The sequence below is a fragment of the Juglans microcarpa x Juglans regia genome, chromosome 2D (genome assembly GCF_004785595.1).
Source record: "Juglans microcarpa x Juglans regia isolate MS1-56 chromosome 2D, Jm3101_v1.0, whole genome shotgun sequence".
Classification (NCBI taxonomy): Eukaryota; Viridiplantae; Streptophyta; class Magnoliopsida; order Fagales; family Juglandaceae; genus Juglans; species Juglans microcarpa x Juglans regia.
This window is the reverse complement of record NC_054596.1, coordinates 30,508,178-30,652,356: the sequence shown is the minus strand read 5'-3', so window position 1 is coordinate 30,652,356 and position 144,179 is coordinate 30,508,178. Positions and strand designations below refer to the sequence as shown.

The 144,179-nt window shown below is 35.3% G+C and overlaps 6 protein-coding genes and 3 long non-coding RNA genes across 12 annotated transcripts; 2 read left to right on the top strand and 7 right to left on the bottom strand.

Moving 5' to 3' along the window:
- Nucleotides 1–22,446: 22,446 nt before the first annotated feature.
- On the top strand, nucleotides 22,447–24,395 carry LOC121248057. Of its 2 annotated transcripts, none has more exons than XR_005937393.1 (2): nucleotides 22,447–22,818; nucleotides 23,771–24,395. It is a non-coding gene; the product is annotated as an uncharacterized LOC121248057 (long non-coding RNA). The 2 variants fall into 2 exon arrangements; XR_005937392.1 differs by lacking the exon at nucleotides 22,447–22,818 and adding an exon at nucleotides 23,657–23,694 and having other exon boundaries at nucleotides 23,771–24,325.
- A 162-nt stretch (nucleotides 24,396–24,557) lies between these two features.
- On the bottom strand, nucleotides 24,558–27,035 carry LOC121250960. 2 transcript variants are annotated; one of them, XR_005937897.1, is made up of 4 exons: nucleotides 26,775–27,035; nucleotides 25,829–25,921; nucleotides 25,467–25,537; nucleotides 24,558–24,892 (listed from the first exon to the last, which is right to left on the bottom strand). It is a non-coding gene; the product is annotated as an uncharacterized LOC121250960 (long non-coding RNA). The 2 variants fall into 2 exon arrangements; XR_005937898.1 differs by lacking the exon at nucleotides 25,467–25,537 and having other exon boundaries at nucleotides 26,775–27,006.
- Nucleotides 27,036–30,396: 3,361 nt separating this feature from the next.
- Nucleotides 30,397–33,033, bottom strand: LOC121248039 (glucan endo-1,3-beta-glucosidase 5). The gene is made up of 2 exons (XM_041146394.1): nucleotides 32,570–33,033; nucleotides 30,397–31,601 (listed from the first exon to the last, which is right to left on the bottom strand). The coding sequence occupies exons 1-2, from the start codon at nucleotides 32,923–32,925 to the stop codon at nucleotides 30,470–30,472; spliced, it is 1,488 nt and encodes a 495-aa protein (XP_041002328.1). The 5' UTR covers nucleotides 32,926–33,033; the 3' UTR covers nucleotides 30,397–30,469.
- Nucleotides 33,034–79,791: 46,758 nt separating this feature from the next.
- Nucleotides 79,792–80,642, bottom strand: LOC121249431 (zinc finger BED domain-containing protein RICESLEEPER 2-like). Its single transcript, XM_041148142.1, has 2 exons — nucleotides 80,118–80,642; nucleotides 79,792–80,009 (listed from the first exon to the last, which is right to left on the bottom strand). The coding sequence occupies exons 1-2, from the start codon at nucleotides 80,578–80,580 to the stop codon at nucleotides 79,792–79,794; spliced, it is 681 nt and encodes a 226-aa protein (XP_041004076.1). The 5' UTR covers nucleotides 80,581–80,642.
- Nucleotides 80,643–91,614: 10,972 nt separating this feature from the next.
- Nucleotides 91,615–92,781, bottom strand: LOC121249810 (brassinosteroid-responsive RING protein 1-like). The gene has a single exon (XM_041148615.1). The coding sequence runs from the start codon at nucleotides 92,418–92,420 to the stop codon at nucleotides 91,902–91,904; it is 519 nt and encodes a 172-aa protein (XP_041004549.1). The 5' UTR covers nucleotides 92,421–92,781; the 3' UTR covers nucleotides 91,615–91,901.
- Nucleotides 92,782–93,427: 646 nt separating this feature from the next.
- On the bottom strand, nucleotides 93,428–108,656 carry LOC121249808 (hepatocyte growth factor-regulated tyrosine kinase substrate). 2 transcript variants are annotated; one of them, XM_041148612.1, is made up of 10 exons: nucleotides 108,415–108,650; nucleotides 107,144–107,200; nucleotides 106,987–107,054; nucleotides 96,830–97,040; nucleotides 96,651–96,751; nucleotides 95,978–96,053; nucleotides 95,826–95,885; nucleotides 95,711–95,761; nucleotides 95,440–95,518; nucleotides 93,428–93,710 (listed from the first exon to the last, which is right to left on the bottom strand). In XM_041148612.1, exons 1-10 carry the CDS (start codon nucleotides 108,493–108,495, stop codon nucleotides 93,619–93,621), a joined length of 876 nt encoding a protein of 291 aa, XP_041004546.1. In that variant the 5' UTR covers nucleotides 108,496–108,650; the 3' UTR covers nucleotides 93,428–93,618. The 2 variants fall into 2 exon arrangements, with proteins under 2 accessions (XP_041004546.1, XP_041004547.1); XM_041148613.1 differs by lacking the exon at nucleotides 95,440–95,518 and having other exon boundaries at nucleotides 108,415–108,656.
- On the bottom strand, nucleotides 100,611–101,792 carry LOC121249809. The gene is made up of 2 exons (XM_041148614.1): nucleotides 101,335–101,792; nucleotides 100,611–101,301 (listed from the first exon to the last, which is right to left on the bottom strand). The coding sequence occupies exons 1-2, from the start codon at nucleotides 101,550–101,552 to the stop codon at nucleotides 100,986–100,988; spliced, it is 534 nt and encodes a 177-aa protein (XP_041004548.1). The 5' UTR covers nucleotides 101,553–101,792; the 3' UTR covers nucleotides 100,611–100,985.
- A 6,096-nt stretch (nucleotides 108,657–114,752) lies between the features above and the next one.
- LOC121250334 lies at nucleotides 114,753–133,776 on the top strand. The gene is made up of 3 exons (XR_005937764.1): nucleotides 114,753–114,840; nucleotides 115,064–115,068; nucleotides 133,764–133,776. It is a non-coding gene; the product is annotated as an uncharacterized LOC121250334 (long non-coding RNA).
- LOC121250333 (protein FATTY ACID EXPORT 2, chloroplastic-like) lies at nucleotides 131,865–138,598 on the bottom strand. The gene is made up of 3 exons (XM_041149436.1): nucleotides 138,025–138,598; nucleotides 136,772–136,906; nucleotides 131,865–132,261 (listed from the first exon to the last, which is right to left on the bottom strand). The coding sequence occupies exons 1-3, from the start codon at nucleotides 138,476–138,478 to the stop codon at nucleotides 132,122–132,124; spliced, it is 729 nt and encodes a 242-aa protein (XP_041005370.1). The 5' UTR covers nucleotides 138,479–138,598; the 3' UTR covers nucleotides 131,865–132,121.
- Nucleotides 138,599–144,179: the final 5,581 nt, after the last annotated feature.

Below are 144,179 nucleotides of genomic sequence, written 5' to 3'. Positions count from 1 at the left end.
ATAAGACTGCCGTCTCTTAGACTGACTAGTACCTTCTGTCAAAGATGTCCATTGCTTTATGTCAAAACAGATGCTCCCGCAAGACACGCTGAGAAAGCATTCTGAAGACATCATGATTTTACTTTCACATGAATGAACAGTCCCAATTACTATTCACTCACGGGCTCTATTTTACTGTTTCAATCATGTAAAAGACGACCCCTTCATCTATAAAAGGGGCACCTCTGGTTCAAGAAAGACAGGCTTAATTCTCCTCCTTCTTTCAGAATTCACCTTCCTTCTCTTATTCCACATACCCTTCTCCACCTGTTCTTCTGTAAGTTTAAACTTATAATTTTAAGCTTGTAATTTTACTAAACTTATATTTCAATGCAAATTGTTATTTTTGCATCTATTTATTTTCTGTATTTTGCATACATGCATATGGTCAGTTCTACCCGCTTGCTCATGATTGTGCATACTCTTATCTATTATTTTTTTCATTTCCTGTTTCATATTCTGTTATTTCCAGTTATCTGGTCCTACTTTCAGTTATTTGGTATATTTATATATATATATAATAGAAATTTACTTATCATTCACATAATAATATATAATTTATTACTTTTATCATTTTATTTAAATATACATATTTACACATCAATATATATATTTAAATAAAATGATAAAAATAATAAATCACATATTAATGTGTAATGTAAAAAATGATAAGTAGAATTTTACTATTTTTAATGGTTGAGTGTATATTTTGTGGTGCAACACTAATCATAATGATCAATAAAGTTAGATATAGTTTCATAGGTTTAATTCTCGCCAATTTAGTTTTTTTAAAACAAAAGTGAGTTTGATATGGCTGACTTCAGGCCAACATCCTTATGCAATGTTTTCTACAAGATAATATCAAAGGTGTTGGCCCATCGATTGAAAGGTGTACTACAAGAGGTAATATCCCTTACTCAGAGTGTGTTTGTTCTTGGAAGATTAATAATGGACAATGTAATTGTAGCCTATAAAGCCATGCACTCAATGGATAAGAGACTGAAGGGAAGAATTGGGTTTATAGCTTTAAAGCTTGATATGAGTAAAGTTTATGATAGAGTGGTGTGAGACTTCTTACATGCTGTGATGACTAGGATGAGCTTTCACTCAAAATGGATTAGCTTGATTATGAACTACATCAACTCAGTAACCTATTCCATTCTCATTAATGGATCACCTCAAACTACTTTCCAAGCTTCAAGGGGTATTAGGCAGGGTGATCCTTTGTCACCCTACCTTTTTATCCTTTGCTTTGTGACATTGAGTGCTCTACCAAACCAAGTTGAGGTACATAAAGTTATCATTGGTATTCCAATTGCCAATGGTAAAATTTCTATTAACCATTTGTTTTTTGCAGATGACAGCTTGTTATTTTGTAGATTAAATGTAATGGAGTGGAGTCGAATGATTGAGATTCTAAGTCTCCATGAACAGGCTTCTGGACAGAAACTTAACAAAGAGAAGACTTCTATACATTTCAGCAGAAATACAAGGGAAGTGGCAAAGAGATTTATTCTGAGTATAGCACGAGTCAGGGCCTTAAAACTCATATGAAACATATCTTGGATTGCCTACTCTTACAGGGAGATCCAAGACAAAGGCTTTCTGTAGCATTATAGGCAAGGTGAAGGCTAAAGTAAGTAACTGGAAAACAAAGTTTCTCTCACAAGCTGGTGAAGAGATTTTGTTAAAAGTTGTGATACAGTCCCTTCCAACGTATTGTATGAGAGTTTTTAAGCTTCCTTATTATTTGTTAAGAGAGATTAATAGGATTATGAACCATTTTTGGTGGAACCAACAACATAGTGAAGGAAAAATTCATTGGGTCTCATGGGGTCAAATAGGGAAGGCAAAGTCTGAAGGTGGCATGGGCTTTAGAGATTTGGAAAACTTCAACATGGCTCTACTTGCAAAACAAGGTTATAGATTACTGCAACGACCTGATGCACTTCCAAATAAGATTATGAAGTTCAAATATTTTCCTCATTCATCATTTTTTGAAGTTAAAGTGGGGTCAAACCCTTCATACATCTGGAGGAGTATACATGCAGCAAAGAAATTGGTCGAGGAAGGTTCCATGTGGAGGATTGGCACTGGACAACAAGTGAGAATTTGGAAAGATAACTGGATTCCTCAACCATCATCTTTTTGAATTCAAAATCTAGTGAAGGAGCTAGATGGTGATGAGTGTGCTTTTGCACTCATTGATCAAGAACATAAGTGTTGGAATGTCTCATTGATTGATTCCATTTTTTCAAGATCTGAAGTTGTTAAGAAAATCCCTATCAATGCTTATAATTGTCCAGATAGGATCATTTGGAGAGGCTCTAAAAATGGTATTTTCTTTGTCAAAAGTTCATACCCCATGCATAAGGAGATGCTAGAAAGGGTGAGAGGACAAGGATCAAATTCTAATTCTCGTAAAGATGTTTGGTTGAAGATATGGAAGCCGAATATTCCTAATGCAGCAAAGGTATTTACATGAAGAGCTTGCTTAGAGTCTTTACCTACAAAGGCTAACCGGTTCAAGAAGAAAATAGTTGGGTCTTCAATTTGCCCCATTTGTTTGAGAGCAGCATAAACAATTACCCATGTAGTTTGTGAGTGTCATGCAGCCAAGGATGTTTGGAGTATTTCTTCTAAGAAACTGCAGAAATGTTCTCTGTCTGTATCAGGTTTTGTGAGTTTGATAGCAGATATGATCGACTTGTTGGAGCATGAATCTTTGGAGGAGTTTATTATGATAGCTAAGAAGATTTGGAAAAGGAGGAACTCCTTCATTTTCCAAGATAATTTTACACATCCAAATGTGTTATTGCAGCAGACGGCAGATACTTTCATATTATCTTGAAGGCCAAGTTTCAAAGGTAGCTTCCACAAGTGACTCAGGCAGTAATTACACTAATTGGGAACGTCCTCCTTTAGGCTCTTAAAAGGTGAATTGGGATACAACAGTCAAACAAGAGGCTGGCAGGTGGGATTTTGAAGGAAAGGTGGTGGCTTCCAGCAGCATGAAGAGGTGTATGGCAACTGATTCTTTCACAGCAGAGGCTCAAGGAGCATTGCAGGTGATTATCCTAGCTAGAGACATAGGTTTGAGAAGTATTATTTTAGAAGGGGATGCACTGCAAGTTATCCACAAGCATCAATCTTCAAACATCACAATTCCATATCTTGGGGTCCTATTATAGGATGCTAGGTCTATTTTGTCTCATTTTGATCATTGGACCGCAATACATGTTAGAAGAAAAATTAATATGGCAGCACATGTGTTGGCTAGGTATGTTTTAAAAAAGTGAGGAGGATGAGGTTAGATTGAAGGAAGGTCATTCATGTATTCTTCCCTTTGTTTCCTGATTATCTTAATGAAGTTCATTATGATTCTTATAACAAAAAAAAAAGTAAATATTTTTATATGAATTTTAGATTTTATCATTTTTTAAATGGAATATGCGGTCTTTATATAAATACCCTTAAGATGCACAAGCCATTTCTCATTAATAATAGAGTCTTCTTGGAGAGAAATGTTCAATTTATAAATTGATCTTGGAAAAAAAAAAGTTTCTAAATTAACGTGACTAATATGATATATTAGATCTACTTTATAATAAAAAATAGTTTGATTAATCTAATAAATCATATCAAATCACATCTAATAAATTTTTTGTAAGATTTATTTGTAGACTAACCATTGATTGAGAAGTTTCTTCCAAAATGAAGTTATGTGTCCCTTAAACATATGAAAAGTACACATTTTTATAAGAGGGTAAAAGCGGAAATATTTTAATTTTTTTTTTTTTTTTTAAATATGTATTTGCCAAAGGCTTAATAGACACTTGCGATATTTATGGTTTGAGGAAAATCAAGTTTGAAGAAAAGCTGTCTAATAATTAATACTTTATCTTGTAAATAGGGATTTATTCATTTTTTTTTATACCCAGATTCATATTTTCAATTGACATTCTTTATGAAAATCTGCACTAAAATAAAAGTATATTGGAATATAAATTTTGGAAAATTGGAATTTAGAACGTGAAAAATATTATGAATGGGATGTGGTGCCTTATGCGTTGTACACTTTAACTTGTGCGGACCGACCATGTTTTGTGCATGTCTTGGATGCAAAAGCCACTTTATATAAAGAGGGACCACCAAAACAGCTAAGACTTCGTTTGATTACGTAGTTCATATGAGATAAAATAAAATTTTTATTGAAAGATAAATAAAATCTTGTTATAATATTATTTTTATTTTAAAATTTTAAAAAAATTGAATTATTTATTATATTTTATGTGAAAATTTAAAAAAATTATAATGATTATATGAGATGAAATAGTTTGATTTTGTATAACCAAACCAATCACTATTCCCATTTTTTAATTTTATTTTTTTTTATTTTATAAAAGACTTATACATGATGTTCAGAATTTATATCTAACATTACTCTTATATCTACATCGTTAATTATTTAGTTAAAACTCCATTCGAGTAACGGTATGAACTAATCAAGTAAGAAATGATAAATTATACCGGACAGGGTCTCATCCCCAACATGGACTAATCATCTGAATTTAATTAATCAATAACGAAAACACATCATAATCTATGCTCTAGTATATGTATTTTTATTATGAGAAATGATATTTAAAATTTTAAGATGTATAAACTCCGATCGCTCTCTTTAAAAAAATAGGAAAATTTGAAATTCACATGAAAAAAAAATTATTTTTTTAATAATAGATCTCACTTTTTTTTTAAGAATACATAAAGTTTTTACACTTTAAAATTATATCTAGCGTTACTCATTTATTATAAATACGAGAGAACTACAAACTCCAATTTTTTTTTCCCTATAAATTACCTCAACCATTTCCCTTTAAGTGTAGATAAGCTTTACAAGGACAAAATATTTCATTAAAAAAAAAAAAAAAAAAAAAAAAAAAAAAAAAAAAAGAAGAAGAAGAAGAAGAAGAAGAGGGTTTTCAATGAATTACAATATCATAATTTCAGTATCCGAATGCATAACTTAAAATCCAACAAATTTAAAATAATTGAACCTACACCACCATTCTACCCAACAATTTCGTCACCCAACTGCTCCAAAACTCATATCATAGTCTTACGTTATTTTTGGATGTTGAGATGATTTTAGATGATTTGAATTGATTTATAAATAATAATATTTTATAAATCTTATTGAGATATATTTGAATGTAAATAAGTTGAGATGTATTTAATTTTTTTTTATAAAAAGTTAAAAATATAATAAATTCTATTAATAATTAATTGAGATATTGAGTTCAACCATATACAGCCTTAGAGTCAAACCCTTCCTCTTTGACCCCTTCAAATTTAAACAATTAATATGGAGGACGACATGATTCACCATTAAATAGTGAGCCGCGACAAACAGAGATAGCAATGTCATCGTTTGAAATTTATAGGTATTAAAACCTTTTCTTTCTCTTAAGAGAAATTTGAATAAAGAATCGAGTTGAGTTAAGATGAGATAATAATTAAAAGATAAATAAAATATTATTAGAATATAATTTTTTAATATTATTTTTGTTTTGATATTTAAAAAAATTAAATTTTTTATTATTTTTTGTTTAAAAATTTAAAAACATTATAATGATAAGATGAAATAACTTGCAATCAATTCATTACCCAAACAATCCCTCAATCTCACACTTTTACCTCTTCATATATTTATCTCTTCTCTCCTCTCCTCGCTCTAGGAAGAGTCTTCCACCCTTTTTATAGAAGAAATATCTAGAGACCATACTTGGTCTTATTTTTCAAAAAACTCTTTTAATTAGGAGGCCTCATTTTGTCAATCGGTTGTGCGCCATAGTGGAACCTTTCCTTTTCAATTCTTCTTTCTTTTTAATTTCTTTTCTTTTTTATATTTACACTTATAACATCTCTTGTTTCTTAACTAATCAATTCACTTGTTTTTACTATTTTTTTTTCTTTCTAATTAATACAATCCTATTTTTATAAATTTATTCTTATAAGTGTTTACTTTAATTCTTGTACATATTATAATTAAATGAAGTTGGACTCCAAATTTTTATTTGCTGGTTAGTTTAACAAACTTTTTTTCTAGATCAATATTGTCTCCAATTTTTCGTTATATCATTTACAATCCAAGTGTGTGATGTGACACATCACTTATTGCAACACTCGTTATATTCATAAAATGAGTCAAAATAGTAATATTCTTTTTTTAAATAAGTTGATATGGCATACTTCGCATACTTCCATATCAGTAATGTATTGTGCCAATAAAAATGCGTACCTTTAGATTTACTTGCATAATACTTGGTTCATGTTTGTGATTGTAGTAGAAAATAGATTTTTTTTTTTTTTTTTTTTTTTGCGCTAGAGCTTTTAATTGTAGGACTCCGTTGAAAAACTCTATTATTAAAAAGTTGTTTACTGTTTAATAAATATATACCTAAAGCACTCTTAAGTTAGTTATGATTGTTTTTTAAAAAATATAGCATTATCTGTAAGAGCTTAAAGCCTTTTTAGGGGGACCATTTCACACCACTTTCAAATTGTTTCTTTTTTATATATTGTGCTTCTATTCTAAAATAAGACATCTTTTAATTGTCCTATTGTTGCTACTGTCGTCGACACTAGTCACTTCTCATACCACCACCATTATCATCCTTCGATCTTGAGTCACCATCATGCTTCCATCTCAAGAATAGCACCTCCATTGCACACCGCCGCAAATACACTGTCGTCCATCCATCGCAAGGCACATCCCAACACATCTCTCTCTCTCTCTCTCTCTGTGTGTACGATTCAATATTTAGTGTGCTCATTTTCTTGGCTTCTCTAATACCTTGAAGGTGTTCACAGAAGATAAACTCCTTGGAGGATAGTTGGCGTTGAAACTAAGTGATGTGATATAGTTGTTATTTACCACATCAACGTTATCATAGAGTGCACCATAAGCAGCACGATAATGTTGAAAAGAAGACAAATAAATTATGAAAACACATCAAATTTTAGATTTTTTTTAGCCTTTCAAGCAATGCAATGCTGAAACATGCCAATAATACAACATCTTGGAAAACATGCAAAAGTGCATACACTAACAACCCACCACTTGCTCTTGAAAATGAACCATCATGCTTCTAAATAGATATTTGGTGATAATGACCTACAAATTTCAAGTCGTTTAAATTGCTAGTAGTCTAGCATATTGATGTTTATGCCAAAATGAGAGTGTAAATATATTTACCTTCATCTAGAGAGTACCTAAAGACGATACCATGGTTGTGGTGCCCCGTTCCTTGATAAAAATCCTAGCAAGGATTTGTGGTGCCAACTGGTCGGCAACATCCAAGATTCGAATCGGCTTAGATGTGTAATGTTCACATTGAAGAGCACGTGCAAATGAATGGTCGATATAAAATCGTAGCAGAATAGTAAAGGTTGAGTGCTAGCTTTACTAGTGTTTAAACCGTAAATAAATTCATTCGATAAATACTCCACAAATACCCATATGTCACTTCATCTCAAAATATAAAGTACAGATCCAATTGTTTGTTCCCTAAATTAACATAAGACAAATCAAGCATAGTTGGTCACCAGAATTGGTAATACAAACCCAAAGGAACCACAAAATCTTTATTAATGGAGATCTGCCTCCTATCTATTGCTTGAGCAGGATTGACCCTTCTTCCTCGGGTATTTCTCATGGATTTACCTATGCATCAAAGCCTATGGTTTCCATAGGTATGTTTGGCATCTATGACAAAATTGCTAATGCGAGATAATGTTCATGAAGTTGCAATGCACAATTTCATGTAACAAAAAGGACGAACACATATATTAGTGTATGGAGAGGATTCACCTTCTTCTCAAGCACGCAAAAGTCATCATATTCATCAGTTAGATGCTCATCACACAGACATCTATTGCCTGAAATTCCAATAGGGGAAGTCGTCCCACCGTTCTAAATCGAAGAATCACTCCCACCTAACCAACATATAAGCTGACTCGCCTATCCCAAACAAGTCGACACTCACATAGAGATATACGTGTTCTATTGGAGAAACGTCTACCTGGCCAACCAACTCAAAGACACCACATGTGATACATCTGGGGTATTCTCCTTCCCATCTATTAGGTCAGGCCAACGTAGCAATCATCATGGGGACTCTCTTTATCTGTATGAAACTTATGGCAATGCACCACAGGAATGATCTAGAGAATTCACCTTTTTTGTCAATGATGATCGACACATGATAAAGTTATTCACACAAAGTTATCACCGAAAACAACCATATTCAAGATCTCTGAAAACAAAAGTAAAAATATTCATAAACTTAATGACAATTTTTTTTTATCAATTCATAATTAGAAAAGGGGGAGATTACAGAGTATGCATATGCCAAATTCTATAACATTCTCACAACATTTACCCCACATTCCTTAGAACTATTTTAGAAGCTAACCTACCTCACAATAGTAAAATCACTACGATGGTGCTATGCTGCTCTTCGTCTTTAGTCGTACTCTTGAAATCACTGCTTTCTTTGAAGATTTCGAATTTAAAGAATATCCAACCCTTATTATCTCAAAAGTGAGATTTTGACTTTTACCTTAAACCATTTATAGAATGGAACCGTCAAGTGTCCTTCTGACTCCAAACGTGCTTGAATAGAAGTCATTTGTTCTCGATTATCCCACTGTAGGTTGATTAAGATAGATTGTCAGGGCAAGAATCTTACGTCCTTACATCCATTCTTAGGTACAATCTCTAGTCTCTCCTTGAATGAGGGTCTCCTACGTGGCATTGAACCATACATTTGGGTTCAAATGATATGATATGCTGAATCATAATCTTTTCTACAGACCCACTCCGGATGTGACCCTTCATATAGACTATAAGCTTCTACATACAACATTGCCACATTCTGAGCGTTTCCGTGTTATTTCGAAAAGCTCCCGTATCTACTTGTCTTTCTTTGACTGTTGCGGGTAACTCTATTTTTCCAGAGCTACCAACCTCTTCAACTCCTCATTCTCACTTGGGTACTTGCTCGCCCAACACTGGGTGAAAGTCCTAGTTACAACCTGTGCTGAGATGTACCTACCAGGCTTTCTAGATGGTGACGCTCGTCTTTCTGCTAGAATAACTATACTTTATAGACCATCACTGCTTTCTTTTTGGCCAAATTGAGGGAAGATCATCTTTGCCTACCACTCAACAAGGAAAGGCTCTCTTCTTTGCCTTTCTTTTGCTCCTGGAAGGTGGTTTGTCCTCTTCACTGGTGTGGTCCTTACATCCTCCCCTCCTTATAAATAAGTTTGTCCTTGAAATTCGACAAAGACTATTTCTCGATATGTCATACTAAGGGAGGCTCACGAGGTGGGGTGTTCATCGGTGTTCTTGACATTGCTTGAAGCACATCCATTCCTTCACCTCAATTTTTCAGCGAACCTTCATTATCCACTACCGAGATAAGAGCTTCTTCCTCTTGTCTCCTCAGTCAGCTTCTTTTGCATTGCCCGCTGGTCGTGTTCTCTCGTATCCTAGCTCCTCCACTAGATTCTAGCATCGTAGTGTTAAGAATATAATACAAAAAATTAAATTACCACTTGTCTCAAAAACTTAAACTGATAGGAAGTGGTAGATTTAATTATTTATATTATATTCTTAACACGTAGGACGTTGGTGAATCCTTACCTTTGTCCTCCTCTCGCTATTCATGCTCCAACACTACTTATTTCTCTCGATGTTGTGCCCCAGCTGTACCGTCGTGGTTCAACATCACCATTGTTAGGGCTCTTGCCCTCTAAGAACTCTCTTAATCTCGGTGGAGTTCCTCCTCTGTTTGATGGTGTTCGACTTCCAACCTCATCGTTTCGTGTCATTCTTCTAGGAACTGTTGCATTATCTTTGGTAGTATCGCTGCCCTTCATGCAGTTCTTTTCTCTCGCACCATCGTTATGGTTTTGAGGGCTCTAAGTGATATAATCCAAAGTGGGTAAACTGAAGGCTTAGTTATAGTCATATTCTTGTCCTTGATTTGTTTGATTTACCCTTGCCTTGTGCATTATTGTGCACTCATTATGGATCGAATAAATACAAGAACTGCTCCCACGCGACTTGCACACTTTCCAAGTAAACTCCCCGTTCCTTGTGATGCCCCCAGACCTTGCTTGGGAATTGACGGACGCTGAAGCGTTAGAACATCTAAGATAATACTACATATCTCTCGTTCATGACAGTTAACATACAATGCACATACCATTTTTCTAATAGTATGCAATAATCACAACAGAAATATAACGTAAGATGGTAAAGCTTTGAGCAAAGTAATATAGTACCAAATATCCATCTATAGTCCCGAAAGTAATTGTTCAAAATCTCCAAATACAAAAGTTAAGGGTCTAAACCGCGACCATTTTTTTCAAAAACCATCAAAATATGTCAAAACATTGTACTTTCACATTTCTAAGAGCACTTGTCCTTTTGGTTTAGACTCCTCTAGATTTCGTTAACTCACTCTAAAACTCCAGCTCTAAGAATCATAGCCTTTTCAAGGCTATCATCATTTGTAGAATGGGAACTAGACATTGAAATCCCCTTGACCCTTCAAGGGTCTTCATTGTTACGCTCTTCAAACTTGTGTTTCCCCATCTTGCTCACTATCCTTAGGACTTGTTATAGCTTTTACCATTTCAAGGGAAATGATAGTGGAAACTACTACAACGAGATTTCAAGAAATCTTAGCAAGTTAAACTAATAACATACACAGAGATAACATAGTCATGTAAGAGATAATATAAACATGAGTATGAATGAATGTGCATGAATGCAGAGTTTTGCAAAGACACATTTTTCTCCCATCCAGATTCATTTTCAAAACCATTGAACATGTGACACATAAAACCATGTGCTATTTTCTTATAACGTTATCATGTATAACAAAGATACATATAATAGAGATCAATATAACAATATGGGTGGACATCTCACAACTTCCCGAAGCACCGTAGACTCCCTGCTAGTTACCGCATCATGTTACCAATCCTTTGACCGAGTGTGAGTACATCTATGGTTTTTATCTATGGTTCACTAAAGGAATGGTTCTTATCAAATGAAAAAATCATAATTATTTCACCAGAAGTAGTTTTTCAAGATTATGAATTCCCTTTTTAGTCCCAATCTCAATCTCATTAGTCCCAATCGCAATCTCACTCTAGTATGCCTCTGAATCCCTATCCTATTCCCATTCCTTTAGTGAAACCAATCTATCTACTTTCAACCTGTGTAATAGGTGTACTTGTGCATGTTCAATCCATTGTAGCATCACCCAATCTAGTTGAGCCAACTCTTAGCAATCCTTCTCTACCAGCCCAACCAGCATCATGCATTCCCGAACCAAATACCTTTGCCCACACTGAGCCTTTACATCCCTCACTCCGACCTCTTCTAGTACTTCATCTTTGATCCCCATCACCTCACCATCATCATCGATCCCCATCACCTCACCATCATCATCCTTAGCTCCACCCACTAGTATCCTAGCACCCTTCTCTTCACACCCTATGGTTACTCTGTCCCAAAACAATATCTCCCAACCCAAAACCTATATCTATGGTTCATTTTGATACCCACTACCCAAAGCTCTCATTGCAGAGCTCTAGCCCTTTGTCACATAACCAACTTGCTAGTCAACTGCAACAAAATTGCTTAAGTGGTGTGCTTCCATGAACCTTAAATGTGACGCACTCTTGAAGAATGGAACCCGGTCATTGGTTCCACCCATTGCTGCTTGTAACATAATTGGTTTGGGTTTTTGGTTCAAAACAAGACAACGGTGAAATCGAGTGGTTCAAAGCAAGGTTGGTGGCTGTGGGCTTCTTAGAGTAGTTAGGTATTGATTATTTATAGACCTATAGCCTACAACAGAACAATTAATTCTCTCTATAGAAGTTGCATTTGGATGGTTTATACGGCGAAAAGATGTACAAAATGCATTCTTGCATGGGTCTTTGTCGAAAAAGGTGTATATGGCTCAAACACTAAGTACTTATGTACACCCTCAATTTTCCAATTATGTCTACAAATTAAACAAGGCAATGTATGGCTTAAAATAGGCTCCCCGAGCACATGGTTCTCTTGATTGAGTAGCAAATTGCTAGAACTTGGTTATTCAGGATCTAGTTAGGATTTATCAATGATCTAAACATGCATGTTCTCATTTACATTGATGATATTTTGATTATTTGATCAAATAAGTTTTCCATTGATGATCTTCTCCAAGCTTTACAACGTGATTTTGCCATTAAGGATTTAGGGTCTTTGAATTTCTTTCTGGGCATTGAAGCTATACAAGGTCATGGAAGCCTCTTCCTATCCCAACAGAGGTACATCCTAAACATTCTGAATAGAACCAAAATGATTGGGGCCAAGCCTATCAGAACTCCCATGGCCATATCTACCAAATGAGAACCTTCGATGGTGAAGATTTCGGGGATCTAGCTAGCTTATACAAGAGCACTGTAAGTGCCATACAATATCTCTGTATCACTAGACCAGACATTGCATTCACTATCAACAAACTTTTCTAGTTTATGCACGACCCCAAATTCTCATTTGCAGTCTGCGAAACACCTCTCATGCTATTTCAAACAATTGATAATCGAACTTGGTCTAATTCTACAGAAACTAGAACCTACTCAATTGCAATCTTTATGCGCGTGACTGGGCTGGCAGCTTCTAGGATGAATGTCATCCAACTAGTGGTTTTTGTATTTTCTTGGGACAGAACCTTATTTCTTGGAGCTATAAATGCTAGCCACTATTGCACTATCAAGCATAAAGGCTAAATACAAGACCTTAGCCAGCACAACTGCTGAAATACATGCACTCACTATTCTCATTACTCAAGGAACTTAGCATCTCAGTTTCAAAGCGTCCAATTTTGTGGCGTGATACTTACACTACAACAAATAAGGTCTTTTGGAACGAAAACTTTCATCCCAAAAGACTAGCATTTCGTCCCAAAGTATATTTTGGGATGAAAAAAAACTGTCCTAAGTTTGTCCCAATAAAATTGTCCCAAAAGGTATTTTGGGATGAAAATCACAAATTCGTCTCAAAAAATATCTTTTGGGATGAAATTAAGCTGGACCGTTCGATCGAGTTCGAACGGATTTTTTTTTAGACGATTTAAATTCGTCTCAAAAATTCGTTCGAACATCACGGCGTGACGTTGGAATAATGATGAACTATTCGAACGGGTATTTCATGGCCAGTCGATCGATATTAGTCCGTTCAACCAAATACAAATGAAGAAACGTTCGAACAAAAAAATTGATGATCGAACACAAATAGTGAATCGCCTGTTTGAACTCGTTCGAACGGCGTGCAATTTTTAACCGTTCAAACTCTAACTTTTGATGTTCGAACGACTGTGTCCGATTTATATATGTTCAAACGTATGATGAGAGTTCGAACGGTTATTATTTTCTTGGACATTACTAATTTAAAAGCAAATATATATTTATATTTCAAAAATACATTACACATTATTCAATATAAGTAAAATTAATCTAATAAGTCAGAACTAAATAAATAAAATACTAATAATACTAATTTCAATATGCAAAAACGCTTCTAATGAAAATCAATTATTTGGAGGCCTGAATTATTGCATATGCATCTGCATTTGAAGCTGCATCTGCCTTTGTTGTTCTTCCATTTGGAGTTGCATCTCTCTTTGTTGATCTTCTTTCTGTTTTATGCACATTTCTATGTCTGCTTGTTTTGTTAATTGAGCCTTTAACTCCTGTTGTTTTGCCATCAATTCTTCGATCCTAGAATTTGCATTCTCTAACGCAATGACAGTAGTGTTTGACATTGATGAAGAACCTGAAAAGTTTACACAGCGACTCTAACCCCTCAAGTAGCCCGAACGTTGTTGATGAATTATGATCTGATGCAACTTCAGGGCGAAGGGCAACCATTTTATCCTACACACAACATATAAAATTAATATTGACATAATAATTTAAATATGGTTAATTAAAAGAAATTATAATACTTACATAATTCTCACGAGCATGGGGATGAATCCACTCTCCATTACTATTAGTATGTGATGCATCATATAATTTTGTCAGATCATAATTGTTGTCTGACTCTTTCTACAATAGACATTGTTAAGATATAAAGTCTATATTAAAAACAAACTATATAGAATAAAAAAGAAGTACATTACCAATTTCTGAGAGAGGCAGTGGAAAGATCTTGAGCCTGCATGATGATGACTCTTTAACTTCGATCTATTCGTTTTGTTTATAGAACTTCACTCCTACATAGAAATTGTAAAAGTTAGTAAGTGAAAATTATAAATATGACACATAAAGAATTCATTTAATTTACCTTATATGATGGATCCTCAGGCATGTTGCAAAGTTTTCCCCATTCTTCAGGTCGGACATCCTGAAAATGATGCTGGTGTGCATCTTCCTTGTTCTCGTACTTCTTGTAATGCTCATGACACCTTGTCATATACTTGTAGAATGTATTACACATCAGCTATTCGACAGTCGTACGCTCCTCTCTCAGTCCAAAATTTAGTTCGAAGTCATCCTTGAAAAAGTATATACACAAAGATATTATCATTTAGAATATTAAATAACATCAATATAAATTTATTATTTAAATATTACGTACCAAACAACGCTTCTTTATAAGCTCTTTCACATCTTGCGGGACTTTATGCCATGAACTCATAACCAAAAGTGCATACGTCCGTGTAAGTACACCCACATGCGATGCAAGCCAAGTTGCTTGTTGTCCCTAGCCTCCGATATGTTCATCAGGAATGTTAACTTTAATTTTACCTACTTTACGATATTTTTCCAACTTCACACATCTAGTAGTGCCTCGTCTGTGACAAGATTGTACTGTTATCTCTATAAAATAATATTAGTTATTTCCTTTGTATCAATTATTATATATCTTAATTGAAAAAATGAGTATTAACTATTTATCTTGTTTCGTATAGCCAGTCTCTAATGTTGAGTCAGACGGAGAGCTAGGAACAGGTGGAGATGAGATGCGAACTTCCTTCTTCTTTGGTGGCATAATTGCGAAATACTGTATAATGTAAACACAAAATCGATCAATCATTTGTATCAGTTTCATCTATAGATCCGCTCTCATCATCTGTAGATACTTCAGATGAGTCAACACTTTAATCAACTGTCGCCTCTACTATTTTAGCCTCAATATCTTCCCTATGTAATAGGATCATCTTATACTGGCTCAAATCCACAAATAAGTTAAAAGCAGGTTAACTCTCTTGGTATGTTTCTTGAGTAGATGGATCTTTTTTCATCTTGTCCCTCTGCCTCAGGGATAACATCATAAATATTTCTAGCAGAAAACTTTTGTACTATTTGTCATTAATTTCCTAACTGAGGATCATTTAAATAGAATACTTGAGATACTTGGGAAGCCAAAATAAAATGATTATCTTCATACTATTTTTTTGATGTATTAATACTCAGAAAATATTCATCCTAGCATTTCCCCTTTGAGGATTGCTTAAATCTCATAAATTACACTTAAATATATAAACCACAAGCTCCCCCACATATCTCATTCCAATTATATTTACGATAACTGTCTCGTCGATTAAAGTGTCTCCCAAGTGCAGAAGATATGTAGTTGTTTCTAGGAAGAGTACCAAGGTTGATTTCATAGGGATTAAAGTTTTTCAAAGAACTAAGTTGGTATGCAATGAGATGAGATGATGTGATTTAATCTTCCTTTCCCTTCTACTTGAACAATGCTTCTATTCTACTAAATCTTTTTTTGGAAATTCTTTCAACAACACTTGGTCTTTGCAGATTCAATGAAACAAACAAAAAAAACTAAAATAACATTTTCAATATCTAAGGGACTTTTTGTCAAACACTTAGGCTGCGGGTTCCTTCTCATGGATTGGTTCCACAAGGAGGGTTAGAATTTTCCAATTTCCTTCAAACATCATTTTGGTCATGAACAAAATGTCTAGTGAATATATATGATTCACGCTCAAAATAAACTCTGAAATACCTCCAGTAAATTGACACCAACCTATCGTTAGGTGTGCTAACAAAACCAAAGTCTCACACGAACCAAGAATACATCGTGCCCTTCAATCAATGATGGATCAAGGATAGGTAAGTGAGCTCTAGAATGGCCTCAAATAATAGCTGATAAGAAAACTTTCTGGATACTACTTGCTAAGCACAATAGAAACCACAAACCCTAGGAAACCCAAACCGCTCAAAGAAATCTCGAGCCTAAGTTTTTTTGGAAATTTACTCACACATCTTGTGTTGGTAAAAACCCAAGAGAAGAAAGAAAAAAGTAAAATAAAGCATCATCCAATTCTGCCCAGCGGAAAAACACAGCACAACAAGAATTTTCCCAAAATCTGCTCTGTCCAAAAAGACTCTTCGTTCACACGAATCTTTCCCCTTCTTATGCTCCCGCACCCACCTCTGCTCCACTTTCTTTCTCAAATATTCCATGAGTTGGTTATCCCCTCCTGTTTCATGCGGTTCATCACTGGAGTCTAGGGTTGGAAAAGAAAATAAAGAGGGAAAGAGAAAGGGAGAGAACAAGAGAGGGAGAAAGATGTTAATGTCCTCGTGTAAACTAGCATGTAACGTGATTTTGTATTAAACTTTCATTCATTTTTTTTTTAATGTATTAAACTAGCATGTAACGTGATCTTGTTCCAAAATTGACTCAACTTTATACTTATTTAATACATTATTGTCACTCTATCAATAACTCCATAGAAATCAACATTATCTCCATCATGACTTCCTTCGACAAAGATACCACTATTTTGTGTTTTCCTATAAAGTTCTCAATCAATTGTATGATACCTACTTTCTCGAGAAATACATGCAGAATATTGAGTAGCGTGTCTCGGGGGGCCACGCGCCAGTGCATATAGTTTGCCTGATATATCGTTTGGATTACTCGCATGCGTTTATACAACCTACGTATTAAATAAAGTATAAATATTTAACCTTTAACAATCCTCTCTATTTTAAATATGTTAAGTGCAAAATTGCATCTGTATTAATGTCATTACCCTTTGTTCAAACCATTTCGGGAACTCCTGTTCATGTCTCTGGTCTATATCATTTACTCCCAGTTCTTTTACCACGTTAATATGATCACTGAAATTTAAAATTACCAACAATAAGTATATTCGTATAATTGTTTAATAAGTAAATTCAATGATTAATTAACAATTAATTTGGACTTACTTCAAGTGGCTCTCTATCTCTGGGCAATTATTTAGCACGTACCACTGAGCTTTCTCGAACTCCCTTTCACACAAATCATAACTACAATGAGCACTAAGTGGATGTACTTGTTGAAAAAATACAGAAAATCCGTTCTATTTTCTTGCTTGGTCAACATCAACAAAATTTTTTTCCGGCCGATCAAATCTTGTGTCAACGCCGTGGAAGTATTTGGAACAGAATGTATGCCACTCATTATCAATATATGTTTCTGCAATTGATCCTTTCGGACGGGCCTTATTACCTACTGTGCGTTTCAACTTTCGAAGAAACCATTCAATGGGATACATCCATCTATATTGGACTGGTCCTGCAAGTCGAGTCTCACATGGCAAATGAACGGCTAAGTGAACCATGATGTCGAATAATGACGATGGGTAAATACTCTCCAACTTACATAATATATTTGCAATTTCTCATTCCATACAATCCAAAACTTCTACATTCAACGTTCTAGCACAAAAATCTTTAAAAAATGCACCCAGCTCAATTAACGCAATCCGCACATCTCTGGTCAAGAACCCACGGATACCAACAGGTAAGATACGTTGTAAAAATACATGACAATCATGGCTTTTTAGTTCAGTAATTTTTCAGTCATTTGTTCGCACACACCTTGTTAAATTTGAGGCATACCCGTCCAGTAATTTAATCTTCTACAATCACTTACAAAATATAGCTCTTTCGTTCCTTGACAATCTATGCCACCCAATTGGCATGTAAACAGACGAACCATTTTGTTGCAAGTGCATTTTAGGTCTAATTCCCAACTGCTTTAGATCTTTCCGTGAGTTTATATTATCTTTTGGTTTATCTTCAATTGACATCAACGTTCCTAACACAGACTCGCATATCTTTTTTTCAATATGCATAATATCGAGATTATGCCGCAATTTTAATGTCGACTAGCAGTGGAGTTCAAAAAATATATATTTTTTTGTCTAATTCAACTCATTCACATTTCGTTTTCTCTTCCATTGTTTTTTACCAAAATTATTACTTCTGACATCCACAAACTGTGCAATAACATCTTCGCTAGACAAGAATGGTAGATGGTGCCCCCATTCAACAATGTTATCAAACATCCTACCATTTCCACACCATCTATGGTCACCAGGTAAAAATCGACAATGACCCATGAAGCATAACTTCCTCCCATACGTAAGCCATTTAGATTGGGTATGTTTGTTACAAGTCGAACATGCCAATTTCCTCTTAGTGCTCCAACCTGACAAGTTTCCATAATCAGGAAAATCATTTATTGTCCATAACACCGCAACATGCATCTTGAACGACTTGCCTGTTAATGAATCAAATGTTAAGACCCCATTCTCCTACAAATCTTTCAATTCTACTATCAGTGGCTGCAAATGTATGTCTATATCATTTCCTGGTGATCTCGGACCTGGAATGAGCAAACTCATCATGAAATATGGATCTTTCATACACTTCTACTGTGGTAGATTGTACGGCATTAGTACAACTGGCCAAGTACTATGACTAGTACTCATGTTCCCAAACGGATTAAATCCATCTGTTGTTAACCCAAGTCAAACATTATAAGGTTCTTCAGCAAATCATGGGTTTTCCAAGTCAAATTCCTTCCAAACTTGAGAGTCTGCAAAATGTAACAAAATATTATCATTCTTGACTCTAGATGATTAGTGACATGTCATATCCACAGCCGTTGAACGTGACATAAATAACCGTTGTAATCTAGGTATCAATGGAAAGTGATGTACAACCTTCCGCGGCACATTCTGCTTCTCAGTTGTCTATCTTGATTCATGACAAATGGGACACTCGTTCAACTGCTTATTCTCTCGCCAAAATAACACACAATCATTCTTACATGCATGTATTACATTGTAATCAAACCCGAGTCCTTTTTTCAACTATTTTACTTCGTAGAAGTTGCGGGGTAAAATATTTTCTGATGGAAGTGCCTCTTTAAACAGCTCGAGCAACATATTGACAACCTTAATAGATATTCGGCACATGGATTTTATATGAAGCAGTCTAACTGTATATGACAACTTACTGTGCCTTCTACACCCTAGATATAACTCACGCTGTGAATCATTCCACAAATGGGTAAAAGTGTCATGGCATGGATCATTTGAATTTGATGGATCTATTCCACTTTTATCCATAAACATTTCCGCACTAATGTCACCCAGCATTTGCTGCATATCCTCTTCGGGATCGTCACCAACAACCTCAAGATGTACATATTCATAGATATCATCTTCTTCATCTCGAAGTTCAAATGACGTAGGATACGATTCTCTATGTAAGATCCAATCGGTATAACCTTGGTCAATACCTTTGACAAACAGATGCTCTCTCATCAACTCTATCTTATGAGAACGTAAATTCTTGCAAAGTTGGTATGGGCATCTAATACGACCTCACTGCCAATTGTACAGAATGTGAACTCCAAAAGTTTCTTAACTCCTTCAGCGTATACATTGTAATCCTCACTCAATTGATCTCTAACTCGCATCCAACTCTTATCCATGTCTAATATCCTATTGCAAGCAGTCACGTGCATCAACAAACAATCAATTATCTAACATATTGTGCAATTTCTTCATTTCACCGTGTAGTTGGTCCTATCTCATTTAGAATTGTAATATCATAATCACCAATCTACCAACTATTATCTATCACGTCCAACAAAATTTCAGCAGCATCTCCTCATAGTTCTCCAAATATGCTCGTTTGGTCGTGCACACCGATGAGTAATACATCGATGCACTTTTACTGAAACTGCATATCCAGAGAATAATAAGAGATGATTCTGCCAAAATCATAATATCGGATGCAATAGATATAGTTTGATAGTTTGCAAGAATAATCTTACAATCCCAAACTGTCCACTCTGAACAACTCAAGAGTTATCAATCAACCATTCAACATGATTGATAACTCTCAAACGGGTCTAAGATTTATTTCAATGCCAAGTAGAAGATACGATATTAAAACACAAGAATAATAAAAAATACGAGAATAGAAGATAAGAGAATCCCCAAATCTTAATTATTTATTTTAATTATCAAACTATTTTAAGTATTTATATATATCATGGGTATTTTAAGTATCCTAAATATATCATGTTTATTATCTTTTAAGTATTAATATGAATTTAAGTATTATTAATTCTTATATTTATTATTTTAAAGTTATTTATAATTTAATTTTATTATTTTTTAAGTTAGTTGGAAGATAGATTTTACAACTATTATCTGTTAAGTATTAATATGAGTTTACGTATTAATAATTCTTATGTTATTATAATATAATTTTAACCTCTTTTAAGTTAGTTGTAAGATTACAACTATTATCTTTTAAATATTAATATGAGTTTAAATATTATTAATTCTTACATATATATACTATATATAATCTACTATAATATTACATATTTATATGATAGTTTAAAATAGTTTTTACAACCGTTCGAACATGGTAATATTTTGTTCGAACATGTTTATCCGTTCGAACGGTATATTACTGCGTTCAAATGGTCTCAACCCAGATTCCAAACACCAGCCAGTTCAGACGAGACACAATCTCACAAAACATCACAAACTCATATTCAGAAAATACTACAAACATACAACATATATACTTTGAACTAACAAATATACAACATATATACTTCGGATAACAACCCTCTAATAAACATATTTTGTATTTAATCTAACAAATACCTACACAATATGTATAAACTACAAAATCAATAAATAACTATATTAAACTATAAATTTCTCCTATAAACACTTACACAATATATTAAAAAAAATAGAATTAATAATAGATTTAAAAGTAAAATGGTAAAGAAAGTCATACCTTTAAGCAAATTAAGTGTGCAATCCTCTTTTTAAGATGATAGAATGAAGGATTGTGTGAAGAAAATGTAAGATTTTGGAGAGAAAACGAAAAAGGGAGAAAAAGACAAGAGACAAATGAGGAATTGACAGCGTGCATGAAGATTTTAAGTTCTCACTAACCGTTCGAACGTAAATAAAGTGCAGTTGAACGCGAAATAATTTTAGCGCGCCAATTTTCCCTCTTGCACAAATTTCTTCAACGTCGTTTTATCGATGAAAAATGTCATTCGAACGGTAATCCATGACTCGTTAATTGGTGGAATATTTTTCCACCATTGCAATAAACCACTCAAACTTTGACAAAGGACATTTGAATGGTAATCCAGAGTCATTAATTGGCAGGGTATTTTTCCACCACTGCAATAATCTGTTTGAATGATGACAAAGAATATTCGAATGGTAATCTAAAGTCATTAATTCGAGGGATATTTTTCCACCACTGCAATTAAACCGTTTGAATGTTTTTTTCATAAGTTCAAACGCAAATAAAGCCTTCGAATGGTTCACGAATACCGTTCGAACAAATCACCTTAATGTTTAAATATAGTTATTTTCATCATTAAATAAAAAGTACTATAAGATCATATGTATTAGTAATATATACTATCATATATATAATAAGATATACTATCATATATATAGTAATCTATACTAAATATCATATATATAGTATAGTATATATTATACTATACTAAAGTATACTATAAAAATGTAAGATGATATCTATTAGTAATATATACTATCATATATATTAGTAATATATGATATATACTATACTAAATTAGTATAAAGGAAAATATAAGATCATGTGTATTAGTAAATCCCACCAATCATATATAACATATATAGTAAAGTATATTAGACTATATAGTATGATATATATTTGTTAAGTATAAACTCATAGTATATAGTACTATATACTATCATATATATATATATATATTATCATATATAACACTTTGATAGTAAAGTATTATGATATATTACTATTATACTATAATAAAATATATATATAAGTTATTATGTTTTCATTTAAAGTATTATATTATCATAATATATATATTATAATATACTATAATATTGCATATATATTACAGTATATATAATCTACTATAATATTATATTAAATTATAGGATTATAAATATAGAATAACTCTTCGTATCAGCCCCTGTTTCGAATCAGCCGAGACACACCTTACGTGGAAAGTAATTTGTTTTTCCCTCCTTCTCGCTATTGCACATTCCTCTCTCACGCATTTGAAATTCTGAGTCCCGTCGCCATCCTCTTCCCCCGCCCGCCCGCCAGCCCCCCCACCCCCATCCCCGCGTCACCCATTCTCTTCAAAGTTGCCCCGTCGCCATCGACCCTCCCTCTACCTAGCACCCCCTCCATTCCTTTAGATTTCTCCCAAAATGTAAATCAGCGACCTGCAATAGAAAGAATCCAAGCGTACAGACATGGCTCGTACCAAATGGGGTTTCTGTGTTTGAGCAGGCGACTCAAAGCTACTGCTTTCTACTAGAGGTAGAGGGAGCGCTCTCATTCTTCTCTTCTATTATTACCATTTCTGGGTCTTACAAGAATATGCGGCTCATGACTTTGTACATTTACTTTCTCTGTTGTTTCTATGTTTCACTACTTCGACGTATGGCTCGGTTGGCATGACGCTTCTGTGCTTTAATCTGAGTTCTATTTTCTTTCTCTTCTGTGCTTTAATCTGAGTTCTATTTTCTTTCTTGTTTGTCTATCTAATTTTTGTTCTTTATCAAATGGGTTCTGTGTATTTTTCCCCTGAAGTTTTGGCTGACGTTTGTGGAAATCTTGTGCTTTTTGTTTTCTTGAAATACTGATCATCATCATATTCTTATGGGTTTAAATTGATACATGGATATTTCTAACAAAGTTTGGTCATTTTTCTCTTGCTTTAATTCTCGCTTTGCTGATGTTCCTATGGATTATGTACGAAATTAAGAAATGGGCTTGATTGCATCATGGTGAATTTAATTTCTTCAACTATACAAAAAGGATTTTGTTGTATTCTATATCATCATCATCTGCATCACTGGTATCATCAAGAGTAGTAGTAACTGTCTAGCCATCACTAAGACAGTCATCTCTAAATTGATTGGCATTCTAGAATGAAAATGGTAACCGTCTAGAACCAGGCAGCTTTGCCTTGAAAGATAACTTTGTACACTTATGTTGCATATGGAAATTGTTTCTCTATTTGGATGCTTTCTGTATGGGTATCCTCATAAACTTCAAGATCTAAGAAAATACAAGCTAGTGAACCTTTTGGTGAAGAGAGTTCGTGGCCCAGTCAAAATGTTGATGATGGCATGGACTAGAAAACAAAAATAGAAAGAAGTGAAAGAGGTTGCATTTGAACTCATTTCAAGTGTAAGAATCTCTGAAGTAGCTTCTACTGGTTTTTAATCTGCATCGATTATAATTTTACCTGTCATTCTTATTGCAGGGTCCTGTGCCCATTCAGTCTAATCTCTATGTTCCTTGCTAGATATCTAGATTTGTGTGAAAGACTCATCTTAAATGGGAGTTTAAATGAGTAACTCACGTTCAGTTTGCTTTTAGTTGCTAGTATTGGTAGAACAGATACAATTTGATTATGGAGCTGTTGGCTAGAGTTCTTTGAAGTTTTGACCACCAGCAGACTGAAAGGTACAGTGACACGGGGGATATCGTTCAGAAGCTTACAAGAAATAATGTAGTTTGGAAGAGGTGGGATGACGTGTTGTGATGCGAGTATGAAGTTCGGAAAAAGGAAAATAAAGTAAGAGAGAGAGAGAGAGGCAAATCTTTAGAAGCAAAATGAAAAATTATTTTGTTTGTATTGAGTTGTATCAATTGTAATAGTTTTTGCATGGTTCGAATAAATTGTAACATGTAAATAACTGGGTAGCATCTACTTTGTATGTATCAAATGTACATCCCACTATGTAATGGTACCTACCCTTAAATAGTAGTGCCAGCCAGTCCTCAGTAATAAAGCTGGTGTTGATTTATTTATGTACTTCTGGTTTGAGTTTGACGAAACAATAGAAACATTGGAATATTATTAAAATAAAATATCCTTGCTTGATTGTTACGGTTTCCTCATGGCTCATGCTTTGATCATGCTTGATTGTTACAATTTTCAGCTAGAAATTTGAAACTAACGTCCACTTTCAATGGAACCAGCTAGTTATTGCAGATGAAAATTGTATACTTATTAAGAAAGAAAAATAAAAACAATAACTTCTAGATTTGTGCAATCAATTTGGAAATGCATGACAACCTGCTCACATAACAACCATAAATATGATTTGCCATCCACATAACAGTGCAACCACCCTAATTTGCTGGTGTCAAGAATGTGCAAGCATTGACACAATAAAATGGGCCAACTTATAGCATCAACAAACTGTACAAAAATTACAGTACAACATCCCCACAAAGAAACAAGTGTTTGCACACCAAGGTCCAAACTCCTAGCCTAGAATCTACACAAGCAACAGCAAGTGCATCTCCACATGTCTTCATCATCTCCATGACTTGGCAAAATCTCCATTGAGTTACACAGCATCAATATGGGCACATTCTGAGACAACACAAATAAAATTTAAATAACGCTTGTATTTTTCATTCGAAGGAAGATCAAAATGGACATGAAACAGTTAACCAAAAAACTTGATGAAACTTGTGAAAACATGAGCATGAAGAGCACTAAATTTTACTTCTTTAAAAGGAATACAGAGTGCTATCTTAGTTTAAAGTAAACATTTGCTTCTGGAATGAAACAATACAGAACGAGAAAGATGGAGTGGTTCTTTTCAATATTTAGGTTAAACAAAACAGAAAAAAAAGAACTATAGAAGACTGAAATAATTTCATAGGAGGGCATATAGGTAACATGGAGTGAATGCTTAAAAGCTCTTAGAAATTATTTGCTGTGAGGTGCATATGGTCATGGTAATTTAATTTTGGTCGGGAGATTCAGCAATGAAAAAGGTTGCTGAAAAGCCATAGCACTAAAGAATTACACCAAAAGTGGGTTTTTATGAGGTTTGGAACTAGAGAAGGTTAGGTGAAAAGGGTTGCTTTAGGATATATCAGACTTGAAGTACCTAAGTTGGTTCCGAATTCACCATCATATGCAAGCAATTTTGTATTACCTGGTTCTAATTCCTTTGTAACATGAAGCAGCTTCTCAATCACACTATCTCAACATAATCTTCCATTGAATCTTTCTAGAAACAAGAAACCACAGGGAAATAAGAATTCACACTTTCAAGCACCAATCTGCTTAAGAGAACAGTGCTAAAGTGCACCTTATGCATAGGATATAAAATAACATTAAAATATAAAATAAAGTTAAGCTGCATCCATAAAACCTAACCTAGAAGGCATCTTTTCTGGAACCGTCAAAATTCAAATTAGAGGGATAAAGTAACAATTTTGAAATAGACATTTCAATAACAACATAGCACCTTATTCTGAAAAGACCAACAGACACAAAAAGACTCAATGAACTCACCTTTCCTTTAAACTTGCATTAACAGAGTGATGCAGGATTCCTTTCTTATTATGTATTGGGTTGATACACATCCTAGAAGGCATGACAAACGTTCTGCAACAAGAAAGAGAAGTCAAAGACTAGATAATGAAATAAAGAATTGTACATTAGATAATCGAAATGTTGAGTTAGTAATGATTTCCACAGGAAATGAATCAGTTCGAGCATTCCATATCATTGCAAATACAGAGTCGGAGAAAACTTTCAAAAAACCAGAATAACAACTTGGATAATATACAATGCCATTTATAGAACCCTCAACACTATCAAATTCCAAGAATGATAATCTCGGACTGACCATGTTCTAACAAACGATATAGACCCCAAACTTTGGAAAACCAGGAAAGGCCAAGTCTGCAACCACATGAAATTCAATCCAGATGGATATGATAATTGATCTACCAAATAAAATCGACTCAGTTCAAATCCTATTCTGAACACATCAAACCAATATGAATCACAAAGACTCACAAGACTTTATCATCTCTTTGGATTCCGAAACACGATTTCCCGTAATTTAACCGAACACCCTAAAGAGGAATGAAAAACTTAGCAAAAATAATAATGCTTGTTAATTCATGTTTCTTTTCCAACATCAGTCTCAGGAACCAAATATCTTCATGTTCATAAACTCTAAAGCCAGCAACAAACACAAATAAAAAACAAATCCTAGTATCCAAGACTCGTGTATATATATACCTCTGGAGCACTGTGCATTACGCGTACCATATGAGAATGGTTTGTGAGTGAGCCTAATGTGAACCCAGTGCGCTCATAGCTCCAATACAAAAACTCCCTGATCCACCATTTTTGCACCAAAACTCTCTAAAAAGAAAAACCCATCAACCCAGAGCACTCATAGCTCCAATATTGACAGCAAGGACACAATGCCCAGACAAAATTATACCTTGTGAGATCGCAACAGGTTTTGAGAGCCATCGTTGGGTGTCGCTGGGCCGAGGGATGGCCATTGCGGGGTGGCGCTGGGCAGGGGACGCGATGCGGGTGCTGGGGCGACACGGGATGTGTAAATTCAAGTGGCGACAGAGGAGGAACGAGGGGCGGCGCAGGACAGAGGGATGGGCGGCAGGGGGTGGCGTTGGACTGAGTGATGGCTGTCGGGGGTGGTGCTGGGCAGTCGGGGCAGGTGTTGGGCGACGCGGGATTTGCTTCGACATGGGGTTTTCGAATTGGGTATTTTGGATAAAACGAGCATTTAGAAAAATAAAAAATAAAAAAAAAGAAGCCAGCTAAGCTGTGCTACGGATCACGGCTCATCCGTAAAATAACTCATAAATATAATATACATTTAATATAAATGAAACAAAAACCGTTCGAACGTTAAATATAGTCTTTTAAAAGCGTTCAAATAGTCAAATATAACGTTTGAATGGTTATGCACATATAAGTTATTACGAGCAGAACTTTCTCTCACACTGCCGTCCCCACTATTTGAAAACGAGAGAAAAGTTTGAATGCCCATCATTCGCCTTTGTCTGCCGCCGTAATCATCACCTATGTCAAACACTCTTCCGCCCAAGTGAATATATGCATTTTAAAAGTTATTGTACCGTTTATTTTATGATTTTATTTATTTTCTCTAGAAAAATTATATTTTTTTCATTAATAGTCACTATAGAACACCACAAATCCACCGTAGGAAGTTTAGAAATGAAGAGTAGCATGTGTTTTGTCGAACAAACTCACAGAATCGAAGCATTTTTAAGTGTTTTCATGGTCGTTGAGTTGACTCCGCCATGGCCGAGCTTGATCTAGTTTTCGTTCGAATGAGTTTAACCTTTACGTTCAAACAGTTTTAAAATGTTCGAACGGTGTGCATTTTATTGTTCGAACGTAAATTTGTTGTTCGACTACTTAATATTGTGTTTGAACCATTTACTTTGTATTAGCTCATTAAATTGTTTTCATCGTTTCATTGAATTGTTCTATCAATTAATTTATTAAATTGCTATTAGTATATAATTTGTAAATCTTTTCGTCGTAATTAGATTTTATCACTAATGTTGAATATATATTTTATTTTTAAAATTTCGGGTTCATAATAATGTCTTATAGGGGCCGTAAACGTGGTAGATCAGGGAAACCTTCCATCCAAACAGTTCAAGAGCGGACTGTTTTACTTGAGCGGCAGATAAAACTATCTGATTTTGTGGCTCTTATATGGGAGGATCATTCCCTCCCATCAGTATTCAATGATCGTAATTGAGCACCAGTCTTAAATCAGCGAATAAGGAATGAAGCTCATTTCCTACATTGAGATCGTTACTGAGTTCTATAAAGAGTTTGGTGGTGCTAGCCCAGACGATGGAGGGACATACAGGATCCATGTCCGAGGAGCTTCTGTTATATTTTCAGCGGACAGACTCGCTGCATATCTCGGTATTCATAGGCTTGTCGATGCCTATCCGAACCTGCCGCCTAGAGAGTCTGATCCTTTAGGTGATGTAGAGATGTCTTAGGACGAGGGACCAATTTACACATATGAGATCGATACATTTGCTGATCACGAGGTCAGAGACTTCATTGTTCGTCCAAATGCTCTAGTGTACGATGGGACGAAGAGTATTAGGCAGACAGATTTATCTTCTTTCTTCAAGATCATGAATTTGATCATTGCCAACAATATTGACCCTCGGTAGCACAAGACCGAGGTTGGCATGGATCGAGCGAGATTTATGATACAGGTCACTCGTGACATTCCGATCGACCTCGTGGGGTATATATTTGAGAGGATCCGATCAGAGGCTCGGTTCATTATAACATATATACTACCATTTGGGATCTTTATCACTAGATTTATGCTACATGCTGAGATCATGCCAAAAGCTGCCGAGCGTTCCTGGGAGCCGATGGGACCGATCAACAGCACCACCTTGTCATGGAGCATGAACACTCGAGATTTTGTTTTCGTGGAGTTATTCTTGACATGACTGATATTCAGAGAGATGCATAGCTAGGAGATACTAGAGTATCGGCTAGTGAGACATCTACACAGGCCGAGGCATCACGCACATCTACTCGTTAGGAGATGGCCGATATACTACGTGCTGAGATTGGCATACACACATCAACGGTGATTGATGAAATGCATACTGCCATCCTGAGTTGCATACAGAGATTATGGCTAGCGTCTCTGAGTTACGTACAAAGGTTAATGAGTTACATACAGAGATTAATGCCAATAATGCAACTCAGGTTACGCTTAGTACTCTACTGACATAGGTAGAGAGACAATTAGCTGCAGTCGAGGATGTGTGTAAAGATCTCGCAACATAGTAGTTTCTATTTTTTATTTATATTTTTTTTTTGTTATAGTTATGGACAGTATATATGGTGTTTTGATAATTTACTTTAGTTGTAAATTAAATATTTTATCTTTTTTGGAGTAATTATTTATTTATATTATGTGGTGTAGGGTTGATAATATTTATTTAACTAAAAATTTTATTTAACATAAAAGAAATCATTAAAATATTTTTAAATTAATTACATAAAATTAATTAATGAATTTGTACATATGATATATATTTTTTATATTTTGAGTTTCGTATCGAGATTAATATTATAAGTTCAAATGTATAAATGTGGTGCTTAAATATGTTCAAACTAAATATATTCCATTCGAACATTTTAGAAAGCTTCCCGCTAGGTTTTGCCACTAAATATTTTCCTTTCGAACAAAAATAATTTTCGTTCGAATAGTTGTGAACTTTTCCCGCCATAATAAATTACTTCTCCGTCAAGATTTTACTGTTCGAACGTGTTTTTTCCGTTTAAACGAAAAAAACTTTATGAGACGATTTAATTCGTCACAAAAAATACTGTTCGAACGGTTATTTTACTATTCGAACGATTTTGTAAAGTCATCAATTTTTTGGGACAAAATTTAAATTTTATCCCAAAAAATAACTTTTAGAGATGAAATTTTATTTGTCCCTAAATAATTTCGTCCCAAAAGCTCAAAATTGTTATAGTGTTATCTTTGTATAAATCCAGTATTCCATACTCGTACCAAGAATGTTGAGATTGACTTCCATTTTTTTCAAGATATGCTGACCTGACCAACCAGTTCCTATCCACCCAAATTGTAGACATTTTTACAAAGCCGTTGTCCTCAGCCAGAGTTGCTTCAATCAGAATGAAGCTCAATGTTGTCCCACCATCATTGGGCTTGCGGGGGCATATCAAGGATAATGCTCAAGCCGTTGTCAAACACAGAAGTGCTTCTCAAGATAATCAAGATAAAACAAAGTCTTCACTGATTTAGTCATAGAGTAGTTCTCAAACTGTCCATGCAGTCTTTACAAGTCTACTTCTGTTTGTTGGGCTCCTAGTCAAACTTATCTGTAATTGATATCTATAAATAGACCATGCACGTACGCTGCACTATAGTTGGGTGTGCAATACATCCAAGTAGTTTCGCCTTTACACCCATTAACATGTAAACATGTGCATGGAAATGACCCGAAATTAATCCGAAGAATTATAATTATATTCATTCAAAAGAATTGCGCTTTAAAAAATAAAATTGAATAGTTTCATGTTCATATACATAGACATCAAGAATACTAACTGCTGAAATCAACAAATGATTGAAGTAATCAGGACAAGAAGCACAGTCACGAATAAGAGTGAGTCCATCTGGCTTCTTCCAACGGCCAGTGACGTTGGAGACCGTGACTTCTCGTGCGTCCCAAGGTCCATCATGATCTGAAATCGACATGTATCCTGAGATGGATCTTTAGTCGTCACTACTGACAAATTATTAAACTGGCATGCACCTTTCCTCTGATCCATGGTCTGGTAATATGCATTAAAAGCATAAGAAACATTGCTCCTCGCGTCCAACATTCCGCAACTCGATCCATATCCCAGACTGGTGCAATCCGCGTAACTACACGCGTAGCTTATGCTCTCCGGTAGATTGGGGTCGGAAAGACTTGCCTCTGGCGCCATCACACACCATTCCCTCGCCAGATATTTGACTCCCTTTGCCGCCACAAGATTCCGACCGTTACCCATATCCAACGGGTATTTGATGGTTCCATCGTAATTGAAGACACCCCAATGCCGTTCAAAATTCCCAGGATCGATGCTCTTGGCGTCCTCATCTATGAGAGCAAAAACGTAAATATCGGTTGGAGTAGGGCGCTTCGGGGTGCCTTGTCCTGCTCTTACGCGATCAAACAGGCCTTGGTTGAATCTTTGGGCAAGCTCTATGTTGGCATGCTTGTCGCCATCCGTCGGCCATCCAACCTCCCCGACGACGACGGGCATGGAGGAGAAGCCGTTCTTTTCAAGAGCCGAAATAAGGGTATCGAAGTTGGCGTCCAAGACATTGGTGTACGAGATGGAGCCATCCACAACTGGGGCGGCACTGCCATTGAAGAAAGCATAGTCTAGAGGGAAATGGGGGTCGGCATAGAGGCTGAGAAATGGATAGATGTTGATGGTAAGGATTCCGCCATTATCGCTGAGGAACTTGATGATGGAGACCATGAGATCTTGGATTTCGGGTCGGAAGTTTCCACCGGAGGGAACATCGGTGTCGGTCTCGTAGACATCTGCGTTTAGAGGGACTGTCAGCTTCACCTGTCGGCCTAAGCCAGCTTTTATTAGGGCAGCTTGAATATTTTGGATGGCCGGAAATGTGCTATTTACAAACTTGTCTTTGTATGTCTTGAGGAAAGGTTCATTACCCACTGCTACATATCTGTGCTTTCCATTTGAAAACATAAAAGATATGATGTTAAGCACAGTACTTCAATACATCTATGAAATTTAGAAAAATATTATTTTGTACACTCAAGTTGTACTCTTATTTTGACACTTCATGTATTTTAATTTTTTTCTTTACTTAATAGTTAAAGAATTGACTATTAGTGTATTGATATTTTTTAAAAATGTTTTAAAATGATAAAAAAATATTAATAAAAAAATTAAAAAAAATAAAAAAACTAATTTAACCTAACGGTCACTTGGAGCGGTGCTACTCATACTCTTAAAATTATCTCTTCGATCTAACCAAACTATTCGGATAAGTGGTGTTAATACAAAAGTATATGTCATAACAAGGAAGTAGGAGACCATCTTTGCAAATATCAATTCTAAGAAATTAGAGATATCCTGATAAACTTGGACATCAACTTCATTTGAATAGGAATTTGAAGTTTATGCATGCATGTGATCTTCAAAATGATTTGTAAAGCAGCAAAAGTGTTAGATCTGTTGGTCAAAAAATAAAGTCTATCAAGCGAAAAGATATAAACCAAATGCAAAGCGGTATACGAAAGTACACATGCAAAGAACATCTTCCTGGGCCTATATATAATGGTCTACATAGTACTGCATGAACTCAAGAAATGCATCAGTTAAATATTGATCAGGTTTCTGGAAAATTTACTACAAGAAATGCATCAGTTACTATTTATTTCAATACTCCGCACTTATAACTTGTTCATAGGATGTAAAGTGTGAGATGATGAATAGTGACTGACAATCAGAAGAATTTTTCATTCACTATTTTGTGCATGCATACTCATCTAATTCCTTGAAATATATAAGTATTAATCATGGTTATCTAGAAAAGAATAATATTCCTGCTTGGCATGGGAATGAAAACGTAAATTAATTCCGATGATACCGAAAAGCTTGTTAAAATGAAAGAAATCGAATATTTACTTTATATCGACCCCAAAACTGGAAACGAAGGACGAGACATTACGGGCAACCCACTCCTCGGCAACTCGGACGCTACTTGCAAGTGGTGCCAAGAACTCATTGGGTATCCCAAGCATAACCTGGATACCTGATTTCCCAAGAGCTTTAAGAGCCCCAGGATCTGCTTCAAAGAGCTTCACTTTATTGAATCCGTTGTCTTTCAAGAGCTTGACCACTATGTTAGGTGAGAGAGGATGTGTTGAACGTGTTCCCCAGTTACAAGCCAGGCCTAGGACCCCCTTAATCGCTAAACTTCCGTCATTAACGATGATGCAGAGCAACAAAAACCATACGAAGTAGCGGAAACCCATGTTCATGTTCTGGTGGTACCTGTACGTACAGCCTGAATCGCTCAGGTTTTTTGGAGTTCCCTGTCCCAAACTCAAGTGTATATGAAGTGATATTTCGAATGGATCATACCACAAGGTACGCAAGTGCATAAATTTCCTTTTATGAAAAGAAAGGTAAGGGATTACATAAAGATTCATTAAGGAACCGGATTCCAAAGGAAACCCATTTGTATTGCGAACTACGTGCCTTGTTTCCGATATTGGACTCAACCAGAGAGAGAGAAAGAAGTACAATATTCTAGGCATTAAGCAAGGAATGGAGTTAACTTCTTGATCATTCCGTACGTGATGCCATTCCTTGTACCCAAAAACCCATTCATAACGGAACGCACCTGTCCCAGGTCGGATCTTTCTCCACTCAGTAAAGTTGCATGAAAAGCTACCCTTTTTTTTTTTTTTTTTTGGGTACCGTATCAATCAAGAAATTCATGCGCCTAATTCATCTCATAAAATTAATTTTATAAGAGAGAATTGTTCATTCTTTATAAATATACCCAAGACTTTATCTACAAGTAATATGAGATTATTTCTCAACACTCTCCCCCTCGTGTAGGCTAATATTTTTTTTTAATTCTTGTCACGGGATAAGTAGTATGGGTCTTCATTCGTCCTGTAGTAAACTCTGATACTATAAAGAAGTTCATAGACATAACTCATATCATAAAACTAGTTCTATAAGAAATTATTACTCATTCTTTATAAATATATCCAAGACTTTATACACAAACATTAGTGTGAAATTATTCCTCAAGAACCAACCACCTTAATTCATGTCATTTTCTAATTCCTGGGCTCTGGAATTGCATGGAAGTCCATTGCATCACTTTCCAATATATTTGACACAAACCCGAGTCAACTTTAGCTTAGAAATAAGGCATAATAAATTTTTAACCCACAAAAGAATGCAGAGAAAAAAGTCCAAAGATATTCTCGGATTGTAGTACCGGTCTCGTACTATATATCATTGAAGATTCTACTTCCTACATTCTTGACTCTTCATTGTTCGGTTGACGGATTGGGCTAGGCCTGGATTTGGATACAATAGGGTTCTCTTATAGGGATCTCAAGATCATTCTCAACACGTACCCATGTGGAGAAATCTTACTGCAGCTGAGACATTTCGATCATTCCATGAGCAACCAGGCCAGAGTTGGGCTCGTACTGTTGAGCCGCTTAAAGTGCATCCTCGCGGATTCATGAAGAAACGATTGAATCTATTTAAATGGTTTTGAATCAGTCTTTAAGATTCGGGTGATCATATTTAATGACTGAAAATGATAATGTGGTACATAAGTACTAGTATAGCGTCATAAACAATCAGTAGAGGAAGTGCTTCATATTTCTATATAGTCAGCTTATAATATATTAAGAACCCATGGGCAGAAATTTCTATAAAAAATGAAGCCAAGTTACAAAATCTCAGAAATTAACTATATTAATGACAGTAACACCCGGGTCCAGCATGTCCTAGCCTTTATATATATATATATATATATATATATATATGTATATATACGTACGTACGTGCGTGTGTGTAGAGACTAATTTTAGACCCAATGACCTGAGCCCAAAACCCTTATTAACGCCATTTACTCTGTTCCATACGACAATTTTTTTTCCTCCCCTTTCTCTAAGTTTCCAGCAATCTATATATATACACATACACAAACACACACACACATATATATACTTGCAAAAACTAGGGCGGCACATATGAAAATAGAATCTCATACTCTCTCCCTCTTTAAGCCTTTAACAACGTTGTTAGCTATCACGGCAAATCTCTCCTAATCGCAATACCATGAAACTGCTCTAAACCACCATCACATAGCCCCATCACCCCACACTCGCCCGACGGTTTCTCGTCCCCGTTCCTTCTCCTCCACATCTCCACATCCAGCAAGCACTCATCGGACACGGCAACACGCCACAACCACTGTGACTTGTAGAAAAATCAACTTAGTTGCTCAATTTCTTCCCACAACCCACGACAAAACAACAATTCCTAGGTTTCTCTCCGGCGAGCATTCTCTTCGTCAGCCACAGCAAGGCCACCTGCATCCTTAAAAAAAGAAAAAACTGCTACCACCCTCACATAGAACATCGTGAATCAACGTCTGCAGCCATGAAAGGCTTCACATGGAAGCACCACCCTTGTGGGAACAGCCAAACTGTGAGCCCAAAGCCCCGCCATGCACCACTACGTTGCTCCCACTACCGTCCTCTAAACTTGATTATGAGCAGCGTTGCATGCCCCTCCCACCGTCCAACTTCAATGCATGTCCCCACCATCGCGTGAAGCCTAGTAGCTACATCTCCTAGCATCAACCATGGGACCACTGTGGAATAGCCGCGCAGGCTCGCAGTACCCCAACCACTGCCAAGAATGAGCCCAGCCCGAGAAACAACCCAATGTCGCTCTCTGTGGTGTTGCTGCACCAGATAGCTAGAAGAATTGAGATGGTTGATTCAATTAAACTTAGCTCAACGTATGTCCTTGTATTTATAATGATATATGAGAATACACAGATAAGGTAAAGCATTTGAAATACAAAGTTTAAATATTACAACAACTAGATAAACAATAACTAGATAAAATGCCAGCTATTTCTCCTAAACTTTCTGCAATACTTTTCGAAACTACTCTAGACTCCTCAGAGTCTGTTATGTGCAGTATATCTTGTCTAACATTCCCCCGCAAGTTGATGGGGAGGGATGAAGCATCAACTTGTCTCGAGCAGTAAGAAACGAGAAGAAGAGAGCCCTTTGGTGAAAATATCTGAAGGATGATCATAAGTGGGAATATAATGAGCTTGTAAATCTTTGATCAGAATTTTCTCACGAATGAAGTGATAATCCACTTCAATGTGTTTCGACTGAGCATGAAACATAAGGTTGGAGGATAGAGCTCAAGCACCAATGTTGTCAACCCACAGACAAGGAGCAGAAGTAAGTGGAATTCAAAGTTCACGAAACAGCATACGCAGCCAATACAGTTCAGCTACTGTGAGAACCATGGATCGGTACTCAGCTTCAGTACTTGATCTAGCTACAACAGGTTGTTTCTTAACAGCCCATGAAATCAAGCAGGGACCAAGATAAATAGCATAACCCGTTGTTGACTTGCCATCATCAGGGCTACTAGCCCAATCGGAATCACAAAAGCCATGCAGTTGAAGAGATCCCTTTGTGAATTGAAGACCAAACTGAGGAGTTCCCTTTAAATATCGTAATAACCGTTTGGCAGCAGTGAGATGAACCAATGTGGGGCAATGCAAAAATTGGTAAAGTTGGTTGACACTATAAGAGATATCGGGTCTAGTCAAGGTAAGGTATTGTAAAGCATCTACCATCGTGCGATATTCTGTAGGATCAGATAGAGGTTCACCAGAAAACTTGGAAAGTTTGCTACCTGAACAACAAGGGTAAGATGTAGGTTTGGCACCAACCATTTTAGTGCAATGAAGAAGATCTGTCACATATTTTCCTTGATGAAGATGAAGGCCATCAGGAGTGTGGGTAACTTGAATGCCCAAGAAAACTGAGAGTGCACCAAGGTCTTTGACTGCAAATTCATGGCTTAGTGTAGAAATCAGTTCAAAAATAATAGTAGAAGAATTGCTGGTGACTATTATATCATCCACACAAATAAGAACATGAATGCATATCTTATAATGATGAAAGGTAAATAAAGAAGTGTCAACACTTGAACCAACAAAACCAAGATCCAATAAGGCATGTGAGAGACGCATGAACCAGGCCCTAAGGGCTTGTTTTAATCTATATAATGACTTCTGAAGTTTACAGATGTAATCTGGATGTTGAGGGTCTTCAAAGCCTTTAGGTTGTTTCATAAATACCTCCTCTTCAAGAAAACCATGGAGAAAAGCATTAGAGATGTCCAGTTGTCTAATGGACTAGTCATGATGGACTGCAAGAGCTAAGACAAGTCTTATAATGGCTGGTTTGATAACGGGGCTAAATGTCTCATTGAAATCAATGCCAAGTTCTTGATCAAAACCTTTCGCCACAAGCCGTGCTTTGTACCTATCAATGAAACCATCAGATTTTTGTTTGAGTTTAAAAACCCATTGGTTTCACACTACTGTCTTGGATGCAGGGCGTGGACATAAAGTCCATGTTTTATTGATTAAGAGGGCTTTGAACTCAGTTTGCATAGCATCACACTAGTGCTGATTCTTCACTGCTTGAGAATAGGTTATGGGTTCTGAAGGAAAAGTAACTGTTGAGAGGGCTTGAAGAGTATACTTGGTGGAATAAGAAACTTGGTAGTCAGGAAACTGTTTTGGTTTTAAGGAATTTGTTTGGGACCTTGTAACCATTTGGGAAGGGAGGGAGGGTAGAGGTTCTGAAGGAGAAATGGCAGGAGAAAGAGATGGAGTCAAAGAAATAGGTGATGAATTGGAGGAATCCTCAAGGTTATGGTGATGTGAAGACTCCTCAAAGTCTGTTGTGACCATTGTAGAAGGCTGGGTGGAAGGTGATGAAGGTTAAGCATGATTGGTAATATTGGAAGGAATAGAAAGATCAATAAGATAACCAAAATTGGGAATAGACAAACCTGAGATAGGTGGAGGTGCAAAACCAGGAGTGAAAACTTCTGTAGGCCCAGTAAGCATAGGTGAATCTAGTGCAGTAAAATTCAGTTCATCAAACACCACATGACGTGAGATGTAGACACGATTAGTAAAAGGATCCAAGCAACGATATCCCTTTTGATTAGCACTATAGCCGAGAAAAATACTCCTCTTGCTACGATAGTGTAATTTATGAGTGGTGTATGGGTGTAGGGGGGATAACAAGTGCGGCCAAAAGTTTTAAGAAGAGAATAATCGGTTGCTTGTTGAATAATTTAAAACAAGGAGAAGCATTGCCAAGGACAGGAGTAGAAAGATGATTTATAAGATAAATGGCAGTTAAGAAAACATTAACCCAATACTTAGATGGAAGTTTGGATTGTGCAAGAAGAGACAGACCAGAATCAGTGATATGTCTGTGTTTTCTTTCAGAGATTTCATTTTGTTCAGATGTATATGGACATGTTAGGCAATGGAGGATACCATGTGTTTCAAGAAATTCTTTGAATGTGGCTGAAGTATATTCTCCTCCATTATTAGTTTGTAATTGTTTTATTTTAGATGAGAATAAATTTTCAACCAAACACTTGAATTTAATAAAACACTTAGTAATATCAGATTTGTGATGCAAAGGAAAGAGCCATGAAAAGCGAGAGAAATCATTAACAAAAATCACATAGAATTTGCAACCAATTACAGACGACACTGGTGAGGTCCACAAATCCAAATGAATTAAATTCAAAGGAGATGTAGACCTACTAGTGGACTCACAAAATGAAAGTTTGTGACTCTTGGCTATTTGGCAAGATTCACAAAATTTACTTAGTTTAGAAGATCCTGAAATAGACAATACAGAACTGTTGATTAATTGAGAAAGAATAGACTTAGAGGGGTGGCCTAATCTAGAGTGCCAGACTTGAATTGGTGCTTTAACTCCTACCAATGCAGTGAAGAAGGGGGGGGGGGGGGGGGGAGACAGACGTTGGTGGTGACTTGTTGAACTGAAGGTTCTACAAATAAATGGGGTAGAGACCTGCTTCACTCGGCCCTTAAAGGAGTGTCTTCTTGGTCTGCAAGTTCTTGACAATAAAGGAAGAGGCAATGAGGATAAAATAACAATTGTTATCTTCACAGAAATTTTGAATGGATAATAAGTTAGAGGAAGCATGGGGGCATCTTAAGATATTTTTAAGTAGAAATTTTGACTTGGAAGAGGAAAAGAGTGAAGAACCTTGTATGGGTGATATGCAAACCTCCTTCATTACCAACTTTCATCATGTTTGCACCCTGATATGGTTGCTGCTATAGAGTTAAGTTGTCAAGATCAGCAGTGATATGATTGGTGGCACCACTTGAGAGACATTGGACTGTGCTGCGAGTGCTGCAAGCTGAGATGGATGATGATGACCCTGGTAGGAAAAATTCATCCTTTGATAACAGTCAAGTGCCTAGTGACTTGTCTTTCCACAGATTTGACAGGGTTGTCGATTTGTAGAGAATAACCTTTGATTGGTAGAGGGTCTTGAACCTTGCTGAGTGGATGGTATGGGAGAATTGGTGGGGAACCTACCCTGTTGTTGATAATGGTGTGGCTGCTGAGAGAATTTGTTCTTATGATATGGCTGTTGTTTTGGCTTTTGTGTGAAAAAGGCAACACTACTATCTGTTGCAATATGTTTGGGTTGGGCATCAAGGAGTTGCTCATAAATAAGCAACTTAGCTTGAAAGTCATCAAAGCTTATAGCAGTGTTACGGATTGCAAAGTTCAATAAAGTGATGAATAGGTGATAAGAGGGATTGAGACCTCCCTCTATATAGGAGATTAGATCTTCCTCATCTACAGATTTACCAACTGCTGCAAGCTGATCAGAGCAGCATTTAGCTGTTAATAAGTAGTCAGAACAGCTTCAAGACCCTTGGTTCAAAGTTTGAAGCTGTCTCTTGAGATGTGAAATCCGAGAACTAGAGTGTGGGGCAAATCTATTTGCCAAGGTGGTCCAAACTTGTCGAGAGGTGGTCAGTCCATAAACCGTAGATAAGACCTTCTCAGCTAATGTGGCATTCAACCATGCCAAAATGAATTGATCCTTTTTCTGCCATAGTAAATAGGTAGGATTGAGATCATATGTTGTTTTCCCAGTATCATCAACAAGAAACTGAGGAGGACAAGGATCTGAGCCATCAACAAGGCTCAGGAGATCATAGCTATGCAATATTGGAATGAACTAAGTAGTACAGTTGAGGTAATTGGTTCCATTGAGTTTGACATATACCAATGGGGTGATATTAGGAATAACAAAAGTGGAGGATGAGTACTTGAATAGTCCATAGAGGATCGGGTGAGATGAGCCAGAGTTGCTTTGATACCAAGCTAGAAGAATTGAGATGGCTAGTTCAACTAAACTCAGCTCAATGTATGTCCTTGTATTTATAATGATATATGAGAATATACAGATAAGGTAAAGCATTTGAAATATAAAGTTTAAATGTTGTAACAACTAGATAAACAACAACTAGATAAAATGCTAGCTATTTCGACTAAACTTTTTGCAATACTTTCGGAACTACTCAAGACTCCTCAGAGTCTGTTATGTGAAGTATATCTTGTCTAACACAGATCACCCACTGCACTGCAATGCAACACGAACACCGCCACACTGCCTTAAAAATCGCTTAACAAGCCACCACCACCGCCCTTACTCATTCACAGCACTCTACACGTTGGAAACCACCACACTTAACTTGCGGAAGACCCCTATTTTTGCTCCTCAAAATAGTGCAGCCCACTCTCCTAACTGTCGTTTCCGTTAGGTGCCGCCAACCACAACACGGGGAAGTCCAGCTCGCCAGCATTTTTACCTCAACCTCCCATCTCCACCCAAGTGCCCCCTGCACGCCTCCTTCCCTCTTGGTAAGCCGTGCCGAACCTTCCCTCATTGTTGCTCTTTCTATCTCTCACCACTCTCTCTCTCTCTCTCTCTCTCTCTCTCTTCCAATGCCCAGCCGTCGCACTCACCAACATCCACGTCTTCCCAATTCATGACTGTCGTGCCCCTCTTCTACCTCTCGGTTAGTATGGACTAATCCTTACGCACCGTTTTGAATCTGGAAGTTAATCTCAAAGTTCTTTTTTTTTTGTGACCGTGCATGCTTTACCCAAAGAGCCCAGGTATATATTGTTATTTTCGTAAACACCCTTATCATCAGATGGTTCCATGGGGCACGATTTTTATATTAAACTTGCTTTGCATGACTTTGTTTGAAGTATATTAAACTATATAGAAAATATTTATATTTTCAAATTAAATTACTATGTATTTTACAATTAATTTTAGTAGTGAATAATAAGATTTTTCTTTTGTTCTAGATGCTTTAAAATCGATTTATGTATATTTTACTAAATGAATTTTTCATTGTTTATATTATTTGAATTTGATATTTTTATTTTATTAAGTTGTAATTTGTATGTGTAGATCGGCTTTTGTAATTTAGAAACTGTTGGAACATTTTTAAATGGGCGACTTCATATGTGCTGGATGTCTAAATTGGAGTTGTTGTATTTTACAAAAAACTATGTTAACGATTTTTAACGAACTTTATTTTATTGTATTAAGAAACCAATGTATTATTTTAAATTGGATTATGTTTAGTATTTTTAAATTAGGCATAATTTTACTTGAATAAATATATTAGTTCATAATCTTGATTTCATAGAAAATATATAAGACTTTAATTATATTATCCGGTATTTATTTTATAATTTGATTTTGGTAGTAAATTGTATGTTAAGCCTATTATATGAAATAAATCTTGGATAGTTTTGAATTAGATATGATTAGTAATTTATGATGATTTTTTTTAATATAAGTATTATTAAGAATATTTTATGAATTGCTATTGCATAAGAAATTTATGATTTCCTACTAGATTATATGTTGGAAGTATTAAATTATCGTTTTAATAATAATTTATAGAGATATGAGTTTTAAATATGATTAAGTTAATTTTCAAAATGAATTTAACTTGTTTTGCCATATTTGATAAAATTATTTTATAATAAGTTAAGATTATTTTTAATGATAATATATTTATTAGATTTCTGATAGCTAAATAGTTATCAAAGCTATTTCTGTAGTATGAATTTAAGTAGATGGAGAGTTTTAGCAGTCATTTTAGAAGTTTAGTAACGTTTATTATTCAGTATAAGTGATCATTGGAATACATTCGGCATGATTATGGAAAGGATTCAGAAAAGTTAAAAAGTTCAGGTAAGCGAGATTCCTATACTAGATTTGCATAAAAGGAAATGAACTGAAATTGGTTTGTAAAAATGTGCATGTTGTTTTAAAAAGAAAAAGGTGAAAACATTCTCAGTATATGTTTTGCATTCACTTATGAGATATGTATGAAAGATAAAAGAAATGCTTTTGACATCAATAGTGTAGACATGAGCAATATTTGACATGTTTATGAAATGTGCATAAGAGCGAATATGATATCTGTGAATTTTTGTACATATGATATGAAAATGATTTGGATCTGTTTTTGATCAAGTGGAAATAATATGAATATGTTCAGCACGTGGTTTGATATGATATGGATATGAAAAACCTTTGGCTTACTTATCTGTTTTGATTATGATTCTGAATATGGTTATGATATGATGATACTGGTTCGCGTGATATGGTTGGTACCAACATGATATGATATGATATTAGTTCACTCATTTTGTAAACAAAGTGGTCTTTTATGTGTTCTTTCCTATGTGCACACTCGGGGCTCCGAGATTGAAAAATAAAAAGTTTCGCAATATGATACTGCCTGGTTTGACCACTGGGGATAGCACGACTCTATCACGGGGGTTAAACATGGTATATGATATGATATAAGAAAAATGATAGCGTTACTACCCTTTTACTACTATTTTACTACTCTTTTTGTGTTTAATTTTTTATTTTACTTAATGGTTAAAGAAGTGACTAGTAGTAAGTTTATATATTTTTTTAATTTTTTCTTAATGATTAAGGATGTTAAAAAAATACTTAAAATAAAATGATAAAAAAATAAAAACACTATAAGTAGTAAATGCGTAGTAGATGGATAGTAAGCCTATCACTACCCATGATATAATACGATACGATATGATATAATAAGATGAAGATGTTCAGTTATGTTATGCCAAAACGTTTTTGAATATGAAAATGATATTTGAATATGAACATTTGTTTTTTTTAGTATTAAAAGATTGAAAAGTCGCTCTAATTTTCTGATAATACGTTTCTGAGATCTGCATATGAAAATGAAATATTTTGTTTCTGCATACCGAACTTTCTGAAAAGACTCATGTTTACATACTAGTATATGTTCTCTACTTATTGAGTTGTTGATAACTCAATCCTTTATCTTCAAATATTTTTTAGATAATTTTGATGGTACAACTGGAGATTAAGACTAGAAATCATGTATAAGACTATGTGAGTATAGTAGATTATGAGTGATTTGGGTTCAGAGATAAGTTGAGATGATTTGTGAATAGTAGAATTTGGGAAAGTTATTTTGTGATTTGAAAAAAGTTGAATTGTTTATTATATTTTGTGTATAAATTTAGAAAAGTTGTAATGATGAGATGAGTTGAGATGAGTTGATGTGAGTTTTGAATACAAACGAGGCCGTAAAGATTGTATTTAGGTTATTGGAGATTTTTTTTCCATAGTTTTATTTTGCTCTGTTGACTTGGTATCTTGGAAGAGTTGACATTTATTTTGAGACTTTGTCGTATTCTTAGTTAATTATTTTGGAGTAGTTGGTTTAAAACAATGAGGGTGGCCAGCTTATAAACCACATGTGGCCACCCCATGGGTGGCTTGACCTTGTCCACCCAAAGGGGTGAATACCAAGTGGGTGGCACATTGTGACCCTTAGCGCGTTTTTTCCATCAAATTTTAATTTTTAAATATATTTTTCTAATCTTAATTCATAACTTAACTATTTATCTTTTTTTTTTAATTTTATTTTTTCTCCTTATTTTTAAGATTTAAATTTTGTGTTTTATATTTACCTTATTTATTCTTTAAGATTTTATATCATGGTTTAATTTTTTTCATTTTATATTGAGCTTCTGTTGTTTTTCCAATTTTTCTAAGATCTATGTTGATGTGGCATGTTTATAATGACCCGAAAGAAATTCAATGGAAAGAATTTCTTTAGACCCTAGAAATCCCATGAAATCTCGAAAAAATTTTATGAATCGAGCGATCGATTAGGTTTTAGTCCGTTAACATAATCAAATTATGAACCACTACGGAGGCGGATTTTCCATTTTTATTTATTTGAGGCACTTAGAGGTATAATTTGGAAAAATGAATTGCACATTTTGGCTCGTATGAATATTTATGATTTTATGGTATAATAAAAAGTTTGAGTTTTACGGATGAATAGTAAACCCTTAGGAGAGCGCCACGTGACATCTAGTCTAAACAGCCATCAAATAGCCATCAAATCGCCATGTAGGATGTCCAAATCAACCTAAGATCACTAGAAAATTTTTTTGGACTCATGGCGTCATCACAATCCTCTATTTGAAAATCCACTTGATATTTGTCAAATGGAGTACAAATGTATAAGGTGAATGGAGTGAAAACAACGCAAGTCAACATAGATTCTTCCACATTTCACTATTCCATCCACTCAAGCACTATTTTCCCAGCCACAACCTAACTGAAACCCCAAAATTGGTGGTAAAGACTACAACCCCAAGTTCTTAGGGTAATCGAGACCCTCAAACTCCAAACCCCAAGCTCTTGGGTTAAAACATTTTCACAAGCAGCCAACTACTTAAGTACAAACTCTTATTCTCTAATCCACTCCCTCACACCGTGGTACCTTCATTTGACCAAAATAAATTGCTTTTGAATTGAAATCTGAACCAAAACCCCATTTATACCCTAAATGGATGCCATTCGATTAAGCCCAATCAGTTCCAGCCAAAACCCCTTAGTTCCACCAAACGTCTCGCACAAGTTTCTCTCCCTTGAATGACCATTCCATGCTTGACTTTACACCTTCTTTTTAGTTCCAAATAGTGTCCTTTTATGGAAGGTCAAGCAAGTAACAAAGCCTCATCAAAATCAACCCACTCAGTAGCAGCATATCTCCAGCCCGTTCCGATAGATTTTCTTTCCCTCTTGCACAAGCCATCCTCACATCAAGTGTCATAGATCTCACCCACTCCAAGTTAGCCCCTATACCCCCCACACCACCCGTCTCATTCTCCCACACTTGCAATATTTTCATCCTTTTTCCTAGAGAGAAACTGAGAGAGCTTGGAGAGAAAATAAATTTTTGGTGCTTTGCTTCCTTGAGTTCCAACCTTTGTAAGTTTATTATCCTAGCTCAAATCTCTGGGATCTTTGAGTCTTGAATGTTTGGGAGAGTGTTGGTTTATTTTTATTGGAGGTTTGAAGGTTGAATGTTGGTATTTTGGTGTGTTGATGTTTGGTTTTGGGAGTATGATGTTAAGCTTGGAAGTTTGTGTTGTTTTGTTGAAAATCTTTATAAATCTCGGTTGCATTATGTGTTGATATGATTTTTTGTGTAAGCGTATGGTTTGATTTATAGCGTTTAGGTTTTAATAAAACAAATTTGCATGATCTACCAAGTGTTAGAACCGAATCCTCCAACATGTGATTTGTTTGGTTTATTTTTTTTTTAGCCTTAGGATCGTAAATCCATGGTTTGATCATTATAACTCTTGTTCTTAAAGTTTTGATTTATGGATTAAATTGAATTTTTAAAGCTTTATGGCTAAGGTTTTGTTGGATTTAGATAAATATGCAAGGAAGTATGTTTCTAAGCATGATTTAGAGGCTCTCGGGTTTATGATTGTTTTGGTGTGATTATTTTCTAAGATATGTTAATTTTTGGTGCTTAGATCAAGTTAAAACTTTAACTTGAGGTATATGGATGTATTGTTTCAAGATTTAACGTATGCAAATCAAGGATATAGCCTTTTTGTTCAAGTCAAATGCATGCAATGTGATTTTTGCTGTTACTCAAGCATATTATCAACTAGGTTTGAACGATTAACATGTTAGAAGTAAGATTTGTTGACTTTTGGAGTCCTTGGTGTTAAAATGCAAGTGATAGACCTAACATACCAAGATTAGGATCGGTTTGACTTAGGGGTGGTTTGTATTCGGAAGTCATTTCAAGTCATCTCAACTCATCTCAACTCATTTCACTACTATTTACTACTATTCATCAACTTTAACTCACAAATTTTACTACTATTCACAACCCATCCCACTACTATTCACAACCCATCTCAACTCATCTCAACTCATCTTCGAATCAAAACGACCTCTTAGATATTTTGTGTGATTCTTTGAAATGATGAGTTTATGAGTTTGAGAAATGTTTGATTTAGTGTCTTAATATGATATTAGAATTAGGGATTTGATATTTATGATTTATTAAAATCGGGTCTAAGCATAATAGTGTGATAAATGGCCAAAAGCAAACTAGGTGAATTTTTGACCTAGTTAGGTTCGGCCAAGAGAAGTTTATGTACTAGATGTGAGATTTTGTAAATTCTAAGCCCATAAATGGGCTTAGAATGAGATTTGAGGTGTGTAAATTTTGGTAAGTTTTGGGGCTGTTTGTAATTTTCATATGTTTACAGACTAATTTGTAATTTCACAAAAGTTAAGGGGGTGATTTTGTAAATTAAGTTCACAATTAGTAAGTTTTGTTTTTATGAGGATTAAGTGAGAATTATTAACATTATAATGTCTCTAATTTTAACACACACTATTGATAATAGCTTATTTTTGCACATTTATCTCATTAGTAGATAGCTTTCTTATATTTAGTTTAGGTTAATTCATGCATATTATAGGATGTTTTAGAATAAATGTTATTTTCTTAAGTCTGTGCTTAAAATGAGTCTTAATGGATAAATATGTCTTTTTTCTAGGGTCTGAGAGTAATTGAGATCAAGAAAAAAAGAAAAAAAACCACAAAAGGAAATGATAAGAAGTCCGAGTCCGAAATGTGCTAGAGACAACCTGGACATACTTTAGTATTTTGATTATAACTTTCCACTCACACATCTAATTGATGTGATTCTTGATGAGTTAGAAAGCTATCTTAAAGGGCTACAAATTAGTATATGATAAGGATGTCTAAATTCTAACTCTTGAAGTGCTTGCACAGTTGCCAATCTTAGTCCTAAAAGTTAGGGGTTCTTTTTTATGTGAGAATCAGGAAAATGTTTGGGTTTCTTTTATACCCGAGAGAAGCATATCATTAGGAGAGAATTGATGGAGAGATGTCCAGGAATAATTTTAGATTATTTTTTTATTTTCTTTTGCTGATGGATTGCTAAACACCTTGTTAAGGTGTAGGGTATAGACCAACTATCTTTTGGCATGTTCTTAACAATCTATTTATGGTTTTTATGTTTAAGTTTTTGTGTTTTCTGATTGATGTACCATTCTAGAAAAAATATTTATTCTGTATAATTCTTTTATTTATCGTAGATTCCAGGCACGTTGAATGCTTAGAATTTCCTACTCTTAAATTCTCTAGATCTGTTTTGCCTAAAATAATCCAATTATGAAACTATCTTTGAAAAGTAATATGTTCTTTAATGGCTAAATCATCCGACTAAGATCATCCTTTTTATGAGTTTTAGTTGAGTTATAAAATAGATTGTTGAAACTATCATTAGATGTGTTGTGTGCGAATCTCGAAGCGATAGTGTTTTAAAATATTGATATTTTTCTCCATAGTTTTGTTTTTGTTTCAGCAACTAAATCAACCCTTGATAATACTTTCTATTAAGTTTTCTTGTTCTATTTGATTTTCTTTATTTGGATTGCAATTCTACACCCTTCCCTGTGGATTCAATCTCGAACTCACCGAGTTATTACTGCGCGACAATCCTACACTTAAGAGCATTTTTAAAGTCGCAACAAGTTTTTGCCGCTGTTGCTGGGGAAGGCAGCGTGGTTGAAGCAACCCACTTTTTGTAGGGATGTTTGTTGTGTTGTGAATTTCTTCACAATTTCGGTAATATCTCTCCAACTCGTTTTTTTTTCTTTCTCTATTTACATTTATTTCTCTTGTTTAGTTTTAGGTTTATTTTAAACTTGTTTGCTGCATTAGTACATGAGTTCTTGGGTTCATGATAGAGATAATTGTTTGATTAGGATTGAATATCATAATTTGTTATACAATTTGTCTAATTCATCCAATCATTATCACACAATTGATACCATGTCGATCCATGAGAGTGTCCATGATGAGGGGAACCGCGATGAGGAGAAAAATACCAACATTCCAGAATATGACGATCTTCCTCCCATTAGGACTCTTAGAGATTATTTGCAGCCCACTAGGAGTAGTGTTTCCTCATGCATTGTCTTTCCTCCTAGTGCATATAATTTTAATTTAAATCCGGTATGATTCCATTACTTCCTAGATTCCATGGCTTAAAATCTGAAAATCATTATCTACACATTAAGGAGTTTAAGGAGGTATGTGCTACCTTCCATGACTAGACTTGTAGTGATGAGACCATTAGGCTTAAATTATTTCCTTTCTCTCTTAAAGAGAAAGCAAAGACTTGGTTTAACAATTTGAGACCTAGGTCAATTGGTACTTGACAAAAGATGTAAACTGAGTTTCTAAAGAAATTTTTTCCCAATCCATAAGACTAATGCTCTCAAGAGACAAATGATGAATTTTTCACAAAAAGAGAGTGAGACATTTTACCAATGTTGGGAAGGATTTAAATTTGCTTAATTCTTGTCCACATCATGGCTATGAAACTTGGCATATAATCAGTTTTTTCTATAACAACTTAAGTCCCAAAATGCACCAATTCTTATAAATGATGTGCAATGGAGAGTTTTTAAACAAAGATCCCGAAGAGGCTTTTGAGTATTTTGATCTCTTAGTTGAGAATGTCCAATCTTGGGACTTTGGATACGTCCAAACTTTCCACCAACCACTATAGAAGTGGTAGATACCAACTTAAGGAGGATGATGACATTAAAGCTAGGGTAGCAAGTTTGACTAGGAAACTTGAAGCCATGGAAGTTAGGAAAGCTAATGAAGTCACTATTGTGACTAAAATTAATGAGGTTTGTAGTATTTGTGAGACCATGGGACACCTAACAAATGAATGTCCTACACTTTCAACTTTTAAAGAAGTGTTGCACGATCAAGCAAATGCAATAAACATGGTCAAAAAGTCATATTCCTAACCCTATCTAGAGACTTACAATCATGGATGGAGAAATCATCCAAACTTTAGTTGGAGGAATGATAATATGGCTATAGCTCCTACTCAAGGTCCTCCCAATTTTATGCCTTACAATGCTCCACCACCAAAGAAAAATCTTGAGGATGCATTGCACCAAGTTTCCACAAGTTTGCAACAATTTATGCAAACACAAGCAACCATCAATAATCAAAATTTCCAAGTCATCAATGACATTAGGAACACACTTACTAAGTTGACCACTTCTTTGAGCAATCAAGAAAAAGGAAAACTTCCTGCTTAAGCACAACCCAATCCGCAAGGTCGGATAGTGTAGGTGAATATAGTGGGAATGGTGAGAAATTTGAGCATGTTAAGTTTATCACTACTCTTCGAAGTGGGAAGGTCATTGACAAGACCATCCCACCAAAAGAACTAGAAAAGTTTTCAAAATCAAAGAGTAGTGATGAACCTAATGAGCCCAAGAGTGATGAGGTTCTTTGTCCTATCCCTGCCTCTTTTCCCCAAAGATTGGTTCCTCCTCAAAATGCGCATCACAATGTTGAAATTCTTGAAGTGTTCAAGCAAGTTAAATTGAACATTCCATTTTTGGATGCCATAAAGGAAATTCCTTCATATTCCAAGTTTTTAAAAGATTTATGTACTGTTAAGTGCAAGTTTAGCTCGGTTTGGATTGAGAGTTAATCTCAACCCATCTCATCTCATCTCATCATTACAACTTTTACAAATTTTAACACAAAATACAATAAACAATTCAACTTTTTTAAATCCCAAAACAATAATAATATTAAAAAATAATATTCTAAAAATATTTTATTCAACTTTCAACTTTCATCTCAACTATTCTCATCTCAACTCACTATCCAAACCTAATTTAATGTACAGAAGAAGATATTTTTTACTGAACAAGTGAGTGCAATCATTCAAACAAAGCACCTCTTAAATACAAAGATCCAAGATCTCCTACTATTTCATGGATGATTGGTAATTCTAAAATAGAGCAAGCTTTGCTTGATCTTGGATCTAGTGTGAATATTTTGCCATATTCTATATATGAGCAGTTAGGTTTTGGTGAATTGAAACCCACTTCCATAACTGTACAACTTGCTGATCGATCTATGAAAATTCATAGAGGTGTTGTTGAAGATATGTTGGTCCAAGTGAACAAATTTTATTATCCTATTGATTTTATTGTCTTGGACATGGACCCCACTCTCAATAGCAATTGCCAAATACATGTGATTTTAGGGCGCCCATTTCTTGCTACTTCTAATGCTTCGATCAATTGTAGGCATGAGCTTTTAAAACTATCTTTTGGCAATATGACTTTAGAGCTTAATACTTTTAACACTTGTAAGCAGCCTAGAGATGAAGAGGATGTTCATGAAATTAGTTTCATTGAAACATTTGTTGAAGGTAAGTTTAGAAAAACTTGTTGTTTAGATCCATTAGAGGCTTGTATACTCAATTCTTGTGATTTTGATTGTGGTGAAAATTCGAACATTTCATATATCTATTCTCTCTTAAACTCTTCATAGGATTTGGAGATGAACAAGTGGAAACCAAAATTTGAGGAGTTGCAACCATGTAAGAATCACTTGATACCTTCATGTGAACAAGCACCGAAATTGGAGTTGAAGCCATTATCTATGGAGCTCAAGTATGCTTATCTAGGACCCAAGGAGACTTTCTTTGTGGTAATATCTTCTAAACTCAACCATATGCAAGAGAGTAAATTATTGAATGTTTTGAAAAAGCGGAAGAGTGCTATAGGGTGGAGCATTGCTAACATCAAGGGTATTAGTCCTCTAGTTTGCACTCACAAAATCTATTTAGAGGATGATGCTAAACCATCTAGGGAGATGCAACGTATGTTAAACCTTACAATGAAAGAGGTAGTTAGGACTGAATGCTAAAATTGTTAGATGTGGGTATCATATATCTCATTGCCGATAGTAAATAGGTAAATCCTACACAAGTTGTGCCTAAGAAATCTGGCAATACTGTAGTCAAGAGTGAGAATAATGAGTTAATCGCAACTGGTGTTGTCATGGGTTGGCACATGTGTATTGACTACAGGAGGTTGAATCCTGTCACTAAGAAATTTGTCTTTGTTGGATCAAATTTTAGAGAGGGTAGATGATCATGAATATTGTTATTTTTTGGATGGGTACTCAGGGTATTATCAAATGAAATTGCACCTGAAGATCAAGAGAAAACTACTTTCACTTGCCGTTTTGGTACCTTTGCATTCAAGAGAATGCCCTTTGGTTTATGTAATGCACCTGCCACTTTTCAAAGATGCATATTGAGTATTTTTAGTGATATGATAGAGCATTATTTGGAGGTTTTCATGGATGATTTTACTGTATTTGATGACTTTTGATGGATGTCTTTCTAACTTGCAAGCAGTCTTGACTAGATGTGACGAAAAGAATTTGTTGTTAAATTGGGAGAAGTGTCATTTCATGGTCTCGAAAGGGATTGTGTTAGAACATATTATGTTTTCCAAGGGCATAAAGGTTGACAAAGTAAAAATTTATCTAACTTCTAATTTGTCCACACCTAAGACTGTTATAGATGTTAGATCATTTTTAGGGCATGTTAGAATTTATAGAAGGTATATAAAAGACTTTAGTTCCATATCTAGACCTATGTGCAACCTTCTAACAAATGACACTCACTTTGAATGGACCCAAGGTTGCCAAAAAGTTTTTGATAAGCTAAAAGACATGTTTACTACTGCACCAATCATGCAACCACTAGATTGGATTTTGTCTTTTGAAATCATGTGTGATGCAAGTGCTTTTGCAATAAGAGCTGTTCTAGGGCAATGTAAGGATAAAAAACCATATGTGATCTATTATCCAAGTAAGTCTTTAAATGGTACTCAAATGAATTATTCTACAACAGAAAAAGAATTACTTATTATGGTGTTTGCTCTAGATAAATTTCGTACATAGATTATTGGCTCTCCTATGGTTGTTTTTACTGACCATGCAGCTTTAAAGTATATTTTTTCAAAGAAAGATGCTAAGCCACGATTGATTAGGTGGATCCTTCTACTTCAAGAATTTAACATTACCATCAAAGATAAAAACAGAGTAGAAAATGTGGTGGCAGATCATTTGTCACGCCTTACTTTTAACGATTCTATGGATGCGTTGCCTATCAAGTATTTATTCCCTGATGAGTAATTGTTTTCCATTGCTAGTTTACCTTGGTATGCTGATATTGTCAATTTTATCGTCACAGTTAAAACACCACCTCATTGGAATTCCCAAGACAAGAAATGTTTCGTGGTCGAGGTACGTAACTTTTTCTATGATGATCCTTATTTATTCAAGTATTGTCTCGACCAAATCATTAGGAGATGTGTCCCTAATAATGAAATAAATTGTATCATCTCCTTTGTCATAATGAAGCCCGTGGAGGTCATTTTTCTTCAATGAAAACTATTGCAAAAATTCTACAATGTAGCTTTTATTGACCTAGCATGTTTAAAGATTCTCATGACTTTTGCAAATCTTGTAAGCCTTGTCAAAAGTTGGGTGGAATGACTCTTAGAAATATGAGTATAATTCTGGTTGAAAGATAGATATGATTTTGAAAATCTTGAAGATAGCATGTGGAGACATATAACCCTTGTGAAATTCTGAGCCAATCCATTCATTTGGGAGGGTTATTTTAAATTACTCTGTACTTTCATTTGAAGGTGCATAATATTTTGTTGTTTAGTCTCATTATTCTTCAAATTGTTTGAACACTAAAGTACATCAAATTTTATGCTACACTTGAAAATCTTGAAGTCATGTATATTGAAGAACTATTCTAGTCCTCAAGAGATGAGTTTAGGCCATCTTTCTTTACTTTGAGCCTTTAATTCTTTTCTTGTGCAATATCGCTAGTAATCCCATTGAGCCTTTTATTTTAACCTTTCTTTCTTAAATCCTTTCCTAAGTGTTTCAAGAATGAATGCTACATATTTGTTTCGTTGGAAAAATTTATGATGAACATGTGAAAAGGAAAAAAAGAAGAAAAGAAAAAAAAGCTAGTGAATATTCTGTAGAAAAAAAAGGGCTGAAAGTGTTGCATTGAGAAGCTTAAAAATGAATTCGTAAGTTAGATGATGCAATGAAAGTTCTTCTTTGCTTGTTCTTGGGAAGACTTTTCATTGTTCCTCTTTACCTCTTCTTTCTAATCTTCTCACTTCACCCTATGTTACGTCCTAATAAAAGTCCTAATTGATCTTGAGAAAGGTATAGTTTGGACATAGACATGACAAAAATTAAGATGGGGGTGGTGTAAAATTCTTAATGTTTTAGCATCCCTTCATGAGACTATCTATTTTCTTCCATTTTCGTTCTTTCCTTTGATTTATATGTGAGATAATTGTTCTTATTATACATTAATCTGCTCACATATATCTAAGAGTATTGCACAAAATTCATAGTGACTTTATTCTTTTGAGTGTTAACACCAGTGAGGATTGAGTTGAAACATAATTTTGGATAGAGATTCAAGTCTTATTTTATTTTGAAACTCAAAGCATATTTGTGTTGGCTAAACTCCATTTTCACAATGAGTATTGATGGCATGTAGATATCTTTTGTAGTTGTTAGTATTTTGACCTCTAATTAATTCCTTTGTACTAAAGTAATGAAAATTTCAAGTTTTAATTTCTCATTTTATGTTTTTGTGTTAAGTCGCTTGGATTGATAGAGACTAGCAATAAGCTGGTTCGGGGGTGTGATAATAGCTTAGTTTTGCTCATTTATCTCATTAGTAGATAGTTTTATTATATTTAGTTTAGGTTAATTCATGCATATTATAGGTTGTTTTACAATAAATGTTATTTTCTTAAGTTTGTGCTTAAAATGAGTCTTAATGCATAAATATGTTTTTTGTAGGGTTTGAGGGTAATTCGGATCAAGAAAAAAAAGAAAGAAATCACAAAAAGAAACCGCAAGAAGTCCAAGTATGAAACACGCTAGGAGACAGCCTGGACATACCTTAGTGTTTTGATCATAACTTTCTACTCAGATATCCGATTGATGTGATTCTTGATGCGTTGGAAAACTATCTTAAAGGGATACAAATTAGTATCAGATAATGATATCTAAATTCTAACTCTTGAAGCACGTACCCGGCTACCAATTTGAGTCCTAAAAGTTAGGTAATTTTTTTAATGTGGGAATCAGGAAAATCTTAGGGTTACTTTATACCCGAGAAAAGCATATCATTAGGAGGAAATTGAGGGAGAGGAGGCCAGGAACACTTTTAGTTTATTTTTTTATGCTCTTTTGCTGATGGATTGCTAAACACCTTGCTAAGGTGTAGGGTATAGCCCAACTATCTTTTGGTATGTTCTTAACAATCTGTTGATGGTTTTTATGTTTATGTTTTGGTGTTTTCTAATTGATTTACCATTCTAGAAAAGAGATTTATTCTGTTTAATTTTTTGATTTATCATAGACTCCGGGTACGTTGAATGATTATAATTTCTTGCGCATAAATTCTCTAAATATGTTTTGCCTAAAATCAATCCAATTCATGAAAGTATCTTTGAAAAGTAATATGTGCTTTAATGGTTAAATCATCCAACTAAGATCATCCTTCGTATGAATTTTTGTTGAGTTATAAAATAGATTGTTTAAACTATCATTAGATTCATTGTATGCGAATCTCGAAGCCTTAGTGTTTTAAGATATTGATATTTTTCTCCATAGTTTTTTTTTTTTTTTAGCAACTCAATCCACCCTTGATAATCTTTTCTATTAAGTTTTCTTGTTCTATTTGATTTTCTTGCTTCGGATTGCAATTCTACACCCTTCCCTGTAGATTCAATCTAAGGCTCACCGAATTATTACTACGCAACAATCCTACACTTGAGAGCATTATAAAAGTAGCAGCAGCTACGCTTAATTTATGCACGGATTTTTGTAAGTTAGTTTCTAATTTACATGTGGTATTTTTATGTATGTGAGGTGGTAAGGTTCATTAATTATATTCATGTTTTATTTATACTTATTTAATTGCTTTATATTATGTCATGTCATGTCATTTTAAATATCTGTTACTTGAATATTTGTCACATGTCATGAATGCGATGTCATAAGCATACAAGTATGTCACAAATATATTTCTAAGTCATGCATGAGTTGCTTTATTTTATCACGACTCCAAATGCTAGGATGAGAGATTATCCTAGTGTTTAAAATGGAGTGAAATCCACTGGGATTGAAAAATTACCGTTAATCAAGCTTCAAATGGGTATGAATAAACTAGATTCTGGAGCGAAGTTGGGCATCCAATGTCGATGGTACCAAAATTCATGCTACAAGTACAAGCTATCAAGATCTATTCACAGCTGGTGCATAGACCTTTGATGTGATGCGATACTGGCAGGATTACGTGGTCTATGGGGAGCTGTGGAGTGCCCATTATCCCTTAAACAAACATATATACAAATGAATGTTTCGCGTTCATGCAAGGAAGCATGCCATGTTCATGTTAAGTTATGATGTTTCCAAGTCATGTTATCCATAAGCAAGTTAATGTTCATCAAGCATACATGTCATGTTTACTGTCATACATGCTTATTTATACTATTAGGAGTTTAGAAGCTTTACTTGTTGAGATTTTGTAAATCTCATTGTGGTAGTCTCAACTACAATTTCCTCTAGAATGAAAGACGATGTATCAGGGAGCAGAGGAACAATGCACGATTGTTTGGAAAAGGTCAAATAGGCAGGGGAGGATCCTCGGGGAGCTCTTGGAGTCAACCCTCCAGTTCCTGGATATTATTTTGGAGCTCATAGCTGAGCTACGTAAGTAGCTTGACGTTAAGATTATATTTATATTTTGTCTGTAGGTATAGACTTCTATCTCCAGTACTATGTTGTTTTGTTTACAAACTAGTTAGAATGATGATATACTTTTGTTATGTGAATATTAATGAAAAAATACTTATATTTTGGGATTAGTATTCTGGTACAATGTGTATTGCTAAAAAATATTATCCGTTGTATTTACTCCATATTGTTAAAAGCATGCTAGGGGCATTGCATTTTTAAGTATAATGAACATGGGTATGTAACTTTGTATTGCATGTCTTGATGCTTGAACCTCCGTCCAATCTGTAATAGAGTTTGGGAGCGTCATAATTTTGACTATGGATTTTTAATTTTATAAGCTCACTGGGTAGAAAATGACATATCATCTTTTGATTGGTTATGATGTGACCATTATGAGCCATGTCAACATTTTGTTTGAAATATCATACAAACCCTTGGACTAGTTTAAAACTTCTTAAATCATGTGTATCAGTTTATAAATTAAGATGCAGACTCTAAGGACTTGAAAAGTAATTTACATATACTATATTTTTAAGAAATAAATATTACAATCATTTCAAAATGCTACATTGACCAGACAACGTTGATTCACAAATGAGAAGAAAATGAAGTTTATAATCTTAAATGTCTTCATTTTTTTCTTGAAAAAAAAATCATATATTACAAATAAAAACAAATTCTTCTCTATAAATGATATGAACATGTAACACCCCACTTCCCAAAAAAAAAACATTTTAGAATTTTCGGGGAGCCAGTGTGCTACTACTAAACTTGAATTTAAAAATTTTTTTCTTTTTAACAATGCTCCAGATGCGAAAGTTTCCATAAATAAAACAAACTTTAATAAATATTGAAAATCCAAACTAGAGTCTGCGGAAGCATTTATTTTTTAAAAAAATATGGAAGTCTCATGTGCTTATCAAAATAATTTATTTAAACTTTAAACCATAGAAATAATCATAGCATAATCTGTCTAGGCCTCTATCTCGCCTCCCGAGGTCAAGTCCTGTCCTGCAGTCTCATCCTCATAAATGTCATCACCTGGGTAGTTTAAAAACATAAAAAAATAAAATAAAATGAGTCGAATACTCAATAAGCAACACATCATACAGTAAACATAATAAACATAAGGTTTCTAGAAAAACGTGCATATTCATAAATACATACATAAATAACATGAACATGAACATCAATATCAACTTATCTTTCATTTATCATAGGCCATTACCCACTGTTAACCCCCGTGAGTTAGGGTTAGCGAATCTAAATAGATTCTGATTCCACCCGTGGCCACGGGTTGTGGAATCCATACATAAGGAAGACATACTGAGTGCACTACCAATATGCACGACCTGGCAATGCAATATGCCCATAACGTAGGTACCGTCTTCATATCATAACATAGGCCGTTACATATTTTATCAAAATCATACTTGCATACTTGTCATTTCATAGATTTCAAAGAAATCACATACATACTTGTCATATCGTATCATAGATTTCAAATGAAATCGCATTCTTTTATAAATATCGTGATACATGTTCCCTCACATAAATTCATGACTTTTCATAGATAATTTTATGCATAACTCTCACATAAAATCATGACTTTTCATAAATAATTTTATGCATAACTCTTACATAAAATCATGCATTTCATAAATAATTTTATGAAATAATCTCTCACATAAAATCATGCATTTCATAAATAATTTTATGAAATAACTCTCACATAAAATCATGATTTAGGTACGTAAAAAGGGGCTTCCAATGAAGGGCATACATGCATAATATCTTTTTATAAAAATATAAGCAATTTACCGTACATACGTGTAAGGATATGATCATGCTACTTACCTTGCAACGCTAATCCACTTTTTTCAGAGCGTAGTCGGTCGCCGAGAGAGAGGCTTAGTGCGACGAAGGGTCGCAGTGGCTGGCTAGGTTTCACGGTGGCTAGGAGTGGTTAGCGTCGGGCTGGGATTCTCTGGGCAGGGTGGTGCGACGCCGAGAGAATGAGGGAGGGAGTTCTGTTAAGCCGAAAACAACCGAGAGAGAGAGGAGGGTGGTGACGGTCTTGGGCTTATCGGGATGGAGTGGGTGCCACTGGGTGCCACGGGGTTGAGCTGGTCGGCGGTTTCTGGCACCGTGGGTGGTACTCCAACATCCCTTGAAGTGGTGTCGGCGTGGTCTGGCAAGGAGGTCGCCACGGAGGGGCTACGGTTTTCTCTGTTTTCTGTTGCTTGAAACAGGAGCTTGCCTTATGGGGTTGTCTGTGGTTTAAGGTGGACTAGGGCGGATCTAGGTGGTTCTTCGTGGTGCTGTGGCTGAGGGAGGAGATGTGGAGGAGCTTCCTGCGGCATGGGTGCAAGCAGGGGTTAGACTTTTTACTGCGACGTAAAGGTTCCTTCGGACTGGTTCTATGCAGTGGGCTGGCGGTTCGAGGCGCTCATGAAGGCTTGGCTGAGCGACGGTGGTGGAGGGCAGCGTCATGGAGGGTGTTGTCTGCGACGAGGGGCTTGCTTTTCTGTTCTGTAAACCCTAGGATATATGAAAGGCAGTGTGTGCAAGGCTGTGCATGAAGTGTATAAATAGACGCAGTGACGTGCATGCGGAGGAAACATATAAAGCTGTGCATGCATTGGTTTGATGCGTGAGAGGAAGACTTACGGTGGAGGACTTGGGGAGTGCGGCTAGCAGTTTTGGTGAGTGTACCATATATATATATATATATATATGATTGAGAACCCAAATGAAAACCCTAGATAAAAAGAGACGTGCATGTGCATGAGTGAATTGTTTGAAATTCATAGAAGAAAATCTGGTAGGGAGGAGTTTTATTATGAAAAGGACTCATGAGTTTGGAGAGAAAATAATAATAATAATAATAATAATGATGATGATGATGATGATGATGATGATGATGGAGCCTTAATTTAAAAATAAAAATAAAAAAATAATCTATCTGATAAATTCTCTAACAGGCATTAACTCATTTATTGAGTTTAAAAAAAATTATCCGTAATTTATTCCTAAAAAATAAAAATATAAGATCGGGTCATTACAGAACCATATCAAACCGGACATTTGGGAGTATTGGTAGTGAGTACCCATGACCCATGATGTGTCCACATGGGTGAGGAGATTATTAATTAACTCCCCACCACTGCACAACTTTAGGGAAGTTAATTAACTTCTCATGTGGAAACTCTTTAAATAGTTTACATACATTAAATAGAGTGTGGAAAAAGTCTACGTACAAAAGAGAAAAACTCTCATCTCTCTCTACAATTTCCTAGAGAAATCATCTAGATCTCTTGATCTTGAAGCGTGAAATTTTCTGGGAGACTCTAGTAGTCTCCTAAGCGACGTAGAGTTGCAAACAACAACGTGGACTGTAACACGAGCAAAGATCCGGGCTTATGGGATTTTGGCTCCTTGAGATAATTCAAATTAACCTCTTTTAACATTGATATCAAAGCCTATGCTGCTTGTTTTTACCCATATGAATATGATTACATGTTGTTTGATGCTTTGGAATGAGTTCAGAAGCATGTAATTGATGATATGCCATAATTGTTTGTGTTTTAGATTTTTCATTAGAGGCTATGATATAACATGTTTAAGGTTGAATTATCTACATGAAAACATTCCTTATAATGTCAGAAACATGTCTATTAAATTTGGTGAAGTTTCGTTGCATATAAAAGAAGAAATTTGAAACCCTGATTTTTAAAGTTCATGTTAGGACCGTGATTTGGGCCAACTTTTAACCAAATAAATCTTATTTTCAGGGCATAATGTTTATATGGTTAGAAAGATGGGTTCATAAACTTTAATTTGATATATCATATGCTTAATTCGAATTTAGTATGAGTAAGTTGTGATCGATTGAAAATAGGTGGTTGAAATCGAAAAAAACTAGAAATCTGGATTGAGGAAGAAGACGATGAACAGTCATTTTTTACTAGTCCTACTCTTGGATACGGAGAGTGTGATCCACCCTTACACTTGGTGTGCATTTTGGATCACGTTGTCAACACATCCACATTAAGATGACTAAAATTTATGTTTGTACGTCTGAAAATGCCGTGAGCAGCGGAGGTAATGTACACTTGTTGTGGCGGCGAGTGAAGTAGAGGCAAGATAGCCTCTAAAGTCAAGATGAAGCCCACACACATAATAAGAGCATGGGAGCGCGTGCATCATCTTCCTATGTCCAATTTTTGTCACGTGTGGCACGTGTATTCTTGTGTTGGTGACTAACATTGATTCATATATTATTTTGAGGCTGAGAGCTGAAAAAATATTTTTTAAATTATTTCTTAATAAAAAAATTTGGGACACTTGTCATACTTTCTAAAGTCCAATTTTTTCTGTGTTATATGAATATTTATATAGATTACTTGTGGATGCATGTATTGAATTATTTGTTAAATGCATGTCCATATTGAATATGAGACCCTTGATTTGATGACCTATTAAACCATTTTCATTAGTTGAGAATGTGAGTTCTCTATCCATTGAACCATCATACATACCATTATGATTGAAAGCTTGATTGGTATGTTTATTAAAATGGATAGAGTTGACATTGGTAATTTGTTGGGCTCATGTGTAATGTATGTATTTATTTTTATGTGAATGGATAAGGTGTAGCTTATAAGTATATCGATGACGTGGCATCTCTATTTATTTATTATTTTTCTAAAAGATTTGAAGTAGGATTTTATTTGAAAATGTAATATTGGGAATGTAATTTTATTATTGAGACCATGTAAAGGGATGTATTTCACGTCTATCGATATACGTTAAGGTCACCTTAACATAATGCACCAAATTACCAATGAGGCTTCAGGTGGAGCCTATGCATAATGTGTTTAGTGCAATGATTATGATTTTTTTTCATAGTTGGCAAATGGATTATATGTGCATGAGTTTTGAGTATTTTTTTTAAAAAAAAAAACTCCTCTATAAATTTTATTCAAAAGTAATTAGATATGGTATTTGGAGTTATATAGTGGGAGATGATTACTAGTTTTTTGCAAAATTTTTAATCTCACTATATAGGAATGAATTCCATAGTTTAGTTAGATTTTGGAATAAAATTAAATGTGTGCTAATGTCAATCTCATGCAATAAATGTAGTGATAATGATCGCTAAGAACGTAGTTGCTAACCTTACTAAAGGAGCGAAACTGGATAGGACCAACTATGACATTTGGCATAGAAAAATTCAATATCTGCTTAATGAAAAAGAGGTCCTTGAAAATCTATCATACCTTATGATACAACCTGAGGAAAGAAATACTTCACAACATTGTCATGATATGGAAGCCTATCAGGCTTGGGCAAAGAAAGATCGATGCGTGCGGTTTACCATGCTTAGCAGCATGCATAATGATCTTATTGGGAAGTTTGAGAACTACCTAACTTTCCAAGATATGTGGAACCAGCTGAAAATTGCTATGGGGGGACATCAGCTACTAGACTCTTTGCTTTCACTTTGAGGTTTAAGCAGTATGTTATGGACTCTAAACATACCATGACTGAGCATTTGAGGTCGATGTCTGATTTGATTCATGATCTAAAGGCTGCCAAAAATAATTTCACTGATGAACAGCAAGTTACCACAATGATACGATCTTTGCCCAAGTCAACATGACGGCAAATGAAGCTCGTTTTGATACACCGTGAGAATATTAAGGTGTCATTTGGATAGTGAGTTGAGATGAGATAAGTTGATATAAAAGTTGAATAAAATATTGTTAGAATCTTATTTTTTAATATTATTATTGTTTTTGTATTTGAAAAAGTTGATTGTTTATTATATTTTATGTGGGAATATGAGAAAATTGTAATGATGAGATGAGATGAAAAACTTTCACTATTCAAACAGTGCCTAAGACTTTTGCTGATATATCTCGCCATTTGGAGCTAGAGGTGGAGCGCATAAATACGCACCATAATACTCTTCTTGTTGCCCAAGCGGGGAAGCGCAGGGCATTCAGGGCTAAGTGCAAGCAACATGAGAGATCTGTTGGAGTACCAAATAGTCTTGGGCTAAAGGATGGAAAAGTAGCAAAGCGCTGCAGAGGCAAACGTGTTGGCAAGGACAAGTCCAAATTGAAGTGTTATAACTGTGAGAAAGTGAGACATTTTGCTTGTGAGCGCACTAAGGCAAAGAAGGTATCCATTAAACAAAACTATCTCATTACTTATGTTTGTTCACATATTTTTGTTGCTCACTCAATCCCTGAATGGATTGTACACACAGAGAAAGCAAACATGTAGTTTGAGATCGAGTTGGGTTCATAGATTATAGAAGAATATCAACCTGCAGATAGTACGTTATATTGGGTAATGGGACTCGGGACGAAGTACTTGGAGTTGGCACCTACCAACTCAAGATGCGTCTGGGGCGCTTATTAATTATTCATTATGTGCTATATGCACCTAGTGTTCAATATAATCTATTTTCAATTATTTCTATGTTTAAACTTGGTTTTACTTTACACTTTGATGGCCCTTAGCTGGACTTTTATTTGGCTAGGGCTTTGTATGGACATGATTTTCTTTCGAATGGTTTCTTTATATTAGATTTAGATAATTTCTCATTTTCTTTTCTGGCTACAAATGATGATAATATTGTTTCTAATTCATTGAAATGACATCCTAGACTAGGCGGCATATGAAAAGATAGAATGACTAGACTAGCAAGAGAAAGCCTATAGGGGTCTCTTGCTAATAATGTAAGCCTACCTGTGTGTGAGCCTTGTTTAGCTGGTAAGGCCTATAAGAAGCCTTTTGGAAAGCCTCCTAGGGCATCTTATTATTTAGCGTTAGTCCATTCTAATATTTGTGGACCTATGAATGTGAAGGGGTGCCATGACGCCTCTTATTTTCTCACCTTTATAGACGATTACTCGCGTTTCAGTTAGATCTAACTGATCCCCCATCACTTTGAAGTATTAGACTGCTTCAAATGCTTTGTGGTTGAGATTGAGAATTAGAAATAAAGGAATTTAAAAACTTTACGAACTGCTTGGGGTCAAGAGTACTTATCTAAAGAGTTTTTAGGACTATGTGAGTAAAAGGAGATGCACAGGCAATTAACAATTCCTAGCAGACCGCAACAAAATGGTGTTGCGGAAAGGAGAAATCCTACCATATTCGAAATGATTCAATCAATGATGGCGCAAGTTAACTTGCTAATATCATTTTGGGGGATGTTCTTCTAGTTGTTGCCTACATTTTGAACCGTGTGCCTTCTAAGTTCATTCCTTCAACCTCATATGAATTATGGAATGGCGCAAAATCAAATTTGGAACATTTGTGACCTTGGGATTATGTAAGTTATGTTCAAACCACTTCCCATAAATGTGGAAAACTTGGCCCTAGAGCAAATAAACATATCTTCATAAGATATTCAGAGAACTCAAAGGGTTATGTAATTTTTGGTGAACATCCTAATAGAGGGATGACAAAAATAGAGTCGCATGATGTCACATTTATCAAGAATGATTTTCTCAATATTGGTGAATAAATGAATGATTTTGAACTTTTTAAGTTGCAAGAACTTGAGGAATTTACACCATCTTTTGGTGAGGGTGGATAATTATCACATTCTAGAATCACAAAAGATGGTGGGAGTGACTTGCCTCCTAGTGGGAGTGTACTAGTAGAAAGTGACTCACAGGAGTCCTAGTTACGTAGAAGCGAACTTGGAACGTCGTCATTGTGAGATTGAAGGGGAATCTTTCATGTGTGCTTCGTGTGACTTTGATGAACCTTCTTCTTTTGAGGAAGCATTAAGTTCATCTGCTTCAAATAAATGGTTGGCTGCTATGAGAGATGAGATGAGTTATAAGGCAAAGAACCATGTTTGGGAGTTAGTTGATCTTCCACCTAAGCACAAATCTATTTGAAACAAATGGGTTTTAAAAATTAAGCACCAGACAGATGGATCAATTGACAAGTATAAGGCTCGACTTGTAGCGAAGGGCTATACCCAAATAGAGGGTATAGATTATGAAGAAACAATCTCCCTAGTGGTGAGATTTGCTTCCATTCGCCTCATTCTAGCTATAGTTTCACATCTAAATTTGGAACTTTTTCAAATGGATGTGAAAATTGCATTTCTCAATGGAGAACTAGACGATGAGATCTATATGGATCAACCTATTGGTTTTGAGGCTGAGGGACAAGAGTGCAAAGTATGTCAGCTGAAACATTCCATTTATGGCCTTAAACAATCGTCTAGACAATGATACTTCAATTGGCTTTGAGATATTAGAAGAAGACTACTGTGTATGTCAAACGTACTGGAAAATGTTTTGTAATTTTGTCTTTGTACGTGGATGACATCTTATTAACTGAAAATTATATAGAGATAATTGTCGCCACAAAAGAGAGGTTGTCCTCTACTTTTGAGATGAAGGACATGGTTGAAGCAAATTATGTGCTGGGAGTTAAAATTTCAAGAGATCAATCCAGGAAGCTTCTTAGTTTGTCTCAAGAGACTTACATTAGAATGATTTCGTATGCACAACTCCAAACTCATAGACATTCCAGGCGAGAAGGGTTACACATTGAGTCTAGAACATTGCCCTATGAATGATGAGGAAAAGAAAGAAATGACCAGAGTTTCTTATGTAAGTGCAATTGGAATTCTGATGCACGCTATGTTGTGTACACAATCTGACATTTGCTTTGTAGTTTGATTGGTTAGTCGTTATCATAGCGACCTAGGACCTGTTCATTGGTAAGCAGTTAAGAGGATTTTTCGATACCTTCGTGGGACAACAGACCTTGTTTTTTGCTACTCGGGTGGAGATATGAGACTGGAAGGTTATAGCGATGCTAATTGGGCTAGTGACAAAGATAAGCGAAAATCTATAATGGGTTACGCATTTATGCTTAGTGGGGGAGATATTTCTTGGTGTAGCAAAAAACAATCATGCATTGCTTTATCCACGATGGAGTACGTTGTTTGTTCAATAGCTGTACAAGAAATTGATCCTCTTGTTAAGGCTACTAGAAGAAATGTTTTTGAAACTCATGTTAGAAGTTTGAAACTCATATATCATTGGATTTGATATATGTTGTATTGAGGATAATGTAGACTTTATTGTACATTTGACACTGTTAGTATCTATTGCAGTGAGATTATTGTGTTTATCTCATATTATTAATTAATTGATACTAAGTGAAAAGCACACATTATAAAGATGTCACTAAGCAAAGATCAGTCCACTCACATGGATGATCACCTTGGCGCTTGAATAACAAGCAAGATGAGACAAATCGATTACTTTGGCGCTTGGAAAGCGAGCAAGTAAACATCTTAATGCTTTTGGAGCATTCAACATAAATTTAAAGAATATCACTTTAGCTTGGCTACGTTGAGACTTTTAAGAGTCGTATATAAAATATTTGCACAACTTCATCAAGCCTGATTAAAGTAGAATGTGAGATCTTAGGTAGGCGTTAGATGAGTAATTGTGCTGAGAAACTCAAGTTAGAGTGTCTTTGTGGCCACTAAACTAAAACTCCAACGGTGTTTGAATGTGACAAGCCCAATTAAGTGGGAGTTCCTTCGTAATATACATTTCATACTGTATGTTCTATAGACGACCATATGAATGAGTGATTGGATGGGTCCCTGCTCCATCATTATGTGAGCCCTAATGGATTAATAAATGATCTATTCCTATGTCCTTGAACCTGAAACTATGTCATGAGATGAAAACTTGATGTTGCTACTTTAGCATGTTTTCTTAGGGCCATAAATGATACGGTCTCACGGAGCATGTCTAGGAAAGTAGTCAAGTCTAATTGAATTGACACGAGTGTTTAGGGAAGATTGTTTGGATTATTACTTGTTATTATATGTCTCATAGCCCGGGCGATTATGTCATTTTGACTTGATATAATCATGAGCATATTATATAATGTGAAGTCAAGAATTACTTTGAGTTATAAACTCATGAGGGATTAAGGATCCTTGACCTAGTGAGATCAAATAGTCTGGGGCATATACGAGATATTATGAGTGATGTACTACGTTAGTATGATTATGACTTAATATAGTACTCATATCCTTTGCTTTCTCGTCAGGTCACACACTTCATTTTTTGTATGAGGGATAATTGATTGAGAGATAAGGAGTACATTGTTAATGGATATATCACCCATTGTGGACAAGTGGGAGATATTGGTAGTGGGTACCCCATGACCCATGATGTGTCCACATGGGTAGGGAGGTTATTAATTAACTCTCCACCACTATCACAAATTCAAGGAAGTTAATTAACTTCCCATGTGAAAACTCTTTAAATAAGAGTTTACGTACATTAAATAGAGTGCGAAAAAAGTCTATGTACAAAAGAGAAAAACTCTCATTTCTCTCTACAATTTCCTAGAGAAACCATCTAGATCTTTTGATCTTGAAGCATAGAATTTTCTAGGAGACTTTCCAAACAATACTGATGAGGCTTCTCCTGCTATAAATGCAGTCACTATGACTTCTCCTTTTCCTGGTAAAATTTTTCCTCACAATGATAATCAATACTCTGTTTTCTCTTCCATTCAATTTGTTACATTTGACTCAAATGTTTGGATTCTTTATACAGGATCTACAAATAATACGGTTCCTTTTATTGATTGTTTTTCTTCTATTACCAAATCTGTTACTGCCTCTGTTAAGCTTCCTAATGGTCAATTTGTGTCTATTACACATATTGGCTCTGTTCATGTTTTTGAACACCTTGTTTACATGGTGTTCTATGTGTCCCTTCTTTCAAATTCAAATTAATTTCTATCAGTAAATTAACTCAATCACTAACTTGTTATTTTTTGTTTTCATTTGACCTATGCTTCATTCAGGACCTGACTCGTTGGAGGCTGATTGAAGTGGGTAGACAACAAGGAGGACTTTATATACTGCAACAATCATGCTCTTCTTTTTCTAAACCTACTTCATATACTGTCTGCTTACTTGATAACATGCATTTACATGTTTGTTCTGTATCATCCAAAAACTCTAAGTATGAGCTTTGGCATAATAGACTTTGTCATCCTTCTAATTCTAGGATGATGTTTGTGAATAAATTTGTTCCACATTTGACTGTTCCATGTAATCCTTGTATGGTTTGTCCATTAGCTAAACAAATAAAATGATCTTTTCCTAATAATGTTCATATATCTGTTGCTCCTTTTGATCTTGTGCATTGTGATGTTTGGAGACCATATTTTATTCCTACTGTTGAAGTTTACATATATTTTTTTACTATTGTTGATGATTCAACTCATGCCACTTGGCTTTACCTTCTTAAGCATAAATATGAGGTTTCACATGTTTTTAAAGTTTTTTTTTAAGTTGATTCAAACACAATTTCATCTCCAAAAAAAAAAAAAATCGTACTAATCATGGTAAAAAAATTTCTTTTTCTCAGTTTCTTCATTCCAAAGGTATTATACATTAACACAGTTGTGTTGAAACCTCACAACATAATTATGTTGTGGAGAAAAACCATCAGCATATACTTAATGTAGCTAGCGCAATGATATCTCAATCTCATTTACCTATTAATTTTTTGGGTGATGATGTTTTAACAGCCACCTACATTATTAATAGGTTATCTACTCCTCTTCTAAATCATACATCTCCTTTTGAACTTTTGTTTTAGACTCCTCCCTCATATGATCATTTAAGGACTTTTGGTTGCCTATGCTTTGCCTCCACTTTGCAAAGATCTCGTACCAGATTTAATCCTAAAGCTCGTACTTATATTTTTCTTGGATATCCTTTTGGGATCAAATGATACAAACTTCTTGATATTAAAACAAATCAATGTTTTATATTAATACACGTTGTTTTTCATGAGCACATTTTTTCTTTTTCTTGTAAAACTTCTTCTCATTTTTTGTCTCTTTCTTCTATTGTTTTTCCTTGTGAATCTTCAACTTTAGATCTATTTCCTGTGCCTTCAATAGTGTCCTCTTCAAATGATTCACCTACTAATTCTCCATCTTCTCCTTCCCCTATTCAAACACATTCTCCTGCCACTCAATCTGCTATCTCACCCAATCACTTCTGAAATTCCTAGAAGGCCCACCAGAATCAAAAGAGTCATTGGTTACTTGTAGAATTTTCACTGTAATTCTTCTTCTTCTGCACACTCCACATTCGATCCTTCAACAAGTTCTTCTTCATCAGGTTCTTCTACATTTCTTTATTCACATCCTAAATATGATATTTTCAATTTCCTTTCTTATGCTTATCTTTCTCCTACACATAAATCCTTTGGCATATCCATCATTGTTGATATTGAACCTGAGTTCTATCATCAAGCTGTCAAGTACTCTCATTGGAGAAATGTCATGTTAGCTGAGATTGCAGCCTTAGAACACAATTACACATGGACTGTTACTTCCTTACCTCCTGACAAGAAACCCATAGGCTGCAAATGGGTCTATAAAATTAAGTATCGTGTTGATGGCTCCACAGAGCATTACAAGGCAAGATTGTTTGCCAAGGGTTATTCCCAAAAGAAAGGCTTGGATTATTCTGAGATTTTTTCTCCAGTTGCTAAATTGGCTACTATTCGAATCCTATTAGCTATTGCTGCTGTGAAAGGTTGGCATCTTACACAACTTGATGTCAACAATACTTTTTTACATGGAGATTTATCTGAAGAAGTGTACATGGTATTACCTCCTAGATTTCATATGAAAGGGAGGTCCAAGGTTTGCAAGTTGTGCAAACCACTTTATGGTTTGAAGCAAGCCTCACGACAATGGTTTTCAAAGTTTTCAACTTTTGTTATAAATATGAGATTTAAACAATCCAAAGCTGATTATTCACTCTTTACTAAGTCCAAGGGTTCTTCTTTCATTGTACTTCTCGTTTATGTTAATGATATTCTCATAGCTAGTAATGATTTGAAATCTATGGAGGATTTGAAGTTCTTACTTGATGAAATGTTCAAGCTTAAGGACCTTGGCCAGCTCAAATATTTTATTGGTTTAGAAGTGGCTCGGTCTCCTGCTAGTATTTCTCTATGTCAAAGAAAATACTCTTTAGAAATTCTTCAAGATGTTGGTTTTCTTGCATCTAAACCTGTTTCTTTTCCTATGGAGTAAAATGTCAAGTTAAGTCAAGGAGCAGGAGCTTTATTGCATGATCCTACTGTCTATCATAGACTTGTTGGTAGACTTTTTTACCTCACATTGACAAGGCCAGATTTGTCTTACTCTATGCATAGATTAGGCCAATATATGGCTCAGCCAAGATAGCCCCATTTACAAGCAGGCTATAGAATTTTACAATACATAACATGTACTCCTAGTATTGCCATTTTTTTTCCAACTGCCAATTCTCTATCCCTTAAGGCCTTTGCATATTCAAATTGGGCTTCTTGCCCTCACAACCGTCGATCTACTAGTAGTTATTATATTTTTCTTGGGAATTCTTTGGTTTCTTGGAAGACAAAGAAACAATCAATTGTTTCTCGCTCTTCAGTAGAACCTGAATATTGATCCATGGCTTCTACTACTTGTGAAGTTATCTGGTTCCTCACTCTTTTGTTTGATTTTGATATTTTACATACTAATAGTGCTCAACTGTTTTGTGATAGTCAAGTTGCACTGCATATTACTGCCAACCCAGTTTTTCATGAAAGAACAAAGTACATTAAATTGGATTGCCACTTCATTTGGGACAAGATTCAGGCTAGCATTATCAAGACTTTTCACTTGGCTTCACATCATCAATTTGCTGATGTGTTGACTCAACCTCTTGGTCATCAACAGTTTCATCACTTAATAACCAAGATGGGAGTTTATTCCATCTACTCTTCATCTTGAAGGGGGGTATCATGAATTGTTTTTAAATACATGTGTCTCTATTTGATTATTTTGTACATACAATAAATACTGTTTTTTTATTTTTATTTTTATTTTTGTAACTCACTAATGAGACTTCACTTTAATAAACTGAGGTTTATTTTTCTCCAATCTTCTAGACCCTTCCTCTGCTAGGGTTTCTTCTCTTTTCCTCTAGGGTTCAAACTTTACACCGCTGACGTCACGCACTGAAAGTCTCTCTCTCTATGAAAGTTTCTCTCTTTCCTGACGCCAAGCTCTCTTATCTATATATCTATCGATTTCTCCCTTGTATCATGCTCTCTCTCTCTCTCTCTCTCTCTCCCCAATCTCTCGATGTAAGTCATCTTGCTTCTATTCTTCAACTGCTTATAAAACCAGTTGCAAGTTCATAGCCACGAAGCTTGAGACATGGACGTGCAATGCTTGAGGCTTTTAAGTCAAATTACAAAAATAACCCTATACAATTAGTATTCACAGCAGGGTTTAGTTATTATATTATAAAATTGAGAGAAAATAGATGGTTGGATGTAGAGATACTTTTAGGGTTAAGAAGATTTTAGGCTTTAGGAAAATATAAGTTATTTTAGTATTTTAAGTTTTAATTACAAAGTATATGTTTAATCAGAAATTAACACAAATTACGTGTCTATTTTATAGGTATTTAGTTTCGCTCCATAAATATTGGATTAACTATATAAGGTAAATAGCTTGATTAGAATTAGCACACGTTAACTAGTTAGATATGTTATTATTAAAACTAGTTTTTTGTAAGCCAATGTTTATATACTATGCATGTCATGATATCTACAAGCATGTCATTCATCATAATTTATGATTGCGTTTAATTCTGTATTTTATATTTGCATACGTATTATGTATGTCATGCATCTCACATTGCATAAGACACAAGCATTCACAAGACAAATATAAGACAGACTAAGATTAAACAGATGGCTATTCATATGATATGAATGGTACCAATGCAGTCAAGGTGGATGTGCAAGCCATGGACTAAAGCATAGTCTACCACAATATATTAATATTAGATCAGATTAGCGGTTCCCAATGTGGTCATAGGATGTGGATTGGTGCACAACCTTGCACACAGGAGGGTTAAGTGCATTGGCCAGTCAAATATTCAGATAAGTCAGATAATTTAGATCAGTCAAATAAATTAGATAATTCAAGACAAGTTATGTAATGCTCGTCCTTGTGGTGAGACTTTAATAATAGTTTTAGAAACTGAGACGAGAATTACTGAAATTTTTAAGTTTTGCCTTTCTCCTTTCTTCTCCATAATATAAAAGACTCTATAGTTAAAATCAAAACCTGCTTTGCAAATTAAAATAGAGTTTACAACAGAAATCATTAAATTAAATTATGAAGTCCTTTTACAAAAATCTGAATTCAAACATTACATAAAATGTGTCTAGGCTTATGTCAACTCTTTCTTGGGCCATGTTTGCTCTGACGCTTCGTCCTCATTTTGTTCTTAGGATGGGGAAGCATATACATAAAAACAAAATGAGTTGAATACTCAGTAAGTCTACTTCATGCTGTAAAGATATACTAACATAGGTTTACATTTATTCATTTATCATTTCTCTATATACTTTATATAAAACATTTATTTCTTTTGAAAACATTACAAGGTAGGGTTTTTCTTTAAAAAAGCTTTCATTTCCCATAAAAAAAAATTCTCACACCTTGTACATTCCTTCATAAAGAGCGAAATGATTTCACAGCATTCAATTTAACTGTTATTACTTTCCATTGGTCGGTATACACTGTTACACCTCGTGTGTTGGGGTTAGCGGTCTTTTAGATCTGGATTCAACCCGTCACTACAAGTTGGGAATACCTTCCAATCAGGGGACAGTATTGGGTGCACTACCAGTACTACTTACCCGGTATTACAATCTGTCCAGTCTATTGGTACCATCATTCATTCAGTCATGGTCGTTATGTAATTTCATACATTAAAACATTTGTTTCATTTCAATCCTTTCATTTTGTTCTTTTTATTTACCAGTCTATTTCATTTCATAAACATCATCAATAAATATCATTTCATAGCATCATTTAAACATCATTTCATAACATCATTTCATTCACTTCATAGCCTCATTTAAACATCATTTCATAGGCTCGATCATAAACATTATCATTTTATTTCGCGGAATATAAAGACAACAGTACTACATACAACATCCATTTTACATGCATACAATTAGGAGTATCAAATCGTGTTAATGGGTCGTGTTCATATTGTATCAAAACATGTATATTATACTTAATGGGTCAACCTGAACACGACCCATTTAGGATTTTGTGTCAAAATCTCAAACCCTAACACGACGCATTAAGATAACGGGTTGACATGACACGACCTGTTATGACCCATTAATAAATAATAAATAAATTGACACGATACAACACGACATGATACGACCTGTTTCAACTCGTTTACGTTAATGGGTTGAATAGACCTATTAATGACACGTCTGACCTAATTGATTTTATATAAATATTAAAATATAAATAATATCTATAAAAAAATAAAAAACTAAATACAAGTCTAAAGTTACAAGTCAAACAATAAAAATCAACATTAGAATTTCAACAGTACCAAATATGATAAACACACAAATATGATCCACACACATTGTAAACATATTAATGTTACAATTTCAAATATGATAAAAACACAGATCTAAACAAATTTAGAACTTCAAGAAGGAAGTGTAGCGTCCTCCTTGTCCTTGTTGTTCTCCAACTCCATTACATCTTTGGTTAACTCGTCCAATTTAACTTCTTCTTGTGTTTCTATTAAAAAAAATTAATAAAATTTTATATCAAATAACATTATTTTACTGAAAAATTACAGTCATTTATTTAATAAAATAAAAATAATATTACCTTGCTCCTCGCCATATAACCAATCTCTTGTGCAGACTAATGCTTCAACAATATCTACTTTTAATGCACTCCTAAACTGATCAATGATACGTCCACCAACACTAAAAGTAGATTAAGATGCAACTGTAAAAACTAGAACACGCAAAATGTCACGAGCCATACAAGCAAGATCAGGATAACAAAATTCATTTCCTTTCCAAAATGAAAGAATGTCAACTAGATCACCACTCTTATATTTGAATTGAGGTATTACATTACAATACAACCTTCCTCATTATATAATCCACAAGTTGTATAATAATACGTGATTTAGGTGTATCATTAATTAATGAGACTAACACACAAAAGATCTAAAACACTTGTTTAATTGAAACTTAGTTTAACCATGGAAGTGATGATATCTAATTGATTTGTTGGTATATGATCTTAAAGTAAAGTCATTTATAAACTATAAGAATCATATAATTATTATTAAAAAAAAAAAAGAAGACTAAGGCTGCATTTGGAAGTTGAATTGAGTTGAGATGATAAAATATTGTTAAAATATTATTTTAGAATTTGAAAAAGATGAATTGTTTATTATATTTTGTATTAGAATTTAAAAAAATTATAATGATGAATTGAGATGAGTTGAAATATATTTAGTAACCAAACAAAACCTAAATGAATTTTTTAAAATAAATACCTAAACAACAATCAAATCTAAAAAGCAAATGGAAAAAAGTTACCTCCTAAAACCCGAGAGACCTTTTTTAAGAAGTACAAAATAGGGGCCAAATGATTAGCAGTTTTGATCGATGTATTAAAATCCATGAACCAATTTGGTTGTTAAGTACCCCACTTATTGCCTTCAACCCATAGCTCCTCAGTTCTCACGCTGCCCCCCTCTTCGACTTCAACCTAGTACCCCGTCGCCCACGGCACTGCCATGCTCACGACGCCACACCCGTCGCCCACACACGCTCACGGAGCCATAGCTTCTCAGTTCTCAGTCACCCATCGCCCACGCTCACGGCGCCACACTCACCACCCTCACGGCGCCACACCTGACTCCCACAGTGCCAAGCCCACGCCCTGTCGCCCACGACTCTCGAGTACCTCCGTAGGACCGTAACCCACGCAGCGGCACAACCTCGGCCCAGAGCTCAAGTCTCTCTGTCTCAGACTCTCACAGTGGCCCAAGCCACGGTGTCCTCCTCACACAGAGCACAGATTCGCGGCGTCCCTGCCTCCAGGCCATCGCATCGGTCTCACACCCCCCCCCCCCCCCCCCCCCAAAGAGATCTTTGACTTCACACAAAGCCCAAAGGTAACTTGATTCCTTCTCCTAATAAATAATGTAGTCAGTTGTTAGAAAACTGCTGTATTTGTTGCTGTAATGGCTGTTGTGCTTGCTTGTTGAATGACTGAATGTAATTAGGAAATTGTATACTGGGTATTGAACACGTCAGTGGTGAATTGAATGAGGGATGCTAGGTGTTTGTAGAAATGTACGAAAGAGTCAGTATTGTATTGATACAGGAATCTTCGAGGGAATTCCCAAAATAACCACATCATGAGATATAATCCATACTGTAAGCTTGACATACATGAATGGTTGACAGAGATTATTTAATACATCACTTTGTGATGGTGCCAACAATTAGGAGACGCTTGAACGGGTAATATAATTGCTTTATGTCATGTAATATTTATTGTCCCAATTAACGCACAGTTTGAAGTCCCTCAGCCATTAAAGATGACTTCTTTAGTTGTGGGCAGGTAGAATGCAACAGTGCAAACCAGCACATCAAAGAGACCTATCTAAACGGCAGAGGTTATCTTTAAAGATGAAGATCCTAGACTCGAGTATGAGAGCTTTGACCAAGATTATAATTCACAGAAATTCTACTAGCTTGCAAGTGTATATGAAAATTATGTCATGTCCACTAGCTTACAAATATAATTTTTCTACTCCATTATTATCCTTTATTATTTATATAGTTGAAGCCTAAGACTTTGGATAAATGTTAAAAAAGAGATGGGATCCTAATTCGGATCATTAATATCATTGTAGTGGTATTTATTTGACATTAGGAACCAATTAAGGGGGGGGGGGGGGGGGTGAGAACTGAGAAGTTGAGAAAAAGAAAACAGAGGGGCGGCGTGGGTTAGGAGCTTAGTTTTAGGGTTTTTTTATTTTTAGGTCTAAGGGGTATAAAGTTAAATTCAATTTTTTTAAACGGGTGTCTTAACAGGTCAACCTATTTTGACCCGAACCCATTAATGCTAAACCCAAACCCCTTTTTATCGTGTCTTGTTCGTGTTGGGTTAACAGGTCGTGTCACATATTGCCACTCCTACATACAACTATTCTTGAGGTATATAAAAATGGGCCAAAGAAGGCCATTACATACGTATATCTTAAAAAATTAATACTTTAGCATACTTTCATAAACCATGATTTTATTTTCCTTCATTGCATAAAGAACATTTTTCATAAAAGTTTTTTATTTTTATTTTCATATTATTTAGAGAAATATAGAATCGTATAAATATAATACTTATTTAGACTCCATACTATTTTCATTTCATGTAGTCCATTCATGTGCGTGTTATATGGAAACCTACATTCATTCATAACTTAATGTCATTTCTTTACTCAAGCAACTTAAAACTTAGAACATGCATAAAACTACTCTTGATTTAGACTTCCTTCACTTAAACATACTCTATTATCCAAATCATTCCTTCATACATTCCTTTACTACCCTTTCCACACTTTTTGGCCATAGCTTGTGACCCTATTGAGGTCACATTTCTAACACATAACATTGAACTTCAAGTTCTTATACTTTAAAGTGAACTTCTATGATTCACTTTAAAGGTTAAGATACGCTATCACCTTTATCATTTTCTCTTTACCTTCATTTCCATTTTATAACTTTAACCAAGTTATATAACTCATTCTTAACCAATACATACATCCCTTCCTCCATTCGTGTGTCATATAATCCAATACTTCAATATGGCACAATCTAAAACTTAAACCATTTTCACCAAATAACAAAAGACAAGTATAATATACAATTTTAAGCCAACTTTGATGCTTAAACATTGTGTATTCATGCATAAGACAGATTATACGCCATATACTAAATCTGTCCAACACAACCACCATGCTTCACAAATCTCAAACCAACACAATCCCATCTAAGTATACGTACCTATACATCCAACCAAAATACTCATAGACATGGCTTCCCAAGTTCCATGTATACACGAGACATTCAAAGTACACAAAGTTGTCCAATATGTGTAATCAATCAAATTACACATGTACCCTCCCTTTTTGTACCTAAAATTAATATATAGTTCACCAATCTTGATATACTCAGCTTCAACCATACTTCATAAAAAAATCCAGCCCATGGCATCTCACACGATCTTCATGAATAAATACAACTTCTCCATTTAATCCCAACACTTCACACAACATATAACCACATCACAACTACACAATGATCCACATTTAATCTCATCACTTCATACAACATACAACCACAACACAAATTCCTTATTTAATCCCATCACTTTATACTACGCACAACCACATCACAAACTACATTATTCACAGTTCACAACACAGAGCACATTTCACAAGATTCCTTTTCAAACACAATCATATGCATATAAACACAACATATTTACTTCTTAACCCAAATCATATGTATGTTGATAATAACTATGGCTTAGCCCGTAAGCCACTAATAACCTAAACTAGAGAGAGTTATACCGTTAAATTGAGGGGTGGTGTTGATGGGTGGCTCATGACTATGCAACCACAGAGGCTTGTTGTTGTTTTTGGTGGTTCTTCACGGTGGACCTTCTGTTAATGGCTCGCGGTGGTGTAAGGAGGAGGGGCAGCGGCTAGCGTGGGATTGAGGGAGGTGGAGCTTGGGCATGAGTGTATGATGGGTATAGCAAAATATGTGGTCTGAAGTGGGGGATATCTAGTCGTGCACGGGTGGGAGAGAGAGAGAGAGAGAGAGAGAGAGAGAGAGAATGTGCGTGTACTGCCATGGACTACTATGCTGGTGCCTGAGGAAAATGGAGCTCAGGTGTGGGTCGTTGGACTTGCTTCCATTGGTGGCTGAGTTGGGATCAGTGGGACTAGCCATGAGGAGGGGTTGGGTTACATTGGTGGATCTTGATTTCAATGGTTGGCCGTGGCTGAGGAGATCGAGATGGAGAGGGTGAAGGTTATGTAACACCCCCCACTTCCTTACCCTATTAGATTAACCCTAGATTTTAGAAGGATAGCTCTCTTACTTAGAATAATGCTGACTTTCATTAGGCAAGCTTAGTTCGATTTCTTTCTTCGAGCTTTGATTTGAATTTTCCTTCTTTGATCATTCATTTCTAGTATTCATTAGCCGTACTTGCATTTTTATTGAGCCTTAGTACATGTCATTTTGTATGATGACATGTCAAACCCAAAAACCTTATTTGCCAACCATGTGTACTTTGTGTACAATAGACAGAAATACCCTTAGCCCAAATTTATTTCTCAAGGATAATTCTGTCTTGAATAATGATAGGGTTACTACCCTACTACTACCCATCTACTACTCTTTTTGTATTTGATTTTTTTTTAATTTTTAATTTTACTTAATGATTAAGGAAGTGAGTATTAGTAAAGTTATATATTTTTTAATTTTTTTTAATGATTAAGGATGTTAAAAAAATACTTAAAAGAAAATGATAAAAAAATAAAAAAACTTGAAATACACTTGGGTAGTAGATGGATAGTAATAGGGTAGTAAGCGTATCACTACCCTTCTATCTTTAGTTCCATGAATTTTCTGTGAAAAATCCTTATGGTTGATTGTGGAAAACCCTAGTCGGAACCCTAAATATTTTCAAAATGCCAATTTTACCCTTAGGAATTCCGACCAACCATTATTTATTTTCTTTTCTTTTCTTCTATTTTAGGCCACCTCTTAACCACCCAATCACCACCGTTTGACCCACCATTGATGGCACTTGATTACAATTTGCCTAGCCACTAGAAACCAAGTGAAAGAGACAAGAGAATAAGGCAAAATTTGCTAACCCTTGCCCTAACCCTAACCGCCAGTCATTAAGGGTTTAAACCCTAGTATTAATTACACCACCTTTTCTCTCTCATCACCCTACACGAAAACTCTCTTTGTCTCTCTTCTCCTTTGGTTGATTCTCTTACAACCTAGACACCATCATGCCAACCTACATGGAGGAGCTAAGCTTGAGAGGCATCATGAGCCACCACCGAAATCGCCCAATGAGGAAGCACTCATGCCCAACACACCTTCACTTCTTGGGCTATATAAACCCCTATTCACCCCATTTCCTCTCTACTCTCTTAAGTGTTCTTGAGTTCTTAAGTATTATTGAATGTTCTTGAGAGTTCTTAGAGTTTGAGTGGGAAAGTGTCAAGGGCTCCAATCTTTGTGAGTATTCCCTCTTTGATCTTAGTTTCCTTATTATTTTTATGTTTAAGGTGTTAGTAGTTATTTTTTTAGCATGATAGTCCTTAGTAGTCGAGTTGCATGTTAAGGATAGGGTTGAGTCACATGCATTTTTGAGGAAATTAGCTATGGCATGATTAATTATGGTATAGTTTGATCATAGGTTTGTTTATGGAGGTTTAGATTAAGATGAAAAACATGCCATGACTAGTTTTAAGTTCTATCTTGTTTTGATCATCAAACCATGAATGGTTCAACTTTTATCATGCTTCATTTGAGGAAATTAGCTTATTTTACTTAGGCTTGAAATATGAGCTTTTAAGCTTCGTTTGCTTCCTCAACTCATCATTACAACTTTTTCAAATTCCAATACAAAATATAATAAGCAATTCAATTTTTTCAAATCTTAAAATAATAATAATATTAAAAAATAATATTCTAACAATATTTTATCATCTCAACTCAACTCAGTTCAACATCCAAATGCATCCTTAGAAAAGCCTTCTGATTGGGATAAGAGGAATGCATGATTTAGCATGTCATTGGAGATAGGATCACATCATGCATCATTGAGGTTTATCTAGCATTTGAGGATTTCATTTAGACATGACTAAGTGTTGGGATAAACTTGCTCAAAGTTAGGTTTTTAAGCATGTCATTGAGGATTTTAGTGAGGATGTTCCTTTGAGGATTTTTGCTTCGCATGCATTCATAGGATCATTAATGAGTTTATTTAGGCATCTACTAGAGTGCATGTCACGTAAGGTTGTAATCGAGCCGAGTCGAGCCGATTTTTGAACTGTCGAGCTCGACTCGATTAAAAAAACTCGAGCTCGAGCTCGAGACTTTTCCTTTTTTCCTGCTCGAGCTCGGCTCGATAATTCAAGATTTCAAATCGAGCTCAAGCTCGATCTTCAACATAAAAACAAGCTCAAGCCGAGTCGAGCTGACTCGGCTCAACTTGATTTGTGTTTTTATTTATTTATATAAATTAATAAAACAAAATATTAGAGAAATAAAAGATACATGTAAGATGACTTAATTTTTTTTTTCATTGTATCCATTTATAATTTAAAGAATCAATGAACGAGCTAATGCTAGTAATTTAGAAATATACACAAGGGCCTTCAAATAAAACCACAAAAGAAAAACAGTTATTTACATTTAGAAAAATGAAAAAAGAAGAGAAAATATTGACATATAAAGTTCAATTAAGATAAGAGTGCACGTCAAATAGAATATTTGGAATTATTGTTCTATAGTATCTCTATCACCATCAATGGTTAAAAAAATTATTTCAAATAAACAAAATACATGTAAAGAGACTTCAAAGTCTAAAACTATATCAAACTTTGAAATCTCACAGAATTCTAAATACATAAATTAATAGAACTTGTCATATGTTTCTACTTCCTTGCATTTTTTTTTTATCAAAATTATTTAACCATAGCAAATATGTCCAATGAGATTTGACAAATAACACATTTTAATAGAAATCAATTTTGATAAACTCCAGTCCATAATATCATTTTTCAATCATGTTCATAACTTTGATAAAAGTCAGTTCATAATATGTTTCAATATTAACTATAGTATGAAAGAACCCTGCATATATACTCAACAAATATTTATAAAGTATTTTTACTCCCCTACATACACAAGCTTGAATTATGCATAATTCTATAAAAGTATTACATTGCATAGCATCCATCCATAAGCTTCAATTATGGCAATACAATTTCTGCCAATTCCCACTCCAGCAAAATAAAAAATAAAAATAATCACATACCATTCTACTTTAAAAAATATTTAAATTGTTCATTAAAGTGATAAGTTTTTTTATTTTTTATTTTTATGAAAGTGATACTTACTTTTAGTTCTTTCTTAATTCCATGGCGTGCTCTAACCCAATCTGCTCCACATAGTAGTATTTGAACCGTTTCAGTTGACAAAGATGCTCGATATGGATCGATGACTCTACCACCAGCACTAAATGTAGACTCTGAAGCAACTGTACTTATAGGAATTGCTAATATGTCACGTGTCATCTTAGACAAGATTTTATATTTGAGATTATTGACTTTCCACCATTCTAAAGCATCAAACTTTGCATGGGTACCTTCCTCACATATGTAAACACCCTCTTCCAAGTATGCATTTAAGTCTGACTTAATAGGCTGAAAAGTATCAACACGTCTAACGAAAGATTGGAACATTGACCACCCACTCGGCATGGTTCGTGCAAAAATATTGGTGGAGCTGCTCGAAGAACTTACATTAATATTTTCTTGCATAGTTTGGCCCATAGCTATTGAATTATGAATTTGGACATACTCATCATATAACTCATGCAAAACTTTAAAAACAAGATCAATATTCTGAGAGGCTTCAAACTCGAAATAAATTAAAGGAAAACAGAACTTTATCAACACCATTTTGTATCTTGGATCCAATACTGTAGCTATTGCCATTAACAAATTACATTCACTCCAATATTTCTCAAATTTCTCATTCATCTTTTTTGCCATTACTTGAATATATTCATTTCTATCAACACTCTTCACAGTCAATACTTCTTTCATCCTCCATATCTCAGGAAGAAACGAATTAGAAGTTGGATAGACGCTTGCAGATACAATATTGGTCACTTCATTGAAAACTTCCAGAATGTCACAAATATTTTAATTTTCATCCAATCTTCAATAGTAGGCACCCATTGAAAATTTTGATCCCTATTTTGAAATCTAGGAAACACTTCCTTGAATTTCATAGCAGTCACCAACATCAAGTAAGTACTATTCCATCGAGTGGGAACATTCAATATCAATTTTTTAGAAGGTAATTGCAATTGTTTTGTAATTTCATTGAATTGTCTCAATCTTCCCTCGGATGCTACCAAATACTTGATTCCTTCTCTAACACAATCAATAATATTTCCAATTTGGCCAAGCTCGTCTTGCACCAACAAATTTGTTACATGGGCACAACATTGCACATAAAATAATTTACCCCCAACAGCTAAGAGTTTTCTCAATCGAAAATCATCTTTGAGAATTCTAACGGCAACATCATTAGCTTTGGCATTGTCGATTGTCACTATAAATACTTTGTTTTCAATACCCAATCAACAAACACTTTTGCAAAGTATCAGCAATAATAAAACTACTATGCGGAGATGGCACATTACAAAAGTTCAAGACCCGTTTTTGAAGAAGTCAATCTGGATCCACTAAGTGACAAGTCACCACCATATATGAAACCTTTTGGCCAGAAGTCACATATTAGTAGTGATGTTAACTTTATCAAAACCACTTAATAATGTTTTCAACTTTCTCTTCTCAATCTGATATGTGTCTATACAATCCTTTCTAGTAGTTGCATGAAATATTTTTTGCCAATGAGGTGTATTTGCCTTCATAAACTTGTTGAATAGTACATGCTCTACTATATTAAAAGGGTACTCATGGTAAAGAATCATATGAGAAAGAAGTTCACGTACCTTCTTATGATCGTATGTAAAGTTTCCAATAGTGACGGCATCATTATTCTCCTTAGATTCAATACTCAGAATCTTTTGCTTCTTGGTAGATACAACACGTGCAAGACACGTATCTTTATGCCTACACATAGTACTAGAAGAACTTGACCTCGATACGGTGACTAATGCCTTACACCAATTGCAATGTGACTTCTTCTCACCACTAGGTAACTCTATTATTGAGAAGTCTCTCCAAACAACTGAAGTCTTTTTCCTTGTCTTCTTTTCATATGCGTTGTCAAGGGGATTTTTGGAAGTCACACTAGTTGCACCCGCCGTAGAGGTAGTATCCTCAATATTTTGGGATCACCATCTTCATGGGCAGGGAGTGTAGGGCTTTCAAGCAAATTAAATATCAACTGACTCATTTTCATTTTCTATATATTGACTTGGATCCTCCATTGCAATAGAATTTGTTCTAAAACATAATAATGCAAACAAAATATTTATAAGTATAAAAACTCATTTGTTTTTAATTAAGAAGGCATAAAAGTCCAGAAAATGCACGCATTATAAAAATAATAATGAATATTGTATAACATTTAATCTTTTTTTTTTTCCTTCGAAAGAATTAAGTGCATGGTTGTTTATATACTACCCGCATGTATATGTAAAGTACTCTAAAAGGTTATTATCTTTCATACAATTTACAAAACCTAAATAAATACTTTATTGGATCTAATGAGAGATTCAAATTTCATAATAAGTTTTACTAAAAAAAAAAATTAATAATAGAACTAATTATATACGTGTGTCATGAATTATATTAGCATTGCAAAAGGGCCAAAGGCAAACCAATCATCAAACTAACTCCTCAACAAATATATGTATTAAAGTTGCTTTGAAAATTCATAAAATTACAAACAATAACACAAATTCATAAAATATATAAATACGTACTTGTAGTAGTGAGATAAAAGGGAATCTTTGTCTTGTGGTCCAAACTTTGTGGAGCCAAGAGAATGAGACTCAAAAGGCTTAAATGGAACCCAAGAGATAAATTAAAAACTGAAAAAATTATTTTTTTTATATGTAGAATAGGGAAAAAAAATTACTTTTACCGAAAGCAAGAAGGATCTGAGCCTTTGGCGCTCTAAAATGGAAAACTTGCAGTGAAACCCTTGTTAGTGACCGTGAGTAGTGCGTAGAAGAAAGATGGGAAAGAGAAAACTTTACCAATTAATGTCGTTTGAAGGGTTTAAAGTAAATTCAATTAAAAAAATGATTAAAAGAGAGTTGAGAAGTTTAAAAGACACTTTAAAAGTTATACTCGATCCTCGCAAAAGCAATCAGTGGACGTAGTCTGAACAAAAAAAAAAAAAAAAGAATTTAGCTCTTTACCCGCGCGACATGAAAACTGCATATACCAAAAAGCACTATAAAAGAAATCATATTCATAAAAGACAAAACATTATACAATGTCAGAAAGACAAAACTTCCAAGGCAACATTTCAATTGCCTTTTATAACAATTAAGCATAAAGGAAAGTATATATAATAAATAATATAATTTTTAAATGTATTATAAGTTAATAATTTAAGAAAAAAATACTTATATAACTAAACTTATTAAGCATATCTTGGATAGAATTAATAATATTCAACTATGGGCTATAGACTATGTCATAAACATTTTATACAAGATACAATTATAACATATAACTAATTTTAAATTTATGTAAACATATAATTTATAGTTATTATTATTATTATTATTATTATTATTATATATATATGTATATATTAGCATCATGGTATGTGTCTCATATTACATACGTTATATAATAATATATAGTAACATATCCTATATGAAATTATTAAGTCATACCAATTAACTATTGTACAAATTATAATTTAATGACTTAAGAAGTCTTAAGTGTGCTAAACTAAATAATATATATATAGTATATTCAATATATATGCATAGGTGAATAGGTATAAGTAATTATGTTACATATTATATATTTAAGAATAAAAGTTGATATACACACACACACACACAAACATATGTATGAACGAGCTTTAATCAAGTCGAGCAAATAAGTTAAGTCGGGCATAAACGAGCAGGCCTTAACGAGCCTTAGTCAAGTCGAGTTGAGTTTTGTCGGGTATGTGTCACTTACTAATCGAGCGGGTATCTGCTTTTATGGGAGAGCTTTTTTTTTCACGAGTCGAATTCGATTCAAGTTTAATCGAGCGAGTACCGAACATGCTATCGAACAGACTGGTTCATTTACAGCCCTATATTGCCACACATTGCATGAGATTGGTTATCAAGTTTTAGAGGTTTAGATAGCATGCATCATCTAGACGTCTAAGGGCATTTTCATAATTTGCCTTTTCATGTCACTGTTTATTTTCCTTAAGATAATTAGATTTTGACTTAGCATAATTTATTTCACAGCTAGTACTTCACTTACAACTCCAGTAGTCTATAAGCTGGCCTCTAACTTACACACATTGATCTATTATTTATGAATTATTGATAAATGTCATTTTTTATAAATATCATTTTTATAACTGTCTTTTTTATAACTATCATTTTTTGCATGAACTGTCATATCATTTTTGCATCCAAATGTCATTTTTGTGCCACTCATATGCATTTAATGAAAATCATTCTTTTTCGAAAGCCTTTGCATGAAAATTATTTTATCACGATCCCAAAGACTAGGATGAGGAAGTATCCTAGTAGAAATCCTCTGTCCACTATGGAGTGATTAAATATGGAGTGATAACTCCTAAGTTGATGAAGAACAGTCAACAGACATTGAATGGGTTTTTTTTTTTTAAATGAACGCTGGAGTTAAGTCATATATTTATGGTACCTAATGTTGGTGGGTACACACATGATGATGTTATGTTATGTTACCAATGCGTTGAGAATGAGTTTGTAAACAACGTAGTTTGTACTACAATCACTGGCAGTTACTCACAGTACACATGGGGAACTGTATAGTTACCATACGTCATGTATAATGCAAGATTCAAGTGATTTTGATGATGAAAGACTCAGTTTTTATGACGAAAATGAAGTTACGTTTTTTGTAAGAAAATGTGCATCAAAAATCTATTTTCTTGAAAAATCTGAATGGGAGACAAATACAAATTTCTGCATTGCATGCTTTTCAAGTTTATCATTATTCATGCATAGTCTATCTTTGTGCAAGTTGGTTGTTCAACTACTGAAATTTCAAGTAAATCTCACTCCTTATAGACCCACTATCATTTCATTTGAAATGATATAAGTTATAGATGCAAATGGATCCAATAGACCAATGGATCAAGAGGATTGAAGAGGAACCAAACGTCAATAGGAGACTTGATCTTATTTTGATATTCTAGGCCTAACCCTTCATGCTATAGAACGCATGAAGCAACGGGTTTAGATTCTATTTCAAGGGAAGGGAAAAGGGGAGGGAAAAATTAGGGTTTGTTCCAAAACAACGTAGTTTTGAGTCTTTCCCTTTGAATGGGTTGTGTTATTCTTTTAAGGCATTGGGCTTTGTTGCGGGCTAGGCTTCACATACATTGAGCTAGGTTTAATCTAATGGATGAAATAAAACATGGAGAAATAAACTAAACTAAACAAATAGGAAAATGAAATAGAAATTGAATGGGACTAAATTTAAAATCCAACTTTGTTTTATTGATCCAAAAATAATATTTGTTATCATAAAGTAAAATGATGAGCTTTTAGTAAATATTTTTAAGAGAAATAAATCCATCTAAATAAATAGAGTTTTTAACATAAAATAAAATGATGAATATTAAATAATATTCTTAGAGAAATAAAGTCATTTAAATAAAATGATTTTTTAAAACTATATTATCTTTGGGTTCCAAAATTTAAAGAGGCTTACTTTAAAATTAGGTTGGGTCCAATAACATTAAAAATACTCCATTAAAATAATTTTGCACTCATAAAAATATTGGAAGATTTTAAAACACTTGGCTCAATTTAAAATCATCCGCTAGATTTAAAAATAAAGATTTGGGATTTAAAATGTACAGGCAAAACTCGTGACCAATCGAGAGGAAATGAGTGGTTGGTCACAAGTTATCCATGTCATAAGCATATGCATGAATAGTCATGATTTTAAATTCTCAGCTTAAAATATTTTATAAAAAGCCTTACGTTTAATGTATTTACGTTATGATGGATTTCTTATTGGGTTTTTGGCTCATTTTAGTTTTATTTTATATTTTTAACCACCCCAGGTGAGCATCTTTATAAGGATGGAGCTGTAGGACGGGACTTGGTCCAATGAGGTGAGGCAGAGGCCTAGATCATGTACATAGCTTTTAAATTATTTTTATAGTACAAAGTTTGAGAAATTTTAAATAGTGTTTCCTTATAGTCTCTTTGATGATTTCAATATCTTAATAAAAAATAACTTTAATTATTATAGAGAATCTTTGTACCTAGCTTTTGTTTTAGAATAAAAGAAAACAAAAATTTTAAACTCTAGGCCGGAAGTAGCACTCCAGTTCCTTTGATGTCGTAAAAGTGACATCGTTCTTAACCTTGGGAGAGTAGGGTGTTAAATTAACCTACTGGATTCTTAGAAGTCTCAATGTGGTGGTCCCACCTGCAGTTTTGTTCATTGGAGCTGTAGATCTTTATGCAAATTTAGCCCAGGAAGAGTTTCCCGAGGAAGAAGGACCAGCCCTGCCCGAGGTGTAGACACCAAGGCCTATCTTCGACTAATGGATATTTTTATTTGTTAAGATGTTTATTTTAGTTAGGTGACGAATCATGTACGGTTTGTTGTACTTATCAAAAAATGTACGGTTCATTGTATTTTGATGTAAATGAGGAACTGGTGACAGTTTATAATATTTTGGGGGAAGAAACAATGATGACTTATGGATATTATTAATGAAGGTTAAATTTTCTTACAAGTACAAATCTCTTGTACAAATAGTATTAGTCTTCGACTAGTCCCTTTACTTACTCGGTTGCATTAATACTGTTTACCTTATGTGTTTTCGACTCTAGAATGCTCTTAGTCCTGGGTAAGATCTGGGGTGTTAAAGCACCCCTGGCACTGCGAATCCTCGCAGAACTCTTTAACGAGGAACTAGGGTGCCACAATCATGTCAATAAAGCCAAAACCAATAGGTCGTCGAGGTTCAAGGTTCCACTTCTCATGAGTGCATTCATCAGCTTGAAAAAGAATAATTTAAAGAGCCAATAGAGTTTATGAGGTTGCCCCGGGGTTGGGGGGGGGGGGAGCTACAATTTCTGTCAGGATCAGGATCGAAATCTGTAGAGTGAATTAGGTGGTATGCTAGAGCAAGAGGATATAAAGTGGAAGAAAATGGCTAAGAGGAATTGGTACCAATTTAGAGATATAAATACTAAGTATTTCCATGCGTGTGCCACTCAAAAGAGGAAGAAGAACCAGATTTCACAGATCATTGACTCTAATTCAGTTCATAGAATAGATCAAGTAGGGATTCAATAGGCTTTTCATAATCATTACACAGAAGTCTATCAAACAATGAATCCCATAGCAGCTACTATTGAGAACTACTGCAACATGTGGAAGTAAGAGTGACAGCAAAGATGAATATAAAGTTACAAAAAGAATTCACCAGATTGGAGGTCGAAGAAACACTTAATCAAATGGCCCCTTTAAAATCCCTAGGTCCTAATGGGTTTGGGGCTTATTTTTCCATGCTGTAAATTCTACTTTTATATCTTTATACCTAAGGTGTAGAAACTTGAGTCTGCTAGTGAGTTGCATCCTGTAAGTCTATGCAATGTATTGTACAAAATAGTAGCTAAAACTATTGCTAATTGACTGAAAAAGGTGTTGCCAATAGTTATTTCCTCAAATCAAAGTGCCTTCACTCCTGGAAATTATTGACAATATCATTGTAGCATATGAAGCTTTACACTCAATGAAATCCAGGAAAAAGGTAAAGAAGGAAGTATGGATCTTAAACTGGACATCTCTAAAGCTTATGATATGGTAGAATGGGTGTATTTGGAGGGAATTATTAAGAAAATAGGATTTAGTTAGAAGTGGGTGGAATTAGTTATACAGTGTGTAACTATAGTAAATTACTCAGTGTTAGTGAATGGACAACCAGGTGAAAGAATAGTTCCTATAAGGGGGGATTAAGGCAAGGAGATCCATTCCATTATCTCCTCACCTTTTTCTCTTATGTGTAGAAGGGCTTAGTTCATTAATAATTTTCTCATAAAACAAAGGTGATACCCAAGGCATATCACTGACAAAAGGGGGAACAATGATCAATCATCTTCTTTTCGTAGATGACTGTATACTGTTTTGTAGAGCCAATCTAAGAGAATGGAGGAATGTAGCAGAACTGCTGGAATAATATATAAACAAGCTTCAGGCCAATGTCTAAACATGCCGAAGACCAACATCTTCTTCAGTAAAAATACTAGTGTGGATATTAAGGCACAAATAGTGAGAGAATCAGGAGCAAGGCTGAGTGGAGATTCTGAGAAATATCTAGGGTTGCATTCAATGATTGGAAAGTCAAAATATAAAACCTTCAAATGATCAAAGAGAGAGTATTGAATAAAGTTCATAACTGGAAGAATAACTTTTCAAGCAGGCAAGGAGATCCTCATCAAAGCTATGATACAAGCAGTCTCTACGTATGCTATGAGTGTGTTTAAATTCCTAAAGCAGTTGTGTTGAGGAAATATCAGACATTATGGCTAGATTATGGTGGGGCTATATGAATTAGGATAGAAAGATTCAATGGAAAAAGTGGGATCAAATGGGATCTAAAGTTAAAGGAAGATTTGGTTTCAGGGATATTGATTACTTTAACCAAGCTATGTTGGCTAAGCAATGCTGGAGACTTCTTACCAATCCTAACTTTTTGGCAACTAGAATTATGAACGAAAAATATTACAAAAGAGGAACCATCATGAAGGCAAAGCTAGGCACATGTCCATCACAAATTTGGAGGAGGAGAAAGTCTACTTTGCCTCCTCAATTTGACACCTCTATTTGACCCCTAGTTAAAATTTATTTTTTTATTTTATTTTTTTTTACTTAGTGGTTAAGGAAGTGATTTTAAGAGTATTGGTGTATTTTTTTTATTTTTTAAATATGTTAAAAAAATGTGAAAAGAAAAAAGAACAAAAAAAAAAATTTACACTGGGCGGTATCCCCAGCGGTCAAAATGGGGCGGCATAGTAGCCGCCCCCTTTGGAGGAGTATATGGATTCCAAAAATTTACTAAGAGAAGGACTAAGATGGAGGCTATGAAATGGTAGTAATATTTATTGTGGAGATAAGTGGTTGTCAATACTAAGTACATTTAGCGTACAGTCTCCAGTGAAAATTCTTAACAATGAAGCTAAAGTTAAGGAGCTCATAGACAGTGAAAAGGTTGTTGGAACAAGGCTCTAATCAGTTAAATATTTGATGAAAAAGAGGTAGGTCTTATCTGTAGCATGCATTTTAGTAGATTGGAATTGGAAGATAAACTGATATGGGCTCCTACGTACTAAGAATGGTCTTTTTTCAGTTAAGAGTGCATATCACTTAGAAGCTAACAAAAGAAGAAGAGAGAAAGGAGAGACGCATCATGTAGAAAAGAGAATTCTATTAGATGGAAGAAAATCTGGAATATAAATGTGCCAAATGGAGTTAAAAGTTTTTATTTGAAAGACAGTTATTGATGCTCTTCCTACTGAAAAGAAGCTGTTTATGAGAGAGATAATTGATAATGCTTCCTGTGAGCAAGTGGAGGAAGCCAATTGCCATGCTTTGTGGACTTGTTGCCTCTACTGATGTTTGGGCAGAAGCTCAAAGTCCTGTTAAGAAATGGCACAACAAAGAGGATGATTTTTTCAGAATTTGGGAGGATCTGATGAACAGTTTTTAAAGTTACATGAAGAATATGGAATAGAAGGAATAAATTCATTTTTGAAAAGAAGTTTGAGAGTCCGAAATTAGTAATTATTGAAGAAAAGAATGAACTAGAATATTTTCAGCTAGCTCAAAATATATTGAGAAAGTAAACCAGTACAAGTGAAAGAGCAGACAAAGGAGTAAAATGGCAGAAACCATGTGAAAATTTCTTCAAAGCTAATTGGGATGCATCTTTAGATGTGAAGACAAACAAAATGGGAGCTTGTATCATTAGAAGAAACTGGAAAGGAGAGGTAATTGCAACACTTTGCATGAATGAAGAGTCAGCATCCATTCCACACAAAGCAAAAATAAAAGCTTTGTGGAGAGATATGGTTCCATGCTCAGAAATTGGATTACACACAGTGATCTTTGAAGGTGATGTTAAATCAGTGATTAAAGATGTTTACAGTTCAGAGGAAAATTGTTCATGGTATGACAAGCTTATTCAAGCCATTAAACGTTTTGGTAGCTGCAGAGATCAGTGGTTTATCAGATTCACACCAAGAGAGGGGAAGACTGCTGCCCATTTACAAGCTAAACGAGCATTATCATGTGAAGAGGAGGTGGTAGTTTGGACTGAAGAGTATCCATAGTTTATCAAAAACTGTATTGATTTTATTGAGAAATAATGTACAGATTTTATTCATAATTGATGAATGAAGATCTGTTATTCTTTAAAAAAGCCAAACCCAAAATAATTGATCTGTTGCTTTCCACGTACTCCAGGTAATAACACGAATTTTGTTTCAAATATATCAAAACTCCTCTTTCACAACCGGTCCTTGCTTTGACTAATTTCCACTGCAATCCTTTGAGGCTTCAACGGTCATACCCATAAAGCCATTATCGATAGATAGGTCGTCGTGCTTCAAGGCAACACAGCTCATGTCATAAGTCCAGAGTGGATTTATTTGCGTGGCAGAATGAATATGGCGACTACAACTTCATAAACCATTTTATTAAGAATGACGTCGTATTATGTTCTTAATTCTTTTAAATATGGGACTAATCCCGTGCATCTTTTGTTTTTTGAGAAGCAACCGTCAGCCTCCCAACTTGGATTTTATTTGAATGTTAAGATGAGATAAGATGAGAAATTTATAAATAATAGTGAATTAGTTTGTGAATAGTGATAAAATAATTTGAGTTAAAATATTTTATGGAGTTGTGAAAAATGAGAGAAAATTTTGAATAAAAATATTATAAAGTAAAAATATTATTAGAATATAATTTTTTAGTATTATTTTTATTTTGAGATTTGAAAAGATTGAATTGTTTTTTGTATTTTGTTTGTAAGTTTGGAAAAAATGTTGTAATGATTAGATAATAATTAGATGAAAATATTGAAAATTTGAAATTGAAAAATATTTTTATTTGTAGTATTTGGATGTTGAGATCAAATAGGATGAGGTAAGATGAGACCATCTTGCAATCCAAACGGGACTTTAAGGCTATGTTTGGAATCTGGAAGACACTTGGCTCATCTCAGTTATGTTTGAATTTAAGTCTAACCCAACATCTAAGTAGACAACTCCCAACCACTGAACATAACTCAGCTCAGTCTTACCACTGTTACAGGAGGGACCCAATACTAACAAAAGTTGATAAAATGGATGGTTGTTTTGCATTGCATGCTCTCTCTCTCTCTCTCTCTCTCTCTCTCTCTCCCTCCTATCAAAAAGCTCGTCTTCTTCCCTAGAGTTCCTTGAAATAGGCCAAAAGCAACTGAGACAAGAGAATTTATGTCTGATTTTTGTTATTTATTTATAAAAGATTAAATAAATTAATTATTCAATCATTACAACAACTTCTTAGGACCTATATCTTTTTTAATTTCTCATAAATATATCTAAACTCATATTAACTTCTAATTATATCTAAACTCATCTTAGGTAGAATCTATAAAATTCACTAAACTATTTCAACTCACTACTATTTATAAAAAATTTAACTCATCTTAATTCATCTCAACATCCAAACACGCGACAAAATCCAAATATGCTCTCATTTTGAAACTATCCAAATCCAAGAACGTACCTTTATTTACATTGAATATAGACTATTTAATTTTCAAATAATAAAAATTAAAAACCACTTCCATTACGTTCACATCAAACATCAATGTGAATGTGAGAGAGAAAAATAGAAAAAATGAAAATGGGTATAGACTGCAAAAAAACATGTATATACAAATCCCCAAGCACTAGCAAATTTGGACTACAGTAGCATCATGCATTTTCCCACTTTTTCTTTTCATTATTTTTCGTTTCCTATCTTGTTTTTCCTTTCTTGTCCTCTCAAATGACAAAAGAATCAATCCACTCACCCTCACAACTACATGCCTACGACACCTTCCTTCCTTTCTTCCTATATACAATGATACATCAAACCCCTAATAATCAATGATTTTATCATCGATCTGAGGCTCTCTAGTCGATATTACATTTCTCAAATCAAAATAACAGATCATCCCCAAAGAGGTAGAGAAGTCTCTCGACGGCCCAGCTGGGCTGAGCCCTGGACACGAAGCTCAAGCTATGGAACTGGGAAGAAGTCAATAAAGGAGTCCTACAGAGAGGGCAGGTGGTGTGATTATCGTCATGAGCACCATCCACCCATCTGTCAATGCATTCCCTATGGAATACATGACAACAGTTCCTGAGCTCCCTAATCTCATCCTCCTTGCTTAACCCATTCAAGCATACAGCACACGTGTCCCAATTCCCATTCTCCGGCAGTCTTTCTGCGAGATCTCCCAACGTTGTAAGTACGAGGTTGTCTCTTATCATCTGGGAAGAAGCCACTGCTGTGCTTGTAGGAGTACAAGTAGGAGGGAGAGGAAACTCTGTGTCATGATCTGGGGCTGAAGAGGAGAGGCTCCACCAGTCTCTGAGTCTGAGAGCCCAACACAAGACCCATCTCGCCACTGCAATTATAAGAGCTACCTTGTATAGCAGATGCGTGGAACCCATTTGAATAAAAATGCAAAGAGATAGAAGAAGCCGAAGAAGCAAGAAACCAGGAGATTCAAAGGGAAGGAAGGGGAAGAAGAGAGAAAAGAGAGGGGGAAGTTCAAAGGAGTCCTTGAGCTTCTTTATAAAGGCAAATTACTTGGTGTCGTCATTTGCCTTTTTCTTCCTTTACCTGTTTTTTTTTTTTTTTTTAATTATTATTATTATTACCTGTACGTAGGAATAAAGCATCACCGACTAGTCATTGGGTCAGTTCCGCGTGTGTGCATACGTGTAAATCACATACGTGATTGCTGCTTTCTTGCACTTTTAAGATGAAATTGTAAACATTCAAGATAAGTTACAGCTAAAGCAGGCTTTTGCTTGGAAATGTGCTTATATCATTAGTCACCACCTCTTTTACAAAGCAAAGCAGGATTGTTAGGTGGAACGGAAAAGCAGTCATCCCACCTGCAATCCCTCGGATTAGTCAATACTTTTCATGATACATCATCATTGGTCCATTTGCATGTGTTCATTCCTACCCTCTTAGTCAGATCCCACTAATGCACTATAATTCCCATTATGAAAAGAACAAATTATTTTCAGTCACAAGATATTTTCTTTAAAAAACAAGTAAGGATAAAAATTTGAAAGAATTTACAAGACATGTTTATGCAAACCACAAACAAAACTTTGTCAAAAACGTTGTAACTTCGATCTTCCATCCCCAAAATTGGATTAAAGCATCTTTTAGATATTTCTGAAGAAAAATTCTTCTCATCAGTCACTATTCACTATCTCACACCCTATAAAAAATACTCTCAAACCCTGAAAAAAAAAAAAAAATCTATAGTGACTGATGTATAATATTCCTCATTTCCGAACGTCCAATTCAATTTTTTTTTTTTCTTAAGAGAGAGAAATGAGAATCGCAAAGCAAGACTTGGAGAGAGAGCAATGCATAATCGCATAAATTGGCAACTATACCGGCGTTGAACCTTATTCCGTGCAATACAAAAAGGGACTTCGGAAACAGAAGACGAATTTATAGTTTGACAGGAAAACCTTTCAGTACAGACAAACACTCCATATTAGAGCCTTGTTTACCGCCATGCAAACAATAGTGTAAATATTTAATACAAGACCATTTAGTAGTTCATCAAATATTTTCTTGAATTTGAAACAGATACCTTAAAAGATAAGCTGAATAAAACTCTCAAATATGCTTATGCGGAGCCTCACCTTCTTCCATCTTCTTTCGCATCTTGTATTGCAAAGTGGCAGGAGCACAATCCAATGGTGTTTCTCCTGAAGAAGCAAGCAGTAGTAGAAGATTCCATTAGATCGGTTGGCAACTACAAGTATTCTTGGCTACATAATAATAGTAATAATGGCTGAATATAGTAATAATAATTGTAGCCACCTTCATACACATGAATTAAAGAACAATGAATTAGCAAAGGAGATAAGCATTGTTGTTTTTCATACGCCCACCAGACAGGCACAACCTTCTCATATGGGGGTGTGTTGCCCAAGGGAGCAACACCATGTGCAAATTGGGACGAGGACCCCACCTTTTTTTCCGGTTCTCTTCTTTCATATTTTGTAAATATTGGGAGACTTTCTCAAGACATATCAAACAAATTAAATACCACTTCCTTCTCAGATTGTTTTGACTAGACAGCCTAATACTTCAAAGCTTTATTGCAAAATCTAGGATGGGCAGAAAGTGTTTCACCTGAACATCCCAGTCAAGCCTGGGATATTCACCAAGTATTTTTCAAAAATTCTCAACATTTCTCATAACATCATTCCCAAATATCACTCAAATACAAAAACCTTTATACTTAAATTTTCAACTTTTCATCTAATCATTACCTAATCATTACTAAAACACAAAAATCAATACAACTTTTTTTTTATTGGCATCGGGTGTCCAGAAACAATGTCCCGACTAATCCTGGGGGTAGACAGGCCCTCAACAAGGTGTTTCCCACAAGTGCACCTCGGGTAATTCAAGGGAAAAATCCCTCAGTCCGATGGCCCCTAGAGATTGTTTGCACCCAAGAGAAATTGAACCTTAAACCTTGGGGGAGCACCTCGGTTAAAAATTAATACAACTTTTACAAACTCCAAAACAAAAATTAATCTTAAAAAATTATATTCAAACAATTTTTCAACTTTATCTATCAACTTTCACAAACTCCAATACAATACTTATTTTAAAAAGATTTTTATTCAAAATTTTCCCTCTCCTTTTCCAAAACCTAATCTCAAACAAATTCCCAAAATTCTCAAATATTTCAAGAACATTTTTGGTAACCAAGCATGTCCTACTCTACTAGCTAAGAGAACTAGCATTGGACTAGCCAAATGCCTTCAAGTAAGACTATGAGCTACAATAAATCTATTGCAAAAGTCATATTTGGTGATTCACTGTTCACAAACGAAAAACATATTTTATTGAAAAATAATCTAGGGAAGTGGTCCAATTTTCAGTGCAAACCCAAGAGTTTGATATTCTCCATTGTTTTACATTTAATCTGTAAGCAACTTTTTACTTTTTGATTACTTGAGGTCGGATTTTAAGTTTTCTTGTGTTTGTTATTTGATATATACATATATATATTTTTTTAATTTGACCACAAAATTGATTAAATTAATGTTCAATTTTATCATTATAAAGTATCTTTATCAGGGTTGACAAAATGTGTTTGTTGGAAAATTAGGTTGAAAAAAAATAGTTGTCAAACAATAATTTAATTAAAAATTAAATTATTAATTAACATATGGTTAGTATAATTACAAAATTTGAAAAAAAAATATATAAAAAAATATTATTATTAAAAAATAATATTTTATTATTATTTTGACTAATAGATGGATAATCCAATGTGGAGTTATATCTTGAATGACAAAGGCAAAAGGCATATCATGTGATTTTAGGCAAATTTTGGCTTTGGCTTTGGCTAGACCATTGCCAATGCTCTAACAAGTCAATCAAAGTTCCATTCTAAGTGGACCAAGGATTAATTACCCTGTGCATTCTTGTAATCCATGCTTGCTCCACACTCCATTAGGATGAAAGCTATGTCGGTTTGATTAAAGAGTGCCGCCTACACCCAATTACTGATATCAGTATCAAGCTTTTTGAGCAAGGGAACACATAAAAAACAAAAAAAGGCATCAACTCTTATTCACTCACAATTGATTACAAATCCCAGTGACACAAAAATAAAGAAAAAAAAATTACATATCCCTGTGAGTGGGTGTGGGTGAGAGAGAGAGAGAGAGAGAGAGATCAGTACCAAATGTAGCAAAGACAATCCTTGCTTGTCGCGGTAATTTGCATCCACACCCTACAAATTTGGCAAAGCATAAACTGATTTTCAAAGTTTACTGTTGCATTAAAATGTGGAATACCTCGCTCAGAAGTTTCTTTACGGCAGCAGTGTCACCATTCTTTATAGCTTCTCTTAAACCCTAAGAACAACATTGTGCTCAATAAGTAAATAATCCACAGCAACTAAAATAATTCTCCACATTTGGATTAATAGATAATCCAGAATATATACCTCCCCATTGGGTTCATAATCCATCTGAGGTTCATTCAGATTACCATTGGTCACTTGACCCAGATTGAAAACAGAACTGCAAAAGAACTATCAATTAATAAAGATATACAGTTCAAGAGAGCAAAATGACAGTTTTGAAAGTCAATAATTATTATCCAGCATGATCAAATACATAATTGCATTGTCAAACTTACAGGAAATGGAGTTATATACTTCGTAAATAAGAGCATACAATAAATGCTTGATGGAACTTGAAAGGCATAAGCTATATTATGATCTTTACATGTACAGAAAATTGAATTGAATACAACAGACTTCCACCCATGCCGAACAGAAACGTAACAGGAAAAATTGAATCCTTCAGAAATCGGAAACAAAAATATACTGAGTACATGAAGCACCATCCAGCTGAGAGAACAATTAACATCAGATTGATCTTCATTGTATGATGATAAATCCAATTTTTTTCTGAATTGAAATTAGGTTTTAATCAGGTCAGCCAGAATAAAATAATAGCGGCTAGAATGGTTTCAAGTCCCCTAGATTACAGAGAAAAAACTGCAACAATATATTTCACACAACTAACAGATATTCATAAGCAAAACCAAGGTTTAAAAGTGTAGTGGATTGGGAAGAAAAGAGATTTGATATTTAAACCCTGAAGGCAACATACCTCAACTTGTTGCTAGAAGTGGCACCTCTATTCCTTGGAATGGTGTCCACCTTCTTTGGTTTTGGATTAGTTTGAGGAGTAATGTTTGACGCACTTTTCCTCTGCCACAAACGAGAATCAAATCTGTTAGGTGCATGGACAATATATGAGATTCATCTAAAGATCAAAAGTAATCATACCTGCAGAGGGAGTGCATCAGCCGGGGGGCCTGGAGCTTCACAAATGCATAAAGGCATTCCACACTTACATTCCGAAATGACTGACACAGATCGATGCTCTTCAGTTGGTCGAGCTTTAGAATCTACATCAGCACTTATGTCTAATTTAGAAACTGTATCTGTTACACGATCAACTCCATCTAAAGAAGCTTGTGGATCATCTTTTCCAGATCTGTGCTAAAACAAATTCCAAAATTAAGGACATACACTGAATCTCCAAGGAAACATAGAAGCTTCTTTAATGCTCGGGCATTTTCAGAGTATCAAAGCCCAAAAGCATGCTTTAACTTTCAAAGATTTGACAGAATAAAATATATTAATAAACTAGCCCAAAAACCTTACAAAGCTAAGAATTCGAACTACCAGGATCAAAACTTAGAGTTTGTGATGAGATGGAAATTTAATGATCAAAGAGCATTTGTGGGCGTAGATGAGTTCCAAGAAATCTCATTAATTGGGTCAATCATGGATCAGATAATCAAAGTTCAACATGAAAACTTTATTAAAGTTCTTCTGAATTAAGGCCTAGTTTGTTTTTGCAAATGAGATGAGATGAGTTGAGATAAAAGTTAAAAGTTGAATAAACTATTGTTAGAATATATTTTTTTAATATTATTTTTGTTTTGAGATTTGAAAAAGTTGAATTGTTTATTTTATTTTGAGAAAATTGTAATGATTAGATGAGATGAGATGAAATCAAAAGTTTTGTGAAAGTGAACAAGGCCTAAGTTGCAGGGCCCGATTGCAATAATTGTTTTTGATCAGCCAGACTGCAATAATAATTAGACAGGAACAAGAGAGGTGCCGGAAACCTGAGAAGTTTTCCCACTTCGAATGTATGCTATTATCCTCTGATGGCTTCTGTAGTCGAACATAGAGAGAGAGAGAATGAATTCGTATTTTCATTAACATTCAACATCCTATACATACTACATACAAATGACCATTGTATACTCATAAACTATACTAATTACAACCATGTCCTCTAACACTCCCCCTCAAGCTAGGGCATATATATCATATAAACCTAGCTTGGAACAAATAAGCTTTAACCGACTACAACACAATGGTTTGATAAACATATCTGCAAGTTGATCAGCAGACTTCACAAAGGATGTAGAAATGTCACCACTTAGAATCTTATCCCGAATGAAGTGACAATCAATTTCAATGTGTTTAGTCCTCTCATGGAATACAGGATTAGACGCAATATGCACTACAGCTTGGTTATCACAAAATATCTGAAGAGGGACAGGAGCTAGAAACCCAATCTCTTGAAGAAAGTGTTGCAACCATGTCAGCTCACTAGTAGTGTGAGCCATTGCTCTATATTCGGCTTCTGCACTAGACCAAGCTACTATTGTTTGCTTCTTACTCTTCCATGTAACCAAGTTACCTCCCACAAAAGTACAATATCCAGTAGTCGATCTTCTATTTGAAGGAGATCCAGCCCAATCAGCATCTGAAAACGCTTCAATTCTAAGGTGTCCATTTGGTCTATACAATAGTCCAAGGCCAGGAGCTCGCTCAAGATAACGAAGAATATGGATTACAGCATCCCAATGTGAGACCCTGGGCGTTTGTAGAAATTGGCTCACTACACTCACTGCATAAGAGATATCAGGTCTAGTGATAGTAAGATAATTTAATTTTTCAACAAGTCTTTGATACTGACCTAGATCTCCAAACAACTCACCTTCATCTTTCAAGAGTTTACGATTTGGGTCCATAGGAGTGTCAATAGGTCATGCACCTAACATGCCAGTTTCTTCCAGAAGATCAAGTACATATTTTCTCTGAGATAGGTTAATGCCTTTTTTAGATCTACTGACTTCAATTCCAAGAAAGTACCTAAGTTTGCCCAAGTCTTTTGTCTGAAACTGATCATGTAAAAATTGCTTCAGCCTAGCAATTCCAGCTGAGTCACTCCCAGTAATTACAATGTCATCAACATATACAATCAACAATATATGACCTGCATCACTGTGTAGGTGAAATACCGAGTGGTCTGTTTGGCATCTATGAAGACCAAATGTTAATACAGCATCAGAGAACCTCCCAAACCATGCTCGAGAAGATTGTTTCAACCATATAATGCCTTTTTTAACTTGCACACAGTACCTCGATACTCCCCCTGAACAACAAACCCAGGTGGTTGCTCCATATACACTTCCTCATTTAAGTCGCCATGTAGGAATGCATTTTTAACATCCAACTAAAATAAGAGCCAATCCAAGTTAGCAGCAAGAGAGATCAATACCCGAATAGAAGAAATTTTGGCAACTGGGGAAAAAGTCTCATCATAATCAATGCCATAAGTTTGCGTGTAACCCTTAGCAACTAAGCGGGCTTTCAGACGTTCAACAGACCCATCAGGATGAAATTTGATTGTATATACCCATCTACAACCAACAAGGTGTTTACCAGGTGGTAGAGGAACAAGATCCCATGTCCCATTATGGTGAAGAGCATCCATTTCATTTTTCATAGTTGTCCTCCATTCCGAATCAGATAAAGCATCATGAACTATCTTAGGAACATAAAGTTTTGAGAGTTGAGAAGTAAAGCATGAAAAAGATGGAGATAAGGCATGACAGGAGACATATTGGGCAATCGGATGTTGAGTAACACAAGAACAAGTACCTTTTCGGAGAGCAATAGGTGGAGAGTCTGATGCACTAGGTAACTCAGGATCTGAAGATAGAGACAAGATTGGTGGAGGCATGGGAGCTGGGGGCCGCACGCAACGCAAGTACACCTGTAAAGGAACAAGGGAAGGAACTGAGGAGGATTGGATAAAAGTGGATGAGTGTGCAGGAGAAAGGGTAAGAGTAGGTAATGGTAGAGGATCACACTCAACAACTGAAGATGTTGTCGAGAAATAGGGTATGGACTCAAAGAAGGCGACATCAGCACTAGTGAAGTAACGTCTAAGAGCAGGACTATAGCAGCGATATTCTTTTTGAGTCCGGGAATAACCAACAAAGAAACACTTGGTAGCACGTGGATCAAGCTTATCAAAGCCTGGGCCAAAGTTATGAACATAGCAAATACACCCAAAGATTTTTGGAGGGAGAGAAAAAGGTGGAGACGAAGGGAACAAGATGGAGAATGGAGAGGAACCATCGAGGACTGATGAAGGCATACGGTTAATAAGGTGACACGCAGTAAGAACACCATCACTCCAAAAACGTTTAGGAACATGCATGTGCAATAAAAGTGCTCTGGTTACATCTAACAAATGGTGATTTTTGCGTTCAGTCACCCCATTCTGTTGGAGTGTATAAGAGCATGAAGTTTGATGAACAATTCCTTTATTACTTAAGTAAGTAGCAAAGGCACTAGATTTGTATTCTTTAGCATTGTCAGAATGCAAAACTTGAACTTTTTGTCTAAATTGAGTTTTAATTTCTTTCTGAAAGATTGTGAATATGGAAAGAAGTTCAAATCGTGCCTTCATTACAAACAACCATGTCATACGAGAATAGTCATCAACAAATGTAACAAAATATTGAAACTTGTTTGATACAATGTTGATGGGTCCCCATATATCAGAGTGAACCAATTCAAAAGAACTAGATACTCGATTATCAACTTGAGGTACAAAAGACACACGATGGTCTTTGCTAAGCTGACATGCTTCACAAGGAAAGGAAGATGCACTTTCAAGATTCCTAACTTGGCGTTTCAAAAGGTAAAGAGACGGGTGTCCAAGGCGACAATGCCATTCAAAAGTAGATGAGGATGTGAGGGCTCGAGTGGGTGACTGTTTGACATCAAGGTAATACAGACCACCAGCTTCATGCCCCATACCAATCTTCTTCCCCGTCTTGAGATCCTAAAAGATACATACAGAGGGATAAAAGGTCATAGAACATTGAAGAGTTTGAGTAATTTGACTAATGGACAACAAACTAAAGGGAAAACTAGGAGCATATAGAACAGATGACAAGGATATAGAATCGGTGAGCTTAGTGGATCCAATGCCTGTAACTTTAGCAAGAGAACCATTAGCAAGAGTAACACTCTTTGGAGATGTTAAAGTATCTAACTTAGATAAGGAATAAGACAAACTGGTCAAATGTTCATTAGCTCCTAAATCGATGATCCATGGATCTTAAGTAGATGAGACAAGACAAGCGGACGCTGTACCTGAATGGGCATGAGTAGCTATGGAAGATGAAGTCGCTCGTGTGTGAGCCAAAAACTGATCATACTCATCCTTCGATATGCTAATCATCTCTGGAGTCGGGTCGGAACTCGTTGACGGTGATGTAGCATTTTGGCAAATAGCTTGATTAGCGGATCCAGATGGTCTACCATGGAGATCCCAACAATAGTCCACTGAGTGGTTAGTGCGACCACAATGAGTGCACTTACGAGATTCACGACCTCGAGTGCGATTACCTCTGGCATCACGCCCCCCACGTGCACCTTTACCACTCCGGCCTCCACGCCCACCGGGAGCAAAATAGGAGGCAGCTAAAGCGGATCTCTCATTACTCTGATCTGAAGAAAACTGAGATCCTTGTCCAGATAATGTGGCTCGCTGAAGCCGGGAGAACACATCAGGAAATGAGGGAAGTTGTGGACTTGCCAGAATTTGAGAACGCATTGACTCATACTCAGGTTTTAAGCCAACAAGAAACCGAACAACATTAAAATCTTCTCGTTGTTTTAGCATACTTTAAACATCAAAAGTGATAGGTTGATACATTCTGAGTTCTTCACATATGCTTATCACTTGAGAATAATATTCTTCTAGGCCCAAAGCACCCTGTTCCAACCCAAAGAATTGCTGACACAACTCATAAATACGGGTTATGTTCCCAGCACCCGAATACATCTGTTTGAGATGCGTCCACACCTCTTGAGCGGTGTCAAAATGTATTAAGCTGGTGCAAATATTAGGCTCAATACTGGTCAACATTATGGACAATATTTGAGCATCTTCTTGCTCCCATTGAGCAAATGTAAAACTAGCTGAGTCAGGTATTGGATCAATCAAGTGAGTACGATGAAGACCCTTGCCTTTCAAAAAAATTTCAACAAATTTTGACCACAACATATAGTTTTTTCCATTCAACTTTACCGAAGTCATAGGCATACTAATGTTTGGTGCAAGAGACATTGACTGAAATTTAGTTGTCATGGAGAAAAGTATCACAACAATTCAATTTGGAGTCAAGAATACACACAAAATATGAAATATGGATGAAAAACTTGGAGACACAATCTGGAAAAGTAGAAACCCAGATTAAAACCCAAATTTCGGATCTGTATTGGTCGAAACAAGCCTGTACCAGCCGAAACAAGCAAGTATCGGTTCAGAATCGGCCTGTATCGGGTCTGAACCTCTCTGTTTCGGGTCTGAACCGGTATGTATGAGATTGTTTCAGGTATCGCCGGTACCGGCTTCAAAAACTAACCCTAAATTGGAATAGGTTATCCCAAACGAGGATAGCTTATCCTAAACAGGATTAAGTTTACCATATACGTGTTACCAAACATACGTTATCCTGGATAGAAATAAGACCTTACTCTAGATTGGGGGCATACATAGTCGAGGACAGGATAGTAGAGACCTGCCACCAAACACTCCGAGACGTCGACGTCGCCAACGATAAACAGGGCTTCTGGCAGCGGATGACGGCAGGAGACACACCAGTGTGCACAAAAAATGCCGGCGATCTCGATTCTGGTGTCCAGTACCGGAGACGACACCTGAGGTCATCGGAAACACCTTGAAACAAATACCGGCCACCAACAACGAAGAGGACAATGGTCACTAACCACCACAGACAACAACGATGATACCACAGCGCCGTCGCACAACCACCACTAACTCCGTCACACAACCACAACCACCACTGGCTTCGTCACACAACCACCACTAACTGACTACACTTTTCTCTGATACCATGTAGTCGAACATAGAGAGAGAGAATGAATTCGTATTTTCATTAACATTCAACATCCTATACATACTACATACAAATGACCATTGTATACTCATAAACTATACTAATTACAACCATGTCCTCTAACAGCTTCCATTAACCAGTAACAAATTTGATACTTGTCAGGCTGCGCCACCACAGACATGAAAGATATAATGTCAATCAGTAACCTGGGCTATTGTTTCGAGCAGAGGAAGTCCTCCAGTAACTACCTCTCTCAGTACATTATTATCCACGCACCTGAATTATGGTACAATTCTTAAGATCCAAAGTCTAGCAATTATCCAACCACGCCAAAGTTTAATTAAGCTTCTTAACGTCCAAAGCTAAGTAAAACAAATAAATGTATACATAAGAGATAATATGCACTACCATGTGAATAGTCTACACTATTGTATTTGTTGAAAACCACAGCCGCACACTAGGTTACCTTAATTAAGCAAAGAGAGCATATATCTACTCTGTTGACTATCATGGCAAGAATTTGGAAACTCTAAACCAGTAGCAGGTGGGAATATTGTATTGTTTTTCAAGGATAGATTTGGAGAGAACCATGCTGCCACAAAACAGCATCCAATTTCAATTCTAGGATGTGAGATTCAAAGTGGCCTTGTCAACAAGCATGACTGGAAATGCATAGAGAATGGGTACCTTTATAGATCACTAAAATATGTGAATAGGCATCAAATGATGGAAGCGTATAATCTAATCCATAAAGATGCCTACAAAACTGTTCCCAAATGAGTCTTAATCCCCAATGAGACATAAACTCCATCAATAAAGGTGGGACACATTTCTTCTTCTTAGGTTGACATTATATTCTCCACCAATAAAGACCAAAAAATCAGTAGCTGTAAGCACTACATAATGAACCTTGACCCCAACAGAAAACCAGGATCAATTGTTTGGCATGCCCAAATCAAAAGAAACCATATACACAAGACAAAGGCATGAGCCTATAGAACAGATCATGCCGAATGAAAAAGCATGCCCCTATAAAATAAACTAGTCTAGAAGTTTGTAACACCCAAGCCCTAGAATCACCAAAGGGAAAATTCTCAGTTGATAGGAGGCTGCTGCATCCAACACTTTCAGAAGACCCTAAAAGAGTTGAATTTCTTGACTTGCCAAGAAATCCTACTGATAATAGGAATCTTAACCTTGCTAGGAAACCTAGTCACACTAGGAAACAACCAAGAAACCTAGATGTTAACTCTAACAACACTTAGGGTGGTCCTATCATGATTACAAATCTGATTTAGAGTGGTCACAAGATCAAAATTCTGAGAAATTTCTAGAACTTGCTGCTGCTGACTTGGAGGGTTATTAGGAGTCCTAATCTTGACAGAAACCAAGGCATAATAGGAAACTGCCAAGACAAATTTGTTAAAGACAAGAAAAGGGCTGGAACAGCTGGCAAGAAATCAAGAAAACCCTAAGAGACCCTACTGTGGCAGCCACCAGAATCTCCTAACAACTATAGGAATACAGCTCCAACTAGGAAATCAAGAAACAGCCCCTAAAGCCCTAGAACTCCAAGTCTGCCGCCCCGCAAACTTCAAGAACTTATCCCATTGAAACTCCAGCTGCCACCAGATCTGCCTAGAATACAATAAAATTAGGACAGCCTAGGATAAAACCTAGCAGCTGTGGCAAGTCCTCATTGGCCTAAGATTCTTAAACCTTGTCAAAAACCAAGTCCCATACTCTATGAAAACATAGACTGCCACGCCTCTCTCCTCATCAAACTCTTAAGAAATGTTCAGCAACATCAGCCCTAAGGACCTGCCTCTGCCGCAAGCCTCCAATACAAGAGAAACCCTGCAACACTTACTCTCTTTCGACTCAACCTCATAGGCATCAAAATCATCAAATCCCTGCCGTGCTACCCCGTATCCCTGCCTTTTTCATTGATTCTCACAATCAAAAGCCAGCTAAGAAACACCCTCACACCCTCTGCTTTACGACGCCTGCTACATCACCTCTTTCTTTAAGATCTCTTGCCAATCTTTCTACTGAAACCCTAGGAGAAGCTGTTGCCATCCAAGGTTAAAGAAGAAGTCCAGCTGCTGCCACTAGATTATTTCTACTGTGCCGACAACCTAGGTATGATTATCCCTCTAACTTTGCATACCTTTAGCCATTAAATATAGAGTTGAGCATTAACACCCTAAACCATGATGCTGTCCATGTTTACAGCACCAAACTGCATACTGAGAACCATGAGTTGCATGACTCTTTAAATTCTTGTTAAATCTCATCAAATTTTGAAAGGGGTTGCTGTAACAACCCCAAAATGCCCCAAACAGCCACCAAAGTTGGATTTCTTACACTAGAAACGCCAAGATGCAAGGACATGCATACATACAGCATAAAAAAAAAAAAAAAAAAAAAAGAGTATAGCTTCATGTAGTATAGCTTCATGACAAATTCTTTTTTGGTAAGTAAAAGTATTATGGATAGGAAACGGCATAGCCCGAGTACACAAGGAGTATACATCAAATATGCCTAATTACCACTAAGCACTAGTGAGAGAGCTTCATGACAAAATTCATGATTAAAACCCAGACTTTTACACAGTTAGCGTGCTGCCATAGAGTGGGCAGCAACCCCAAAACTGACCAAAGGGTCCAAACTACTCTTTTGAAGCCCTAAAACATGTCAAACAGCCACTGTTATGATTCTGACAGCAACATGTTCTCATCCACGAAACACCATACAAGCATGTGATTTCTTAGAAGTTGACAAGATGTTGATTGTGTGATTGAATAGGTGATTTTGACGCACTCAATTATTGCATAAGCTAAGAGGTAAGTAACCATGATCCCACCCTTTGAAATATTTTATGTAAGAAATCATGATTACATCCTTTTTATTACGATCACACTCTTTTAGAACAAAGTGATCATCCTTTTCTAAGCTATATGATATGTACATGTTTTGATCTATGACTATATGACGTATGGCTTATTCTATGGTAGCCCATATTTCATGCACCCATATTTCAGTAGGGCCGGGGAACTTTCCCCAATATACAAGATATGAGGTGGGAGATGGTTTGATATTGCTTATTTTTAGGATGCAAACGTGGCGGACCATTTACAATTCTCTAATAACTCTCATCAGTGGGATGTTGATTTTACGAAACTGCCATATGGTTGGGAAGTGGATCTTTGTAATAATTTTTTTGATCAGTTGTATTTGATTCAATTGATAGAAGATAGTGAAGACAAGCTTTATCTCCCAACGATAGTAGCACTTTTTTATGAGCAATATATGGCAGAACAAGGCTCCCATGAGAGTGGCTTTTCTTGTTTCGACAAAAGCTTTAAGGAAGATCCTCACCTTGAATAATTTAAGAAAGTAGCATGTTATAGTGATTGATTGGTATTGCAGGTGTCAGAGGAGTGGGGAAACAATCCATCATGTTTCACTTCATTGCGAGGTAGCATGCCTTATGGAACTTTCTTTTTTATCTTTTTTATCTTTTTTGGGCTACATTAGGCCATGCCTTGACAAGTAGTGAATCTATTTGTGTTGGAAAGGGTAGTTTGATTGTCATCAAAGTGAAGCTTTATGGAAAATGATCGGAGTTGTGAAGACTATGAGAAGACGATGGCAGATCTCAAGGCCCTTCCAAAACCTTTTACCATGGGATGATTGCTCATAATTTTTTTCTTCTAGTTCTATCTACCAGGATCTTCTTGATCTCAACTTTCTATGGTTAGTTGTATCTCTTGTATACACCTTGTATATGTGGTTAGCTCCCTGAGTATTAATATAATCTACCTTATTTATCAAAAAAAGAAAATTTTCATTCACAAATCCATAAATATTCTTGAAGCCAACCTGAAGTATCATAGATATTCTTGATTGGAGTCAACCTTAAGTACAAGCTCATTCGTATTAGAATTCTAGAAATCTCAACATTCTTCATTATGCATCACTAAGTTATTTCCTAACCCAAATAAGTACAATTACTAGAAAGCACCTACAGCAAAGAAATAAAGAATGGAACAAAAACTTGAAGGAGTCACATTGCAATAACTCTACTAAGATATGTAAATGATTTTTCATCTTACTGATGGTATTCAGTTTCCAATTACTTCCATTAATAACAAACAAAAAACTCACTTCATATTCAGTAGCGTGATTTACCTAGAGGAATGGTTAAAGCAGTCGGCACAAACTCTAACAAATGAGTGAACGCCAAATTGTGGTAAGGCCTGAATTTGTGCAGAGAGAGGTCATTAGCTATTGGTAAATTTCATTGCAAAACAATAAAACTAGCCAGGACAAAGGGGAAAAATCCTACCATTTGATTTGATGAATGTTCACTGCACAAAGTCCTCCCACAACTTCGGCAGTGATGCTGCCACACAAGAGAGAAGAGAGATAAAGTCAGGCCAAATTCTAAAATCGACAGAACCAACAATATCATTTTTGATTGAAACAGAACCAACAATATCAACATGTTACATTTACAAAAAAAAATCATGGTTGAACAAAAATCAGCATAAGATGAGGTGCATTTATCGTCACTTGGATGTATTCTACGAACTTTAAAGTATAATTACAAACATGTGAATAGAACACAATTTGAAAATATTATGAGCCCGGATAACGGATCTCGTAATGGGGATTTAATGATAAACTAGGTTATTAAAGAAACCTAGAAACTCCTTCAAACAATAGTTTCAAAAAAATTTCTTCTCATCAATTTTATTAATGCCCAAAGGTCACTTTAATAAACAAACCAATCTGTCCAAATAGAAGCATGACTCCAAAGCAAACTTAAAATTACAAACCATCCTAATAGGAAACAAGCTGCCGTCAAATAAAAATTAATTTAATATGAACACAAAGACTCACTGAAAGATGTCAATTAATGACTCCAAATTTTAGACTATTTGATCAAGACTCCTAGCTAGACTTCTACGTGACCAAAGCTAGAACAAACCAACAGACATGATGAGGTAAACTTCTGTATCTCGCATGCCTGTACATGTACATACTCCTATTCATTATAATGTGTTGTTGCCATTTGGACTTGGATTTTGCTGCTTGTGACTTCGGTACCACTCGTAACAGACATTTTCTACAAACAATTTGACAAGTTTTTATGGGAATTTTAACAACACAATTTGAAACTAGCTTATTCCAATTAGAAACTATTCTCTGAATCTTGAATGGTAATAAAGAAAAATGAAACAATATCGTGAGATTTACAAGCTTTAGAAAACAAAATTCACCAAATATCATACAGAATTACATAGTGTCAAAAACCCACAAAGAATAAACTTGCAAAGAATAATCGCACTTCACCTAACGATCGTCATACGTTAGGTGATTTAAAATTAAAAAGGGATTCAGGAATTACATGCCTGGTCGCTTAAAACTCAGATCATAGTTACAGTTTGTTATTACCATCTGTATACATCTTCTTACAGATACACGCACACCACACACACACACACACACACACACACACACACACACACACGTGTATGTGTGTGTGCATGCATATATACACAAACATACATCTATCCATCTATCCATCCATATATAAAGCAACGAAGGGGGTACCCGTCGCCTGAAGGTATTGAAGCTGCATTTGCAGACGTCACAGCGCGCTGCTTCCTGGAAAGGGGGAGGCTCCGATGACATAATCTCTGATCTCTTCCAAACTCTCCAACCTGATCTTTATTACTTTCGAGTTTTCAATCCTCCCTCCATTCGGATGTCCTCGTTAATCTCTTGATCTGAACTCATATCCTGCTTGACAATAAAAACCCGACAAAAGAATATATTCCGAAGTCATACCCGCCGTTTTCGGGGCGAACCGCTCTATTTACCATCTCTTTTTAAACAAAATGATAAAGTTACTATTAAATAATATTTTGTATACAACTATGTAATAAAATAATGATATATATATAAAGATATTTTATTTATGAATAATACTCTATGTACTTATAATTTTACTTATACTTTTAGTTACAAGACTAATTTTATTATTTTTCTTTTGAAAAATAAATTTTATAATTTTCAATATATCAATAACTGATATGTAGAAAAGTAAGTTTTTTATAAGTTTTTTTTAAGTACATTAACATTTTTCTTTATTTATAACCCATAAATCATGTTACAATTGCGAAACAACCACAATATTGTAAGCACTGAAATCCGAGAAGGAATCCCACCAAACAATTATGTCTCGTTTATTTTCACAACTCTTCTCATTTCATCTGATCTAATCATTACACATTTTTTAAATTTTCACACAAAATAAAATAAATAATTCCATTTTTTCAAATTCTAAAATAAAAATAATGTTCTAACAATATTTTATTCAATTTTTAACTTTAAGAAATGATTGATGTAGTCATGCATGTGCCAGCATCGTGCAATCACTTAAAAAAATGAATAAATACGATACTCATATGAAAAGAAATTAATTTTTTAATAGTAGACCTCATAATTTTTCAAAACGATTGCACGACACTTGCGTACTTTATGACTATATATAGTATTACTCCTTAATTTTCATCTCAACTCATCTCATTTTATCTCATCTGTAAAAACAAACGAGGTCATATCATCAACAAATTCTCTTAAAATATATATATATATATATATATATATATATATATATATACATACGGTCAGCATTCCAAACATGTCTAGCAAACTTGTGTGCTATTTCATTTCCAAGGTCTGCCCTTATGTGTTACCATGTATGCACTGAATCTCGAGTCTTGAGTATTGCCTTGCTAGCATCCATCACCATGTTACTAATAGGGGATAAGGTTTGGGTGTTCGGGATTATCTTCATAATCATATTATGCATCGCCTTCCACTTTCCTGGACTATGTTTGTTATGCCCACGTGGCACATTAACTTTTTCTTGCATGCTTCTATAATAACTTTGTCTTTCTTATCCCTTACTATAATCAATATTTTTAATTTCGTTACATTCCAGTTGAATTAGTCAAAATTTTCTGTGCCGAAATCATAACCGGTATTTATGTATGGCGTGTTTCATTTTGGCCAAAATTCTAACTATTTCGAAATGTTTCGACCGGATTTCAAAATTCCAGTCCGAAATTCTGCAGAACCGTAGTTTTGAATTTCACGTAAGAAATTTAGACAATTTGGTCATTTTGCCACTTACTTTTTCTAATCTTTGGACATTTTGTTTTTTTTAGGATTTTACTGTAGATAAGCCATAATTCACCCTCACAATCTACAACTGACAATTTTTTTTCATAAAATATTGAGCGTAGAATAATAAATACTAACCAATGAAAAGAATTATTATTCTTTTTATTTTTATGTTTGCTTCTATTTGTCAACTCACCCATCTAATCACCCAGATTCCACATTCATATCTCTCTATTTCTCTCTCTCCCTCGTTTCATTCTCTAGGCATTATGATCTTTATATTATATTTACTTTATTTCTCATGGTTGCCCTTTTTATTTATATTGTTTTGGATAACGATACACCACAAAAAATATTATAATTGTTATTATTATATATTAAAATATTAATATTTTCTACTTTAATTTAAAATTCTGTATTTACAGCAGTTCAAAGTAGATAAAATAATAATTTTTTTATACTTGTAAACAAATTGTAGTGTAGTTGTTCTTATATCATTTTCCTATTACTTTTAAATGTTGCCTTTAATATCTTTGTGTGGCTTTAATAGAAACACTATAGTGTAATACATTGTGGGCAAGCATTGAAATTGAAGACAGAAATGATTTATATTGATATTTATTTGATGATTCGTTGAAAGATGATTAATTATTGATTTTATCATATTAAGTATGAATTACATATATAAAAATATATTTTATATATTTTTAATATATATATATATATATTTCAAAACAGTACACTGAAACACACTAGTATCGAAATATTTCATTTCAGTACCTAAATCGGAATGATGACCGAAATAGAATTCAAAACTTTTTTATTATAACCTCTATTGCTTCTTTGTGTAGATCATTGAATACAGCCTCATCTATGTTTAGTTTCAGAGTAGCTTGTTGTAACTAGTAACATCCTCAACTTTGAAAAGTTCTATTTTATTATTTATTTAAGGTTATTATTTATGTGAGAGAAGTTTTATTTATTTCTATAATTTTATATTGAGTTTCAATGTAAAACTTTGGGTGATATTATTATTAGACTTTTAATCCAGACCTATTATTTGAGATTTACATTTTAGGCAAGAATTGGGCTCGGGCCCATAAATTATATTTGAAGCCCGAATGGGGTCATTGGACAATGGACACTATTGAATAAGTCACCAAACAGACATTCATTTATGGTGATTAGGAATTTTATTGGGCCTTTAATATTATGGAGCAAGTGTGCCCAAATTTATTGGATAATAGACCTAAGAGTTTATTTAAAAGCTCAAAAGTATTTATTTTACAAGTTGGCTTATTACATATTATATAGTTTCTCATGGATTTGAATGAAATTTTTTCTCACATTAGAGGACAAATTTTGTTGATAGATCCTCTACCACTTGTCACTACGGTGTATTCTTCGGTGATTCAAGAAGAAATAAAGAGAAGTTTGCAAGTGTTCATGATATTAACACTACACCTTTTATGAGCAAAAAAGTGAAACCTTCAAGATCGAATCCTAGAATACAACAAGGTAGAAGGGATAACTTTTCATGCATATTATGGCATGACTAATCATACAGTGGGTAAGTGCAATAAGATTCATGGATATCCCTTGAGTTTTAGGCAAAAGGGAAAGTTTGTTTCGACAATCAAGTCATGGCTTGACCTGAAAGCAACCTCTTGAATCATATAATTCTTTGCCTTTCTCTCAATATGACTGTTATAAATTACTTGCTTTAATCCACACACAACCATCCAATATAAATGGCAATACTCATCAAACAACAAATGTATCCTCCACCCTAAATTCTTTGTCTTCTTCCTCATGTAATTGTCCTAATGTCTCCACTGGGTGTCACTCTAATTTTTCTTTCCATATTGCAATATCTAATTCCTCCCATAACACCTGGATCATTGATGCACGTGCTACAAACAATATTATTCATTCTATAAAATTGTTCACTACTGTTACATGAGCAATTCATACATCAGTTAAACTCCCAAACGGTGACAATGTTTCAGTCACATATATTTGAACTGTGCAAATATCTGACCATTTGACTTAAAGGATGTCTTATGTGTGCTATCATTTTCATATAATCTTCTTCCATTTAGCAAATTAACCTCCTATAAAAAATTTTGTCTCATTTTTATGCTTGACGATTGTTATATCCATGACCTTACCCCATGGAGGATGATTGGGAGGGGTAGAAGACTTGTTGAATTATTTGTTCTACAATAGCCATCAATTAGTGCTATTGAGAAGGTTCTTGATTTTTCTAACATCAATTATGTATCATATCTCAAACTTAATCTTTGGCATAGAAATTTAGGTCATCTTTCTTTGTCTAGGTTACTTGTTCTTTCTCAATCAGCTTTAGACATTATTTTTTCCTAATAAACATGTATATATGGATATTGCACTATATACCCATTGGCAAAGCAAAAACAGTTGTCATTTCCTATTCACTCCTATAATGCTACTTTTCCATTTCATTTGGTTCATTATGATGTATAGGGCCCCTTTCAGTTCCTACTCATGATGATTTTAGATATTTTTTATAACAATAGTTGATGATCATTCCTGATCAACTTGGGTATATTTGATGAAATCCAAATCTAATGTGAGGTCTATCTTCATCTCATTCTATAATTTGGTTCATACACAATTTCATTCAAAAGTACAATATGTAAGAATTAATAATGGTATTGAGTTCAAAATGATAGATTTTTTCTTATCCAAAGGGATTATTCATCAAACTTCCTGTGTTGAAAGACCTCAACAGAATTTAGTAGTGGAGCGTAAACACAAACACCTTTTAATGTGGTCGGAGCCTTGAAGTTTCAGTCAAATATTCCTATAAATTTCTAGAGTGAGTATACTTACTGCTACATATATTATTAACCATATTCCTTCTCATATCCTCCAAAATAATCTCCTCGTGAATTACTCTATGGAACTACTTCATCTTATAACTAGTTAAAGGTGTTTAGTTATCTATGTTATGCTTCAACTCTCAATCAAAATAGATCAAAATTATCTTCTCATGCCAGAAAATGCATATTTGTTGGTTATCCTTTTGGCACAAAAAGAAATAAATTGTTTTATCTTGAGTCTCATGCCTTCTTTATATCCAAAGATGTGTTATTTCATGAAAACATATTTCCACTTGAAAAAGTCTAAACCCAAGCACAAACTTGGACCTGTCCGCAGACGATATCCGATGTAGAGAGAAAAGCACCATTTTGGAGTAAATAAAACGGTGCGTTTAGAAACTTGTGAAATGGGGTCTTCGACTTCTTCAAACAGTGCATTTTACAGATTATGATTTTGTTTCTCTCCCCCTGCTCGACGTCTCTCCCAAGCACTCTCTAAGCCTAACTTCATCCCTCGCATCCCAACCCTAATTACGACTTCTAAGCCCTCGCATCCCAACCCTAACTACGACTTCATCCTTCGCATCCCAACCCTAACCCTAACGCGACAACAGAGCTATTTGGTTTGTCTCCTCCCAGGCACTCTCTCTGTGCCACTCCATCCTTGGTTCCCAACCCTAACCCTAACGCGACAGAGCTGTGCAGTGCCATCCTAGGTGTTGATTCGTAATCCAGATTAAGTCGTGCAATGCCATCCTAGGTAACTTTCCATTCTGTAATGAACCTTGTTGTGAATCTGTAGTAATATTGAATGAAGTTGTCGTAGTGTTCACTGCCATGGAGGGTCATAACACATTCTCTACCTTTTTTTTTATAGTGGACAACTGTGCAAAAAAAGTATAATTTGAAAGGAAAGGTGAAAAGTCAGGGTGATAATGTTGCTAGCCTAGTTCACATAGTGTTATAGCTTTACATGGTAGTTTGTTGGTAAACATGCTTACCAAAAATTTAGAAAGATTTGTCTAGAAACATCAAAAGTATGCAAAGTGATAGATTTTTTCTTATCCAAAGGGATTATTCATCAAACTTCCTGTGTTGAAAGACCTCAACAGAATTTAGTAGTGGAGCGTAAACACAAACACCTTTTAATGTGGTCGGAGCCTTGAAGTTTCAGTCAAATATTCCTATAAATTTCTAGGGTGAGTATACTTACTGCTACATATATTATTAACCATATTCCTTCTCATATCCTCCAAAATAATCTCCTCGTGAATTACTCTATGGAACTACTTCATCTTATAACTAGTTAAAGGTGTTTAGTTATCTATGTTACGCTTCAACTCTCAATCAAAATAGATCAAAATTATCTTCTCATGCCAGAAAATGCATATTTGTTGGTTATCCTTTTGGCACAAAAGGAAATAAATTGTTTTATCTTGAGTCTCATGCCTTCTTTATATCCAAAGATGTGTTATTTCATGAAAACATATTTCCACTTGAAAAAGTCTAAACCCAAGCACAAACTTGGACCTGCCCGCAGACGATATCCGATGTAGAGAGAAAAGTACCATTTTGGAGTAAATAAAACGGTGCGTTTAGAAACTTGTGAAATGGGGTCTTCGACTTCTTCAAACAGTGCATTTTACAGATTATGATTTTGTTTCTCTCCCCCTGCTCGACGTCTCTCCTAGGCACTTTCCTCTGTGTGGCTTCATCCCTCACATCCCAACCCTAATGTTTCTCTCCCCTTGCTCGATGTCTCTCCCAAGCACTCTCTAAGTCTAACTTCATCCCTCGCATCCCAACCCTAATTACGACTTCTAAGTCCTCGCATCCCAACCCTAACTACGACTTCATCCTTCGCATCCCAACCCTAACCCTAACGCGACGACAGAGCTATTTGGTTTGTCTCCTCCCAAGCACTCTCTCTGTGCCACTCCATCCTTGGTTCCCAACCCTAACCCTAACGCGACAGAGCTGTGCAGTGCCATCCTAGGTGTTGATTCGTAATCCAGATTAAGTCGTGCAACGCCATCCTAGGTAACTTTCCATTCTGTAATGAACCATGTTGTGAATCTGTAGTAATATTGAATGAAGTTGTCGTAGTGTTCACTGCCATGGAGGGTCATAACACATTCTCTACCTTTTTTTTTTTTATAGTGGACAACTGTGCAAAAAAAGTATAATTTGAAAGGAAATGTGAAAAGTCAGGGTGATAATGTTGCTAGCCTAGTTCATATAGTGTTGTAGCTTTACATGGTAGTTTGTTGGTAAACATGTTTACCAAAAATTTAGAAAGATTTGTCTAGAAACATCAAAAGTATGCAAAGTGTTAGAGTTTTTCTTTTCCTTTTCCAACTACATTTTACATGAGGAGAGAGCCACAAAGCTTCCATTAGAATTTTTGTTGAATATTGTTGGCTTGTGTTCAAATTAGAATATGACCAACTTTAAACAACTTTTCAGTTTTCAAGGATAATTTCACCAATTTTTGACTTTGGTACTTTTTTTTTTTATATATATAAGTAGCCTTTGGTACTTGTATGATATGTCCATTACACCAAGACTAGTCCAGAAACTTAGATAATAAAAGGACTCTCTTTCCAGTTCTAGTCATTGTTCTGTTCACTCTTACTAGAGTTGTTGATTTTATATGGTCTTTAACATGACAAGAAATTGTTGGGGCTCCATTTAAAGGGACTTTCTGTCCATTATTGGCATTCTTTTTCCATTTCAATGATGTATTCCTCATAATGACATGTAACAGAACATCATGTGGTTGATACTATCACTTTTCTAGAAACGCTAGTTATAACCAAGAGATAATTTTAAATTGCTGTTGCCTTTTTTCCTTGAGGCAGGGGTGACTATTTTTGAATCTTCAATATATTGTCTCTGGCCCCTTCTTAAATGTGTTAGATCCTATAGAAATGTTTTTATCAAGTTAACAAAAATTACCAACTATAGTTTTCTAATATTAGAAAAATTGGCATTTTGAAATTTTGGTTACTAATTAAGTTAGAATTTATTTTTGAGAATTTCTTTCATCATTTGACTATTTACATCTATTATGCATTTTCACATGCAATGGTAAATAGCTTCAGTTTGGTTTTGGATGGCTCACATGCCTCATAAGGACTGGATGTCCAAACAACTAGAAATTCAGAACACTATAGAGCACTCATCCACCACCTTTCTTTAGTTCGAATAGGTTTAGTGGCATATGTGTAATATTTCTTGCTTGCCCTATTTGTTGAGCATATTACCAACAACTACCTGATTTTTTAAAGGTTTATATCTTCACTAGTTGTCAAGGTTATGGTTTTATAACCATGCAAGTACAACAAAGCAGAAATTATAATAAGTTTGATATGAAAGGTAGGTCCTGTGCTTCCTCAAGAAATTCAAGAGAGGCTAAGTCACACAGAGGAAGAGTATTTAAAGAGGCATTTTGTAGCTTTGCAATCATATATGTCAAGACTTGACCTTGATTTAGTAAGTCATCAACTCATTCTCTGACTCAAAGCGCATCCCTGACTTTGGCTCCTTAGTGATATCACCCCATCAGTAGGCTCCATATGAAGTGACTTGGAACTGCCAGCCTCTTTGGTATGAACTGTATTACCCAAAGAGGTAGTAGACTACGATTCAACTTCTATCGAGTCTAAAATGGCCTCACTAATTTCTTCAATAGAGTTACTTAACTTGCTGCACTTTATTTTCCTGCAAATCAGGAGAAAAAAAAGTATTATATGAAATATATATTTTGGATTATGTAAAAGACACAACATATGGAAAATTCAACACATTACCTCGCTGCCATATGGATATGGATTAGCAGAAGCAGAAGAAACAAATGCTGGTAAAGCCAAGCAAGAGCTAGTAGCGACACTAGCGCTGGTTTGTACACTAAAATTGTCAGCTACACTAGAGTTGACATTGGTTGCAGAACTAGACATGACAGCGGAAGTATCCATTGCAGCAAAAGTAAAGTTTCATAGGTGTTGCTGCAGTTTTCCAAAAAAAAAATGTAAACATAAATACTTGGATCAAATATTCAAGTTTAACATCAACTACAATAAATACTCTAAGAAATCATCACCTAATTACTCCATAGATATGTGTAGGCAGTTGGAGGAGGTCTCATCATTGGTATGACAGAACTATACAAAGCAGCGGAACTACTCAAGGAAACAGTACTTGACGCAGCAATGGAAGTAGAGTTCCATGGATGTTGCTGCAGTTTTCCATAAAAAATTTAAACATTACTAATTAGACCAAAAACTCAAGTTTAGAAAATTAAAGCACACTAACTACAATAAATACTCTAAGAAATCATCACTTGGTTGCTCCATGGATATCGATAGGCAGTTGGAGGGGTCCCATCATTGGTATGGCGGAACTATACAAGGTAGCAAAACTACTCAGGGTAGTAGTACTTGGCGTGGCAGCTGAAGTAGAGCTCCATGAGTGTTGCTGCAGTTTTCGAAAAAAATTTTAAAAATAAATAATTAGATCAAATATTCAAGTTCATAAAATAAAACATATGAACTACTTTACCATCCAACGATCACCTGGTCACTCCATGGATATGGGTTGGCACTTGGAGGAGGCACAAAAGGTGGTAATCACGCATGAGGCATTGGACCGTATTAACTTGGCATGTAGTTTGAAAAGTTTGGATAAAGTAGTCTTGATATGTCCTAACATATAACAATATAATGTTAATCAACCTAAGTGGGTAATGACTATACATAAAATAAACACACTCCAACTGTTGAAAGAGGTGTACAATACCTAGATTGATGGATTGATGATAGGAGCCGTTATGCGATATGCGTCTTCTTTCTCTTTCTCCTTCTACCTCAACAATGAAATCAAGTGGGTGGTTGTCAAGAATAAAAACAAGATGCATGCACCTATATTATATTAAAATGACTTTTAATAGTTCCCATGCAAGCAGTAGATCAAGGTTTGAATATTGTAAGAGGTTTAGATTTCTTTGAGGAAAATTACATTGTTTTGTAGATAGTTAATTTCTTACAAGAGATTCGGATATTGGTATATATTACTAGAGATGTTATTACAAGTTGTCATCAAAATATAAATAGATATTGGTTATCTATCTGCATGAGATAGGTCATCCAACATTGATATATATATATATGTGTGTGTGTTATTTTTCATGTGTTTAATGTAATTAATGTTGCAATTAATATTTTTTTTCTATTGCACATATATGGCAACCAGAAGTCAATATATCTCTTTAGGACTTAGCAACATAATTTATTCTATGCTTTTGAAATTAAAATTTTATTTTATACTAGAAGTCAATATGCACACTACCGAAGGGACAATTAATCCTTTAATCAATCTATTAAAACATATTTGGCTTAGCTTAAGATTTACAACCAAAACAGGACACTTGAAAAGCTATATTCTCATCCCATTTCACAAAAATGGACAAATTACGCATGTATAACCATACAAATGCCACCCAACTAAGAACAAATGGAACCAAAATTTCGTTTTACCTTCCAGGAAATTTCACAAACATCATGAAAGCACATCTCAGGTTCTAAGCCTCTTACAAGTCCCAAAGTCATAGAAAGGATAAACAGAAGAAAAAACTTCTAAGACTCTTACCAGGTTCGATGCCAAAATGTGGGTAGGTGGGTTGCTGCAACTACGACGCTGATGAAGAGAACTGACAACTGAGATCTGAGAGAGAGGAAGAGATCTGAAGCCAAGGAAGAGAACGAAATGGTGAGATATCTGATGCCGAGGAAGGGAACAAAATTTGTAGGAATTTGCATTGCATTTCGTTTTCTGAATTAAAAGCTTCTTCGTTTCTTTCGCTTGGATGAAAAAGCTTCTTCTCCCGTTTTTTCATATCTTTTCTTCATTTTCTTCATTTTTTTAATATAATTGCTGACGTGACATTTTGAGATTTGTAGGCAGGCACAAATTTGTGTCTATCTGTAGCACTACTGTTCCCACTTAAGTCAAGATAAGAGGATTTGTCCATATCACCTCAATTGTTTTACCTAAACCCATTCCACACACATCCCATATTGTTCACAATTAGGGGTGAAAAACAAAGCTGGTGAATTGGTGAACTAGACCGAACTGGTGGGATCGATCTGGTACCAGTTCTATTTTTCTCAAAACTAGCCGAACCTGGTCTAGTTCCAATTTTCTTTTTTCCAACACCGAACCTGTTCATATATATATATATATTATTTTTTATGTTATATAAAATATAAAATATTTTTTATATGATTTTTATATTATATACTAAATTGCTAATTAATATAACATTAAATTTTAAAATCCTATTATTCATGTATAATAATAATCTAATAACATAAAATTAATATAACATTATTATTAAAAATTTTAATCTTAAACTTGAACATTTGATCATATGTTTTAGAAATACATGTGTTTTTGCTTGAGAGTGATTCCTCATCATGCACTAATACATGCATTCTCTCATTTTTTTACACTAAACTGTTCATTGCATATTCATGAGCATTGTTTCTCATTAGCAATCTTGTCATAACTTCCAAACCTGCCTATAGTTTCGATACCATAGATTTTGATATAGAAATAGAACCAGGAGTGATACTTGAGGAGGAAGAGCCAATCCACCCCGCACAATAGGTGCGTAGACCTATTTCCCATTGTAGAACTTGTCCATTGTTTAGAATTGTACTTGTAATTATTAAGAAGACAACCATATGTGTTAAGTTGGCCTCATTTTGGGAATACGAATCAATTAGTTGGACGTGTGCATAATTAGCTAAGAAATGAAGTGACTTGTGGATATTGTGAGAATGTACTTATCATTTTTAGTCTTTAGACTAAACCTTTACTATTCATTTGCAAATTAGATATCTACTTTCTTACATATGTATTTCCTAATGAATATTGCACGCCCTGTGGCGCCCCCAATCCCCCTTATAAAAATACACAGGGATCGAGACGCCAGGATGGTGACAACACGGTCACACATCCCAACGAAGTGCCAGTGTGTGTAAATGCAACAGTGTTCAAATAAAATAACGCAGCGGATAGTCAACTAAGTACCAGAATTTAATTACAATCAAACACCAGTAAAGATTTAAATAACAGTTATACAGTCATCCCTGAAAATATTTTACAATAGTTTTAAATGTACAAACGAGTGATCCTAGATCACTCCTCAGGCGGAGCCGTCTCCTCAGGCTCGCCCTCCTCCTCCTCAGCATCAAAATCCACTACTCGGACATCCAAGACTGAAGATAATAATTCTTCTTGCTGTGGACTCTCTCCTTTGTGGAATCTAAACCCAATTCAAATATTGGATTTTACCGATTGGTTGGCACCCTTGACACCAAGGATTCTCCCCAAATTTTTTTACTGAGAGACGAGACATCACACTTACGGTGGGGCGGCTAGTCAGCTTCTCTTGTGGCACTAAGGAGGAGGTTTGAGAAAGAAAATATTTGGTGCATTTATATCAAGAAAGTGACGTAGAAGAGAAGGACATGGATAGACGTGGCTTACTGAAGTTGTGCGAGGTGACGAGAGGCACTCAGCGGTAGTTTTTGTGGTTGTCTTGGTGGTTTCATGCAAGATGGGGGTGGTTACCTCAAGTTCACACGTATGGTCTCTCTTTCGGTAGTTCCTGGCATGATGGGTTCCTTTGTTGGATGTGGAGCATCACGACGGAGTCGATCTGGTTGAGGGTGTGGTAGTGTCCGAAGCCTGAGCAGGGTGGCGCACTACAATGGGTTGTGATGGTGCAGTACCAACGTATTGGCTCTTGGCTTGAGTGCGCACAAATTGTGTGTTGGGAAGGGTTAGGGATCTTCTTCTCAATTCGATTCAACGGTGGTTGGTGCAAGGCAATGTTGGGTGGAAACGTACGCAGGAGTGGTGCAAAGAAAAACCGTGAGGAGCTTGCATTGCTAGACGTGGAAGGGTGTGCAGTAGCTACTTTCCCATGGTTGTGACTCTAGTCTGAGGCTATGGGAGGTGCCATTTACATGGGTTGTTGCACTCATTTCCTATTGTTTGCGGCGGTTTGGGTTGGACTCCAACATTGGTTTTGACAATAGCTTGCAGGGGAAAGTGTGTAACAGAGGCTAAGGGTTTGTTGTACTTGGAGAAGCTTGGGTCATGAGTTCATGCTCTGGTGTGGCAACCCTAATTTTTGTGATGAAGGGAATGAATGCATAACACCTGCAATATATATATATATATATATATATGTATATATATATATATATATATGTATATATATATATATAGACACACACGCACAGGTTGGACAATATCTATGGGTTCTAGGTTTTTCTTGGGCATGGTATGGGCTCAACAAATGAGTTGGGCTATTTAGATTATTTAAATAATATCTTGGACTTAATACTAATTAAATAGGACCCACTTGATCTATTAATATTAAACTATCTTTTAATTTAATTATTGACTCCAATAAAAATTTTACAATCCATTTAATTAACTTCTAAGCCTGTGACCTATTCAAAATTATCCAATAAATCTAAATTAGGAATCCCAAAAATATTAGCCTATGAACACCACCAAACCTTAACAGGTCTTAAAGTAAACATGTGAGCCTATGAGGTTAATTAAAATCCCTAACCAAGCTTAGTAATTTGATAGCTCACGGGCATTCCAAAATGGTCCATCCTTAATAATATTGAATAGGGTTGTTACAAGTGACCTCTTCCCAGACTATGCCACCCAGCCACCTTGCTCATCCCTGTGCAGCCACCGAATAGGTAAGTCATTTACTCCATCCTCCTGTACACATATAAGCAAAATACCAACCCTAGTTGCACATTTATTTTCGTTAACCACAATCACACCACATCACACACCATCCTCCTCTTCCACAGCACCACCTTGGGCCACCAACCACCTAGTCAGCTTAAGGGAGGAAGCCATCCACTCAAGGCCTGTTGTGCAACTAGGATATGGGTGCAAGTCTAAGTTTAGGAAGATTGTCCATGAGCCAACCTCCTTCTTGGTGTGTTCTCCTTCCTGCCACGCATGGTTGAGCCAATCCTCCTCCACATCCAGACAAGGTCGTACTTCTTTACTGCCGAACCCAGCCACCCATTTCTGTCAGCACAATGGTCACGTATGAACACAAGGTAAGCCTTTCTTGCTCTATCTTCTAATCACAACTGTATAACTCCATGACTGCACCTCCTCATGGCATTAGTCTCACTTGTGTGGCTACCACATATGTCAAATCATGCCTCCATAGTTCCCATGTATTCCACCAAGAATGGCAACACCATAGCCACCCGAAAGTGTTATATATTAACATCCATGAACGACTACTTTATATCCATCTTGGTGTGACTTTTGCTCCTCTTGTATCACAAGCCCATAGAGATGAATAGACCCTAAGGCTTTTGATTAGAGAGTTGGAAGTAAGAGGGAAAGTAGAAAAATTGACATAAGCTTGGAAGGTGGTAGGTTGGGTGTTCATGTATGTGAGTTAAGAGTGCAACAAGTGAAACCGTATGTGTGTATAGTAAGGGTGTAAATTCAAACCGGAAAACCGGTCTAAACCGGACCGATTTTACCGGTTTTAAGCAGGTCTAGTCCTGGACCGGTTCTTAGAATGTAAAAATCGGCCGGTTCCGGTTTTAGGATTTTTCGGACTGGACCGGACCGGTTGATAAAAAATGTATATAAAAAAATAATATTTGTATTAGTGTATATATAAGTTTTATACAAAATATTATATATATATTAATATATATAAGTTTTATATATTATGTATAATTATAAATTTTTATGTGAAATTTTTATATATAATATATATAATTATATATATACATATATGAAATAATTTCTTATTATAATTTATAAATTATTACATAAAATGTTAATACTAAATCACTAAAAGTTTATAACTAATACTAATATAGAACTTATAACTATACCAATAGTCTAATATTAATACTATTATATAGTCTAATATATTAATAAAAGTATAAAACATATTTTTTTAAACCAGTTTTTTTTTTAAACAAATTTTTAATGACAAATTGTAAAACTTACATTTTAAAAAAATCGGAAAACAGGACTGGACCGGACCGGAAATGGGTAAAACCTGAAGTACCGGTTTAGGAAGGTAATCGATGCATAATCGGTTTTAAAAAATACAAAATCAGTACATACCAGTTCGGTCCTAGATTTTATCCAAAACCGAACCAAACCGGTTACACCCCTAGTGTATAGGCATTATATTGGGGTTGTTTCTTATCGTGTGTGTGTTTTAGGTGGATCAAGAGCAACATATGGTCATATCCATGATCAGTGCAAGCAAGTCTCAGATGGAGGTGTATGGATGTGTGTGGGTGTTCATGTCCTATGATCAGTGCAACTCTGGGTAGGAAGTTGGTGTTGATAGACTAACCTGTTATGTGGTTTGATATTTTGTGTTTTAGTTTAAGTCAAATATAGAATGCTAAGCACCTCAAAACTCATGGTTAGTTGTAATGAACACTATGTGGTTATGAGGAATTTGAGTTATGGGTCCAAGCAAGAGTAATTGGTGAAATTATGAAGGTTACATATCATGAGTGAAGGAGATGAATAACTGGAAGTCGCAAAGTCATGAAAATTAGGTTTAAAGTCACATGGGTAAATAAGATTAAGTTAGAAGGATGTTGGACTTCATTGGGTAGTCTTTCATGGCACATTTTTATATTTTATGTTATATTTATCACACGTGGGTAAACCCATATTCAATTGTATGATTGATTATAGGTTCTATTTGACGATTGTGACATGTGCATTAAACTAATTATTGTATTAGACTTTAGGTAAGTGACTATTATCATACCTTTTGTATGATTTTATGTGACTATTATCGTACATGAAGTTGAGTGTGATGAGGGGCTCGGGTTTAGGTGTATTGTCGTGACTTTGAAAGGGAACAAGTGATTAGATCCATGTTATATTTTAACAAGAGGGAAGTCTAGGATTTTTCCTCGAGATAAACACTGAACCATCGCTAGAAAACATAAGTGAAAATGACCTTTGAAAGGATAAGGGACTTTCAGCCACCATTAGAGTTCAACTAGGGTTTTTCCTTTTGAGAAGTTTCGGCTATGAGAAGTTATGATCACCATGTATGGCCTACACCACACACACACACATGTCGTGCATGCCACTAAGACCAAGCTGTTGTTAAATCAGAATGAATGTCATTCAGCCTAGGGCAACCCCTTGAGGCCAAACACATGAGGAGTTACACTAGGCAAGGAAAGAGCTCTACCATCGAGAGGGATGAACCCTAAGCACGCCACACACTCCCTCTCGAATTAGGATTTCATTATCTCGTTTGATCTAATGATTTACACGATATATTCACAACTTGCATATCGTTGGTATTTAACTTCTTTAGAAACTTGTAAGTTAGCTCTTAACCTACCTTTGGATAATGTTCGTATGCATTGTGTGAACTTTGCATTTTATTGAACAAATTGGATTATGGAATTGTTGACTGTTGAATGCTTTATATGTTGTTTCTCTTGTCTTTGCCATGTTTATATGTGTCGCCTATGGAAATTGTGATATTTGGCCATTCCTAGTTTGACATGATCAAAATGTCTTTGCTTAACATGCTATGTACCAATTGTTGTTTTATGAAAAGTGTATTATTTGTTCTAATATCTTCAAGCTGTAAATGTGCTATGCTTAGAAGTGTTGCATGAAAATGTGTAACCCACGGCCATGCATGATCCGGTCTCTCATAAAAGAGAGAGATTTTTCAAAGTACATGTCACATCCATTTTGGGTTGTACTTCGTTTTGTAAAGAAAATGTTATTACATGATTTGTCATTATCCCAAATGTTAGGATGAGAGAATGTCCTAGTAGAACTTCTATGTCCACTTTGGAGTATATAAATTGGAAGTGGTAACCCCTAGGTTGACGAAGCACAGTCTAAGTCTCAAATGGGTCATTGCTAAAGAATTCTGAAGCAAGGTAGCACCTAACACTAGTGGGTGCCATAAGATGGATGCAGTGAAGGCGAAATGTAAATTGCCACATAATAAGAACTCTGATGTAGTCACCACCGATCAAGTGGGTTGGAAAGTGATGTGGTAACTAGCAGGGAGCCCATAATGCATAGGGGAACTATGATGTGTCCACCCATATGTTACAAGGACTATAAGGTGTAATATGAAAATAAGAAAAGTGTTTCACTGAAAAGTAAAGCTTGATTTTCTGTTACAAGATTCCACTATCAGCGATTTACGAAATGTACATGCATAAGTCAAGTTTTTGGGTCAAGTACATGTCCATGCATACATTCTCATGGTTTGCCTTTAGATACTGATATTATTTGCTTGTATGTTATTTGTTAACTTACTGAGATTTCTCGAAATCTCACCGTGGTAATTTTCACTATCATTCCCCATTCGAAATGGTAGAAGTTATAATAGGACTAGAGACCGAACATGGAAAAACACAAGAGACAGGATCCCCCAATAGTTAAGGAGGCCCCAAAGAGCCCTGAGTATTCGGGGGAGCCATCCCTAGAGGACAGGTTAGAGGCAGCCGACCAATTCATATGTGAAGTATTGAAGTTATTTGAATAGTTGTAGAAAATCATCAACAAGGACAAAACAAAGTAAGCTCGAATGAAAAGCTTGAAGATGTCTGAAAAAAGAAAAAAAAAAAAAGAGAAATGACCTTATGAAAATGATGAAATGGACTGATATGGTTTTGAAACCCTCTTGTATTTTGGGAGTTTGAACATATATGTCATTTTGGGATTTTAGTTAAATGATACTATGCTTTTGGAATTGCTCACAATCTGACTTAGAATCGGATTATTTTCCTTTTTGATTATTGCATACTACTAGAAATAAGCTAGGTACATTACATATTATCTGTCATGTATGAGGGTCTGTAGCTTTGAGTTACATGTCCCGATACTTCATTTACCATCTAATCCTAAGTGGAGGCTGGTGGCATCAGATAAGAGCCAGGACCTCAAGGGTCGCTAATTCTAATACACGGGGTTAATAGTATGTATTGGTCATTAAGGACAAGAGGATGTTTTTAATTTTGAGGTTGCTATTATTTATTGCAATATGATGATGATTGACACAGTTTTATGTATGACTAGAACCCAATATTATTACTATGTTTATTGTATGATGTAGCTCTTACTGTATATTTTACTGATCTTTGTTTTTATGGATGTATGTCCCAAGTGATAATCTTTATGATGACATTACAGGACAAAACTTGGCTTAGGGGAACAAGATAGAGGCTTGAGGACTTGAATTTTTTAGTTAATTTTTCATGTACATGATTCTAAAGTTTTTCAATAAGGGCTATTGAGGATCTCTTTTTGGTTTTTAAATAATGTACGTTGTTTTATGACTATTATGATAGAAAATTTTATGTCGGGCTTCTAAGTGAATAATTTAAAGTTAGTAGCATTCGATTCATCTTGCTTTTGTAATCCTAGAGAGACAAGGTGTCATATACTAACCCCAATTATGGACTTGAATTCCACCTCAAATAGAGTACAATCTATTGATGTTGGCCATGGGTCACAACAACAAAAATGAGCTTAGGACATGACTTGTAAAACTAGTTTTGATAGATCAAAACCAATTTTGATGCAGGCCACAAACAAAGATCAACATGTCGCTTGAAAAACTTATTTATATGGATCAAAAGCAATAAAATAAAAGATAATAAAAGACAATATAATAAGAATAACAAAAAATAAAGTTGGATAATCTTGTGATGCCACTTGACCAAGGGTAGAGGATGTCACCCAACATGACCAAGCCACAAGTTGATTAAAGGAGGAAGTCGCTCAACTTCATAAGAGAATAAACTCAAGTTTTGAAAGCAAATGGGTGTTACTATTCATTCCACTTTCCATTGATACTTATAGCAAATACATCATTTAATGTTCACTACCACCAACTACTACATTAATGAACAGAACACCACTTGATGAGAAAATTAATGCTTAAACAAGTTCCTTAGATGCAATAAAGGCTTCAACTACCTTAATTGATGAAAAACAACTTTTAATATCCTAATTATTGTTGAAGACAACTTCCAACATTTACTCTTAATAACTAGACACTTTTTAAAGCAAAATCTAAAATCAAACAACTTCCCATGCAAGACATTTATTAAAATGAATCTAGATAACCCAAGTCAATGCCACATATCGCCCATGCATATGCCATGTAAGATTTGGATTGTGCAATTCCATCATTCTCCTCTTCTTCAAAAAACAACTTAACCTCAAGTTGAAAGTTATGTCCTTCAAAAGTGGTTTGACAATGACACTTTTTTCTAAAAATCACAACAACATGGGGTATGCCCTCCGCCTTGCAAGTCTGCTCCTGCTCATTGTAGGACAACAAGCTAGTCTTGACTCTTTGAGAAACCAAGCTTTCAACATGATCTTCACTATACTGCTTGTCTTAGTCTCTTTTAACTTCATTGGGTAGTCATCATAGGATGGATGTTTAGACTCATCAATAACAACTTCAACTTCACTTTTGGGATAATTAAAAATGATCTGCAAAAGAAAAACTTATTTTTGACCCATATTGAACCAAAAACTTTAATACTAATTTGATGCAAGCCATGGGTAGCAAGCCCAGAGGGAGCCTAACTCGTGACTTGCAAGGTAGATTTTTAGGAATCAAAAGCAATTTAGGAATGAAAGACAATGCAATAAGAACAATGAGAAATAAAGTTGGATAGTCCTGAGATCTCACTAGACTAGGGTAGAGGATGTCACTTGATTCTTCTAATCGCAAAATCACTTAATACAATCAAGCCAAATGCATGAGAGGAGAAAGAGATACACTCAACTTCTAGATAAGCTAATTTTTCAACAAAAGATGTCTACTATTTTTGTCCATTTCATTTTATTATAGAAAAAAAACACTAGCCAACCTTCAACTACAACAATAAATGTTTCAGACACCCCTTGGTAGATTATTAATGCTACATATTCCATAATTAAGATTTAATAAGTTTCTAAGACTTAATTAATACAAAAACAAATCTTAAGTAACATTAATTACAAATTACACTTGAATTTAAAGTTGCCAATTAATTTCCTTTGACCATCATGTGCTCATAACTGTAAAAGCATTCGTGCTTCATACTAATAAGTCACTTTACATCCTGATTGTTTAGTTACAAGTTTAGAGCAGGGCTTCCTTGAACTTATTTATCTATTTTGATTAACTTGTTTCAAGGGGATCCTCTCCTCAAACCCCCTATTTCATGGGGCACATCCCCCCAAACCCTTACAAAAAGACCTACTTGGCCTAGAAAGCAAAAAGTAGGGATGAAAGTGCTAACCATTGTGAGAGCATTCTATCCCTGAAAGTGTAATAACTCACTGGTCTATCTCCATGGCATTGGGCAAAGTGGTAGAAACGTGACCTGCTTCGATTGGCTAAGGCATGGGGCATACAAACCATAAGGTCTTGGTAGTACTATAGGAAGCCCCTGAGTGAAAAACCCCAACCTCATAACTTTGTAACTTTGCATTGAATTAGTTTACTACAAAGCAAGGGCAAAGTGGTAAAAATGTGACCGGCTCCGATTGGCCTGGGGATGGGGCATACATATCATAAGGTCATGGTAGTACCACAAGAAGCCCCCGAGCGAAAAACTTCAACCTCATAACTTTGCAACTTTGCATTCAACTGATTTACTTACTAAGCAACAGTAAGGTAGTAAAAATGTGACCGACTCTGATTGGCCCGTAGATGGGGCATACATACCATAAGGTCGTGGTAGTACCATAAGAAGCCCATGAGGAAAAAAATCCAACCTCATAACCTTGCAACTTTGCACTCAATTGGTTTACTACTAAGCAAAGGCAAAGTGGTAAAAATGTGACTGGCTCCAACTGGCATGAGGATTGGGCATACATACCATAAGGTCTTGGTAGTACCACAGGAAGCCCCTGAGCGAAAAACTCCAAACTCATTACTTTGCAACTTTGCAATCAATTGGTTTACTTACTAACCAAGGGCATACACTCAAACTACCGTTGCTTTGATCCCTCTACGACCCGAGTTTATAACTCTCATCATGTTGTTTTTGACAAGTCTATCTTCCCTTTTGCAGGTGTCCACCCTTGCCCACCACCTCCTACAAACCCATCTACTCTCTCTCGATGGTTTACGGACCATCCAGGCTCTCTGCATAGCCGTCCACTCGAACCTCACCAGATTCGGTTGATTTGCCCTCGTATTCTGGGCATGTCGTGTCTCTCTCCTCACCATCAATAGGTGCTACATCTACTTCATCTTAGCCATCTCTCCTATCTCTATCACCTACTAGTTATCCAGTGCAACCAGTTGCTCCTTACTCGTCTGAGCCTTTATCTTGTGATGTCTCGTCGCCCTCTTCTGCTTCTGTTGTTACACCACTCCCTCATTCATCACCTGTTGTTACTACGACTAGGGTTGCTTCCTCTAGCTCTGATGGTCCTCCATTAACCTTGGATCCTAGTTCTAGGTGTACTGCAACTTACATGACTACACCAACACCATCATCTTCTGCCATCGTGTCACATCATCATATGATTACTCGGTCAAGGGATGGCACCAAGAAACCAAAGGTCTTCTCCGCCACTTGCTACCCTGTTCCGACATGCTTTCTTGCTCTTTTGTCCAATGCTTCTTTTCACGAACCGACCTGTTTCTCTCAATTACTAGAATGGCGTGCAGCCATGCAGAATTAATATTAAAAAAAAATCATATTCTAATAATATTTTAATTTAACTTGTTTCTCTTTCATTTTCCAAAACTCCATAAAACATCATAACTCAAATCATTTTACTACTATTTACAAATCATTTCACTACCATTCATAGATTTCTCATCTCATTCCTATATACATTGGGACTCCAAATAAACCTATCTTCAAGGAAATTCAAGAAGAAATCCAGACCAGATTACAAGGATGGAAATCAAGAATCTTAACTCAAGTTGGCTGAACCACTCTAACCAAATCAGTAGCTAGTTCTATTCCATCATTTATTATGTTATCTCTTTGAATTCTAAAATCAATTACAAAGCAAAGTAATGATTCCTTAAGAAAGGACGACCAAAAACTTGATAGTCCATTTGTGTGCCAAAATCCTTTAGGGACCTTGGCCTAAAAAACCTTTCATTGTTCGATAAAGCCCTCCTTTCTAAATTTGCATGGTTCCTCATGGCAGCAATAAAACCTACTTCTACCATTCTTTGGCAGGTACGGGACAACTATCAATTCACCCATTCACTTAGTTGTGTATGAACACCCATGAGATGAGAGAGAACCCCCCCCCCCCCCCCCAACCACCCCCACAACTATATATCCCTCGAAAAGGGCTCTTATTAGGCCATACCCCTTTTTAGTAGCCAATCTACCCTCTTTTCAATGACGCCAACCCGACGAACACCCTTTCAATCTATCTCGAAGTCTTGTCCATCTTCGAATGCTTTATCTAACAATGACTTAACTTTTCAAATAAGTGAAATCACTTGCCTGCTGGTGGTCTGATTAGACTACCTCACCTTTGGTGTTCATGGAGGAAAAATGGACGGAGGTAAGGAATGATAGATGAGAATACTACACTGATTGTGAAGTCTTTGTAAAAGCCTCTACATTAATATTCATTTCGTAGCTTGTTTGCCCTTGGTTTTGTTGTGGTTGGCATTTCATCAATACTTAGTGTGCCCTTGGTATTTGTTGTGGTTGGCCTTTCATCAATACTAGTTTGTCTCTAAACTTGTTGGTAAACCAATCATGAGTGGTAATATCAAAGTATCCGGTCTTGTTAACAAAGTAGACAATGAATTTGTAATATTGCCTAAGTGAACACAAAGTATTCAAAAAAGAATAATACTAGTATGCCCTTTCATTTTGCCCCCTCATTTTGACCGCTCATGTATTAATTTTTTTTTTTATTTACTGATTAAGGAAGTAACTATTAGTGTATTGATATACATTTTATTTTTTAAAAATATTTAAAGATGCTAAAAAAATAAAATACATAAGTCTTGCCCAGGTGGCATGCCCACCAGTCACTACTAGGCGGTAGCCTAGCATTACTCATTCATAAAATTGTTCAAGCGAACAGCTGTATAGAATAATGATGAGCAACCAATTGAGATGGCGAAGTTTGATGGAAGAAAAACTTTTGCTTTTGAGTTACAAAAAATAGAATTTCACGATGCCTTGTTACAAACTGGTCAACAAAATGCTTTACTTGATAAAGAAAGAAGCCAACAAGTACGTCAAATGAAGATGAAAAAGAGATGGATATTAAAGCCGTCTCGAATGAATCTACACTAAATTTTATAGACTACTAGTGTGATTATGAAATCTCTCTCTCTCTAACAGGGCTTATATGCAGTGAATGGCAGCGTTTTGTACACAGTAATAAAAGCAGAGACTGAAGAATAGAGTTTTCTTACAAGGGATTTGGTCCAAAAGCTACTTGATGGTGCTAGTAACTTCTTTCACCACGAGTAAATTTGTCCATCGTCGATCACCCATAGACGTAGATCTTAATACTAAACCACGTAATATAGCATATTGCTTGTAGTTGTCGTGTTATCTACTTTCCTATACGCTTTGTAACTTGCTTGTAATCGGCTTGTCGTGAATTCACACGAGTCCTTCAGGTCACAAATTGATCCTCATGCAAACACATTCTGTTATCGAGCCAACTGCTTATGTCAATGCACGGTACATAGCATCAAGGTCAAAACAACATTCGAGCTAGCACGACAACCTAACTATTGTAATTTTTTCTTTTTTATTTTTGACAAATCACTTCCAAGTAAATTCACGAGTTCTAGCCTTATTAGAGCTTCTAAAGATCATACTGACAGTTACACCAAGTTAAAAAGTCAAACAATCCAAAGTAATTTCTAAGGGTAGGGCAGGGGGAAGGGGGAAGGGACATGGCTTAAGTAGAAGCATCCATATAGAAATATGTGTACGGGAACATAAACAGCTCTATTAACAAATAAAAAAAAAAAAAAAAAAAAAGATGGAACACTAACACAGCAGACAATGGTCCAAAGAAAAGTTCAACGCATACTACAACACAGAAGACATGCGAAAACACTGACCCTGGTCACTAGATGAGATATAATTCGATCAAAGTTGGCGAGTACCATACAGCCTCATCAGCTGATAACTAGAGTCTCGCTTGTAAACATTTCAGTGTAGACTCCGCATAATCCCATGCAAGTAGCCACCGGTCATTATAAGCGACACCAGAGATACAACACCTGCTGGAAATATCTTCCCAGAATTCTTAAAACGAGTACCCATGACTCCCAAAAGTGCAGCAGACAGGCCTAGCAAGTATAACAAAAGCACTTAAAGTTAAACAAAGTTTAGATTGGAAATGAAGGATCCAGAAATTGACAGCCTTCAATAAGTAACTCAAAATTAATAAGATTAGGAGGTAGACAAACAATTAGGAATTCAAAAAATTAAAAGACCTTCTACCTTACCATTCAATTTCCGATCGCAAAATATTTTAGAAAAATAAATGTAATGAAAGGCATTTTTAGTCAAAAGTCAACTAATAAGAATGTATCTGTCAATGTGCATTGTAACGTCCAGAGACAGATTTTTTAGGCTTTACAAGTTTGGACCACGAGCCCAATTTTGTTACAGCTAGAAGGAAGACTATTTTATTGGTCCATTAGCCCGTATGTATTATTTGAGGAGATAGGATTGGATATGAAATGATGGTCCAAGATTCAAAATGGAGTAGATTCGGTCCATTAGGCTCATATATGGATGGATAAGCCCAAGAATTAACTAGCCAAAGCCCAATTTTTGGCTGTTAAATTCGTGATAATTGGAAACCAGACGTTATTGGATAAGTTAGAACTAGATTAGGTGCCAAGAAACCCTCTAGATGAAGGTTATCCACACTTAGGCTGTTATGTAAGAATTCTTGCACCAATAAGAGTCCTTTGCAGCCTGCCAGGACTCTTTTAAGATAACATTTGAGCTTGTTCCAGATCTCGAGAAGTAGAAATCACCCCCATTTATGATTCTTAAATGGATCCAAATAATAGCAACATATTTACCCTAGAACTCCTAGCCATTAGGATTCTTAGAAGTTTAGAACCCCTTTTCAAAACAAACGAAGTTAAATTCGTACAAAAGCTGCTGTGTGTATGGAAAGTTTTTATAGCAATCCCTTGTGATGTTCTTCAAGAAAATCAATCCCTAACCCTAGATAACTGCTGCAATTTCAGGAGACTGAAAAAAGAACCATCCTCACCCTATCAAGGCCAACCCTTTTCCAGCAACTTCAAGTAGCTGATTAATGGTGCATTTGTTATCGATGGAAGCAAAGAGGTAAATGAGTAATAATACTCACAACACACATTTTCACAACACATTTCACAACTATGTTGTAAGATGAGGGTATTTTTGTAAAATGATGTTACTTTTATAAGTTATTTTACAAAAACAACCCTCATTTAAAACATAGTTGTGTAAAGTGTTGTGAAAAATGTTGTGTAAATCATTTTCCTTATTGAAAGCCCTTTTTATGTATCAAGTTATGATGAAAGTGACTTTTCAATGTCAAGTTATTATGTTTTGTATATGCATCACGATATGTTTTCATTTATGATTACGACGAGCTAGGTTATTATGTGTTTTACATGCATCATGGTAAGAAATATAAAAGACAAGATATGAAAGAAGCTTTAAGAATGTCCATAAGAGATGCATGGCACCAATGCAGTTATTGGTGGATGTGCAAGTCATGGACCTAAGTGTGGTCCATCATAGCATGTTATGATAAGTTAAGTGGTTCCCCTCATGCCCACAGACATTGGAACCAGTGCACAACCCTGCACACAAGGGTTAAGGTGTGCTGGCCATTAAAGAAAGTAAATAATGAGTTATGCATAGTACATGTTTATGTTTAGTATTAGTATAAATTATTAAATATTATGTTAGTATTAAGAATGAGTTATCCAACTAATGAGTTATGTTAGTATTGAGTATTAAATATTATCCCTTTCTATTTGCGATAATATTCTAGAAAAAAATGGAGGAAATTGGCTAGTTAGAAAAGGCTGTATTCATCCAAAGGTGATAGGGTCACCCTAATCAAAAACACTCTTGCCAACTTGCCAACCTCTTTCCTATCATTATTCCCACTCCCCATCAAAGTGGCTCATCGCATGGAGAAACTCCAACATGACTTCTTATTGGAGGGGGGATCAATGACGAGTTCAAATTTCACTTAGTGAAATGGGACAAAATTTACTCTCCTATTCAAGAAGGATGTTTGGGTATTCGGAACTTGCAGTTTTTCAGCAAAGCTTTGCTTGGTAAGTGGCTGTGGAGATATTACAATGAGAGGGGACTTTGTGGAGAAGCGTCATTGAATTGAAGCAGGGGAGGATGGTGTACCAAGGAGGTGAGTGGGCCTCATGGGGTGGGATCATGGAAGCATATAAGAGTTTGGGTCACATATTCAAGATATACCCGCTTTAAATTGGGTGATGGATCCAAAATTAAATTTTGGCATAATGTATGGTGTGGCAATATGACTCTCAAGAAAACTTTTCCACAAGTTTATGGCATAGCAAGCCCGAAAGAAGCCTCAATTGCGGACCTCTTCATACTCTCTAGAGGCACTCCACAATAGAATGTCACATTCCTTAGACATGCACAAAATTGGGAAATTGCGGCTTTTTCAGAGTTCTATAACCTAGTTTACTCCACCTAATTGTTGGCAGGAGTTAAAGATAAGATCTTTTGGTGCCCTTCTAAGATAGGGAAGTTTTTAGTCCGCCCTTTCTACAAAGCCATGACAATGCATGGTACAAATTCATTCCCATGGAAGAGTATTTGGAAGACAAAGGTGCCCCTAAAGGCAAAGTTTTTTGTATGGACGGCTTCCTTGGGGAAGATCCTCACTCTAGAGAATCTAAGAAAACATCGAAGCATAGTCTTGGATTGGTGTTGTATGTGTAAAAAGAGTGGAGAGTCAATTGACCATCTACTACTTCATTGTGAAATTGTCAGGACATTGAGGAATGAAGTTTTTGCTTGGGTGGGATTAGCTTGGGTGATGCCAAGACGGGGGTAGTGGACCTCCTAGCTTCTTGGAAAGCCATTCAAGGTAACTCTCAGATTGCCTCTATTTGGAAGTTGATTCCAATATGTTGATCGTGGTGTATTTGGAGGGAGAGGAACAAAAGAAGTATTGAAAACCAAGAACAGTCAACAGAAGAGTTTAGAAGTCTATTTTTCAATACTTTACTGCATTGGTAGATTGTAATTGATTTTAATGGCTTGTCATTTCATGAATTCCTTGTATCTCTAAACTAAGCATGCATAGGCATTGCTCTTGTATATGTCCCGTATACTTGGCGCTTTTGCCTACTCTTTTGATCAATAAAACCTTGTTTACTGATAAAAAAAATTTTATTAAGCAAACTTTTCAAGAAAACTCTATTTATTATGTTTACTGTATGATGTACTACACTACTATTCATTGAATATTCGATTTCTTTTTAGTGTTTATTTGTTTTTTTATGTTTTCAAAATGTCCATGTAAAGATAATAGTGTTGACAAGCTGACGTCCATGCATATATACATGTCAAGGGATTTTTAGACTTAGGCCTCGTTTGATTACACAGATGAAATGAGATGAGATGATATGAGAAATTTGTGAATAGTAGTGAAATGGTATGAGTTAAGATTATGTAGTTTTGGAAAATGAAAGAGAAAAAGTTGAAATAAAAAATTATAAAGTTAAAAGAGAGTTAGAATATAATTTTTTGATATTATTTTTGTTTTGAGATTTGAAAAAATTGAATTGGTTTTCGTATTTTGTTTGGAAGTTTGGGAAAGTTGTAATGATTAGGTAATGATTAGATAAAAAAATTAAAAATTTGAAAATTTGAAATTAAAAAATATGTGTTTGAATGGCATTTGGATGTTGCGATAAGATGAGATTGGATAAGATGGTTTCAAAGGTTTGTGAAACCAAACCAGGCCTTAGTTAATAACTCTCTTTTTTTTTTTTCACAAAAAGATCTGTTTTATATTTTCTTGTTATGAGATTATATTTTTATACTATGTTTTTTGGGAATTTATTTTTGAAAAATTAGGTGATTTTATTATGTTGGGTCTCTTTACCGGGCATAGTTACGAAACTACGTAACAAGCCTAACCTACATGAAGGGGGTGTTACATGCACTTACCATTACAATGTCTTTTTCATTAGTTTCCAAGAATTAAAACAATATTTCAAAAGTGAAACTTCCAACTGTAAATGCTCAGCGTTCGACCAGCAGTTACATGGATGACCTTTTCGCTTATTATGATGCATGAGTAGGAACTTTTGTATAGGTAATGCATGCATGAGTAGGAGGATTACAGGGGTATGAGTAATTACTTTAGTTACTAACTTTTTTAGATCCTTTAGAAGACGGTAACTTAAGTTTGCTTTAAGTGTTATATTTGCAGGTCCTTCAAGTCTCACTAACCCAATAAGGCTAGAATAGATATACATAGAAGGCTAACAGAATGAATCAATACCATAGGAGCCATTTCCCCCTTTTTCTCAAAAAATAAAAAAAATGCATTGATCTTTGCTCTCAATAAATCTTCTGCAAAATTCTAATAACCATGAAGTCCACTAAAATTGAGCATCCTTTAATAAAAAGATTTTAGTAGGGACCATGCTAATGAAAACAAAAACAGCTCTTATTCATACATACATATGATAAATCTCTTGAAACATGGCTCTAGCAACATAAATATATAATAAATATGGAAATTTTAACATAATTGTGAAGAGTATGATTAAGTCTTACCAAGCCCTATGGATGATGCAAGAATGGGTTTTGTGGGAAGCGTAGCATAAACATAATACAGTAGTGAGGCTGATACTCCTCCTGCCAGGAGTGACTTCTGGCTGCCACTCTTCATGTAGCCCATAGCTCCACCCACTGTCAAATATCAGTCATGCTTTTATAATATGTTTTTTTCTAAGATCATGCTTCAATAATATATACAGATTGGAACAGAGCAAAAAAGGTGAAAATACAGTCATAATTTAGTTTTGCATCTTGATTAGTTTACAGAACCAAGGCTAACAGACATCAAGGACACAGATATGACTCATTTGCATAACTATTCAACTAAATAAGAAAAGAGTAAGGCTAGATACAGTCCTAGGATGTAAAAGCCTCACACACTTCCTTTGAAAAAAAATGGGGTCCACCATGAAAATGTTGGACTTTTCACGTGGATCCCAAATTTCCTCTACTTTTTTCAAAGGGAGTGTGCAGAACTTGCACACTTAAGGACTGTATAAATCATTTTCAACGACAAAATATGCTCAATATCATTGTCTTTTTATAAATAACCAAAGCTTTTAGTAATAAACATGAAGGATGCAACCTGAGTAAACAGGCAGTACATACAAGACCTAATTCAGCAGTCCCCAATGGTGCAAAGCAATTATTTTTCAAGTAATTCAGTGGTCTCCCAACTTTAGATGGATAATTAACCCGAAATAAGTCTTACAACCAAAGATGGAGTTACAAAACTTAATTCCTTGCGGCCACCCATGACATGCCATGCTCGAATTATTGTGAAATATTATGGCCCAAATTTTCCCCAAAACATTTGCATAAATTTTATAATTCCGGATTCTTTAGTTGTTTTATGGTAAAAGTCTGTAAAAACTTAGGAAGATTTGGATAGTGAGTTAAGATGAGATGAAAGTTAAAAATTAAATAAAATATTATTAGAATATTATTTTTTAATATTATTTTTATTTTAAAATTTAAAAAATTAAATTATTTATTATATTTTACGTAAAAATTTGATAAATTTGTCTAGATTAAATGAGATAGATAAGTTCAGAGATTCTCTCAATCCAAACAACTCCTTACAGTTGTTATTAAACCTCGTGCAACTATTTTTCGTTTGCTTAGCCGGAAATATATGGAATGAATCCTTCACGGCTACACTCCCCAATCAAGCAAACAAAAAGAAAGGGGAGAAAAAGAAGAAGGCGTCAATAAATAAAGTATTTATGTTGAAAGCGTTAGTTCTTTACCTCCAACAAGAGCGGCATAAGCCAGAGTTAACTTTTGAGACATGGACATGCCAGCCATCTTCTTGCTGTTTTCGTCTGAGCCGTCTCCGCACTCTTCGTCGTCTTTGTTGTCACCACCGCCGCCTCCGCCTCCGCCTCCGCCGCCGTCTCCACCTCTGTTGCCGAATTCGTCTCCGTCACCACCACCGCCAGTAGCAGTATCAGGTCCGGAGGAGTATATGGTGGGCGCTTGAACTGGGTCAGAAGAGACGGCCCCAGAAGCAGCCAAAAGACACCGTCTTTGATCCGATCTGACCCCAAATCCCCAAGAAGATCGCAGTTCTGAAAGCCGTCGGCTTGAACAACAAATGGTGCTGCTACCACCGTTGTTGCGGGTTTCCCGATGTAAGCGAAATCCAACACTGCGCCGCACCACAAGTAGAGAAGACTGAGAAAGACCAATTACGTCCGCCATCCCTCTCTTTTTTTGTTTTGTACTTTGTTCGCTGCGATCGCCTTTCGTTCAGTGTTCTCGACCTTTCCAAACCCGAAGTTCTCAACCGGGTCTTAACTTCGGATCGATTGCTGTCTAAGGCCCGAAAGGCGAAAAGATTTACGATTTCTGTTTTTATTTTTTTCAAATTTTAAAATCCAAAGTTAAAACTCCGAAATAAAGTTTTAAATGTCGTTTTGGTGTAAAATTCGGTTAAAGCATTGGAATAAAATATTTTAATATTTGTATAATTTTAGATATCATTTTGAGATAGTTTATATCTAATAAATTTATTATATATATAAATTATATTTTAAAATAATATCAATACAAATCTTAAAAAATTAAAATACATATTTATAAAACTTAATAATAGTTTTAAGTTCTCAATCTAATTATTTAAAAAAGTAATGACTCATCTTCATCATGAAAATGGGAGTAGGGATTTGATTTTCAATCCTTAAGAAAAGAGAATTAAAAAAAGTTAAAAAAAAAGTCTTCAGATGTGAGAATTGGAGTGAAAATTACGACAAAGTCAAAATTTTTATATTAATGACAAAAATCTACTAATTTTAGCCGGTACATCGAAACGCACCGATACAACCGATATTTGACCCGATACGTAACACATATCTTCCCTGTATCAATCACTATTCCGGCACAGTAAATACCAACCATACCAGCCGATACAACACAGTATTTAAAACTCTACCCCGAATACATATGCACATTTGGATTTGAATATTTGCATATATATATCTATATCCGTATGTGCATCTAGATGTTTCAAGATATTCGAATTTGGATCTAGATGAGGAGTCCTAATTATTATAGAGGTGTCTAGTTGAAAAACACTCGCTATAGGCACAACCTGCCTGATAAAGTAGGTTGAACTTAACATCAGGTTGCAAATTATCCAACCTGTTAGGGGTGTGACTGGTATAGTTCAGTCTGATTTTGTATATTTTTTAAAATCAAACTTGTATATATCAATTTTAAAAATTTAAGAACCGATTTATTACAGAAATCGAAATTTATGATTTTTTAGGTTTTACAGATTATCTATGTTAATAATAATATGGTATTTACATATATAAAACTATTAATCTTTTATATTATAATATAATTTCATTATTTTATAATAATTAACACATACTAGGATAATATTGAAATTAACTATAGTCTATATATATTCTAAACTTTTTATATGAGTATGTATGATCAAATATGTAAAATTGTATTTATAAAAAGAATATATATTATAATTTATTATGTCAAAAGTGTATTTATCCTTGATATATATATATATCTATCTATATCTACTACTATTATAAAAGAGTCTATCCATAAATGAACAGTTCTTTTTAGGGAATTTTTGCTTTCCATTTCTGTCCCTCTATGATTATCTTATTTACGTTTGTACCCTTGTTTGTTGATTTGTCTTGTTTCTGCTTTGCTTTCCGTTTCTCTCCCTCAATGTTTTGGGTTATTTATGTTTTTGTCCTTGTGTGATGATTTGTTTTATAGTTTATGTACCTTTTTTGTCCCTGCTTTATTGCATATGTGCATTTTTGCCCCTGACTGCAGTTATTGGTTTTGAATTTGCTTCTTTTACATTTCGCTTGTTCCTGACAAGGCGTAGCCGTGTAGCTTCTCTTCTTATGTTACTCGTTGTTGGCCTTTTATTTTCTGTTTCGATCTTAATGAAATTGGTTTCTTTTGCATTTGGTTTTACACTTTTGGTTCTTGCACAGTGCCATGGTGTGATGTGTTGTCAGAAAAGTAAATTTATTGGAGGGCTGATGGGAGGGTTGAAGGTAATGTTTTTCAATTCTCGAAGGGTTGCAAGAGGAACATCGAAGGTGAAGTGTCGAAGAAAACTCGTTCCTATGTATATCTTGATTGGTTTTCTTCGTTGGTCTTCGTGGTGTGCTGTGGGTATATTTCTAGGGGTGGGCTCCGATTCTGACGGAGTCGGAGTTGTCATTTCCTACCTCCGACTCCGACAAAAGTCAGAACCGAATTTCTCCTCCGACTCCGAACGTAGTCGGAGTCCGATTCCGATCGGAGGTCAGAGCTCCGAACTCCGACTGAAGTTCGGAGGGAATTCCAAACGGAGGTCGGAGCTCCGACTCCGAACAAAATTTCCGAACTCAATTTCGAAAATTTTGTTCTTTTTTTTATTATTATTTAAATTTTATTGTTCAATTTCGTTTCAGATAGTGAGCAACATATATTTTTTTTTTAAAAGTGAACGATCAACAAATATTTAGTTTATTCAAGAGTTTTCAATAATTTAAATATTCGTTCTGATTTTGTTACTGAATTTTGATTATATCTTTAATTTGTTTTATGTCCGCCTGAAATTTAGCATTAAAAGTGCTCATGACTCATGAGTTGAAAATTACGCAAATTTAAAATTTTATAAAAAAGAATGATGGTACGAATTTCTATAATTCGATTAATTTCAGTTGGATAATAAATTCTAAATGTTTGAGAGAGGATGAATAAGTACTAACAGAAATTATAGAATAAAGAGTACTTATCTCACGTCTTTGCTCAGGATATAACTACATAAATATAACTATATAAATAGTTTAAAAAGTAAATAACATGTATGATGTAGCCATAAGTTATAACAGTCTCATTTATAACGTAATAACAATATGACTCAATCTTGAAATATAACTACATAAAAATTAAACACGGATTTCACTCAAATACTTTTTGTTCCATTGGTCATGCCTGAATGAAGATCAAAAGTAGCAATCAATAGATGAAAAAAATTGATAATAAAAAATTGAATACGGTAAAAGAATAATTTGATTCTTACTAAGAAATGAGGTTCTCTCAACTCCATCCCAACTCTCAAGTAGCGTCCGTTCCAGACTCTCAATCATCGGTAATTATGTTAGGGTTCACAATTAGATCTATAAAATCATAAAAAGTAGAAGTTAGAAACATTAAAAATAATTAAATCATCATTTAAAAGCATATAAACTTACCCGATTCAAGTCTATAGCTCTCGGCATCAACGCCAACGGTATCTAGTCCAATAGGCATTTCACTTATCCAATTCTGTGTGCAAACGAGGGCCTCCACGGTTGACGGTGACAATGAACTCCGATAAGCATCCAACACGCGACCTCTAGTGCTAAATGCTGACTCTGAGGCAACCGTAGTGACAGGAATGGCTAGCACATCTCAGGCCACACAGGAAAGGACTGGATACTTGGTGGAATTAACTTTCCACCAAGTTAATAACTGAAATACATCACTAGGTGCCTCAACAGCTTCCATAAAATATCGTTCAACCTCAGATATACAATGCATAATATTCCTTGTTGACATGAGTTGATGATATTGCTGTATAATACGATTGTCTCTAACCCCTACAGATGGGTCAGTATCACCTGAGGAAACTGTCAATCCTGTCGGCCTCGAATGTGAGGAGCTACCAACTACGGATGAAGGCTGAGCACTAGTACTGTAGTGATGATATAAGTCATCAACATCACTTTTTAGCAATCTAATAAACTCTGCAGCCTTCACTGTCCCGATGACGGAATTTACCCAAAATTCTAGAACGGCCAACTTAACTCGGGGGTCAAGGATCACAGCCACAAATATCAATCTATTTATCTTCTTAATATTCCCCCAATATTTATCATATTTGATCTTCATCCTCGTAGCCATAGCAGATAACAATCCAGCAGAGTCAGTACAACTATTTTCCAACTGGAAGTGAAGCTCCGAGAGCTCGCTGAAAAATGAGTTCGCAGTCGTATATTTGGATCCAGATAGCCGCATGGTTATCTCATAAAAAGTTCTTAAAAATTCAACAAAATAACTCACACTGGTCCAATCATGTGCGTCTGGCACACCGAGCCCCTGTCCTGCTGGCTCCAACAAAGCATACCTCAGGCCCCCATCCTCGATGTCCATCCGCTCGAATGCTTTTTGGTACCTCTGTACCACATCCAACATCATGTATGTAGAATTCCATCGAGTCGGAACATCCAAGCACAACATACTAGAACATTCAATCTTCAGATCTTCTACTATTGCCTTAAACTTGGCAAGCTTTTGAGGAGAACCCCTCACATATCGTACAATGTTGCGGACTCGGGTTATGGAATCATGAACCTCTTTTAATCCCTCAACAACTATGAGGTTAATGATATGAGTACAGCATCGAACATGAATAAACTCGTGGGCCCCAATGACATCATCTCTCACCGTCGTGTTCCACTTAAACCAATCAATTGTTGTTTCATTCGCACTGGCATTGTCAACTGTAATACACAACACTTTTCAAATTCCCCAGTCCTTTAAACAATCATCCATCTTCACCCCAATGGATGCACCTTTATGATCCACAATTTCTTTAAAATCAATAATTTTTTTATGCAAAATCCACTCACTGTCAATGTAGTGTGCTGTGATACACATGTAGCAAACGTTATGTATGGAAGTCCATGTGTCAGTCATAAAAGACACTCTCTGGCCAGTGGTAATAAACATCTTCCTCATCTCCTCCTTGTTCTTCGCATGCCTCTTCATAGAATCTCGCATCACTGTATACCGTGATGGAATGGGAAATCGTGACTCAACAAAATTTAGAAACTTTCGAAAGCCTCTTTTCTCGACTGTGGTAAATGGCATCTCATCAGTAATTATCATCTCTGCAAGTATGTCCCTCAACATCTTCTCACTGTATTGAGGGATGACCAATTTCTTAATCTGTGTACCATCAGTGGCTGTAGAAGTTTGGTAACTGAGGTTGGTCTGATCAGTGGCTTGCAATCCCTTCGCTATCTTATATCGTTGACAACCATTTAGATGTGCTATTAACACACTGGTACCTTGCTTCTTCGAATGGCATCCACAAAGTGATCCACAGTAATGGCATCTTGCTACTGGGTTTGCAATTTCACCAGGAATTTTGGTGAAATGCTCCCATGTCCACGACCTCTTTTTAGAAGGTCGTGGTGGTTGATCTTGCTCAATGGGCATCTCCTCCTCTTCGTTGAACATATCCTCATCCTCTATATCAACTGGGAGTGGGAGTCGACTACTCGTACAAGATGTAGCTGCTCTAGATGTAGCTGCCCTAGATGTGGCTCTAGGGGTGGAAGTGCCCACCGGTGTAGAAGTTGTAGCATTGGCATCCGCACATCCCCTTGTGGACGATCATTTCCACTATATCTAGGATCCATATCACAATCAATGAAGTTGAAAAAATTAAATTAGAAGCAAAAAATTAGTTTAAAAATAAACTAGGCTATTGTATAATACAATAGGACATGTATTATTGTATCATAATATATTATTATATCGATGTATTATTGCATCGAGGTTCGGTTGACGTGCGCTCGACTCAGCGGAACCCATCCAGAGAGGTTCGCTCGACGTGCGCTCGACGTTCGCTCGAGCAGAACCCATCTAGAGAGGTTCGCTCGACGTGAGCTCTACGTGAGCTCGAGCAGAATCCATACAGAGAGGTTCACTCGACGTGCGCTCGACGTGACGCTCGAGCAAAATCCATCCAGAAATGTTCGCTCGACGTGCGCTCGACGTGGCGCTTGAGCAGAATCCATCCAGAGAGGTTCGCTCGACTTCCGCTCGACATATCGCTCCAGCCAATGTTCAATACAATGTGCGCTCGACTTGCGCTCGACAC

Bases quoted from the DNA above. Each gene is read 5' to 3' on its own strand.
- LOC121248039 (XM_041146394.1), bottom strand. From the start codon at position 32,925: ATGAACATGGGTTTCCGCTACTTCGTATGGTTTTTGTTGCTCTGCATC. The intron at 31,602-32,569 runs GTAAATATTCGA...TGGAAAGCACAG, and splicing joins AGTTTTGGGGTCGATATAAA to ATATGTAGCAGTGGGTAATG.
- LOC121249431 (XM_041148142.1), bottom strand. From the start codon at position 80,580: ATGAAAGAAGTATTGACTGTGAAGAGTGTTGATAGAAATGAATATATT. The intron at 80,010-80,117 runs GTACCCATGCAA...CTATAAGTACAG, and splicing joins TGTTTACATATGTGAGGAAG to TTGCTTCAGAGTCTACATTT.
- LOC121249810 (XM_041148615.1), bottom strand. From the start codon at position 92,420: ATGGGTTCCACGCATCTGCTATACAAGGTAGCTCTTATAATTGCAGTG.
- LOC121249809 (XM_041148614.1), bottom strand. From the start codon at position 101,552: ATGCTAAAACAACGAGAAGATTTTAATGTTGTTCGGTTTCTTGTTGGC. The intron at 101,302-101,334 runs TCCCGGTGGGCG...GAGTGGTAAAGG, and splicing joins TTAGCTGCCTCCTATTTTGC to TGCACGTGGGGGGCGTGATG.
- LOC121249808 (XM_041148612.1), bottom strand. From the start codon at position 108,495: ATGTCATCGGAGCCTCCCCCTTTCCAGGAAGCAGCGCGCTGTGACGTC. The intron at 97,041-106,986 runs GTAAATCACGCT...GTTTTAGCACAG, and splicing joins TGCTTTAACCATTCCTCTAG to ATCTGGAAAAGATGATCCAC. The intron at 96,752-96,829 runs GTATGATTACTT...CGTTTGTGGCAG, and splicing joins CTGATGCACTCCCTCTGCAG to AGGAAAAGTGCGTCAAACAT.
- LOC121250333 (XM_041149436.1), bottom strand. From the start codon at position 138,478: ATGGCGGACGTAATTGGTCTTTCTCAGTCTTCTCTACTTGTGGTGCGG. The intron at 136,907-138,024 runs GTAAAGAACTAA...GATATTTGACAG, and splicing joins TTATGCCGCTCTTGTTGGAG to TGGGTGGAGCTATGGGCTAC. The intron at 132,262-136,771 runs GTAAGACTTAAT...TATACTTGCTAG, and splicing joins TGCATCATCCATAGGGCTTG to GCCTGTCTGCTGCACTTTTG.